The sequence below is a fragment of the Bactrocera oleae genome, chromosome 2 (assembly GCF_042242935.1).
Source record: "Bactrocera oleae isolate idBacOlea1 chromosome 2, idBacOlea1, whole genome shotgun sequence".
Taxonomy (NCBI): Eukaryota; Metazoa; Arthropoda; class Insecta; order Diptera; family Tephritidae; genus Bactrocera; species Bactrocera oleae.
This window is the reverse complement of record NC_091536.1, coordinates 36,985,212-37,107,107: the sequence shown is the minus strand read 5'-3', so window position 1 is coordinate 37,107,107 and position 121,896 is coordinate 36,985,212. Positions and strand designations below refer to the sequence as shown.

The 121,896-nt window shown below is 38.1% G+C and overlaps 3 protein-coding genes and 2 long non-coding RNA genes across 5 annotated transcripts; 2 read left to right on the top strand and 3 right to left on the bottom strand.

Annotated features, from left to right (window-relative positions):
* Window positions 1-5,339: 5,339 nt before the first annotated feature.
* Window positions 5,340-97,771, bottom strand: LOC106621525 (xaa-Pro aminopeptidase ApepP). The gene is given in 12 exon segments (XM_070112981.1): window positions 5,340-5,509; window positions 5,566-5,741; window positions 5,805-5,982; window positions 6,037-6,166; window positions 41,510-41,659; window positions 41,713-41,894; window positions 41,951-42,240; window positions 66,542-66,742; window positions 97,408-97,572; window positions 97,575-97,592; window positions 97,595-97,633; window positions 97,636-97,771. Coding segments are annotated over 12 exon segments (1,767 nt in total). The 5' UTR covers window positions 97,757-97,771; the 3' UTR covers window positions 5,340-5,392.
* Window positions 64,389-65,440, top strand: LOC118679959 (uncharacterized). The gene is made up of 3 exons (XR_004975495.2): window positions 64,389-64,477; window positions 64,554-64,809; window positions 64,881-65,440. It is a non-coding gene; the product is annotated as an uncharacterized lncRNA (long non-coding RNA).
* LOC118679960 (uncharacterized) lies at window positions 80,831-86,879 on the bottom strand. The gene is made up of 2 exons (XR_004975496.2): window positions 85,931-86,879; window positions 80,831-85,858 (listed from the first exon to the last, which is right to left on the bottom strand). It is a non-coding gene; the product is annotated as an uncharacterized lncRNA (long non-coding RNA).
* Window positions 97,772-99,867: 2,096 nt separating the features above from the next.
* Window positions 99,868-100,605, top strand: LOC138858923 (uncharacterized). Its single transcript, XM_070112986.1, has one exon. The coding sequence runs from the start codon at window positions 99,868-99,870 to the stop codon at window positions 100,603-100,605; it is 738 nt and encodes a 245-aa protein (XP_069969087.1).
* A 13,169-nt stretch (window positions 100,606-113,774) lies between these two features.
* LOC138858881 (xaa-Pro aminopeptidase ApepP-like) lies at window positions 113,775-114,179 on the bottom strand. Its single transcript, XM_070112934.1, has one exon. The coding sequence runs from the start codon at window positions 114,177-114,179 to the stop codon at window positions 113,775-113,777; it is 405 nt and encodes a 134-aa protein (XP_069969035.1).
* Between the last annotated feature and the right edge of the window lie 7,717 nt (window positions 114,180-121,896).

The following is a 121,896-nucleotide window of genomic DNA, read 5'->3' as shown; positions in this document are numbered from 1 at the left end:
GAAGTCTGATCAACGTCAACTGAGCGATATATTGTACACATGCAGTGTATATTGTGCAGTCTCTACTGATATGCCTTTTGTGTATGCGTGTTGCGCTTTGGACAAACTTCCAAGAGGCGTTGCGGCTCTGTAGTGCACATTCAAGATTTTCTCTAACGTTTTCAGCCGGAAAGAAGTAAAACTTATAATTCCTGTCTGATCTTTGCTTTAGATCTAGTACAGAAGTAGATGTACCTATGGTCAGAGAATGACGGTGTGCTTAGCACCCTCCAATTCTCTAACATTGCATCTCGTGTGGTGTAGAGCATTATGTTTGAACGTCGGAGCTGCCCCAAATCGTTTGATGGGCGTTAGCATCAGTGCCCACCAGGGATGTAGCCAGCCATCGGTTCTTACCTTGTTATTCATGCTCAAGGTATATGTTTAGCCCAGCGTTACCCGATGCAATCCACTGTTCTTGGACTAAAGCCACGACCCCTTTTCTAAGTCGAGAAGAAGCTCGGCGGAGGCGATCTTACATATGAGGAGGTTTATCTGTATTACCCTCAGAATGCTTAATGGGTTCCTTCTCCACCTCCTGTAAGACAAGTGAAGTCGCCATGATCTCTTCTATGCCGATATCCTTCTTCACCTCACCTTTCTCTAGCATGTTTTTGTTGCCGTCGACGAGGTGGCGTTTCTTGACGAACTTTGTTATAGCAGATATATATATATATAAATAGCAGAAACTCAGTTACAGAAATAGCTGAAATAGAGATAGATAGATGATTTTTTACTGAATGAAGTGAAAATTAGTGACATACTCGATGCGATATCAATCTATTATTCCATTATAATGTAAAAATAGCGAATTTATAACTATTAAAAGCTGTATGTATTTAAAGTTGTTTAGGAAAGCATTCTTTCTTTAGATTCTGATGCAATACTTGTAGTCATTATAGAAATCAAAAAAATTTATTTAGTGTATTGAGCAAGTTTAATAGATTTAGTAAATTTGTTTCAAAACGGAAAGTAAAGATATTTGGTTCTGTGAATTTTGTGAGTGCTTTTACTCCTATATCGCCGAATCTGAATTAAAATTGTACATTCATCATCATCTCCAGCTCCAGAACCCGTTGCGGGATTTCATTACTACAACTTAGTTCCCCAGTTATTTTTGTCCCTTGCCGTTACAATATCAGATCGCCTATACAAGGGACGTAGCTCGCGGTTATTCCGCTTCCTCCATAAGCCATCATCGCGAACAGCTTCACAAATTCTACGGGACACCATTCGTTCAAAGAAAGCTAGCTTGTTTTCTTCAGCCTTGCATAACATCCAGGTTTCGCTAGCGTATGTTAGCACAGGTATGTTGAAATTTTCACCGATCTACGAGGATGCGACGCTTTAAGTGCTTGCTTAGAGCGAAGTAGCATTTGTTAGTGGCTTTGCTCTATTTCCCTAGATATATTGTTCATATTGTTTGTATTTACTCCTAAAAACTTAAACTCGTCAACTACCTTAAAGTTATGCTCACCAACGCTTAAGTTTTGTCCGCTACTGTGGTGCACATATTTCGCTGATGAGGATATCAACACTTTTTTTTTCTTCCCTTAATCTTTGCTGTTTTTTTCTAATTGCATATATCGTCAGCTAGGGTGTGATCGAGCTGCTTAATAACTAACTTAATACTCTGTTGCTGATGCTCAGCTGATACTCTATATAACTGCTGACGAAATGTTGGAAAGGGATGTAAAATTTTTTTGATATATACAGACAAAAGAAGATATAGAGTAAATCGGCTTTATTTAAAAAATACTGCAAAAAAAAATTTTTACGCTAAAAACAAATTTAAATTATATCCCTCCATCTAAGCGTGCAGTAAATATTTTTGTTGCGTTATGCTAGTGATGCGAAACAGATTGGCAATAATTTACAGGTAGAACGTGTGAGGTAGGCAGTGTTCCCAGAATTTTCGAGTTAAACGTGATGCCTCTCATCAAATGTAACACTGCCGCAAGAAACTCACAACGAACACACCTCTATCGTGAAAATGGAACTTTGTAATGCGATAAACGTATTGGAAATTGCGTTTAGGGTATGCGTTTTTCCCTTTCGCAATAGCGGCACTCTGTATTGCGTAAGCGAGTGTCGAACTTGTGCGTTTAACAAACTTGTGTGTTTGGCAAACGCAACGGACAAACAATGTAAGTTCGTAGCGCTTGATGAGTTCGAACACAAAACAAGGATTGATTTTGAAAAAACAAAATTAAAATTTGTAACATTACAATTAAAAAAAAGCAAATTGCAGGAATTAAACGACGCGACCAATAAACATATTGAATTTTAATTCTATTTTTATATGGTGTAATATTATTTCAATTCATTCCTTAATTGAAGTCTGAAATTTATTTTTTTTTAATATCCAATTTATAAACATATTTACGTTTATCATAATCCATATTTATTTTTAAAGTTTCACAACTAAATTAAATTACAAAACATTTTGAATAATATAACGTCCGTTGTTTTTTACACTTCTTTATGGTTGATTTTGTTTCTATTTTCCTTCGTTTCGCCCAGTAATGCCTAACATACTAAAAATGTGCCAACGCAAAAAACGTACAACACTGTTTAAAATGCGAAAGTGTTTCAGGGTACCGATTGTCCTCCCCAACCCAATTTACTTTAGCGGCGAATTGCTTTTCGTAACACCTTACAGAGTACCCCCTGCTAAATTCGCCACTGGAAATATTATATAGTGCATTTTAAATGATCAGATGTGATCGATTGAACAATTTCAGAGGAGGTATTCTTTTACACTTCATTCGTCAATTCAATCACAAGAAGTCCTTATTCACAATACGGACTTACTTGAATTTAAATGCATCAAAATTTGTATTAATAGTTACTATATTTATTTAATAAATATAATGCTTATACTTTTAACATAATAGAAAGTGTTATTCCAATGGTAATTAATTCTAATTCAATAGTTATTATTTTAATTCAGTATACCGTGTGTCTTATGAAAAGATTTTAGATTTAGTTTGTGTTGATAATGTTTCAAAGTTTTCTATTTAAGCATTTAGTTTGAATTGCTTATTATTGTTATTTTGCGGATGCTAGTAGATCATAGTTGCCGGTATGGGTTGGATACGGAAACAATATTGTTTTTTGCGAAAGTCTACAAAAGCCAGTTTATTTGAAAAAGTAGATAACCCTGAGTTTCACTTTATTAACGTTCATTACAATTTAAAATAGTTATGTTTTGATTGAATAGTTTATACGTCTGTTGTGAAATTACTAAATTTCTGTGTATTGACTCAGTTTTTCGAATTATTTATACTGATCATTTTAAAGAATCTTATTGATTATTAATTTATTTGCTAACTATCAGTTTATAACCAAGCAACACACACAATTCTTACAAGTATAAATATTATTTTCATCATATTAATACATCAATAGGCAATTTATGGAAGGTAGATATTGCAAACAAACTTAAGAAATTTATTTATTTGGTGTGATTGAAAAATGTAAGACGATGTTCTTTTTCATAGATCTCTATATCCCTCCCCTTGTGAAATAAAATATAGCCTATACCATATATGACACTGCGGTAATCACTAGTTATTGTGCGTTCAAAATCATTTGGTACAGTAGTGAGGGACATCTGTGGGCTAAACATTGTATAAAGTGGGCGTGGCCCCTCAACGTAAATGGTTTAATGTATATATCTTCCAAACCGCTGAGGTTTAATCAACCAAACTTGCTAAGAAGCAATTCTTTTAGCACTTGTTTCTAATTGGTAAAATCAGATAATAACCACGTCAATCCTATATAACAGTTATAAAAAAAACTACTTAAAGTGCCACAACTCACTGAATAAAAGAGCCACAAGTGTGGCCCACCTAAGTGAAATCCTATATATCAGGAAGTACTGAAATAATTGCAACCAAATTTCGTGCGTGAAGTTACCTAAACATTGTACTTCCTACATAATACATCACACTTCATGCTAGCACCAATCACAAAGGAGTAGAATAGACGCTACACTATTTTTAACGATAAATGGGAATTTGAAATTTTAACTATGATTTAAATGCAAATTATTAAAAAAAATACATAACTGACAAACAATTTTTATTTGCATTACATTGATATTTTCTATTTCAAAGCGTGTACATAAATATGAATAAACTAACTTGTTCCTCATAAAAACTATCAAATAATTTTATAATCAGGGGTGTTGTAGAATCCGATAGCTGTCGGAATCAGAATTGAAAGCGATAAAAAAAATTAGTAGGTGTCATAAATTCAGATATTATTGGTTTGATGTCGGAAACAGAAATTGTATCTGTTTTGGGTGTCACGAAAACAGATTTGATCGGTTTTGTTATCAGAAACAAAGCAAGAAGATAGACGCTGACAGATTTAAAATGTATATTAAGAAATTAATTAACTTTATTGTTATCAATTAACTTATCTTTATATCTAACATAAAAATGAAACACTAAATGCTATAATCATTGAGCTTATGAAAAAAATACAGATATTTTAAGAGGATTTACGAAACATAACTAACGTAATTTAACAACATAACAAATGCGTCTTTATTTAGTGGATAGTATGATATGTAAAGCTGTAAAGTAATTACATAAGTACTTACAAATAAATGCAAACTAAATTTCACTTCCGATTCCCCTGCGACATCAAGTGGATTACTGTGATCTCTTAATATTTTCGTTTAAATATTTTCATTGCTTTTTTTTCCATTATGGTAAATAAAGCTAAAATAGCGGATGTTTATATCTCAAAAATTATCCTAAATGTCTTACCGCTGGTGGGGGACAGAAAATACTTTATCTGAGCTGAGAATATTTTCATTCCAATTTCATTTTATTTTTTCTCGTCCTTATATACAATGTTTGTATGTTTCGTCACACGACATGGGGTTGTTTTTAATTATACAACTCAATCCATGTGCGTGTGTGTGTTCTTATGTTATCTATTTTATGTGATATGTGATATGGGTTTCTTATTTGTGTGTGTATCCGAATATTGGTTTTGCGTATGTTCGAAAAGGCAAAAATTCAATCAGATTCTGTGACACCATTGAAAATAAGAATTGGTTTGAAATTCTGACAACTAAGCAAATCTGTTTTGGGTTGCACGACACTCCTGAATATAGTGTTTGCCATAGTATCAAAGCATCGTAACCAATACATAGAGAGCAGTTTCCCTTGCCTTCCTACTTGAATTTGATTTACTTTCGCGAAAAGCTTTACCCCGAAAATATATAGTCCGCTATTGCGGAAAACGCATGACCGCAGAAAAACCAATGACTACCTTACAAATAGTTTTATGCAAATAATTTTTTATTAAGTTATTTTTAATAGTCTGTTATAAATTAGATTCTGCGAGTTTCTTTTTGCAACCATTCCAATGTGAAATCATCATTTTTCTCTCGTAAAATAGGCGATAACGTTTCCCATACTTTGTTGTGATAGGTATTTAATATATTTACCTATAAAACAAAATTACAAAATGAAAACATAGCAGGGCTGAAATTCAGTAAATTACCTCAGCATTGGTCAACAAATCTTTTTTGATCATCTTCGTTTGTTTCGGACACATTGTTATAGTTTTGAATGTCAAAGCACCTCTTCCTGCAAAATTATGGCTAGAAGAACCTGGAACAATTTGAACGATATCTTCAATTCGTATGCCAAACTCCCCGTCTTGATAATAGCCAGGCTCTAAGATAACGATACATTTAAAAACGTTAGAACTGGTACATTTTAAGTAATCTTTTTTAGTACCGTTTGAAATGAACATGTTTTCTTGTAATCCAGGATCATCAGGCATGGGTCGAATTCCTACACCCATGGGACCTTCATGTACATTAAGAAATGACCCAATACCATGTCCTGTTCCGTGACCGTAGTCGAGTCCGATATCCCAAAGTGATTTTCTTGCGATTGTATCGATCATTTGACCCTATGATAAATTAATTATTTTACTAATTGGTTAGAAATATTGAGACATATATACTTTAACCCTTGAAGGAAAAATTGTGGATCCAAATGCTAATTGTCCTTTTAAAACCCGGGTGTAAGCTTCTTTTTGGATATCAGAGGGCTCTCCAAAATGAAATGTGCGTGTGACATCTGTTGTTCCATCCCTAAGTATAAAACAAGGAGTACATATAATTGAAATAAGCGGAAGCTGTGGCGTTGACGGCATTAACTCCGCAAATCACCTAATAATAACCCATTTTAGAGAAAAACTCTGATTTATTCTAGTGGCTTTCATACCAATTTTCCCCTTTCTTTAAAAATAGGAGAAATTTTTACCACATAATTTTTGGTTAAAATGTAATAAATGTGTTCTTAATATATTATATATTTTTCAATAAATGTCTTCAATACATAGGACTAGGATAGATCAAAGGAAAAATAGTGTTAGGTGGATTGGTTTCATGGGACAGTTTAGTATTTCGGGGTCGACTACGGATAGTTAAGAGTTTTACTTCTTACAGAATACAGATTGATGTTGCGCAAGCGTCACTCTGACTCGCGAGTTAACTCTTCTATGCAAAAGAAGTAGTTGAACCCCAAGCCATTGACTGGGAAGGAGATAGTTAAGCTAGCTCCTCTGCGAATGGCGTTCAGGGCTTATCTGAACTTGATTGCGTATATTTATTATTACTAATATAATATTATATTTTCAGCAAATCTTAAATCTCCTTACTAATACGCCACTAATGTACCCCAAGGTGTACAAAACTACTAAAATTCCTTACATAGCGAGCGCTGCGAATACTATTGATTATAGAACAAAATAATGTACTACGACTTTATAGAACATATTATATACAAAAAACAGCAGTTGCGACAGCATATGTCTAACTGTTATAGTTGTGTCACAATAAATGTTCTTTTATTTAAAAAATTATAATTAAAATGCCGCCTCTGTAAAAGGTCTTTATTTGTATTAATCCTTATCAAAATTATTTCATATTCAAGACTGATGGGATTAAAAATTAAAATTTTAACAAAACATCTTAGATTATAAATTAAAAATCTAATCAGGATTTAAAAATTAAAACTTATGTAAAATATTTTTTGGTCATTGGTTTCTAAATTAAAAAAATTTATTTTTCTAATTTGCATGTGTAGGTAGGTAGGTAAAGTGGCTGTCATTTGACACACTTAGGCCCTTAGGAGGCCCATTGTGATACCACTGGGACTGTGATCCCCTCACTCTATTGGCTCCTCTCTGAACCACCCCGTACTTCTGATGAACTTCATCAGTGAGACAAGTTTTATCTGTGCAACCTCCGAGACGTCGTCAAGAAACACACGACCGATGGTTGCGATTCTTTTCCTATATAGTGCTGAGCAATCGCATAGAAGATCCTCTTCTACTTCCTGACAGCTTCTACAATAGTCGTTATATGGCGCGCCAAGTCTACTTGCATGTCTGCCTATTAGACAGTGGCCTGTTAGTACTCCTACGAGAGTTCTTATATCATTCCTCTTGAATTTTAACAGTCGGCATGTGCGGCTCATATTCCATTCTTGCCACGTTTGCCTGCTGGTTGAGCAGGTCAGGGATTGATTCCACTGACACTCGGCTATATTAATGACATGTTTGTCGATTAGGTATCTACACGTAGCCAGAGGCATATTTATGTCCACCTTACCAGGATCTAGTTGTAGGGTGGTGCCTGTTCTGGCTAGTTCATCTGCTACGCAGTTACCAGGGATGTCACTGTGTCCTGGAACCCATTGCAGATTTACAGTGAAATAGGATGACAGATCCGCTAGAAGATCATGGCAATCCTTCACTGTCTTCGACGAAATCCTATGAGACATCAGAGATTTCAAAGCCGCTTGGCTGTCTGTATATATAAATACACTTCTTGTTGTGATTTCGCTTTTTGTTAGTACAAGAAGGCTTTCTTTAATTGCAGTGACCTCTGCTTGGAAGACACTACAGTGGTCTGGTAACCGGAAGGCGATTTTGGTATCTAATTTAGCCGAGAAGACACCGCCGCCTACTCGGTTATCCAGTTTGGAACCATCCGTATAGAAGCTAATCCCTTCTTCCTTGTCCACTACATCCCTTTCCCACTCCTCTCTGGAGGGAAAGGCAATATTGAGGACCGGATTTAGGTTCAGCTCCCCCGGATTGCGAAAATCCGTAGTTATGGGAAGAAACGGGAACTTCCTAAGTATCCTAGAATGCCCCTTGATGCAGGCGACTAGTAGGGAGGCTTCTCTCAGTCTCAGAGCTGACTTCGCTGCCATTTGCTTGCAATATAAGTCTGTTGGCAGCAAGTGTAAAATTATGTTGAGTGCCTGGCTTGGCGTAGTTCTGAGAGCTCCACTGATGCAAATACTAGCTGCTCTTTGTATACTTTCCATGCTTCTAATCGCATATTTCTTTTCTATAATCGGCCACCATACTACTATCCCGTAAGTCATGATCGGCCTTACAATTGCCGTGTACAGCCAGTGAGCCACCCGAGGTGTCAGTCCCCACCTGGGCCCCACCATTCTTTTACATGTGTAAAGCGCTGTATCAGCTTTCTTTACCCTCGCTTCCAGGTTTTGTTTCCAAGAAAGCTTCCTGTCCAAAATTAGTCCCAAGTAGCTTGCTTTATCCCCTATCGTTAGCCTGGTGCCATTTAAAAATGGCGGCGTGATTTCGGGAGTACTGTGTTTCTTAGTAAACAATATTAGTTCTGTCTTGCTAGCATTTAAATTCAGTCCGCATGATACGGCCCATCGATTAATTTCGTTTAGTATTGTCTGCATGAGACTAGCGAGGGTGTTCGGCAACTTGCCCCTAACCGAGACTGCCACATCATCAGCGTAGGCCACAACATGTACCCCCTTCTTTTCTAGATCCACAAGCATTTTATTCATTGTCAGGACCCAGAGAAGTGGGGATAACACGCCTCCTTGGGGTGTGCCCCTTCGGACAGATCTGTACATCGTTGAAGCTCCCAGCGTTGAAATAATTGACCTACCCAAGAGCATCTGTTCAATTAATTTCCGGAGAGGCTCAGATATGCCCAGATCTTTAAGAGCGCTCAATATGGCCTTCGGCTGGATGTTGTTAAAGGCACCTTCTATGTCTAGGAAGGCTACGAGGGGGTATTCCTTTATTTCCAGAGATTTTTCAATCTCTGCTACCACTGAGCTTAATGCCGTTTCTGTGGATCTACCCTTCGAGTACGCATGCTGCGAAACTGCCATTTTTCTTGGGTTTAGTATGTCCTTTATATGTATTTCTATTAGTCTTTCCAGCGTTTTTAAAAGAAATGATGAAAGACTAATTGGTCTAAAATCCCTTGGATTAATATGTGAGCTTTTGCCCGCCTTTGGGATATATATTACCTTAACTTCCCTCCATGTCGAGGGAATATAGTTCAATTTCAGCGCCCCTCTAAACATGGTTGTTATCCAGTTTATTGTGTAGCTCAGGGTTTGCTGTAACTGGGCCGGGAATAAACCGTCTGGTCCCGGCGTTTTATAAGGCTTGAAGCTGCCTATTGCCCAATAAACATTGTCATCTGACACTATGTCTAGCGGAGGGGTCTCTGAGCTTACTTCACTCTCCATTCTATGCTCCCCTGTGAGGTTCTCGGAACTGTCTGGGAAGTGAGTGTCCATTAGCAGGCCCAGAGTCTCTTTACTGGATTCCGTCCAGCTGTGATCTGGCCTCTGAAGGTATCCGATGCTATGTTTCGACTGTGTCATTATCTTTCTCAGTCGGGACACTTCTGCCGTATCTTCGATGTCACTACAAAAAGATTTCCACGAATTTCTTTTTGCTTTTCTTACCTCCTTTTTGTATGCCCGAAGGTGGTTGTGATAGTTATCTCACTCTATATCTTCTTGGGATAGTTTGGCAGAATTGAATTGCCTCCTGCAATTCTTCTGCATGTTCTTAAGTATCGGGGTCCACCAAGGAGGTCTAATTCTTTCCCTACTGTGCGTTAATGGACAAGCTACCTCTAGTGCTTGACGACAAACGAGGATGTCTAGGTCCTCTTTCTTATCCGGTTGGAATGGTGGAATCATAGGAATACGCTTTTTTAGCTCCTGCATGTGCATCTGCCAGTTCGTTTTCCTATGATTCCTAAATTTCTCCTCCCTAACTACATTTTCTTCAATTATACACTATATTTGCATGTGTAAGTTTGTCGACCAGTGAAAACGAAGTCCGCAAACGCGAAAATTTATTTATTCTAAAACAATTTCATTTTTAAATTTTTTTTTAATTTTTAATCGGGTTCATGGGATTAACAATTGTTTTTATTTTACAGAATAAAAAAAATTAATTCAATTATTTTTTTAATGCATTATCTGCAACCTAGGGTAAAGATATGTACAGTCCTGTGCAAACAAAATCGGACAGTTAAATTATCCCTATTTAAAGTTCTATCGCTTGAGTATGAATCATCTTAGCGGCAAGTCGCTTTTTTTTGTACAAATAGAATAGTTTAGAATATATTTGTATCATCATAGTTTGTATCACAATAGTTATATAAACAAAAAAAAACGTTAATTTCGGTTGCACCAAAGCTATAATACCTTCACAAATACAAAGGTTCCTTACAAGAACTTGATTCCGATTGTTCTATTTATATGGTAGCTATATGATATACTTTTAGTAACTGTATACTTTCTTCGAAGAATACGCTGTTGCCTTGAACAATAACACGTGCCTAATTTCGTGAAGATACCTTGTCAAATAAAAAAGTTTTCCATGCAAGAACTTTGTTCCGATCGTTTAGTTAATATGGCAGTTATATGCTATAGTCATCCGATCTATACAATTTCTACGGGGATTGCATTATTGCCTTAAATAATAATCCATGCCAAATATCGTGAAGATACCTCGTCAAATGAAATAGTTTTCCATACAAGCACTTGTTTACGATCGTTCAGTTTGTATTGCAGCTATATGCTTCGGCTATATTCTTCGGAGCATACTTAATTCCTTAAACAACAAATCATGCCTACTTCGTGAAGATACCTCGTCAAATGAAAGAGTTTTCCATGCAAGCAGCTTAATCCGATTGTTCAGTTAATATGGCAGCTATATGCTACAATCATCCGATCTATACAATTTCTACGAAAATTATATTGTTGCCTTAGACAATAATCCATGCCTAATTTTGTAAAGATATCTCATCTTATGAAGGGGTTTTTCTTGCAGGGGTTTTACTTCGGCAGCTATATACTCTAGTGATCCGATTTAAACAATTTCTTTGAAGATTATATTGTTGCCTTAAGAAATAACTCATGCCAAATTTTGTGAAGATATTACGTCAAATCAAAAAGTTCTAATACAAGTACTTGATACCGGTGGTTAAGTTTGTATGACAGCTATATGCTATAGTGGTTCGGTATCGGCCATTCTGACAAATAAGCAGCATCTTAGTGAGGAAACAAACTTAATATACCCTGTTCAGGGTATAAAAATATGCCAATATCGAAGCAAATGGTTGATATCGTTTAGGGAAAAATTGTCGCACTATCGCAGCAGAAATTATCCGTACATCAAATTGCTGATAAAGTAGAATTCAGCAAATCATTTGCTGAAAATTTTATAAAGAAAGTTGCAGAAACGGGTTCAGCGTAGTGAAAAAAGGCTCTGGGCGACGGAAATAGACGACGCTGAAGACTGGATGCAAAAATGCGTCAAAAATCACCTATGACGGAATGAAAGAATTGACTGATATTGATGGTCGGGTGAACGGAGATGCCTACATTTAAATTTTAGCGAGACATTTACTACCAGTCATAGAAGAGCAGTATTCTCTAAGAACGGACGTTATATTTCAGGATGATTCTGCGCCATGTCACCGATCTCACAAGCTAAGTTATGTATTTTTCTTAACAAGTGTTTTCTTTAAATTTCTAATAAAAAGAAAACAATCATTTATTCCTTATTTTTTGCATGTTAAAGTATTTCTGGAAAAAACCTGTATTGTCCAATTGGAATGGCCGGGTTATAGCCCCGTGTAATGAAGCAGGTAGTTGAAAAAAAGCCGAAGAACAAAACTGACCAGGATAACATTGTAATGGACACGTGGAACAACGGTATTTCGGAAAAATTGTTGCAAAACCTGGACGTCATAATTTTATATTAAAAACGCAATGGAATAAACCCGCACTTAAATATATTTAATAAATTCGATACTATGTCAAAAAACTTTTATTTCCATGCTGTCCGGCTTTTTGTTTTGCACAGGACTGTATGAATGTATTATATATATAATATATGAGTTAGAACACGAGCTAAAACGAATTCATATGTTTGTAATTATAAGTTACTCTAAATAATATGTTCACGTAATGTTATTGAGATCACATTCATCCATATATGTAGTATAAAGTCCAATATAAAAACGAGTATGTAGGGGCCGACGTAATTCATGAACCTATTTCACTCTACTATGTTGTGGCTAAAGAAGTATTGATCCGATTTCACCCATTTTTGTCGTATGGGCACATTATTATCAAAAATAGATGGTAGTGAATTTCATAAATATATCTCATAGACTGACCGATCTTTTTTGTATAAGGCCATATACAGGCACTGAAATCCTTGAATTCGATAAATGAAGACTTGAAAAGTTATAATTTCGACCGTCATAAATGCAAAAGAAAATATTTCCACAAAGTTCAGTTGATATTGCTTTAGTAGTAGGTAGTTGTCCATTAGAGAGCAGGCCACACTTGAGCTTAATGTGTGGTATTATCTGCTCAGCGAAGTGTTCTCTCAATAAATCTATTGATTGATGCGATGTGTGGGAAGTGGCCCCGTCTTGTTGAAACCAAATGTCGTCAAGATCCCGATCTTCGATTTTGGCATCAAATAATCGGTTATTACGGTGAGATAACGGTCGTCATTAACGGGTATGTTCTCACCGGCATCATTTGAAGAAATATGGACCGATGATTCCACCGGCTCACAAACCACACGAAACCGTTGTTTTTCTGGATAAAATGGCAATCTTGCTTGTTCACATACCCATTGAGCCAGAAATGGGCCTCATCACTGAACAAAATTTGGCTCGAAAACGTCAGATCTTCTTGGAATTTTTCAAGAGCCCATAGAGCGAAACAATGGCGCTTGGGAATATCGAGCGGCTTCAGTTCTTGCACAATCTGTATTTTGTACGCTCTCAACTTAAGATCTCGACGTAAAATGATGCAAATCGTTCCATACGTCAGTCCGAGTTGCGCCGAACCGACTCTCCACGGTCTTCGTGTACACTCTCAGCTATATTTTTTTTCACTGCGTGCTGCACTTGGTCTATTGGGTCGAGTATTATCCTATAGTGAATGCTGGGTCACAAGATGAGTTTTGGTGTTGCGAATAGTAAGCTCAGTAGGCCAGTTGTGTTGACCATAAGTTCACCCAAGTGCACGAAACACATTATTTACAGAACGTGAATTTTCGTAATATAGTTGAACGATTTGTAAAAGTTGTTCAGGAGTAAGTCTTTCTATGATGAAATATCTAGCAATACTGAACAAAAATAACATGACAGCTGGAAACGTACATCTAGTTGGATCATAGGCGTAAGCATGTGTATATAGTATATTATGTATCACATTAAACTTTTAAGCTTCTGAACCATCTATATGGGCAGCCCAAAATATTTGAGAACATAATTTCCAGATACAACAGTCGTTACCAGGCGTTCTATAGATCTGTGTCAGCCGGAAGGCCGCCACATGATCTTATGTTGAAGACATTCGATTATTCAAGGGTACATTTTTTTTCATCAGAAAGATCACCGCAAATAATCTAAATACTTTAAAGTAAAATGGTCCTGTTGCCAAGTATGCCGTTTCTTAATCTACGATTCTATTCGGTAGGCTACAGTTTCCCATTCGTTTAGTTATCGCCATGTCTATAAATACATACGTCTCAAGAAAAAAAAAATGTTCATATCTGTTTGCAGATATGATAGATTAACCAAGAATATTGTGGACCAAAAAGTACTGAGTTAAAACAAATTTGAATTGTTCATAGATCAAAATTATAAATTTTACTGTTAAATATAAAGAAAGGTGTATCCTATTCACCCCATTTATAATATTAAATGTTACATCGACTAACAACTTTGTAATTTAGTTATTTGTTATGAATATAAGATTAAAAAAATAAATAAAAATAAACATTTTATGGTGATTTACGCTTAATGCAGATCTACAAAAATTTACAGCCTATAACGTATTTGTCTTTATGCGTAAGAATATTTTCCCTCCATTGAAAAATGTATTATAATATAATTCTATGCGGATAATCCCACTTCGATTCAGGCCTGGGAGCAAATCATCACGCGTTTGTTTCGCCAATTACCAGTCGAAATGCCCGAACGAGTCATCGAAACTTGGACTCAACCAAATGGACCATCCGAGACATAACCGCGGTCAACATTTGAAAGAGATAATCTTCAAAATATAAATGCCAAGGAATGTTCTTTCAAAGGATAATAAACATTCCCCATTAAATTTGAATTTTCTGTGTTTTTTCTCTAAAAAATTAGAGAACCTCGAAATGGATCACCTGTTACAACAAATTAGCGAAATGCATGTGTCATTGCGATTCAGTTATGCACATTTGGCATTTCAATTTTCTCATCAGTAAAAAACTATATTTTTTTTAAATATAAAATATTATTATGATGTCCATAAGTCATTGTTATACACTGAATCGCTCATGAACTTTGTGACATTTAGAAAGAAACATCGGAGACCCTATGAAGTATACAGTTGTATGGTACATATATAAATGATCAGATTGATGAGCTAAGTAGATTTAGCCATGTCCGCCCGATCTGAACATGTGCCGAATGTCCTTTCATCTAAAAGAAGCTATTCATTTTTCGAAACCGCCGATATTGAACTAATAATAGCTGTCATACAAACTAATCAATTAAAATCAAGTTCTTGTACGGAAAACTTTTAATTTGGCAAGTTATATTTTCTTAGATTACTGGCCAAAGCATTTGTGCTGCAAACCAGGTCTTTTCTCACGAATTTTTTCATCCAGCTGATCCAAAAGGCTGCAATAATATTCAGAGTTGATTCTTTTATCTTTCTGCAGATAATCAATCAACAAAATTCCTTTTGCATCCGTTGTGACTTCACCTGCTTTGGAGCTGAACAACCAGCTTCTGTCCACTGTAAACGTTCTTGTTTCAATTTAGGATCCTGGTGGTAGATCCAAGTCTCATCAATAATTATAAAACGATGCAAGAAATCGGGTTTATTCTGCTTAAAACCCTCCAAATTATGCAGAGAAATTGGTTTTGGATCCAGTTTTTGTTAAATTGTTAACGTGGGGCACTAACTTTGCAAACAGCTTTCTCATATGTAATTATCCATCTAAAATATGAATTACTTGTTCGATTGAGATGCCTATGACATTAGCAAACTCACGCTTAGTCAAACTTGGACATTCACTAACAAAATTATGAACTTTCTTAATCATTTCTAGTGTGGTTGCAGTTTTTGGTCGTCCTTCGCATGAATTATCTTCAAGCCTAAACTGCGTTTAAATTCACCAGCCCAAAATTCAACGGTGCGTTTTGAAGGTGAGAACTCCTTATACACATCTAATAATTGTTCAGACATTGTCTTGGCTTTTGAACCTTTCACAACAAAGAATGTAATCACTGCGCGATACTCCATTTTTTCCTTATTAAAAAAAATACTCTGACAAGTCAACTTCAAATAACTTGTAAACAAAGAATTAATTGACCGAATGACTTGTAACTTTGCATGTGTGCGCACGACAGATGTAGCAACTTGAAACAAAATTTTCCGAGTGAGACCAGAAACTTCACAACCAACCTGTACAAAGTTTTATTTCGATCACCTCACTGGTGGTCTAAAGTGAAAAATTCATATGAATTATTGATAATTGGGAATGCTAACACCGATCCCTATTAAGCCCTTTCATAGGATCTTGACTGTGAAATTTTTATGCTTGATATGATAAACTTCTAAGTTTTATATCTTTATTTACGCCTTAATTACAATACATTATAATTTTTTGATTTACGGTATTTTGAGGATGTGGGGGAGAGAATGGTCCGATTCCGCACATCAACAATACCAACTTGTGTCGTGCAACAATTTTCTTCGATATATCTTTATTTTTACGCAAGAAATTAGTCTCGTCATCGTGATTTATTTTGATATACAAAAAATTCTCTCTCGATCAGTTTTAGGTGTTATAGGCAACCGTTAGGGAAACAAAAGTATTCATTCTGTGCAACATGTTACGAGAGTTGAAAAGTGGTTATTAGCAAGTGAAGGTAGACGAAGAAGACAAAGAAAAGACGGCTTAACGTAATGCCCTTTGGACTATGTAATGATCCTGCTACTTTTGTGAGACTTATGGCCCAGGTATTAAAAGGATTGCATTGGAAGACCTGTTTGATATACCTCGACGATATCATTATGATCGGTAAAAGCTTCGATTAACACCTTAAGAACTTGGAAGAGATTTTCCAATGGATAGCTAGCGCTGGACTAAAGTCCAGAGGTCCCAGAAGGACAGTTGGTATTGTGGGTTGAGAGATTCCAAAGTTACGACTTCAATAGAACATCGGAAAGGTAGTAGTCATGGAAATGCGGATGCAATGTCCCACCGTCCTTGTAGTTTGGAATTCAGACATTGCTCAAGTGCTGAGACTAAAGAAGACATTATAGATGTCCGATGAATGACAAAAACATCAGACTGGGATCCTGATGAAACACAGAAATATCTGCAAGAAGATTCAGATTTGAAATGTGTTATACATGAATTGGAGATGAATAAACGTCCCACGAGAGAAGAAATAGCTGCAAAAAGCCCAGTCGCGAAGGAATACTGGGCCCAACGGAATAGTTTAAAGTTGGTGTCTGGCTGCTTGCAACGCGTATAAGAAAGCAAAGATGGGCTAAGCTCTCGAGCTGTAATGATTGTTCCGAAAGTAAGAATTCCCAAAGTTCTCAGAGAGAAGCACAACGGTCCAAGTGGAAAACACATATGTATCACTATAACCTTGGAAAAGAATGGTTGTTGTCAATCAGTTAAGGAGTGGATCGCCAATTATGCTGAGTGCCAGATGGCCAAATAAAACAGTACTATCCGGGTGCACCATTTGGGTGAATTTCCATGAGTGTGGATGACCAATTTCTCGCAAATAAATTTGGAAATAAATGTTTTTTGGTGATCAAAGACTATTTCAACGACTGGCCAAAGGTATACGCAATTTCTAACCAAGGGGCAGACACAGTAGCGGATATATTCATCAACAATTTCGTAACGAGATATAGTGTTCTAATAGAATTAAATTCTGACCAAGGGAGAAATTTTGAATCAGCTGTGATTCAGACGATGGACCAGAAACTGGGTTTTTGGAAAACCCGTACAACTGCACTATAAGGACCACTGCATGGTAGAACGATTCAATCGAACTTTGGAAGCACAATAGAGGAAAGTTGTGGACAAATATCAAAAAGATTGGGATACCCATACATATCGGTCTGCTGTACATGAAACAACGGAGCAGATTCCAGCAAGGGTAATTTTTTGTAATGATCTTCCGATTGACTTGAAGTTTGGAATTAGGACCACCGAAGAAAGGAATGCTAAGAAAGCCAACAGCATCCTAAATGACGCGATGAGAGATATACATGCTATGGTATGACAGCGAAAATTATGAGCGATAAAATAAAAGCAACATACGAAAAGGCAATGAACTCAGAGGGTTTTATTAAAGGAGATTGGGTATTGTTGTATAACCCACAACGAAAGAAAGCGATGTCTCCCAAATTGTAGTGTAGTTTTGAAGGACCATACCAGGTTATTGAACGACTCAACGATGTAGTGTATTGCGTACAGATCATTGGAAGAGCCAGGAATAAAATGAAGGTAGTTCTTCTGTATCTTTGGAAAATTAAGTGAAAATATAAGACATGATGTACTTTAGCTTAATGCCGAAAATTTGTGAAATCGGTCTACGAATTACGAATTACGAAGTCCCCATATATGTACTACCTATTCCAGCAGACTTTGCGCCTAATATGCCGGTCAGTGTGCATAGAAAATTGCATAGAAACATATTCTTGAGAATAATTTAGTAATGGCAAAGATTAACTCACTCGGTCCCGATTTTCTCCTAGCTCCAATATACGGGGTGTAGTGATTTCCATCCTTCTTGACTTTTCATCTGACTATAAAATGTTAATGTGTTTTAGCGGTGAGTATGAATGGAATTGGTCTAAACCGTGGTCCACACCTCATATCCCTATTATAATGAGATTCAATCTTATTGTTGATGTTTTCATATACACAATGTATTAAATTTAGCCTCTTCGGTTGGATTTATATCATATATATTTATATCATTGTAGTTAATTAGCTTGATTTTAATAGAAGTATTTTGGACAAGCAAAATGTGCTGAAACTAAGGGAATCTACGACCTACAATATACGTTTACACATTTTTATACTCTTGGAACAAGTTGCTACAGAGTATAATAGTTTTCTTCACATAATGTTTGTTTTTATCACCTTATTTAATAACTCGAGCTAGATAAAGGGTTATATATGGTATACTATATAAATATTCAGGATGACGAGATGAAACGAGTTGAATTCCGATTAACTATCTGTCTATCCGTCCATGCAAGCCATAACTTGAGTAAACATTTAGATACTTTGATGAAACTTGGTACACGTATTTCTTGGCACCCAAGGGGAGGTTGGAATTTTAAAAGTGTGGAATCGAACCATTCTCACACCCACAAAACGCAATTAAGCGAAAGCTTATAAAGCGCCATAAATAAGATCCACAATAAGACGTAAGGCTGTTTGGCAAGACAGGTCGCACTAGAGAGGGTCAGGAGGGTAAAAGTTTTGAAAAAGTGGTCACAGTTCCGTCCTCTAATAGGTTTAATCTATATATCTCCCAAAGCACTTATGAAATTGGATCATAACCCCGCCCAATCCCCATATAAGGGTTACGTTGAAAATTACTAAGAGCGCGAAACTCAAATAAAAGTTTTAGAGACGCTAAATTTTGCATCTAAAGTCATACCAAAAAGTTTCATAGGGCCGGTATCAAAATTGGACAATGGGCGTGGTACTGCATTTTGGTGAACACACATATCTCGTGACCGGCTCGATTAATTTCAATCAATTTCGGCACCTAAAATTATCCTGATATTTTTATGTTAAATTACAAAACCTATTTCCCATATAACAAATATTTATATTCCATCTGATTCTTTCACTTTCCAGTATACAAATCAAGCATCAATGAATGTATCGGAAAATAACTTTGTATGAATAGTGCCTTTTTGGTGTACCACCTTATGAGCAAAAATTGTCAAAACACTGACACTGAATATGTGGTCCTCAGTTCCTATTACAAACTTTTTATCGAAAATATCAGTCAATCTACCCCCCATATACCTAATACAACCATTTTCGAGCTTTCAGTTAACTTTATACCGAAAACATTGGTTAATATATAATAATATGTAAGTTATCTCAATGAAATTAGTAGAGTGTTTTTCTGTGTATAAAATCATATGTGCGGTACTTTTATGAAATTCAGAGAGCATCTTTTTCTGTTAATAATATGTGGTAATGCCATAAATAGACAAAGTCGGGTCAATAGTAACCCTATCTCTTATGTACCGAATATAAGATTTTCAAACTTCCGGTTGGTTTTATACCGTAGATATTGGTCAATATATAAGATATCTTAACAAAATTAACTGAACGTATAGTATTGAATATACTACGAATTACTACGAATATATTGGTCAATGTGGGAGTTATATAATATATTTATGAAATGCTTGAAAATATGCAATGTCAAAATTAAATGCAATTTCGAGAACGATTCGCGTTGAGATACTACGATACTGTTTATAATGCCGAGGAGAAAACGAGCTACCTCACGCGCTAACCGCACTGATGACCAGCGAAAGACTGACAACTATAACAGTCATAATGGTATGACAGATTTGTGTTCTAGAGTGAATTACAATGAAGTGGATAGACTTAGAATGGAACAGGCAGATCGATCACAACAGAAGCCAGCACGGAAAAATGAAATTGATCGGTTCCGTAGACGCAATGCTCCAGTGAAATTCTCTAACGATTCGGAAATGGATTATTAGTTCCCACAAATCTGTAACAATTGGGGGTAAGTCAATCATTTATCAACATTGTAAAGCATTAAAATACAGCGGTTAATCTGCAGGATTATATTGTGCTGTTAGTAAAGTAAAATTCCAATTCAATGGGGAGTGTTTACTATCATTCGAAAGAACATTCTTTGACATTTATTTATTGAAGATTATCTTTTTCAAATGTTGGCCGCGTCTACCTATCAGATGGTTCATCCGTTGAGTCCAACTTTCGATGACTCGTTCGACCATTTCGACTGGTAACTGGCGAATGACACGCTTGATATTTAGCTCTAAGTCCGTAGACTTTAGACTTTACATATGTCGCCGAGATCACAAGATTCAATTTCAGGCATCAACTAATCGGTTATCATAGCGCGATAACGGTCGCCATTGACGGTTACGTTCTCACCGGCATCATGTTTGAAGAATTGTGGACCAATGATTCCACCGGCTTACAAACCACACCAAACCGTTTTTTTTTTTTTAGATCAAATGGCAGCTCTTGAATTTCTTCAGGTTTCTCTTCGTCCGAAATGAGGCAATTTTGCTTGTTTACATACCCATTGAGCACATTTCTGCCTCATCGTTGAACAAAATTTGGCTCGAAAATGTCGGAGTTTTTTGAAACTTTTCAAGAGCCCATAGAGCGAAGCGATGTTGCTTGGGAAGGTCGAGCGGCTTCAGTTCTTGCACAATCTGTATTTTGCACGCTTTCAAATTAAGCACTCGACATAAAATGCGCCAAGTCGTTCCATACGTTAATCGAGTTGCGGTGAACGGCGCTGAATCCACTCTCCACGGTCTTCGGGTACACTCTCAACTCCGGCCGCTATATTTTCTTCACTGCGTGCTGCGTGTAACTAATTTAATTTTTAAGTGATCACACCAATCATGACCCCCGCTTCTGGAGGTAGAAATCAAAATTACTTCGCAATTCTAGGAGCAGAACCATTACCAAAACTAAAAAGTCCTAAAAAAAACCACAAACCACCACCTTTCGTTATTCAAATTCCTAAAAGCAACAAAACTATCAAACCAGTGTGAAATATCTGTTAATTTACAACCAAGACTAAACACTGTCAAAGGAGTCATATATGCAAGTTGTCTCGCGAATCTAACCGTAAGTGAAATAGTAGATGGTCTACGTCAACACGGAGCAACAGAGTTCAAAATATTAATAAAATAATTGACGGTAAACTTGTTAACATTCCTCTTCACATTATTTCCTTCAGTGCCAACGAACTACCTAAAGAAGTTAACATTGCAAGGCTCAAAGTCAAGGTTTAGCCACACATCATATCGCCAATCAGTGTTCTGCTTTGTCTTCGGTCATACAAAAAACATTGTATTCTCAGAAACCAAAGAATAAACAAGTGTAGCTATAGAGAAGCTACCAAAAAAATAAACAACAATCACAAACAATACCCAAACCCAACTGAAAACCTTGAAGAAGCAATAGCCAAAAAAAAAAAAAACGGAAATCCCAATGAACAGAAAATAAAAAAACATCACTAACCTCAACAGCAACAAATTTCCACCAGCGGATCCCTCTTTCAAAGAAATAAGCCACGGTCCCTCCCACGGCTACTACAAACAAAATACATAACAAATCAATCACATAACGAAACCAAATAATCAAACAGAAAATACATCCTCTTCTAATCACTCAATACCATACAATAACAAAAACCAAACCAAAATAAATAACTCTTACTTCCGAATACTTTTTCGATAGTAGAGTTTCTGTCCATTACCACTTATTAGCTCAATATGATACTTAAGATATTGCAGTCGAATCTTAATGGTTACTACAACAATTACAATGAGCTCTCTTTACTACTAAAAGAAAACCAATTTCACATAATAGCACTTCAAGAAACCCATATTCTCTCCAACCCACCATCAAATATAATACCAGCAAATGTCTCTATCTATACCCATAATGATATAGAGCCCAAATCAAATAAAAAATAGGAGTTGCTCTACTAATTCATAACTGGAACATTTAGACCCTAACATAAATACATACATTCTAGCAGTCGCACCTATGTACCATTAAATCTTTAGAGAATTAAAAATTACCAAAATTAACGCTTTTATATCGCCAACAAAAAATACAAATGATATTGACCTACTAAATATTTTTAATAATTCAACTCTTCATAGTCTACTTCTTGGGAATTTTAACAGATGGAGTCCTTTATGGGCCTCCCCACACTTTAATAAGAGCTATTTTGACAAATTGGAGAAATATATACCATAAATCATTAGAGAGGCAATTAAACTCCTTAACTCTGAACGGTGATGATAGCAACCAATCTTAAGAAAAATAAAACAAGACGTACACTCGGCTATACCGCTCACCAAACCCAATTTCCGGAGACGCTCTACTTATTGCTGGAACGAACAGCTAGTTCAGCTTAGATTTTAAACAGTTAATTTATGGAATATTGCCAAGCGTAGCCCCACAAAAGAAAATATCTTGCAATACAAAAAAGTAATGCAATATTTAAAAAAGAAGTTAAAATTTCAAAACGCAACGCAATTATAGAATTTACGAAAAGCATCAACTATCAAACCACATCTGTAATTCTCTGAAGCAAAGTAAATATGCTCCATGGGCATTTCTTTACCAGAAATATGCACTTAATCCAAAATTCCCATAATATATCCGTTTCCTCTCCTGAAGAAATTGGGAATGTATTGGCCAAAACCTGGTCGGAATATACAAAAAATAGTAATTTTGGCACTGAATACGTAAACAACAAAAATCGTTACGTTAATCCAGTTAGTCCAAATTATAACATAAAACAAGAAACAAAATCAATAGAACTACCGTTCTCAACACTTGAACGTAATGCCTGCCTGTCCACTTTGAAAAGCAAAACCCCAGGCGCGGACAATATCCTTTACCCACTTCTAAAAAAAAAACTATCCCCATTGGTAAAAATAAACTATGCCAACTATATAATATAATATTTAATAATAGCATAATTCCTGAACATTGGAAAACAAGTCTCACTATCCCCATCCCAAAATTCAATAAACCTAAAAATACTACCGAAGGTTATCGCCTAATATCACAAATTTTTTGTCTCTCAAAAGTAATGAAAAATATGGTAGCAAGGAGACTAATGTGGTACCTCTTAAACAAAAATTTACTATCACAGCAACAAACAGCCATGGCTTTCAACCGTGTTGGTCTGCACATGATTATAACATAGCTAACATTATGGAAACTTGGTCCAAAAATTAACCGAAAATACGTTAACCATTTATTGTATGCCGATGATCTTTACATCTTCAGTACTGTTAGAAACCCAAAAGTATTGCTAACCAAATTAACACACTTCTAAACTCTATTTTAAGCTGATGCCACTTTAGTGCCTCCAAAATTTCGTCTAATAAATCTAAACATCTCCACATATGTAACAAACGTGAATGTAATAACATTCCATTAAGCCTCAATAGCAGTAATATAAAAAATGTAAATAACCTTAAAGTACTAGGCTTAATCTTTAATCATAAGTTTACATGGAATGATCATATCACACAACTTTGTTTATCGCTTCAAAATAGATATTACTAACTCACTTATTTATATAGTAAAATCAGTAATTTTGTCAAAAATTTATTATTGATTCCTAATATTTAGTAAAACTTCAAAAGAACTTGGACAAAAATTACGTCTGTATACCACACAGCAGCCCGACTGGCCATTGGTGCTTTCCGGACTACTCCAATAACAAACATTATAGCCGTAGCAGGATTACCTACCACAGAAAACAGGTTACTCTACACAAAAAGGATGACTGCCAAACTGACGCAGGTAGGAGGATCCTCTATCAAAGCTGCTTTAAAAAATAAGTTAAACAGACAGCGAAAGTAAAAAAAAAAGTTTTAGCTTTACAAATGCTAAACGACACCGCAAAAGTAATAGACGTTCCTGCTACTATTCATGTAATACCTCCCCTTCACGCTCCCCCCTGGACTCTTAACAAATCTTGCTTTATTTTGGATTTGGTCAAATATAAAAAAGAAAACACATCATCAAACGTTTACTTGCAACTATTTTTGGAAATTTTAAGCACACAAGAATTGGAAAACTCTCTACACTGATGGCTCAAAGGACAATAACATTCTTGCCTTCAGCGCCGTTAGTAACAATGTACCAATAATGTCTGCAATTCTACCATTATTCGCCTCAGTTTTACGACAGAAGCAACAGCCTTTTTCACGCTTGCCAAATAGAAAAAAAGAGTAGAGACAAACACGTAATTTTCAATGACTCCTTATCATCGCGCTCATCATCTCACAATTCAACATCCCCAATAGAAGACTACCCAACATTGGAGTACGTCCGCTTAGAATTAAACAACCCTAATTTAAGATAATTGTAGACAAATGTAACTCATTCCAATATAAAAGAGTTTATAAAATATATCTGTAAATTAAACATCCATTTTGAAGTGTGATAATGTAAACCAATTAGTTTTAGTATGGATTTTTCTTAATAAGTAATGAAGCTGATGGCCTTAGTCGCTAAAGCTGATACTTTTACTATTGTAAAGGTGTAATTATAATATCCTTTTTGATAAATAAATAAATAATAATAATAATAATAATGAATGCTGTGTCTCAAGATGGGTGATGGTATTCTTTACAGAACGTGAATTTTCGTAAAAAGTTAAACGATTTGTAACCGCTGTTCAAGCGTATGTCTTTTCATGATGAAATGACAAACAATACTGAACTAAAATAACATGACAGCTAGACACGACTCACGCGTGATCTATCAAAAAAAAGGCTATTGAAAACAGTGCCCCTACTTGGATCACCCGTTATTTTATCACATACCGGCGTTTTGTGGGTATGACAATGATCCGATTGTAGCCATCAACAATACACAATTCCTCAAAGTGACAAAGAAGACATGTACTAAGTTTTATTAAGATGCCTCAATTCAAAAGTTATCGCCTGGATAAAAAAATCTAGCAAAAACAAATGCCCTTCCTTTAGTTGCAATTAAGCAGAGATTCGCAGATGGAAATTCGGTATATTTTATACCCTGAACAGGGTTATTTAAGTTTGCCACGAAGTTTGTAATATCCAGAACTAAACGTCGGAGACTTTATAAAATATATACATAAATGATCGGCATGATGAGCTCAGTTGATTTAGCCATGTCCGTCTGTCTATCTGTATATAGGTATATGAACTAGCCCCTCAGTTTTTAAGCAATCGATAAAATTTTACCCCTGTGCTTTACTTACTAAGAAGTTGCTCATTTGTCAGAACGACCGATATCGGACCACTATAGCATATGGCTGCCATATTAACTGAACGATCGGAGTAAAGTGCTTGTATGGAAAACTCTTTCATTTTACGAGGTATTTTCTCGAAATTTGGCATGGAAGAAATTGTATAGATCGGATGACTATAGCATATAGCTGCTATATTAACTAAACGATCGGAATAAAGTGCTTGCATGAAAAACTTTTTTATTTGACGAGGCATCTTCACGAAATTATGCATAAGCTTTTGTAAGGAGCCTTTGTCTTTCTGAATGGTATTATAGCTTCCGTGCAACTGAAGTTAACGCTTTTTCTTGTTTTTGTTTTGTGCACTAACTCGGGTGGAAACGGAGTTTTGTGCAATATTTAGCAATGAAGGAAAACAGTAAAATAAGGCGCATTTTCTTTGTGGTGTTGTCCATTCCCCACGGGTGCGCACACAATACTGTGTCAAGCAAACACAAAACTGGCTTAGACGTTTTTTTTAGTTCGAAACCTTATCTTTCTAACCTCATGTAGCGCAACCCAAATGCACTTGTATAACGCAAGATAAAGATCACTACATTCATCCATTAACAAAAAAACAAGATATATCTTTACTAGACCTATTATTTAAAAACAACCACATAGTAAAACTTTTGTACAAAAATTAAATATAATTAGGTCAATAAGTATGATATAATTTAGAATGATAAAATAATTTATTACTCAAACGAATATTTGTTTTGGTAATATCAAACGGTTTTAAAATCGTAATATTTTTCGAACGGACTAATGATCAAATTGAATTTCTTTTTTATCCTCGAATAGGTTTTTAAAAAGCTTAAAAAGTTAATTTCGCACATTCATTTTTATTGGATAGTTTTGCACCTTCCCCCTTAAATCCACCAACCACCAGAAATTAAGTTAAGTACACATTTCTTTTGGCTTTGTGACAGATAAGGTAAGCAAACAATTTATTTTTTTTTTTTGTTGGCAACTAGTGGAGACTCAACTAATATATAAAAATGAGCACGATAAAATTATAGCCTCGCGAAAACAATTTGCCTTAATATTTTAACATACACATACGATTTCAACTCTCCATATACACATAGCCAATAAAGTCTGCGTTCACCCGACACTATTTTTTAAGTGAAGTAAAAACACACTGTAAATAGGTAATATTTTCATTTTTGTGATAACGGGATTTTAGTGTAAGGAGAAGTAAACATAGGCACCATTAAGTCTACGTTCAACTTTAAAATTAGTTACAAAAGTATTAAAAATGATAAAGAAAAATTATATTCAATATTTTGTTGGATAGCCGCGTTGTTTTAAAAACTCGCTCAATCGATTTGGCATTGATCTTACCAACTTATCTGTTTCCTCAGCTGTAATCTGGGACCATTATTCTTTCATAACACTTCACAAAGGCCCTTTACTTGTTATTGTATGCTGAAGAATTATTTTTTCCCACAGATCCCATAGATGCTCAATAGGATTGAGGTCAGGTGATTGAGAGGGCGTTTTAAGTTGTCTAGGAGCATTGTACAAGAGCCAAAGTCTAACTATTTTCGAAGTATAATTCGGGTGGGCTTGTTGGAACCAAAACGTCGAAGATAATCCAAGTTTCTCTGCACTTTGTTTCAGATTGTTTTTTAAAATGTTCAAATAAACCCATTTATCCATTGTGGATTCAATAATTTCAAGCTGACCCACACCACCAGCCGCCATTCAACCCCACGCCATAGTTCCGCAACCTCTGTGTTTAACTGTACCAACAAGATTTTGCTTTTCAAGGGCAGTTCCTGACTTAGCCACACAATTTGTCGACTTTTTATGCCAAAAATGCAAAATTTACTTTCATCCGCAAATATTATATGTCTCTAGAATTCGCCTGTTTATAAGTGAAATATATGGTTTCTTTTGACCGACTCGACGGCCCTCTACTGCCAACAACTGGACCGCTTGAAGGCAGCACTCATCCAGAATAGGCCATCTTTGATCAACAGAGGCCGAATTGTGTTCCATCAGGATAACGCCAGGCCACACACGTCTTTGGTGACTCGCCAGAAGCTCCTGGAGCTCGGATGGGAGGTTCTAATGCACACACCTTATAGTCCGGACCTGGCACCAAGTGATTACCATATTTTCCTGTCTATGGCGAACGCGCTTAATGGTGAGAAGTTGGCCTCAAAGGAGGCCTGTGAAAATTGGACTCAGAGAGCAGCCTATTTTGGCAATAGGGACGCAGTCTTCTACGAGAGGGGTATAATGAAGTTGGCATATCGTTGGAAACAAGTTTACGAACAAAACGGCGCATATTTGACTTAAATCGGACAAATGTACACAAAGTTATGATCTCTTGAAAAATCAATAAAAAACCAAACGAACTTTTTACTTTACCTAATATAATTTTAAATTCCATACAGTATATAAATCAAGCACCAATATAGTTATCGGAATAAAACTTTTTACAAGTAGTGCTTTTAAGGTGAAATCGGACTACAACCATGCCTACTTCCCATATATCACAATTTTAAATTTATTATAATTCTCTTACTTTCCAGTGCACAAATGAAGCACCAATAAACATATTCGGACACAACTTTGCGCAAATAGTGCTTTAGAAGTATGGCATCTCAAATCTAAAAACTGTTAAAATCGAACCATAACTCTTCGAGCCTCCACATACCGAATACGTGGACCCAGTACGTATGGCTCACTTTTTACCGAAAATATACTTGTAGCCTCATTGTGAGATATATTATTGAAAATAGGAGAGAATCTTTTCCTGATAATAGCATCTCTGTATGTCAAAAATTGCTTGAATCGGGTCTATATTTTCCTTAGCCCCCATATACCTAATATAAAGATTTTCGAACTTCCAGTTGACGTTATACCACACATATCAACCAATGTGGGAGTTATTTAAATGGAATTGGGTCATTATACTCTCGCAACTTGTTGCTACAGAGTATAATAGTTTTGTTCACCTAACGGTTGTTTGTATCACCTTAAACTAATCGAATTAGATATAGGGTTATATATATATAAATGATCAGGATGAAGAGACGAGTTGAAATCCGGGTGACTGTCTGTCCGTCCGTCCGTCCGTCCGTCTGTCCGTCCGTGCAAGCTGTAACTTGAGTAAAAACTGAGATATCTTTACGAAACTTGGTACAAATGTTTCTTGGTACAGTAATACGGTTGGTATTCTAGATGGGCGTAATCGGACCACTGTCACGCCTACAAAACGCCATTAATCAAAAACAAATAAATTGCCATAACTAAGCTCCACAACAAGATACAAGACTCTTATTTGGTATACAGGATCAAATTAGGGAGAATTAGTTAAAATTTTAATAAGTTTAATGTGCATATCTCCTACACCACTGAAGCTACAATATGATAACAAACTTCACTTTGAACAAATGTTTTTAGCATCTCTATCGTCGGTGTGAAATTGGGTGAAATCGGGTACAACCCCGCCCACTCCCCGTACTCGGTACTGTTAAAAACTACTAAAAGCGCGATAAATCAAGCAATAAACAAGCCAGAGACATTAAATTTTATCTTTGGGATGGTAGGATTTTATAGGAACCACGTTTAAAATTAGTCAGTGGGCGTGGCACCGCCTATTTCCCATATAACATCATTTTAAATTCCATCCGATTTTTTCACCTTCCAGTATGCAAATCAAGCAACAATGATTATATCGGCGTAAAACTTTGCGTGAATAATACGTTTAAAGTATGCCACCCTGTGACCAAAAATTATCTAAATTTAGCAACATGTTGCAAGGGTAGAAAACTAATATGTGCATTGTAGAAATGTCCACAATTTTACATTTACCTATCCTATATGCGATAAATATTACTTGCCACCATTTGCCAACTAATTTTTTTTCTTTTCTCGAAGAAATCTTCACTATTAATAACAAGAAGTGAAATTATAATATCCTTCACATATACAAAGGTTCCTTACACAAATTGATTCTGATCGTTCAATTTGTATTGCAGCAATATGATAAAGAGATCTGATCTGAACTATTTCTGCGGAGAATACCATACATTGTTGCCTTAAACAATAACTCATGCCTAATTTCGTGAAGATACCTCGTCATATAAAAAAGCTTTCCAGGCAAGCACTTCACTCCGATCGTTCAGTTAATATGGCAGCTATATGGTGTAGTGATCCGATCTAAACAATTTCTTCGGAGTTTACATTGGTGTCTTAAATAATAACTCATTCCAAATTTCGTGAAAATATTACGCCAAATAAAAAAGTTTCCCATACAAGCACTTGATTCTGATTGTTCAGTTTGTATGACAGCTATACACTATAGTGGTCCGATATTGGTCGTTCGATAGCTTAAAATATATATACAGACAGACAGACGGGCATTGCTAAATCAACTCATCATGCTGATCATTTATGTATGTATACATTTTATAGGGTCTTCGACGTTTACCTTTGGGTGTTAAAAACTTCGCAGCAAACTCAATATACCATGTTCAAGGTATAAAAATTGTGTACGAGTATGTGTTGTTTATAATAACCCAACGATTACCCTCCTCCCGCCCAACCCACGCGAGGGGCGCAATCTGCATTCGTGCGGAATCAGCAGAGTCAGAAAAGGCAAGAGAGTTTTTTAAGTGTTGAGATCTAAAACTGCTCAGCTACAAAAACAAAAATTTCAACAGCCAAGATTTAAAGTTACAATATAATAAATTGTTACATTTTCATTTATTAAGAGAAAACAATAAAGTCTTTTTAATTTTGAAAAGTGAGTCAGATAAGTCAAATGTGCTGGAATGAGAATTAAAACCATGATATATACGGCGGAATGGCTCGTTTAGTTCAAAATTTGATCTACAGGATTTTAGCATTAACGGTCTGAACTGCCTCGAAAGGCGAGCCGGGATATTAAATTTAATTTCAGACAGGAGAAAAGAACTGCAAACTGTTCCATTCAAAATTTTCACTAAGAATATTATGCCAACAATTTCCCTACGACTAGAAAGTGTAGGTAGATTAATAAGTTTTAAACGACTAGTGTATGGATGTAGACTTACCCTAGAATCCCATCGGAAATGCGCTAAGGCGAAAAGTAAAAATTGTGTTTGAACAGACTCTAACTTGTCACAATGGATTTGGTATGAATGCAGATGATCCATTTCCTACAAATAAATTAGGAAACAAATATAATATGTGCCGATAGTCAAGGACCATTTCACCGATTGGCCAGAAGTATACACAATTCCTAATCAAGTGGATGAACCAATAGCGCAAGTATTCATCAACAAGTGGGTAACGAGATTCGGAGTGTTCGGAATGGAGTTACATTCTGACCAAGAAAAAAATTTCGATGCAGCTTTAATTTAAGGGTTGTACCAGAAACTGGGTTTCCCGAAAACGGACGCCAATAAGAGAAGGATGGCTAAGAAAGTCAACAGCATCCTAGAAGATGAGATGAGAGACATAAATGATATGCGTTCGGTATCGCAAATATGTCTAATCGACCCGATCAGTTTTTGGTGGAGGGCAGTGTGATGAACACGGATGCGAGAACAAAATATAATCGACGAAAACATGCCAGAATTAACTAGACAGCGAAATTTGTATTTGCCAAAATGTACGAGTGGCGAAGCTTTGTTAATGATCTACTGAATAAGGGCTGACGGATTGTGGAATAGAGACGGTTCTACAATAGTAAGAATTCTTCCATGTAATGAGTAAAATAAGATCTAAGAAAGAAGTTGTAAGCTAGAATAATGAGCAATAAAGAATTAAGTTGTTAGAATTAGAAATAAAGATAAGTGTATAACCAATAAATTGGGACTTTTATTTAATAATCCAGTGATTGAAATCAAGTTTGAGTTTCAAGTTAGGCGAGAAACCCGTTACAATATATAATATAATAGACAATTTTTATTTTTTTCGAAGAATCAACTGCTTTCTGGCATATAAACTTTGGCCGTAATAGGTAAGCCATCATTGAAACAAGAGAAAACATGGATTATGATCATAATTTTACTTTTTTAGTCGATTACATAAATCGGCCACAAACTCAATTTCGAAATTCGAAGGCAGAGACTTTAGACGCTAACTCCGAAAAGCGGCGAAATTTTTCTTTTATAAAAAGAAAGAAAGAAAACCGATTTTGATGTATACTGTAATGAGATTGACACACTCTTTGTCCTAATATACCCGATATAGGGATATCTCCGTCTTTCCCTCATATTATATAATATAACCAATGTATATTAAACATCGGTGCTACTGAAAACCAATTAAAATTAAGATTCTGGTTCTGTATACAAAATAAAGTTAACCAGACGTACCTATTCCATATTCTTGTATTTGGTATATAAAATAATCGGTTTGTTATTAAATATTAAGCGAGTTTTTCTTTTGCATTCATATTTTTGCCTCTAAAGCAAATAACCTACAACTTAGAAGAAGAACGTATTCTAATACGAAAGCGATTTTTCCGACATAAAACAACATTAATTTAAGTTATACGCTATGTATAAAACATCATACAAAAATTAAAAAAGTAAACCATGTGGAATGAGCAATACAGATCTTATAAGGCACTTGTATGATTGATCAGTACATTTAATGAAGCCCCATAAACATACAATGATTATCTTCACTCTAGTGAACTCTATGCCGAATAATAATATAATAAAAAATTTAGTGGAAATATGTTCTAGAGCATACTTTATTATAATAACAAATGTAAATACAATCAACTCAGACCTGCCCCTAGCACCGATATACCAAATATAGTGATTTTCGACTTTCCGGTTGACTTTATGGTATACTCTTTATGACAACCGCTGAGTGTGAATTATATCGGTATTGACTTTGGTTTTGCCTCTACACCCCAGCTATTATAACTTCGTCCCTTCTGGTTGACTCTTTCTCATATATGTTATATACTATATTTTTCTTAATATATTAAATGTTGTGTTTTTTTAGCCTATATCATATACTTAATAAACTAAGGCAATACTATCATTAGATCATACGGTAGTACCGATAATAACAGAAGTAAAATGTAGTAATGAAACTATGGGCAATATAATAAGTCAGTAAAAAAAACCTATTGATTGTAGGTAATCCTTTCACGGTTTCGTCGAATGATTGTTAAATTCTTATACAAAGTTTTTTGATAAAAAGTTTCGTCGAATGATTGTTAAATTCTGAAACAAAGTTTTTTGATAAAAAGTTAACACCTGAAAATCTTTCCCCTACTATTAGGGGACACACAATGCCCACAATTTCAAGAAGTTTTAAGCCAGAAATGTGCCTTCCCGCTGTGATCATCTGCACCAAACCACATTTTCGTGGCTTTAATTCTGGTATAGTTATAGTACCAAAGCTATAATATCCTGCACAAATACAAAGGTTCCTTACAAGAACTTGATGCCGATCTAATTTCGTAAAGATACCCCGCCAAATAAAAAAGTTTTCCATGCTAGCACTTTATTTCGATCATGCAGTTAATATGGCAGCTATATACAATAGTCATTCGACCTTTCTTTGGAGATTGCATTATTGCCTTAAATAATAATCCATGCAAAATTTCGTGAAGATACCTCGTCAAATGAAAGAGTCTTCCATTCAAGCATCCCTATATCTAACTCGATTAGTTTTAGGTGATACAAACAACAGTTAGGTGAACATGTTGCAAGAGTATACAATTATCTTGTCTTCAATTGCATCCTTTAAGAATTGTTTAGAAATTGTAACATATATTGTACTGTACATAACAATAAAAGAAACAGTAAGGAAGGGTCAAGCTCGGGTGTAACCGAACACCGCAACTTGCAAGGATCACAGCCGGCGAAATAATACTTATAGGTGTAGATATACTTTATAAAACAAGATTGTTTCGACAGAATTCAACATTCATTATTCGACGTATATACATATATATTAATTTATATTGAAGGTCATATGTAGTCGCTTAGTTTTTTTAATATAACGAAAATTATATAAAAATCATCCTTAAATGAGAAATATGTGATATAAAATTAACCTTAAGACACATAGGGAGTGGTCCACGCGTTATGTGCCTCCATGCTGCCAACGCACAACAGCGATAATAGCCTCAACGGCCGTGCAAAATGTACCTTGTTTGCGCAATGCGCCTCCACTCTAGCCGAATGACCAGCAAGGAACCTCTGCGATCCCACACAGCTTAACTAGGCAGCATGACAGTCAGTCGAATCGAAATCATTTTGCACCACACAATGCAGTATCGTGTTATCGATGGCGAAATCGACCGCAGGAATACGACCCTAAAATTTCAGAGCATAGCTATCCTGGCAGGCGATGTCGAGCTCGAAATTTAAATAAGAATTATTTAATATAAACATCCCCCAGTTAATTTTTGCCCAAAAGAACATAGGTGCGCTACTTCGCGGTGAGAAGCGATTGGAAGTTGGCGATTTTACGCGCACCACGATCTTTGCACTCCTGCCTATTGAACGATCCTAGGGGAATAGAGCTGACAAATATGGTAGACGATTCGACATTCTGCCCAATGAATAACGGAACCCCCACCAGAATTATGGGCACCTGTAGCAGCTCGCCTGATATCACCATCGCTAGAGTTGGTCTGATAAACAGCATAACCTGGCGACCTATGCTAACTCTAGCACCAGAACATCTGCCCTTAATGAGCTCGATCGAGAAACCAACTAACTTTATTTCTGTAGACAATCGCACGTTAACTTCAAAACAGCTAACTGGGTCGGCTTCACAGAATTCACTAAGAGCACCTACAACGAACTGCCCAATCTTACGGACGTATTTGTTGGCGAACGTCAATTCCGCAAGGTGATTGTTGCTGCTACTGCTCGATTTTTTTCCGCTGGTAGAATCGCGGAACTCCGCCCTAATTTCACAGATGGAACAGCAATCTTAGCAAATGAGTTCTACTCCTTACGTCACGTCGATCCCTCGACAATTAATAGATCAACATAAGCGGACGAAATGGGTGGAGTGCCTGAAGTCATGTAATCTCTTCGCCGGAGTGAGCAAGCTTTGGACTACTGTCAAATACCTGCCCAATCCGAGGATGCACGACGATGACCGACAGTTGCGCAAAATGCCAAAAGACTGTGCACTACTTGCTTTCACCGACGAAGAGGCACAGAATTCCATCAGAAAGCTAAGGCATCTAAATCCATCGGCCCAGACGGAATAAATGTGGTGTTGTTAAAACACCTAGGCTCGTCGGGAGTAAATTATTTCACCAAGGTCCTCAATTTGTCTCTGACAACCCTTCAGATACCCGATGTGTGGAAAATCGGAAGGGTGGCCTAACTACTGAAACCTGGGCACTCGTCTAACCAAGGGGAGTCTTATCGGCCGATAACTCTCCTTTTACAGTAGTGAAAACGCTTGAGACCTTGCTACTCCCGACCTGCACACATCACTTGAGCCTAGCCAAACACCAACACGGCCTCCGTAAAGTGCGCACACTTCTCTTCAATCAGTTTCTGCTCGGATTTTTTTTCTGACACTTTCCCTGAAGTCACCCGCCGCCTAGGAGAACATTCCTCCAGCATGTCGACGAGCTAGTACCATTTATCGACCAAGTTTTCGACGCGACCAAATTCCGAGAGGTTCTGAACGCCATTTACAGTGGAGCTATTAACACCTTCATTGCTCCCTTCCAGTAAATGACGTACGTGAAGTCCAAAAAACAAACAAACTTATTCAGACTAGACCCTGACATACAAAACATATGTCCTGCATACAACGAGCCCCCGAATGACACTAATCACCTCTTTGCATGCCCAATGAAACATACTCAATTAACCCCGCTCTCCCTATGGTCCGAACCCGTAAAAACAGCTCGTTTCCTGGGCCTACCGTTAAGTGACTTCGATGACAGTTAAGTTATTGCTTTTACACAAACAAGGTCAGGATAATCATTACAACAACAACAGCGGGCTTATTGCATTAATTTAGACATTGCTCAGCTATACTTGAGAGCATATTTTAAAGCAATTTTATAAATATATATCTCACACACTGAACGGAATATTCGTCATAAGGCTTGTTAGAGAAACCAAAATCATTATATGTAGTAGTGGGAGAGGGTGTAATTCGTATATATAGTATAAGGCCAATCGGAAGTTGGAAAATTGTATATTCTGGTATGCGATCTAAAGGGTGTATTGACCCGGTTTTTATAAATTTTCGGCAATAACACATACTATTAACATGCCTCCTGAGCTTCTTTAAGGTACACTTACCATCACCAATATATACCAACTTTTCAACCGCTTTTAACCATTTTAGGCACAAAGATACGTTGTTATTAGTAAAACATGCCCTCTCTTTTTTACAAAGATAACTCATATATTGGCCGATATATGCAGTATCAAATAAACCGGAAGTTCGAAATTGATTTGCATACTGGAAAGTTAAAGAATCGGATGGAATTTAAAATTGGGTTATATGGGAAAGACACGTGGATGTTGTGCGATTTTGCGCACTGGAACATAGGGAAGTGAAGATAATAGTACATATAGAAGTAAAATTTCTTGTCTCTGGCGTGTTTAATTATTGATTTTTTGCGCTTTTAGTAGATTTTATCAGAACCGTTTCATGGGGAGTGGACAGGGTTATTATCCGGAGATATGTGCATTAATCCTCTTAGAAGGCGGGGCCACGCCCACTTAAAAAAAAAAAGTTAGTCCCCAGGTGCTCCTTGCTGTTGCGATCGCCTGTGGCAAATAACAGTTTTATACTTTAATTTAGCGCTTAGCACTGTCACATAGTGTTGTAGAGCGGTTCACCTCCACGCGGTGCATCCTGGGTAACGCTAAATGACCTGCGGCCGTTACTCGAGCTCGGGGTGTACGACAGCAGCGGGGGAGATGGAGCCATCTCCCATGATGAGTGGAAGCGGGTAGCGGCTACTATCTCCGCTGTGATGTGATGTACCGGATGGAACCTCGGCTTACACAAACTTATAAGGTGTGCCGACGAACAGTCGGCATTCTTTTATAAGGAGGCGGTAGCCAGGGTGGGAGAAGTTTGGAACACGGGGGGCGGATCGTCAGGCGATGATGGATCCGTCTTCAGTCTCGAGCGCCTGTTCGAGGAGGCTGGGGTCGATAGTACGGATGATGGTGCGGAACTCGCACTGCTGGAGAGGAGTTTAGAGGATGAGGATTCTCCAAATTAACCTTCAGCACGCAAAGGCGGCCTCCGCCGATCTATTGCTTCGTCTAGGACGGGACGAAGCCGACGTTGTCCTTATCCAGGAACCGTGGCTGAGCAGCAACGGTATCTCTGGTTTAAGGACAAAAAGCCACAAGCTCCTGGCGGCAAACAGCAACGAAGATGTCATCACTGCTAGACTGAAGGACAGTGCTGGAGAACTCTGGCTTGTCTCAGCCTGCAAGCCGCACGACGACGAGGTGGAGCCACCTCCGTAACTGCTGAGAAGGGCTCTGGCAGAGGCCAGGCACAAAGGAGCCGCAGTCTTAATAGGCTCGGATGCTAATTCAAGGTACACCGTCTGGGGGAGCTCGGACATCAACGCAACAGATGAGTCACTTTTTGATTTTATTTGTAGTGTAGACCTTTCTATATGTAATAGGGGGAACAGCCCTACCTTTGTGACTGCTAGCAGGGGGGAAGTCCTTGACGTTACGCTAGACTCTAGGAAATTGCTCCCTTGATTTCGGAATGGAGGGTTTTAGACGACCATTCCTTCTCCGATCATAAATATATTGCGATCCCGACAGGGATTCGATCCTATCTGCGGATGCGGTCGATGAGCTCGTCGAGGTTTTCAACTCTGTTAGTAGAACTACTCTTGACAGCTCCTGTCCTCTGAGAACTGAGAAAATCAAAGGGAAACCCCTTAGTGGACTTCGGAGCTAACGGAGATCAGATCTTCGAGCAGAAGACTTTTCAACAAAGCCCGCAAAAGTGGCTCTAGTGACGACTGGGCATTGTACAAGGCCGGACTGCCCATTTACAAGTCCGAGTTGAAGAAAGCCAAAAGGGCTTCGTGGAGAGCCTTCTGTGGTAGTGTAGAACGCTGTCATGAGTCCTCACGGTTCAGCGGCATTCTTGCGAAATATCCTACTCCATTGGGGTATCTAAAATTTGCAGATATTAGTTGGACAACGAGCAGCGAGGAGTCGTTGAAGCAACTCTTGGATGCTCATTTCCCACTAAATCACTCTACTGAAGAAGTTCTACTGGGGGAGCTGCAGGAGGGCTGTACAGCCTTCCTGGACCTTCTGGACGATCGTCACCTTACCTGGGCGTTGAAATCCTTCAAACCCTTTAAATCCCCGGGGCCTGATGGCATTATTCCAGCGCAACTACAACGTACGGTTAAGATGTCATGCAGCTGGCTGGCCCCCATCTACGCGAACTGTGTTAGACTGGGCCATGTCCCGAAGGTCTGGAGACAGGTTAAGGTTATTTTTATTCCGAAGGCAGGCAAAAACTCTCACGTCAGTGCAAATGATTTCAGACCCATCAGCCTATCCTCGTTTCTGTCAAAAACATTCGAGAGGCATATGAATCTGTACATAAGGAGCAGAATAAGGAGGGGTGAACTGTTACGGGCGCAGCATGCCTAGGTCTGTCGACACTGCTTTGCATGATGTAGTGTCATGGCTGCAGATAGCTCTCAAGTACAAGGAATTTGCTGTGGGCACCTTTCTCGACATCGAGGGGGCCTTCAATAACGTGCGACCAGGGGCAGTGGTTAAAGCCCTCGAAAAGTTTGAGGTGGAATCAAACCTCAAGCACCTTATTTTTAGTCTTCTTTACGACAGAACTGTCGCAGCGGAGTGGGGTAGCGCCAAGACAACCAGAAAAGTGAATAGGGGAACTCCGCAGGGGGGAGTGCTCTCCCCACTACTCTGGATATTGGTGGTAAACGACCTACTTATAGAACTCGAGGCGCGAGGCTGTCGGGTGACAGCCTATGCGGATGATGTGGTTTTTATGGTTAATGGAAAATTCCTGAATACCGTCTACGAGCTCACCGGGGGGTACATGAACGTGGTATCTAGCTGGGTGAATAGAAGCCGCCTAGCCGTCAACCCAAGTAAATCCGAAATGGTTTTATTTACTAGGAGGTATAAGATCCCAAATGTGCCTCTCCCTCTTTCGGGGGTTCACTTCAACCTGTTGATAAAGTGAAATACCTAGGGCTTATCCTCGATAGAAAACTTTCCTGGAGACCAAACACTGAGGAGAGAGTTAAGAAGGCATCGGTCGTCTGCTGCAAAGGGGCTATAGGGAAAAGGTGGGAACTCTCACCTAAGGTGGTGTTCTGGCTCTACGAAACCGTAGTTAAGCCAATAATGTTTTATGATGTGTTCGTCTGGTGGAGGGCGCTCGAAAGGTCCACACTGGCAAAAAAGCTTGAACGGGTCCAAAGAGCGGCGCTCATCGGAATCTCCGGTGCACTGCGGACCACACCTACAACAGCTCTTAATGCTATTTTAAACATAGCACATGTGGACATTGCCGGTAGGTGCATTGCTGCGAAGTGTGCTCTAAGGCTCAGGGAAGCTGGGCTTAAGGAGGGCTCTGAACAAGGACACTCCGACATTTTTTCCTCCTTCAGCTGCATTCCGAAAAATTTAGATCACTGCGTCACTGAGGCCACTCGAGGCGGCTCCTTCTCCACTCATATTCCAACGAGAGACATGTGGATGGGAAAAAGCCGCTGTAGAAGAGGCGCGGTGAGCTTTTTCAGGGGGTCAGTCTTAGCTTCAGGCTACCGGACCAGTGTAGTGTTTTTCAGGCGGAAGTTGCTGCTATCAAGGTGGCGGTAGAAGTACTGCTGCTTAGTGCAGCCTCGTTTGTAGAAGTGAGCATCCACTCCGATAATAGGGCGGCAATACTAGCTTTAAGCGCGTGAACCGTGCAATCAAAGCTAGTCAAGGAGGTGATCACTAGAGATAGCATCTGGCTATTTCAATATCAGGCTCATTTGGGTGTCCGGTCACAGCGGAATCGCTGGAAACTGGAAAGCTGATGAGCTAGCCAGGGGGGGGCACCCTTGCCCCGAATCGAGTTGGATCTCCGTTAACGTCTTGCGTTCTAGCTTTGGATCAATGGACCTCGCGTGCACTCAGCAGACGCTGGTCGACGACCAACTCCTGTGCGACCGCGAGATCCTTCTGGCCAAGAGTGGAGCGCAGGAGGTCGGGAGAACTTCTCGCCCTGAGCAAAGTGCATCTCGCCGCTATGGTAGGAGTTCTCACTGGACACTGTCCAATGGGCACTCATGCGGTACGGCTTAGAGTATTACCCGATGCTAGTTGCCAAAGTTGCATGAAGGAGGGCGAGGTGGAAACATCCCGGCACTTTCTCCTCCAATGTCCGGCTTTCGCTAAGCTGAGATTGAAATATTACGGCAATCACACTTTTGGCGGACCTGAATACTTAGCCGAAATGGATATTGGCCGTCTTAACAAGTTTGTTGTACGCACAAAGCGTTTCGTCGACTTGTAAGAGTCTTTTGATCCAGATTATAGGAGTTTTATAGGTATCACAACGGACCGGCGTCTTAAGCTGTCCAAGTGGGATCCTTCTTGGGATCGACCTCCTAACCTAACCTAACCTATGTGACAGTGGTCCCATTACGCCAATCTACGAACTCGTCCTTCCTTTTTTGCAAAGGAAAACGTGTATCAAGATTCATTACGATATCTCAATTTTTACTCAAGTTACTCGTCTAGTCATCGTGATCATTTATACATAACCGTTAGGTGAAAAAAACTATTATACTCTGTAGCAACATGTTGCAAGCGTATTATTTAAATTAATTCAATAGAATACAATACAATTTGGCATTGAACATTTCGGTCTTTTATTTCAAAGCTTGTACGCAGTTTTAAAGGACCAGTTCGAGATATATTATATAATATAATTATAATGAATCCATAGAATTTTGCGATGAATCCGTAAAAAATGATTCGAAATTGGAGAATATTCTGTGGGAAGGTAACTAACGCGACTCTCTATAAAATGTAGATTTAGGCTTTCCGACAACTGGCTTAGGCGCTCTTTAGTTATAAGGGCTTTAACTGGTTATTATATGATTACCTATCACATATATCTCATTTCAGTAAATTAAGTTGAAACAGTTCTTGAAAATTTTATTACATGTAATGGAACTAAGTGAGTCTATGCCCGATAATATAAGTTAATAAGATACCAAATTTTATTATATCTAATCATAAAACCGTCGTATAATAAATGTTGATTTATTCTGCTACATTTAAAACTTTAAAAGTTCTTTTAACACCTGAGTATATGCCCCGTCTTTGATTTAATTTCGATGCTCTTCTTTGCTTGTTAATTAAACAGTAAACAGATAGGTGGAAACAACGCCCACAAAATGCAAATAATTGAATTGCACTAGAGAAGGAAATATGTGGTTTTAAAGTTTTTGAAAAATTGGGCATACATCTTTACATATTTAATATAAAGTTTTGTCAAAACCTGAAGGTATTTCCCTGACTGTGATCCTTGCAAGTTTCGAGAGTATAAAATGTTCGGTTACATCCGAACTTAGCCCATTCTAACCCTAAAATTTAACTTTGGACATAGTGAATAATTAGTTGAGTTTATGCAAATGACGAACCTGAATTGTAGGTACTTATACTTTTAGATATTAGTAGTTGAATTCCTAATGAACATACTTACTCATCTATTCTGTGGATATAAATATGGTAAGACTCAAAGACAATTGAGCATCTAGAATAGACACGCCTTTATATTGGAACTTTAGAAGTAAGTAATAAATAGTAAAATAAATAAAATTTTTCGTCCCAGATTATGGCCGGTCGAAGCTATGTTACTTGCTAAGTTTTGTGATTGTTTTGTTATATGTATTTATTATTCTAGAAAGTAATATGCTTATGCACCGACCATTTTAGCACATAAAATTTGGTACGAGTATATACTCATGTGTGTACATTTTTCGCTTACATATATTGGGCTCCAGAATCGCAGAGATATATTTCACTAACAGTTATCGGTCGATTGGTGTCTTCAGTTGGCTGATAATGTATTATCGAACCGTTGGGACCGCTTGAACTTATTGTTGGAAAGCTCAATCCCATGTAATATTCATTTTTACTACAAATAAATATTTCTGTAAAAACGTTAAAAAGGTAAAAAGGCATAATTACGATCGGAATTCTTCTAATTTTGTAGCTCCGGATATTTCATTCACATTCATTCCATTTTTAACAGAGTGTTCTAACCAAGCAAAATATTGACAAAGAGCAACTCCATCACGAATATGACAGTTAATGAATCCCATAATTTCCGATTTATTTTTTACAGCTTTATTTAGAGCTAATGGTGTGATCTAAAAGCAAATGAACAATTCCTTCTCTGGGACACTTATGTATTTATTTCACTTACTTCTTGAATCCTCATGCTCTTAGGTATTAAGGAAAATAAGTAATAACTGGAATTCGGGGAGATCCATATCTTTCCCTCTTTTAAAGAATTTACAATAGCCTTCAAGTCAATCCCAATACAGTCATATGGTTGAACTATAATATTAACTCCATTTTTTTCCTGATGACCTTTAAAATCTTCCGGCAGTTTTGATTCATCAATGAATAGTTTAATACTATTGACTTCAATGATTATATATGCGAAAAAGACGGGATTAAAATCAATATCCGTTCCGCGAAGATTCAAAAACCCTAGAAATACAGAATGGTGAGCAATCTTATCCCATATATGTAATTTATTTAGTTTATAAATCAGATTTAGAATGATCTTATTAGATAAAACAAAATAATCGTAATAAAAAATACTCGATACATCTTCGAAATCATTGACTGTTCAATATTTCAAACTAATTTGGTAAATGCATATTACAAAGTAATATGTAAATTTACAATAAAGCTTATTTTTTATGATGCAGTTTTTTTATTAGCATATGATACCACACTGTAGGAAATACGAGAAAAATTTCAATCCCATAAAGCATAAAAACTGTGATTTTATAATACAACTTTTTTCTCTTTACACTTATGTGGCATATATTCTTTTACACTTAGTCCTGCCACAGGTTCTGTTACAAGTCAGGTTTTTTTTTGAGTTTTAGTTAATAATGCATATATTAAATGTGCGATGTGCAAAATTTTATTCCGAAATGGTCACATTTTGCTTTCTTACAATCCCTCGAACAATTTAATTGTTGATCAATAGCAGTTCCACAGTTTCTATTGGAATTGACGACGCTCGAACCAAACATATTTTTAAACTCTTCAAATTTGTTAGGTTTTCGACAAGACATGTTCTTCATCTCTGACCACAAACTGTAGTCCAATAGAACCAAATCTAGACTTCTAGTCGGCCAATCATCTGCAGCTATGAAATCAAGGCTTTAAACTTTGTATACTGGAGCAGAATATTGCTTGAAGATCCAATGCTCTCCTTCGAAGGGATTATTGCTAACTGCTTTACCGCGCCTTCTAAAAAATTCTGCTGGTACACTTCTACCTCAGTTTTAACACGTTTTTCACAGAAGTGAAGAGTGAGAGAACGTTTCTTTTTAAGACTTCTTCAACAGTCAAAATATGTAAAAATGATACTCTAATGGCTATTGACCGCGGGACACTGAAGACGCCGCTTGCATCTGTTGAGCCTCATTTACTTCAAGCACGTTGCCAGAAGATGATCAGACCGACGGGAGGCTTTAATGTGCAGATCATCTCGAATAAATATTGATACTGATTTGGTGGATATATCCATTTCCTTTGATATAATTTCCTGTTTTCTAAGGGGATTTCTGCGAATGCATTCGCGAACGGCTGAATTGGTTCGAACCACGCGAGGACATCTCTCATCAACTGTAGATTTTTTGGGAAAACAGTCAATATTGCGGTAAACAAACATTTTCAAAATCAGGGATAAAGGGATGCCTAACACATTCCAGGCTGAGAACGCCTCAAAATTTGCGTTTTTTATAACATTCTCCATTGTAGCCAGTCGGACAAAATAATACAGTTTGGGCATTTAAAATAAAACACATTTATTACGATTACAAATTATTACACATATATTGGAGAAACTATTTAAATCTTTTTTTTTATGATTATATGATATATTAAAACAACTGACTTTTGAACTTTCGATATTTAATAAAGTGATTTAAGCTAGTTAGCTCTTAATTAATAAATGTTTTCACCAATTATAAATTGAAAATTAATACTATGATGCATCACTTTAAAAACCATATCATCAAACACATTTAGTTTTGCATTTTCTTTAATTTTCATTGTTTTACATTTTTTTATAGGGATCTTGAACGACGGTAACAAATCCACCGTTCACATATATTTTATATTCATATTATTTTGTCAAAATCAGGTAGATGAGTTACGCCTTCATTTCCAATTACAGGAGAGTTGGGAATCTCTTATCTCCGCTGAAAATATAAATTTTTGGAGAAGCTCATACATTTCACTTGAGCTTTTTCCACACTTATGTAAAGCAATCATCGCATCGCTCTCCATTGTTAATGAGCGAAAGCAAATATTAAACTGATTATTATATATGAGTAGACACTGCATTGTATAAAATAATCATCTGTTTTCCTATATGTGTAACACAGCTGAGATCACCTGATCGAAATCTGCTTTTTTTGACACAGAGATATAAATAAAAGGATGCAGTTTAATAACTTTTTTGTGAACAAGTATTTGTAATGACAAATATGAATGAAAACTTAATATTTTCGAAACAAAAGTTTATTGTATATTTATTGTTTATCCTCACCACCTCGAAGGATACAATACAGGGGCGTTACCGATCTTTTTTAGGTGTTCGGTTCCCCAGGAGGTCTATATTCACCCATATAATATACATATACAGCTCTAAATTTATCTACTTTTCATAACAAATATGATTAGAAAAAAAAAATTTATATATAATCAGGTACACTTCATGGATAGTAATTACATTAACAATATAAGTCCAAATAATCCAGGTACAATTCAGTTGTATTTATTAACACATACATCTTGTATTAATTTGAACAAAAACAAAAATATATAATATATAAAATATTGGGTACAATTCATGAACAACATAATAATCCAAACAATGTACTAATTAGTAAATAATATTTACAAAATATTTTAAATCGCTGACAGCCATATATGTACTTATTTAAAGAAAATTTAATCTGTAGGAATTTTAATAATCGAAAAATATTTGAAAATTTATGAAACCTGGCACACATGCTTCTTGGTACCGTAACACGGTTGGCATTGCAGATGGGCGTAATCGGACCACTGCCACGGCAACAAAACGCCATTAATCAAAAACAAAAAAATTGCCAAAATCCACAATAAGATACAAGATAGTTATTCGACTTTTTTTTTAAAAGTGGGCGTGGTCCCGACCACTGATAGGTTTAATGTGCATATATCCTTAACCGCTTAAGTTATAATTACAAAATTCACTGGGAACAAATGTTTTTAGCACCTCTATCGACAGTGTAAAAATGGGTGAAATCGAGTGACAACCCCGCTCACTCCCCATGTAGAGGGACTGTTAAAAACTACTAAAAGCGCGATATATCAAGCACTTAACACGCCAGAGACATTAATCTTTATCTCTGGGATGGTATGAGATGACTTTATAGCAACCGCGTTCAACATTGGACAGTGGGCGTGGCACCACCCACTTTTAGGTGAAAACCCATATCTTGGGATCTGCATAACCGATTTCAACGAAATTCGATACGTAACATTCTTCTCATATTCCTGTGTTTTAGTGCGAAAATAGGCAAAATCTGATTACAACCACGCCTATTTCCCATATAACACCATTTTAAATTCCATCTGATTCTTTCACTAAGCAAAATAAGCAACAATGATTGTATCGGTGTAAAACTTCGTTTGATAATGCATTTAAAGTAGGCCACCTCTTGGCCAAAAATTGTCTAAATCGAACCCAAACTTTTGAAGCCCCTAGGTACTGAACATGTAGACCCCAGTGCCTATAGCTGACTTTTTACCGAAAATAGCGGTCAATGCGTAAGATATTTAATTAAAATTTAAATAAGAAAATAAATAAATGAAACTCTTGATAATAATACGTTTTTGTGCCAAAAATGGGTTGAATAGGGTCAATACTTCCTATAGCCCTCTTATACCTAATATAAAGATTTTTGAACTTCCTGGTGACTTTCTTCGCATATTATATTCATAATATTTTTTTCCTAAATCAGTTTGACTTGACCATTTGACTTTGCGAGAGTATAAAATATTCGGTTACATCCAAACTTAGCCTTTCCTTACTTTTTATACTCTCGCAACCTGTTGCTACAGAGTATAATAGTTTTGTTCACCTAACGGTTGTTTGTATCACCTAAAACTAATCGAGTTAGATATAGGGTTATATATATATAAATGATCAGGATGAAGAGACGAGTTGAAATCCGGGTGGCTATCTGTCCGTCCGTCCGTCCGTCTGTCCGTCCGTGCAAGCTCTAACTTGAGTAAAAATTGAGATATCTTTATGAAACTTGGTAGACATGTTTCTTGGTACCGTGAGACGGTTGGTATTGCAGATGGGCGTAATCGGACCACTGCCACGCCCACAAAACGCCATTAATCCAAAACAAATAACTTGCCATAACTAAGCTCCGCAATAAGATACAAGACTGTTATATGATACACAGGATCACATTAGGGAGGGGCATCTGCAGTTAAAACTTTTTTTTTTTAAAGTGGGCGTGGTCCCGCCTCTAATAGGTTTAATGTGCATATCTCCTAAACCGCTAATGCAATAATAACAAAATTCACTAGAAGCAAATGTTTTTAGCACTTCTATTGACGGTGTGAAAATAGTTGAAATCGCATGGCAACTCCGCCCACTATCCATATAACGGTACTGTTAAAAACTACTAAAAGCGCGATAAATCAAGCACTAAATACGTCAGAGACATTAAATTTTATCTCTGAAATGGTATAAGATGACTTTATAGGAACCGCGTTCCAAATTAGACAGTGGGCGTGGCACAGCCCACTTTTAGGTGAAAACCCATATCTTGAGATCTGCTTAACCGATTTCAACCAAATTCGGTGCGTAACGTTCTTTTCATGTTTCTATGTCATAGTGCGAAAATGGGCGAAATCGGATTACAACCACGCCTATTTTCCATATGACACCATTTTAAATACCACTTGATTCTTTCACTTTCCACTATGCAAATCAACAACAATGATTATATCGGCGTAAAACTTTGCGTGAATAATACGTTTAAAGTATGCCACCTTGTGACCAAAAATTCTCTAAATCGAACCAAAACTGTTCAAGCCCCTAGGTACTGAATATGTGGACCCCAGTGCCTATAGTTGACCTTCTACCGAAAATATCAGTCAATCCACAAAGAAATCTCAAACGAGTATACCATTTGACTTTGCGAGAGTATAAAATGTTCGGTTACATCCGAACTTAGCCCTTCCTTACTTGTTTAAAATAGTTTTTGTGATAAATAAATTATTTTGGATTTCCGAAAACAATTTTCAGAATGGATTTTAGAATTAAAACTAATGCCAATTATTAACGTTTTGGAGCATACTTTTAGGCTGATATAATTTACAGTGGTTTGTGTATATGATAAGAAGAATATTAGGACATAAAGTAAAATAGGTTAAGTGGGATTTATTTTACAGGGACTTCTTTGTAGGTCAAAGTCTAAGTGATGGTGAGTCCGACTTTAACAGTTGCTGATGTTATTTGTGGAACAGCTGTTTCTCTGCTTTTTTGCACTTCACTTAACGTATTTTATATTTATATTTAATGAAAAATATTCACTTATATTTATAGCGCGTAGCAATTTACTTGGTTTAACCGCCAATGTTGGCAATAGTTCCCAAGGTATCCAACAGTTTAGGTACACAATTTTGGTATTGGCGTTCGATAAACACATCTTTTCCGTACACATTACATAATATTCGCCTTGCTTGAACCGCATTTTTAAAATTTTGATAATAAAACAGTAATACATACCGAAAATGTTTAATAGTATTTTTATATTAAAGATGGCTTTCTATATATTATCTTCAAGCTTCTTTAATTATCTCCTCTATACTAAATGACATATTACTGTTAATTGTTTAAAAAGAGTAAACCCAGAGTCTTGTGATTTCTGTAAGTAATTTTTCAAAAACTTCAATTATAAGCCGACGGCTTTATAGCTGTTCTACAGCAGACCGTGCTCCTTCAGTGAGACTTGTAACATATCCCAACTTTGATCAATGAAATTGTTTTTTAAGTCTAAATAAAGTTTACTTCTGCATTTTTTTATACAATATATTTATTATTAAAATTAGCTTTTTCTACTATATATACTATTAAATGAAATTTTACTAATAGCATCATATTTTATAATTTAAATTCCTCTCTTCGTGAATGCATATCTGGAGACATATGTACGTATTTATAAGTTGTCAAAATTTGACCTCGCTCTTGAGCTGAGCGAAACTGACGTTTGATTCACAACGAAAAATTTCAAAATTTCACTTTCATTTGTCAGAAATTTCATTTTTCTATCGTTTTGCAAACAGCTTTGATTGGCAATTATGTTGTATTTATTAAAAAATTATACAAATATCTTCTCGCATTATTCTAAAACGTTTTCACCATAAACTAATAAATAATATCTATGATGCCTCTTCTCGTTCTAAAAGAATCACGTCACAAGGATTTTATGTTGCATATATAGACAGCAAGCTTGTGTATAAATAGTTATGTTTGAGCATCCAGTTAAACTTTAGCATGTACATATGTTACCTATGTACATACACATAGCCAATAAAGTCTGCGTTCCCGACACTATTTTTTAAGTGAAGTAAAAACACAATGTTAATGTAAAGAAAAATGTATATTCCTATTTTCATTTTTGTGATAACGGGATTTTAGTGTAAAGAGAAGTAAACATAGGCACCATTAAGTCTGCGTTCAGCTTTAAAATTAGTTACAAAAGTATTAAAAATGATAAAGAAAAATTATATTCAATATTTTGTTGGATAGCCGCGTTGTTTTAAAAACTCGCTCAATCGATTTGGCATCTAATGGTAATCTGGGACCATTATTCTTTCATAACACTTCACAAAGGCCCTTTACTTGTTATTGTATGCTGACGAATTCTTTTTTCCCACAGATCCCATAGATGCTCAATAGGATTGAGGTCAGGTGATTGAGAGGGCGTTTTAAGTTGTCTAGGAGCATTGTACAAGAGCCAAAGTCTAACTATTTCCGAAGTATAATTCGGGTCTTGTTGGAACCAAAACGTCGAAGATAATCCAAGTTTCTCTGCACTTTGTTTCAGATTGTTTTTTAAAATGTTCAAATAAACCCATTTATCCATTGTGGATTCAATAATTTCAAGCTGACCCACACCACCAGCCGCCATTCAACCCCACGCCATAGTTCCGCAACCTCTGTGTTTAACTGTACCAACAAGATTTTGCTTTTCAAGGGCAGTTCCTGACTTAGCCACACAATTTGTCGACTTTTTATGCCAAAAATGCAAAATTTACTTTCATCCGCAAATATTATATGTCTCTAGAATTCCGGCGACTTTTTTATATAATCATGAGCAAATTCAATTCGCTTTCGCCTGTTTATAAGTGAAATATATGGTTTCTTTCGAGCGACTCTACCATGATATCCAGCTTTTCGTAAAATTTTTCTAGCAGTTTCGGCACAATTTGTTTTTTTAATGGTTATATTTACGTTTTCAATAATCTTTGTGGACGTAATTCGAGGGTAAACTTTCACCATATTTATTATTTTCCGTTCTTCCCGAGCTGATAATATTTTCGGACGGCCAGATCACGGTTTTGACGTCAAAATTCAGGTTTTTTTTTTAATTTTTTACGATGCGTTTTTCCAATAGTTTGCCCAATTTTTCTGAAATTTTCGCCATCTTTCCACAACTTAATGATAATTTTTCTTTCCGACAGACTAATTTATTTTCCTTTGGTTTTCATTTTTTTAAATATTCTTAAAACGAGTCACGAGCTCTTTAAACGACTAATTATATTAAAACACAATAAAATCTGAGCAAAAAGAACGAACAAATTCGTTGAGAAGTAACAGTATTTCCAATTCAAGCTAACTGAACGCAGACTTAATGGTGCCTATGTTTATTTGTTCTTACACTAAAATCCCGTTATCACAAATATTAAAATTGGAATATAAATTTTTGTTTTTGCATTTTGAACTTGAGAATATAAAGAAGAAATACAAGCAAAAAATTTGAACTGAATTACCTATTTACATTGTTTTTTTACTTCACTTAAAAAAATGTGTCGGGTGAACGCAGTCTTTATTGGCTATGTGTATGTATGTTAATACAATGTAGTGTATGCTTTTATATTAGAGATATGAGAATACGAAACAGACCTAATATGAACATTTTGGAACGTCTGCTTGACTTTATACCACATACTTCGGTCAATATGTAAATTTTCTTCAAGAAAATTAGAAAGCGGTTTTTTCTGGTAACATTATACAGTGACGCAAAAAACTGATAAAGTCGGGTCAATTTTACCCCTAGTATATCTAATATAGGAATTTAAAACTTCCGGTTGGTTTAATAATATATATGGTATATCGGCCAATATATATGATATCTTAGAAAAATCAAGTGAACTATAAGATTAAATATATTATAACCAGAGATAAAGAGATGCCCAACTCGTCTCTCACTGGAAATGAGAGCGCAATTGCTAAACGTCAAAACCTCCTGAACTCAAGCAACTGTCAAAGTTCAGGAGGTCTGATTATTATTTTCTTCGATCTGGCTACAATAGAAAATGTTATAAAAAATGCTAATTTTGAGACGCTCTCACACTGGAAAGAGTTGGGCATCCCATTATCCCTGCTATAACTTTCTGCCAAACATAAACATGTACAATCGGTTTCTAAATTACCCCGACTCCCATCTAATAGATATAGGGATTTTTACACCCTGAACCGGGTATATTAAGTTTTCCATTAAATTTGTAATATCCAGAAGAAAACGTCGGAGACCCTATAAAATATTTATATACATAAATGATCAGCATGATGAGCTGAAGCGTCCGTCTGTCTGTCTGTATATACACGATCTGTAGTTTTTCAGATATCGATCTGAAATTTAGCACCTTTTGACCTTTTCTCAGCAAGAAGCTGCTCATTTGTCGGAATGGCCGATATCGGACCACTATAGCATATAACTGCCATACAAACTGAACAAGCAGAATCAAGTGCTTGTATGGAAAACTTTTTCATTTGACGAGATATCTTCACGAAATTTGGAATGGATCATAATGTAAGGCAATAATGTAATATCCGAAGACATTGTTAAGATCTGATCCCTATAGCATATAGCTGCCATACAAACTGAACGATCGAAATCAAGTGCTTGTAAGGAAAACTCTTTCATTTGACAAGGTATCTTCATTAGACATGAATTAATGTCTAAGGCAACAAGGTAATCTTCGAACAAAGCTTTTTCAGTTGACGAGGTATCTCCGAATGGAATGGATGATTATCCAAGACAATAATGGAATCTCCGAAGAAATTATTCAGATCGAATCAATAAAGCTTACAGCTGTCATATAAACTGGACGATAGGAATCAAATTCTTCTGAGTAACCTTTTGTATTTGTGAAGAATATTATAGCTCTTCTTTCTAAAATAAAATGTGGCTTAAGCTGAATGTAAATGAAATCATAAGCGTTACTCTATATACAGTGCATCACAAAAATAAGTATGCAGTGTGTTTATTTGTTTTGTTATGCGAAAAAAAGCCTTAAAACTAATATTATTAACCAATTTTTTTATATTTTTAATTATTTCATATATCTTTAAAAACAAAAAATATACAGTGCATCACAAAAATAAGTATGCAGTGTGTTAATCTGTTTTGTCATGCGAAAAAAAACCTAAAAACTAATATTATTAACCAATTTTTTTATATTTTCAATTATTTCATATATCTTTAGAAACCAAAAATAACAAAAAACAACCCAAACTTAAAGTAATAATTTTTCAAATTACAGAAAAAAATGTTCCAATAGCTTAAAATTACGTCACTAAAGTATGTATGCAATAAATATAAATTGCGAAAAAAAAGGTTCTAACGGGTTTATTTTTGGGCTTTGATAGACGGTTAATGTTTCGTTGGATAGCCTTGGGATTTTTTAATTGCACTCAACCTGGATGGCATTGAATTTACTAGCTTTTGGGTCACTGAAGGTGGAATCTTGCTCCATTCTTCCATTAACGCAACTTTCAAAGATTCTTTGCTGGTTATTTGGTGTCTTCTGATTTTTATTTCTAAATAATCCCACAAATGCTCGATAGGATTGACATCAGGAGATTGGGCTGGTGTTTTTATTTGATTGGGTGTCTTGTAAAGAAGCCGTTCCTTAGCGATGCGAGCGGTGTGTTTTGGATCATTGTCGTGTTGGAACAAAAATTATCCTTCAAGTCCCAATCTAGCCGCATTTCCGTTCAAATTTGCTTTTAAAATGTTAAGGTAATCATATTTGTTCATTGTATGCTCAATGAACATAAGATTACCTACTCCAGATGCTACCATATATCCCCACACCATGAGCGACCCATCACCATGTTTTACCATGGCAGTCATATTCCGTGGTTCAAGCTCAGTATTCACGTTTCTCCAAACATTTTCATGTCCATCCGAGCCAAAAATATTGTAATTACTTTCGTCCGAGAAAATAACAGAATTCCAGAAATGTTCGTCTTTATTTTCGCACTCTTTCATAAACTTCAATAATTTTTGTGTTAGTGCTGCTAATGAATGGCTTTTTACGAACATGACGACCATGGTAGCCAGCATCATACAGTACTCGACGAATAGTTTAGGGGTTGCAGGTTTTATCAGTCTCGTTTTCAATCTCTGTACTCACTTTTGGTGCATTCTTCTTTGGATTCACCTGTATCTTGCGTGTTATAATACGCCGCTCGGTTGCATCAAATATCTTTGGCCGCCCACTGTATCTAATATGATTTCCAATTCTGTCAACTTTTCTCTTGACTTTTTTCTCAAATACCCAATATATAAAATTCAGCATCTTTGGTTGAGTTATCACGTACCTTAAAATTCTTACAGCTTTGATGTACCTTAGTTTTTTTTAATTTGACGACCAATAATAAAAACATGGTTTTCAGAAAACACGTTTCAAAAAGTAGTCAACGCGCTTGTCTATTATTTAAAACATTTTTTCAACCACTTTCGTTTTTTTTTTTCTTTTTCTTAGCTTAATGATTCGCCAATAAGCAAGTCGGACACAAATGAAAGCACAACACATAGATTTCGTAATGAATGTTACACGATATACACGGTGGATGTCGATTTATATATTTAAACTCCTAAATCGCTTCCAAGCTCAGTTAAGCGATGAAGGTATGTGAGACTGACAACACTTTGGATGGCAGTGATATTCAATAGGGAAGAAGTTTGTGCTAACAACTGATGGTAAAAAAAAGCTTTAAGGATCTGGCGCTAGAGAATTGTTGATTTATCTGGTACTGAACTTTCGTGTTTATTTCTATTTTCCTATTATTTCAATTACGTATTGGATTTGTGTTTGTAAAGAGAGGGTAAACGGATAAATAATCAAGAACATTGCCTCTCCTCTTAGCGAGGCCCGTGGTTCCCTGTGCCGCATCCACGGCTCTCTCTTCACAGCTCATGTGAGCTTGTTTCCAAAATCCCGCTTCTGTCGATAAGAATTCTCTCTTGTTCGAAACGCGATGTGGGCGTATCTGACATAGTTTTGGACGTCTTCCTGCAGCTCCTGTGGGCTCGTTTGCTTCGTCTTCCGTTAATCAACGAGTGGATTGACTTGTTGTATTCAGGTGTGACTACGAAAATTTACCTCTACAGTGCCTCTTGTGGATTTTAAACAAGTGGCAAGCCCCTTGCCCATTGGAGAAACTATGCTGGGGTGGCGCATATTAAATATTGATTCCAAAATGTTTAGTTAATATGGTCGAGTGTGAGTTCAATGATGGTTAATTGTCACAATAGGCCACTTGGCTTGGAATGTTGCCTGCGACTCGACCTTTTGTAGTTCTGCACTCTCTTTGCCAGGCTTGTGCATTGGACTCGTAGGTTCGCGCTTTCCGTTTTGAATCTAAAATTTGGGATACTTTGATACTGCGAACGTTAAAGACTGGTGGTTAGTAAAAATATTTATATCTTCAACCCATGTGGACAACGTCGTAGCTTGACCAAGCAATGAAATCTCCATCTCAATTTTAGACGCACCCGTGTCAAAGAGGAACATCATATTAGTCTCCGCTACTCTTCGTTTGATAGCGGGCAGCAGGAACTTGCCATTAAAAAAGTTGATAATTGAGTCGTAATTGCTACTAGCATCATCCTTAATTTGTGCCTCTGCTCTATAGGCGATACTTGACTCCGACTCTGTTCCGCATACTGCATGATATGTTACCTTTTTGCCTGTGCGGTCAGATGTGGAATTTCTTCTTTTCAAATAAGTCGGAGAGAAGTTGTAGCACCATTGAAAAGGAAGGATCGATCCCCATGAGTTTATGTGCATTAAATATAAAAACATAATACAATATGGAATAAATAAAATAAAAAATTGTGTTAGAATTGACGTTGAATTGACATCTGAGACCGCTGCCAACTATCATAAAAAAGCACTGAATCCTCGCTTCTGCAACTCGTTTGATTCAACACATTCTATGAAAAAACGATTCAAAGCGTTTGCCCTTTTGGTGCAAATTCTTTGATCCATTTTTTGGAATAAGCAAAACTCGAAGACGAACCAAAACGTGTTTAAGCAAAACAGCTATCAAAAATTAACTAACCACTAAAATTGGCCAACATTGCTAAATAAAACTATTTAAGCAGCACATAAGCATATATACAAGGTGCGTTCCAAAGTAAACAGGACTTTAAAAAAAAAATACAGAACAAATGATTTTATCGGCAAAATCAATTAATTTAATTCAAAATAGCCTCCTTCTGCTTTAATACAGGTTTTTGCACGGTCCAAAAGCATGTCGAACGAGTGTTTTAGCTCGTTGCCCGTTATGGCCGCCAGTATGCCGGTGCAAGCCTTTTGAATGGCTTCCACGTCTGCATAACGCTTTCCTTTCATCGGCAAATGCATTTTGCCTAAATGGTAGAAGTCGCACGGTGCCATATCATGTGAATACGGGGAGTGGTTGATTGTTAAAATGTCCTGCATCTTCTCGTTCTTCTAAGTTCTCTGGTTTAGCTGGTCATGCGAACATTAATCACAAAGCAGTTTACATACCGACGTTGAACAAAAAATGAAAAAATTGATTTTTTTAAACTAAGTTTAAAATGAAAATTATTAAAAAAGTACACAACTAACAAATAATTTATGTTTGTATTCTACTGCTATTTTCGCGTTCGAAACGTATATGTACATACTTATACTCGTATGTATACCATAAATAAACAAACTCTTACCTCATAGGAATTATAAAATACTTTTATTTATATCTATACAAGGTTCGTTCCAAAGTAAACAGGCCACAAGCGTCGATCGATGAGACGGATCGTACATTATCGTGCAACAAACGCCAACTTCCATCTTCGCGATATTCGGGCCGAACACGTCAAATACGGCGCACCAAACGCTTCAAAACTTCAAGGTAGAATACCGCATTAACGTTTTGGCAGTCCACACTGCTTTTTTTGTAGACAATACCCTTGAAATAAAAACAAATCAGCATTGTCATTTTTTGGGTTTCGGCTCATCGTCATTTAAAACGTTGAAACCACTCGTGCACTCCGCTACGGGATAGGCAATCATCGCCATAAACTTTTTTCGTCAATTGAAACGTTTTGGTAAATGTTTTACCAATTTTAAAACAAAATTTAATGTTGGCTCATTTTCGCACCGATGACAAAAACATACTGACACTTAAAATGCAATAACTTCGCCTCCAACAGATGAAATGTCATGAAATTTTTACTGGAAGTCGATAAACGATAGCAGATTCTAACGCACTAGACATATAGATGGCGCCACAAGAGTTTACTTTGTTACTTTTGTCCTGTTTACTTTGGAACGCACCTTGTATTAGTAAGTATTGTTCACCATCAGATGCCGAGAACAACAAACTCGGTCGCCGGCGGGAACGTGTTAATTTGTTACGCATTATGCATCTTGATTGTTATTGAAAGGAAATCAATCTATTGCTGGACCACAAATGGAAACATATTCCCCCAAACAAATAAAATCCAGCCCAAGGTCGAATTTCAGTGACATATGATGTGCATGACGAGTACGTCTACGATCTGATGCTCCGTGATATGAGCTAAAAAATGATGCATATTCAATTCTGGAAAGAATTGTTTTATATTTTACTTCCCATAATATATAACGGGTGATCCAAGTAGAAGTACTTTTTTCAATAGCCTTTTTTTGACAGACCACGTGTGAGTCATGTCAAGCTGTCATGTTATTTTTGTTCAGTATCGTTTGGCATTTCATCATAAAAAGACTTACGTCTGAACAACGTTTACAAATCGTTCAACTTTTTACGAAAATTCAAGTTCTGTAAAGAATGTGTTTCGCACGCTTCGCTCAACTTATGGTCAATATAATCGGCCTACTGAGTGTACTATTCGCAAAACCATCACCCAGCATTCATTATTGGATAATATTGGACCGAATAGACGAAGACTGTGGAGAGTATGGAACGACTTGGTGCATTTTACGTCGAGATCTTAAATTGAAAGCGTACAAAATTCAGCTTGTGCGAGCCGTCTGCACGGCTCGAATTATGCGAACGAAAATGAGACCTCTGGTTCTGTGGTAGTCCGTTTTGAGTGTTGGGTTGTGCAGAGTTGTGGTGTGATGTCTGCAGGGGCGGAGTGTATTTGTGTGTGTTAGTGGTTGGGTTCTTCTTGTGGATTGTGTTGATGTGGTGTGTTTTTGTCAGTGGCTTGCATGGTTGGGGCAGGCGTAACTCATCTAGCCACCCCGGCCCCCCTAGGCGAATTCTAGCCTAGCAATCGCTGTAGTTGTTGCAGCGTGGCAACAACGCTGCTGAGGCCAGTGGAGTGGCGGTATGATAGCCTGGGCTGCCGACGCCACGTTGATGCCTCATTTCGTCTCGGTCTGGATGGAGGAGTTGCTGGTCTTCGAAGTCGATCCGGACGGTGGTCTGCTGCGATCTGCTCGCGGCATGGCGGCTTGGGGCGAGTTTTCGTCCGACAGCCCGCTTTGGGGTACGGTTCAGCATGGTATGGTGCGGTCTATTGCACAGTTGGCATAGGGTAACGGACGTACTCTCAGGAGTTTTGTGTACGGTAGCCAAGCAATTGAGGCAGTGCCCATGAGCTTGGGCAACCTGCTGACGTTGCATGGTCTGCGTGCCTCGGAAAATGCTGCAGTGTTGCACCCGGTGAGTGCGTCGACACAGTGGGCATCGACCTTGTTCCCTTGAGAGTGTAGAAGAAGGTGATAGTAGTCGCGTGTCACTACGGGAAACGGTTGTAGTAACAGTTGCCGCTTTGGTTCGTAGTGCGGGAGTTGTCACAGGGCGCGGCACGTTGATGGCCGACCATACAGTTGGTGTTGGTGCTGTTGCCATGTCCACATTCATATCTATCTGAATGAAGAGGTTATTAGGATTATATGTTATGTCGGTGCAATACGCTTTCCTTTCATCGGCAAATGCATTTTTCCGTAAAGGTAGAAGTCGCACGGTGCCATATCAGGTGAATACGGGGAATGGTTGATTGTTCAAATGTGATTTTTGGTCAAATAATTAGCCACAAGCGTCGATCGATGAGACTTTTGTCTCGATTTGTGCGGAACAAACCGTGCACACACCTTTCGTAAGCCCAAATGTTCGGTCAAAATGCGATAAATCGATCGTTTTGGAGATGTTAAATTCTATTTCCATTAATTTCAATGATGATTTCGGCTGATTTTTTATGAATTCACGCACAGTTTCGATGGAATTTTCGGTGATCACGGATTTTGGTTGGCCACATGTTCATCGTCATTTATGTCCTCACGACCCCTTTGAAAACGTTGAAACCACTCGTGCACTGTGCTACGGGATAGGCAATCATCGCCATAAACTTGTTTCATCAATTGAAACGTTTCGTTAAAAGTTTTACCAATTTTAAAACAAAATTTAATGTTGGCTCTTTGTTCGAAGCTCATTTTCGCACCGATGACAAAAACATACTGACACTTAAAACGCAACAACTTCGCTTTCAATAGATGAAATGTCATGAAATTTTTACTGGAAGTCGACAAAGGATAGCAGATTCTAACGCATTAGTCGATATATAGATGGCGCCACTAGAGTTTACTTTGTTACTTTTTTACTGTTTACTTTGGAACGCACCTTGTACATATAAGAAAATATACAAAATACTGACGATACGACTCACTCTAATTTTCCCCAAGGGGTTTTGGGGATAATATGATGTATGTTCTTTGGTGCTTCGCAGTGCATATTTTGGTGAGCTGGTGTGGTTGTTGTTGTTCGCTGTTGAGGTGATTTATTTTAGTTTTGACTCGCTTTTTTATAGTTGTTTTACACTGCTTTTTTTAATGTTTTATGTATATATGGGGGGATGTAGAGCAGGTTCGCCTCCACGCGGTGCATCCTGGGTAACACTAAATGACCTGCGGCCTTCACGGCCTTTATAACTCCTACGGATTTGACCTTCGCTCGACACGGACTTAGCTTGGACTATTAGATGGATCGGTTTGAACCCTGGGCTGGTGGTCGTGGTATTCTGTCACCTGAGTATGTAGGGGTGACACCCTGCAGAAATGGCTGATGGGCTAATACCAAGGCCGCCTCCGTCCCGTTAAAACCATGGCAGGCCTCAGAGTACGTTCCCCTCCTGTCATCATTAAGTTGGTGTGGTAGGTGTTTGTTGAGATGACTCCTTCTTTGCGCTGGTCGGCTCTGAACGCACTGCCTCATAAGGGCGTGCGTCAACCCTCGCCTTGGCCTCGTAACCGAGACAACCTTGGGACCATTTAAAGGCGAATACCTTTCCAGGAGACGGATAGCGGCTCTGAGTGGGGACCTAATTACAATGAATACAAAACAACAACAAAACTTAAACAAGGATGAGGGAGGAAGCGGGTCGAAATCGACCTCTGCAAAAGTGGACAGTTCCCTGGGGGGGGCATCCTCACCGATGGGGACGAAACCGTCTCCGCCGAAGGGTGAGAAGAACAATTCCGGGGGTGACCGGCTTACCATCGCTAGGGGCGGTAACTTGGTGGGAGTGGGCAGGAATCTGCCGACGGACACCTTAGGTAGGACAGAAGTGCGCGGCGGAATCGCCAGCACTAGCAGAGGAACCTCTGTTAAGTACATGGGGGGCGCGGGGTCCTCAGTGAAAGCTAAGGGCTCCGGGGGGAAACGCCAGACTACAGCTAAAAAGCTGAAGTCGGACCGTCGGCTGGCTACCAAGATTTTGGAGCGCTACGGTGGCAAGCAGGCTGACCAGGAAACTGATCAGCATGCTAGCACACTTGAGTGGGCCAAAAGGGTGCTAAGCGACGTCAATGTCGGGAAAGGGGGGCCGAGCGTACCCCCCGCGTCGATGAAGCGACAGAGGTCGCAGGAGGGGGAATCCTCCCTCGGTAAGAAGCCTCGAGTCGGAGCGGCACCGATGTTTAGCGAAATCGCTAAACTCGCCAGCTCAATTGAGCTCGGGGTATACGACAGCAGCAGGGGAGATGGAGCCATCTCCCATGAAGAGTGGAAGCGGGTAGCGGCTGCTATCTCCGCAGTGTTCATAAAGGTGGTCAGGGGAAGCCCTGGACCACCCCCTAGATGTGAAAGTGCCGGGTGGAATCTCGGCTTACACAAACTTGTAAGGTGTGCCGACGAACGGTCGGCATTCCTTTATAAGGAGGCGGTAGCCAGGGTGGGGGAAGTATGGAAGGGAGCAAGGCTCGAGGCGGTGGCCAAATCGGATCTTCCGATGCGACCTCGTGCTCGTGTCTGGCTTCCGGCCGAACCCTCCACCCCGACCGAAATTGAAGAGATATTGCGGTACTGCAATCCATCTCTTCCCACCCAGGACTGGAAGGTGGTTAGGCTGGAGAGGACCGAGGAACCATATCGGCAAGCGCTGATACCCCTAAATAAGGAGTCCCTCGCTCCTCTCAGCAGTGCAAAGGGGGCTATAAGCTATGGCTTCGAGGGGGTCGTCAGTCGATGATGGATCCGTTTTCAGTCTCGACCGTCTGTTTGAGGCTTCTGGGGTCGATAGTACGGATGAAGGTGCGGAACTCGCACTGCTGGAGAGGAGTTTGGAGGATGAGGATCCTCCAAATTAACCTCCAGCACTCGAAGGCGGCCTCCGCCGATCTAGTGCTTCGTCTAGGACGGGACGAAGCCGACGTTGTCCTTATCCAGGAACCGTGGCTGAGCAGCAACGGTATCTCTGGTCTAAGGACAAAGAGCCACAAGCTCCTGGCCGCAAACAGTACAGGTAGAACCAGAGCCTGCTTGTTGATCAGAAACGAACTTAACGTTTTTCTTTTACATAATTTCAGCAACGAGGACGTCGTCGCTGCTAGACTGGAGGACAGCACTGGAGAACTCTGGCTGTTCTCAGCCTACATGCCGCACGACGACGAGGTGGAGCCACCTCCGAACCTGCTGAGAAGAGCCCTGGCAGAGGCCAGGCGCAAAGGAGCCGGTGTCTTAATAGGCTCGGATGCAAATTCAAGGCACACCGTCTGGGGGAGCTCGGACATTAACACAAGAGGTGAGTCACTCTTTGATTTTATTTGTAGAGTAGATCTGTCTATTTGTAATAGGGGGAACAGCCCTACTTTTGTTACTGCTAGCAGAGCGGAAGTCCTTGACATTACGCTAGCCTCTAGAGAAATCGCTCCCTTGATTTCGGAATGGAGGGTTCTAGACGACCATTCATTCTCGGATCATAGATATATTGGTTTCAGCTTGAAAGCCTCATGCCCGGAACTCAAAACCTATAGAAATTTTAGGAATACCAACTGGGTCCGGTACTGCAGGAAGCTTCGATCAGCTCTGCCACCCGCACCCGACAGGGATTCGATCCTATCGGCGGATGCGGTTGATGAGCTCGTCGAGATTTTCAGCTCTGTTAGTAGAACTACTCTTGACAGCTCCTGTCCTCTGAGAACTCAGAAAATCAAAGGGAAACCCCCTTGGTGGACTTCGGAGCTAACGGAGATCAGATCTTTGAGCAGAAGACTGTTCAACAAAGCCCGTAGAAGCGGCTCTGGCGACGACTGGGCGTTGTACAAGGCCGGACTGGCCATCTACAAGTCCGAGTTGAAGAAAGCCAAGAGAGTTTCTTGGAGAGCCTTTTGCGGTAGTGTAGAGGGCTGTCATGAGTCCTCACGATTTAGGCGCATTCTCGCAAAAAATCCTACTCCAGTTGGGTATCTAAAAAATGCAGACAGTAGTTGGACAACGTGTAGCGAGGAGTCGTTGAAACTACTCCTGGATGGTCATTTTCCACTAAATCACTCTGCTGAAGAAGTTTCACTGGGGGAGCTGCAGGAGGGCTGTACAGCCTTCTTGGACCTTCTGGACGATCGTCACCTTACTTGGGCGCTGAAATCCTTCAAGCCCTTTAAGTCCCCGGGGCCCGATGGCATTATTCCTGCGCAATTGCAGCGCACGATCAAGATGTCATTGAGCTGGCTGGCCCCTATCTACGCGAACTGCGTCAGATTAGGCCATGTCCCAAGGGTCTGGAGACAGGTTAAGGTTGCTTTCATTCCGAAGGCCGGCAAAAGCTCTCACGTCTGTGCGAAAGATTTCAGACCCATCAGCCTATCCTCGTTTTTGTTGAAAACACTGGAGAGGCTTATGGATCTGTACATTAGGAGCAGAATACCGAGGGGTAAACTGTTACGGGCGCAGCATGCATATATCAAAGGTAAGTCAGTCGACACTGCTTTGCATGATGTAGTGTCATGGCTGGAGATAGCTCTCAAGCACAAGGAATTTGCTGTGGGCACCTTCCTCGACATCGAGGGGGCCTTCAACAATGTGCGACCAGAGGCAGTGGTTAAAGCCCTCGAAAAGTTTGAGGTAGAATCTAACCTCAAGCACCTTATTTTTAGTCTTCTTTGCGACAGAACTGTCGCAGCGGAGTGGGGTGGTGCCAAGGCCACCAGAAAAGTGAATAGGGGAACTCCGCAGGGGGGAGTGCTCTCCCCACTGCTCTGGATAATGGTGGTTAATGACCTACTTATAGAACTCGAGACGCAAGGCTGTCGGGTGACAGCATACGCTGACGACGTGGTTCTTATGGTTAAGGGAAAGTTCCTGAATACCGTTTACGAGCTCACCGAAGGGTACCTGAACGTGGTATCTAGGTGGGCGAATAGAAGCGGCCTAGCCGTCAACCCAAGTAAAACCGAATTGGTTTTATTTACCAGGAGGTATAAGATATCAAATGTGCCTCTCCCTTCCTTCGGGGGTTCACTTCTTCAGCCTGCTGAAAAAGTGAAATACCTAGGGCTCATCCTCGATAGAAAACTTTCCTGGAGGCCAAATATAGAGGAGAGAGTTAAGAAGGCTTCGGTCGCCTTATACTGCTGCAAAGGGGCTATTGGGAAAAGGTGGGGACTCTCACCTAAGGTGGTGTTCTGGCTCTACGAAACCGTAGTTAAGCCAATAATATTCTATGGTGTGTTCGTCTGGTGGAGGGCGCTCGAGAGGACCACACTGGCTAAAAAGCTTGAAAGGGTCCAAAGAGCGGCGCTCATCGGAATCTCCGGTGCACTGCGGACCACACCGACACTAGCTCTTAATGCTATTTTAAACATAGCACCTGTGGACATTGCCGGTAGGTGCATTACCGCGAAGTGTGCTCTAAGGCTCAGGGAAGCTGGGCTTTTGAGGAGGTCCGAACAAGGGCACTCCGAAATTCTTTCCTCCTTCAGCTGCATCCCGGAAAATATAGATCACTGCGTCACTGTAGCCACTCGAGGCGGTTCCTTCTCCGCTCATATCCCAACGAGGGACATGTGAGTGGGAAGAAGCCGTTGGAGAAGAGGCGCGGTGAGCTTTTTCACGGATGGATCGAGGCTAGGAGGGAAGGTTGGAGGGGGGGTTTTCTGTAAGGAGCTCTCAGTCTTAGCTTCAGGCTACCGGATCACTGTAGTGTTTTTCAGGCGGAAGTGGCTGCTATTAAGGCGGCGGTAGAAGTACTGCTGCGTAGTGCAGCCTCGTTTGTAGAAGTGAGAATTCACTCTGATAGTAGGGCAGCAATACTAGCTTTGAGCGCGCGTACCGTGCAATCAAAGCTAGTCAAGGAGTGTCTGTCCTCTTTAGAGGTAGCGTCTGGTTATTTCAACATCAGGCTCTTTGGGTGCCTGGTCACAGCGGAATCGCTGGAAACTGCAAAGCCGATGAGCTAGCCAGGGGGGGCACCTTTGCCCCGCTCACATCGGAATGGGATCGGGTAGGATCTCCGTTAGCGTCCTGTGCTCTAACTTTGGATCAATGGACCTCGCGTGCACTCAGCAGACGTTGGTCGACGACTAGGTCCTGTGCGACCGCGAGATCCTTCTGGCCAAGAGTGGATCGCAGGAGGTCGGGGGAACTTCTCGCCCTGAGCAAAGTGCATCTAGCCGCTATTGTAGGAGTTCTCACTGGACACTGTCCAATGGGCACTCATGCGGTACGGCTTGGTGTACTACCCGACGCCAGTTGCCAAAGTTGTATGGAGGAGGGCGAGGTGGAATCATCCCAGCACTTTCTCCTCCAATGTCCGGCATTCGCTAGGCTGCGATTGAAATATCTCGGCAATCACACGTTTGGCGGTCCTGAATACCTATCCGTAATGGATATTGGCCGTCTTAACAAGTTTGTAGTCAGCACAAGACGTCTTGTCGACTTGTAAGGGTCTTTTGATCCGGACTATAGGAGTCGTAGGTATCACAACGGACTGGCGTCTTAAGCTGTCCAAGTGGGATCCCTTCTGGGATCGACCTCCTAACCTAACCTATATATGTTTATGTCACTCCACACTTTAATCACTTAATTCGTCTGTTTTTGTTGAAATAAACTTTTTAACATATTTTTTTTCAATGCACAGCACTTTCCAGTCGCTGGTTATATATGTATATATTATATATTTATATAATATATATATATTTTTTGTGTTTTACGTGTATATATGAACGTTAAACCACTTTCCAGCACTTTTAAAGAGAGTTGTGGTGTGTATGTGTGGGCGGTCTGCGTGGTGTGATGTCTGAAGGGGTGGTGTGTGTTAGTGGTTGGAGTCTTCTTGTTGTGTTGGCGCTCAGTGGCGTGCATGGAGGGGGAGACGTAACTTATCTAGCCAACCTGAAATGAGTCACCTTTTATACATACAATTATATAACTCTATATCTATATTGAGTACTTTTAGGTGATACACACAACCGTTGGTCAACATTTGAAAGAGATAATCTTCAAAAAAAATAAATGCTAAAGAATTTCCTTTTAAATGACAATAAACTTTTCTCATTCAATTTGAAAGTTCTGTGTTTTTTTTCTGTAAAAAAAAGTAGAGAAACTTGAAATGTATCACCCTATAGATATAACATTTTATATTTTGTTTCGGATTATTTTGTAAAGTCATTTGTTCATGGTTTTCTATTAAAATAGATTTGTTCAAAAATTAATTGTCTTTGGCATCAATAATTCACAAATACCACAAGTACAATTTTATATTCAAAGAAACAAAGCAATATCATCACCATGTTTGTTCAATATTTTCTGTTGTGTTTCTCTCTTGTTTTAAATATTTAGATTGAAGAGAGCTAAAAATTTGCTGTTAATTTTGCATTTGTGAACGTTTTGAAGCGAAATTCAAACAATATGTTTAATGTCGTTATATTAGTAAGTTCAGCAGAATTCAGATCGGTTAATAATTATAATACAATTTTATATCATCTCTCGCATCAATATATGCTAGACTTTAAAATGGAAAAACGGAAATTCATATTCTTCTATATGAAGTCAAAGCCAGCATTAAAACACTCAAATAAGGTAGCCAAGTTACACTTTGCAAAAGAACATACATATGTCATGGATGGACCCGTGGAAAGATGTAACATCCTCAGATTCGAAGGAATATACAATTTTAATTACAACTAGCATTATCAAGACAGAAAACTTTTGTAATGTAATGCTAGCATACATATGCGGTCACTTAAATTGAATTTTCCTGTGTACGTAACGTATATATTGAATATATAATATATTATATTATATATATAAGGCTAAGAGTTTAGTATTGTAGCGACGGCCATATATGCTGCTTTTTGAAGGTTAAAAGGAAAACATGGGACCTAAAAGGTTTAAAAATGCTGGTTCATATATTGAAGTGGACAAACTGAACCTTCTCGAGTGGTTCCTAGTATTATTCTACAGATTTCAAAGCGGATGAATCTTAGAGAAAAAGGTTGATAAAGTGTTCTCTCTCTGAACTGAAATCTGAAGGTTGAGTCATCTTGGCATATTGTGAACCTTGGACAACTATACAACTTTTGAAAAAAGCGCGTAGGAGTGTGGCAACGAATGACTTGCCTGTAAAAGAAGGCCAAAAGATATTGACACAAAGCTTCTGTAAAATAGTGGATGGCTCTTATAAATCTAAAGTTTTAGACATATTCTCACAGAGAACCCTTGCGCAGTAAGAATATGCTTCAGCGAACTGTCCTTTTCCTGGGAAAATACACCTTGGATGTCTTGTGGCAGATTGTACAACCTCGTGGAGCCTTCTATTTAAACATTCTACCAGCGCAGCAGGGGTATCATTCCGTAGCGTCTATCTTCAAGAGTACAGTACGCCAAAAGTAACTTCAGGTCAGTACAAAAAATTTGCAATCAATGGAACCTAACTTTTTCAGTCTTCGTTGTAAAAAGTCGCTATTTATAATGTATTTGTCCCAAGTACTATTGATCCAAATTGACATTAAGACGACAGTAAACAACCAAAACGGTAAGGTAATGTTCAAAATACTTTAATTATTTTTACAGCTTTAGTTAGACGCTTCATGAATTTGAATCGGAAATTTTGAACCCACTATATGAAGTTAATTACACAAGATAGAACCCGTCGAACACAATTTCTACCTTTTGTTTTGAGAAATCTACTTTGAGATTCTCAACTAGGCCGCCACCATTATCTCGCCTGCGATTTTTACATAAGACGTTGAAACCTACGCGATTCAGAAGATCTGCGTGGATGTATAACTTGGTTTGGACCACAAGTATCGATATTCCTTCCCTTCTCATAAAATCGACTATTTTTTTGTTCTTATTCTGAAGATCATAGCCGATAAATTGTAAAAGTTTGATTTCACGTGAAAAAGGGGTTACCACACCCTTCGTTGGGCATGATGAACACGTGGAGGATGTCGCTACTGCAATATATCCGCGGAGGATATAGAAGAACTAGAACGGCTATGCAATTAAGCCGTAGAGGCTTATGTCGCTGTTATACGTTGGCAGCATGAGGCCACCTACCTAGGCGGTCGACTTCCTGTGTGTCTTAACACAATGACAACGAAGCCAATATTTGTTAAATCCCTATTATCTTCATAGTTTTTACCATAAAACCTGCAGAAATCGTCGAAAGTTCCTTTGGGCGCGGATTGGAATTAATGCCAGCTTGGAGGATATAGAGCCCGGCTACTTGGAGTTGCTCTAATGATAACAGGTTTCGTTTATTGCTTACCGATCAAAACAGGATTCGATCATCGAAATAACAGTTTTTGGCCGGATAAAATTCGTCAATTTCGGTAACATAGAACTGGCTGTTGTGAGAATTGATTTTATTGTAATATATGGTATGTCTCTGGTAGAACTTTTATTAATTATAATAATTGATAGTCATACGAAGTACCGGGAATCATACCGATAATACTAGCATTTATAAAAAAAAACATAGCTACTTACATGCAATTTCATCCAAAGCTGTTATCACCAACGCACAAGCCTTCTTGTCAGACATTTTATTTTTGACATCTTTCCATTTATCTGCAACTGTTACACCTGAGAATTTTTGTTCTAAATACAGGACAGGGTTTGATCTTATATTTGGTTGCTCTTTCCAAACGAGATCAACTAAATTTTTTTCAACAGGCAATAATGTGCAATCTGAAATATAATAAATTGAGTTTAGAAAGTACTCGCTTGCCAATGAACACATAGATTTAAACTTTGAATACAAATTATTTTTCATGAACGAAATGCGAGTGAGTGTCCCATTAAAGTTTAGTATCGCAAAATGATTGATTATAAAAAAACTAGTAAAAAGTTTAATTATCCCTTTTGTAGTACAATACAAAAAAGAAACACCAAATAATTTAAATGAACAAATTATTAAAGAAGGAAGATTATGGACAAAAACACATTTAACAACTAGAGGAAGAATTCTACATAAATAGATTATTAAAAACAACCAATGTTTCCGATCAGATCTTCCGAGTTGTACAGGTTTCAATATTGTATGTAAGGATCGCGAGCGAGATAGTGGTAGAAGCCTAGCCTTCGTACTACACAACACAGTGCAACATTGTCCAATCGACGGCGACATCAACCACAAGGATACTACAATTTAATTTCAGGGCATAGCTGTCCGGTCTAATGATGTCGAGCTCCAAATATTTAATATATACAGCGTGGGCCTTAAAAACTGTCGCACCTAATTTCCCGCAAAAAATAACAAATTTATACTAAGGTTAGGCGTAAAACTTGTTTTATTTATTACAATAGTTAAACTATTGCATTATTTAACCATTCGCCTTTCAAAGGTTTTAAAGGTACGCCTAACTTTTTCTCGAATTTCGTCCCTAATTCTGTGCAAATGGCGCTTAAACTGGCCCAGTTTTAAGTTTTTTATATTCGTTAATTTCCCCATCAAATAATTATCTCCATATCCAAAGAATTCCAATCCGGAAAAGAAGGGGGTATTCATCCGCTGAAATGAAATAGGTCATATTGTCTTCGCACCACTGCTGAACAATTCTTGCTTTATGAGAATCTGTCTTCCTTCTCAAATTTTTTTAATAATGTTTCTGGTGGTTTTTCGACTCACAGTTAGGTTTTTAGCCATTTTCTTTCCAGAACTTGTACAATTTTTCCTTATTCGCCTAGGTACAATCTTCACCAGACTTTGAGTTCTGATCGTTTAACTGCGACCAGGTTTTTTAATTTTAATACTACCAGTTTTCCTAAATCGAACCACAGTATGTTAAAGGAATCTGCGGTTAACATCAAGGCTCTGGAGGATCTTAACAATTTCACTTGTTGTGTTTCCTTGAAAATTTAACTTTTTCACTAGCCCCGGTCTTCAGTCAAGGCCTCGTCCAATTCGAAGAGACTTGACGATCGGGTTAAAATTCAATTCGATGGGTATGCCTGCTCCGACCCGAAAAAGTACACGAGCTATTTAAGCCAGGGACGAATTTTGGACAGGAAGCTTTCTTGGAAACAAAACTTGGAAGCGAGGGTAAAGAAAGCAGCTACAGCGCTTTACACATGTAAAAGAATGGTGGGGTCCAGATGGGGACTGACACCTCGGGTGGCTCACTGGCTGTACACAGCGATTGTAAGGCCGATTATGACCTACGGTATAGTAGTATGGTGGCCAATTACAGAAAAGAAATATGCGATCATAATCATGGAAAGTGTACAAAGAGCAGCTAGTATTTGCATCAGTGGAGCTCTCAGAACTACGCCAAGCTAAGCACTCAACATAATTTTACACTTGCAGCCAACAGATCTGTATTGCAAGCAAATGGCAGCGAAGTCAGCTCTGAGACTGAATGAATCCTCCCTACTAGTCGGCAGTAACAAGGGTCATTCTATGATACTTAGAAAGTTCCCGTTTCTTCCCATAACTACGGATTTTCGCAATCCTATGGAGCTGAACCTAAATCCGGTCCTCAATATTGCCTTCCCCTCCAGAGAGGAGTGGGAAAGAGACGCAGTGGACAAGGAAGCAGGGATAAGCTTCTATACGGATGGTTCCAAACTGGATAACCGAGTAGGCGGCGGTGTCTTCTCGGCTAAATCGCCTTCCGGTTACTAGACCACTGCAGTGCCTTTTAAGCGGAGGTCACCGCCATTAAAGAAAGCCTTCTTGTACTGACAAGGAGTGTGCTCACAACAAGGAATATATTTATATATACAGACAGCACGGCGGCTTTGAAATCTCTGATGTTTCATAGGATTTCGTCGAAGACAGTGAAAGATTGCCATGATCTTCTAGCGGATCTGTCATCCCATTTCACGGTAAATCTGCAATGCGTCCCAGGACACAGTGACATCCCTGGGAACTGCGTAGCAGATGAACTAGCCAGAACAGGCACCACCCTACAACTAGATCCTTGTAAGGAGGACATAAATATGCCTCTGGCTACTTGTAGATACTTAATCGACAAACATGTCATTAATATAGCCGAGTGTCAGTGACAGATATGCAAGTAGTCTTGGCACGCCATATAACGACTATTGTAGAAGCTGTCAGGAAGTAGAAGAGGAGGAGACCATTAAACATCTTCTATGCGATTGCGCAGCACTGTATAAAAAAAGAATCGCAACCATCGGTCGTGGGTTTCTTGACGACGTCTCGGAGGTTGCACAGATAAAACTTGTCTCGCTGATGAAGTTCATCAGAAGCACGGGGTGGTTCAGAAAGAAGCCAATAGAGTGAAGGGATCACAGTCCCAGTGGTATCACAATGGGCCTCCTAAAGGCCTAAGTGTGTCGAATGACAGCCACTTTACCTATCTACCTACCTACCTAGCCAGCAGTTCGCACTGCACCATCCCTGCAGTCGTCTACTCGAAGCGGAGTCCCTCCTAGGAATATCAAGAGGTCTTTCCTTGATAAAGTCGACGACATACTTGGAGTCAAAAAAATACTCATTGCAGACGAAAAGCTCGAGTCGCACCGAGAATCAAAAGGGACCCTTGCACAATATTGTTCTGTATACTGTACCAGGTTAAACTCCTACTTATCCAGAATCGACCCTGACATATCAAATACATGTACTCCGTGCATGCCTCTTCACCTCTTTGCATGCCCAACGAATCCCACTCATCTAACACATCTATAGTCCGACCCTGTTAAATCATCACGTTTCCTGTGCCTACCGTTAGATGACTTCGATGACAACTAATTTGAATCTTACCACCTAAGCGGGGAAAAAATAACCGCAACAAGAAATAATATAACGTGCTAAAATAAATCAAAGAAGACGTTATATTTCATCACTCATTTGAAATATTTCTTTCCAACCAAATATATACTTATCATATATTATATTATTGCTATATATTATATTTTATATTATATTATTATACAATATATTATATTATTATACAATATATTATATTATTATACAATATATTATATTATTATATTATATATATTATTATATATTATACAGTTATATACAAGGTGCGTTCCAAAGTAAACTCTAGTGGCGCCATCTATATGTCAACAAGTGCGTTAGAATCTGCTATCCTTTATCGACTTCCAGTAAAAATTTCATGACATTTCATCTATTGGAAGTGAAGTTAACGCGTTTTAAGTGTCAGTATGTTTTTTCCATCGGTGCGAAAATGAGCTTTGAACAAAGAGCCAACATTAAATTTTGTTTTAAAATTGGTAAAACTTTTACCGAAACGTTTCAATTGATGAAACAAGTTTATGGCGATGATTGCCTATCCCGTAGCAGAGCGCATGAGTGGTTTCCACGTTTTCAAAGTGGTCGTAAGGACATACACGAGAAATGAGCCGAAACCCAAAAAATCGCGCCTGGAGAAGTCAATGCTGATTTGTTTTTATGATTCGAAGGGTATTGTCCACAAAGAATTTGTTCCACCCGGCCAAAACGTTAATGTGGTATTCTACCTTGGAGTTGTGAAGCGTTTGGTGCGCCGTATTTGACGTGTTCGGCCCGAATATCGCGAAGATGGAAGTTGGCGTTTGTTGCACGATAATGCGCCGTCTCATCGATCGACGCTTGTGGCCGATTATTTGACCAAAAATCACATTTTAACAATCAACCACTCCCGGTATTCACCTGATATGGCATGACTTCTACCTTTTCGGAAAAATGCATTTGCCGATGAAAGGAAAGCGTTATGCAGACGTGGAGGCCATTCAAAAGGCTTGCACCGGCATACTGGCGACAATACCGGGCTAAAACACTCATTCGACATGCTTTTGGATGTGCAAAAAGCTGTATTAAAGCAGAAGGACACTATTTTGAATAAAATTAATTGATTTTGCTGATAAAACCATTTCTTCTGTCCTTTTTTTAAAAGTCATGTTTACTTTGGAACGCACCTTGTAGTATAATATACAAACAAATCAAAATTCAATCAAAATCGTTAGCAACAACTGCCGCAAATATCTGTATTCCATATACCTACTGCCAATTCTACTGTGATTGTAAGACTCAACTAGAGTTTTGATGTTAAAGCGGCGGGTGCTACTGTTGTTCCTGCTACTAATACTTATGATACGAAATTCGTATTCATAGCTAGAGTTTTTAAATTTATGTGCAAAATTCTTAAACCCTAATTTAAGAAATAAAAACCGTATTTAGAACTAAGTAAAGAAAATATACAAGTTATTTAGTTTGTATATTAATATTTCTCGAGAGAGTTCAATTATGAATTAACAAGTAAAGAAGGGCTAAGTTCAGGTTAACCGAACATTTATAATCTTGTAACAAAAATAAAAGCCGTGGAAATACCTTCAGGTGTTGGCAAAACTTTATTTTAAAAAATGTTGCGAAAGAATTCAACATTTATTGATCAACTTATACTTAACCCACTCAATTTTATTACTATATATTACTTCCCGTCGGCGAAAATTGTATTAAAGTAATTCTCAAATGAGGTATGTGTAGCATAAACTCAATCGAAGAGGTTAAATTGATTCGTTGATGTCCACCGGAGGATTTTATGCACAACTATTTGCAAAAAAAAAGTTTTTAAAAGTGACATTAAATTTTATCTCTGGGATGGTATGAGATGACTTTATAGGAACCGCGTTCCAAATTAGACAGTGGGCGTGGCACAGCCCACTTTTAGGTGAAAACCCATATCTTGAGATCTGCTTAACCAATTTCAACAAAATTCGGTACATAACGTTATTTTCATATTTCTATATTATAGTGCGAAAATGGGCGAAATCGGACTACAACCACGCCTTTTCCCATATAACACCATTTTCAATTCCATTTGATTCTTTCACTATCCACTATGCATATCAAGCAAAAATGATTATATCTTTGCGTGAATAATACGTTTAAAGTATGCCACCTTGTGGCCAAAAATTGTCTAAATCGAACCAAAACTGTTTAAGCCCCTAAGTACTAAATATGTGGACCCCAGTGCCTATAGTTGACCTTCTACCGAAAATATCAGCCAACCCACAAAGAAATCCCAAACGAGTATACCATTTGACTTTGCGAGAGTATAATATGTTCGGTTACATCTGAACTTATCCCTTCCTTACTTGTTTTTCTTTTTGTGCTTTTTAAGTTTTCTCACCCTAATTTGCACTTATTTGAATACATATTTGTTAATATGTATGTTGTATATACGACTATACACTGTTGGGTCACTGAACTTTAACACCGCACTGTTTATACATATAATATATGTGGATTTTTTTTTCGTTCGTGTTTATATATTAATGTTTTTGCCACTTTACAGCACTTTTTTTCACTTAAGTTATATATAGTTCTATATATATATATATATAGTTTTTTTTTTTTTTTTAATCCATAGTGCCGCTCACTATGGCTCGAAGGACCATGATTACATTTGTACCCAATATATTGGGGAGAACACAATATTTTATTTGAATCACAATACGATTTTATCGAATTTTGATTTTATTGTTGATGGATACAATGTACTTATAAATATGTATATGATTGACGATTGACGGTGTCAGTAGCGAATGGAAACCTGCAAACTCCTACAGAACGGGATCAAAGGAAGTCGCGAACCGGATCGGTGTTGCACGAAAAAGGTTGATGTGGTGATGTCGAAGAAGGTTAATCGCAGGACCGCTGCTGTCCAATGTCTCATCAATTATCGAAAGTGGTATACGTAGCGCGCTGGATCGCTTTCTGTGGTGTGTTGTGTTGTCCCGTGTGGTGTATTGTAGTGGGTTATACTAGGGGCCGCCAGTTTTTACCGAGTAGAGTGGTGTGTATGTGTAGGGGAGGCTTATCTCATTTAAACAGAACTGATAACGGTCCATGATTTTTCGAATCCAAAACAGCTAGGATTCATTTCAGCATTTTTTGGACGTCGAACCCAAAATTTTCCATCGCTGCCTACCATTTTCTGCACTCGAAATGAAAAATTGTTTTTGGTACGAAATATATATAAATTTTTTCAATATAATCTCCCTTAACTTCAATACACTTATTCTAATTATCACCCAATAATTTTATGATATCCCTATAATGACTTTCCGGAAGCTCTGCCAAATGCCCGTCTACGGCTGTAATAGCTTTTTCATTCAACGAGAAACGCTTTCCACGAAGGAACTTGTTTCAGGTTTCTGAAGAAGTAGTAGTCGCTGGGAGCCAAATCGGCTCAAGCAATTCGTATTTTAATTCGTTGAAGTTTCTCATTGTTCAAACACCATTGTGAGCAAGTGCATTGTCTTGATGAAAAATTTTTTTTTTTTGCTGCTAACCAGGTCATTTCCCACGAAATTTTTCATCCGGCAGATCCATAAGGCTGCAATAATATAGTTAATTGTTTTACCTTTCTGAAGATAATCCATCAACAAAATTCCTTTTGCATCCCAAAAAACTGATGACATAACCCTCTTTGCTAATCGTTATAAATTCACCCCTTTTGGAGCTGAACAAACAGCTTCCATCCTCTGCAAACGTTTTTGTTTCAATTTAGGATCCAAACCTCATCCACAGTTATCAAAAGGCTAAACTAAAACTGCCTAAAACGCTCCAAATTATACTGAGAAATTTGTTCCAATTTTTTTTCAACAGCTTTTTCATATGCAATTCCTTATGTAACATATGAAGTACTCATTCGTCTGAGATGCCTATGGCATTGGCAATTTCACGCTTAGTCAAACTTGGATCTTCACTAACAATGTTATGAACTTGTTCTATTATTTCTGGTGTGGTTGCCGTTTTTGGTCGTCCTTCACGTGTATCGTCTTTAAGCCTAGTACGACCACGTTTAAATTCACCAGCCCAAAGTTAACGGTGCGTTTTGAAGGTGAGGACTCCTTATACACTTTTACCAAATGTTCATAAATTTTCGTTGCTTTTAAACCTTTCACAACAAAGAATCTAATCACTGCGCTATATTCAATTTTTTTTTAAATTATAAAAATACTCTGACACATCATCTATAAATGACTTGTAAACAAAGAATTAATAGACATAATGACTTGAAACTTTGCATGTGTTCTCACGACAGATGTACCAACTTGACAGCTAGTAGTGCTATTTATTGCTGAGAGCAGAAGCTTTTCAACGAATACGTATATTAGATTTATCGGACCAAAGGATCTTACGCCACTTTTTCTTCATCGATTCAAATGATATGCGCTGGAGCAGAAGCAATCCGATTGTTTCGCTTTTCGGGACAACTTTCTGAAGAGATTATTCTCTAGAAGGCGACGCGGAACAGTTTTCGAAGAAATTTCCACACCCAATTTTCCTTGGATAGCTACAGACGACTTGAAAGAAATGCGTTTTGATAAAATATCTATGTAATTGTCATCCTGAGACGTCGTTTTACGTGGCCGTCTCCTCAATTCGCATTCTTTTGGAGGTTTCACAGCAGTAAACACATATTTTTGGGATCTTTTTATAATTTTGGGTATAACGGGTTACAAATTTTTTATAAACTTACTCTCTGCCGCTGGGCGATGCTTTCCTCGGCCCATTTCTTCTACAAATAATACTTAATTGTAACAAAATGTCAAGTTTTAACAAATATATATAGATTATATACTTACAATATAATTTTTAGCTAAAGAACGCCTATAATTAATATGTTTATTATTTAATTATATTTTTGTCACGACAACAAAATCACAATTTTGTTTCATTTTAACACAAAGATAACAGTGAAATGTAACAGAGTGTTTTAAAAGAGAATTATTGTAGGAATCGATTACAGGTTAAACCTATCGGAAGTTTATCGTACTAAAGATTGTTACCGTGATTCTTTCGGAACTATCTATTTGATTCTATTTTATTGTCAGTAACTGTATATAACACACACATTTACTGACATAGAATCTACATTTGTTAGAATAAAATATAATCAAATCTTTAGAAGTTCCACATGATAGGCGGGATAATTCAAAAACCAATTTTACATATATATTTGTGGCATTAAACTATAGTATTATATATCCAATATTATATGCTCAGTTAATTTTACTAAGATATCTTATATATTGTCTGATATATAATACCTATACGATATGATTCCGTAAGTTTGAAAATCTTATATTAGGTAGAGAACCAAAAAACAACTTGTACAGGGAGACAGTTTGACTTTGAAGTGACTTATCTCTTAAACTATTAAAACTTTTGACTTGGATCCAAAAGTGTGAAAATGTTATTTTATTAATTTTCATAAAATTGTAATTTTAACACTCGTTAAAAAAAATTAATACTTTTTATGTGCCCTATTGCCCTCTATTATGGTTTGCAAGAAGTTCAGGCGGTATATTTTGCAATATTTCCTGAAGTAGCCTTAGGCACATTTTTGCTAGTAACTTTGCGCACTTCGTTACCACATAGGCTCACAGGTGTTCAATGAGATTGAGGTCTGGACCCTGAGGAGGATGTGGCAGCACATTTTTCACGTTGTACGTCAACCATTCCTTAACCACTAAAGCAGAACGCTTCGGGTCGTTATCCTGAATAAAGCAATAGCCACCATATAAATTAGTTTAATTGCTGACGGAGCACAACTTATTTTTTAATATAGTAGTCCATTCTTTACATAATTACTTCGATGAAAACAAGGTTAGTGATTCCATTTGGTCCCACTGCACCCCTTTTGCTTCCATTGGACCACACACAACACAATGCAGCCTTTTCCATGCTGGCAGTCTTATTTAATTTTTTATCTTTTAGAGATTAGCCCTCCTTACGCCACACATATCGACGACCATTAGATTTAAATAGCTATTATAGCTACTCAAATATTTTTTTTAATTTTTTGCAATCCTTAACATCAAAGTTTATTTATTGCTAAAATATTTATAACAATACGAAAAATACATAACATTCTCATATTGTTATTCTTGCTAAAAAGCTGAAATTGTTTAAGAGAAAAGTCCCTTCAAAGTCAAACCATCTCTCTGTACTAGTTTATTTTTGTTCACTATATGTATATGGGAGATAGGATATTGAACAGATTATTAGCAGAAGAAGATTATTAAGGAGCCTCAGATACCATCACGAATATATAAATATAAGAGTAATGTCAACCGGATTTTTGAAAATCTTGTTATTTTTTATATGTGGTTGGAGAAAGTTTTAGACACAAAGGTAAATTTCTGGTTGCCGCTTCCACTATTTAAATCAATGTGACGCTTTATTTTTCTTTCGGATTCGCCGTGGGTCTTTTTCCAAGAACCCTTCTGACCTTTTCTTAAAGCTAAGACAGAGTTGTATGAAGTTGTTTAAAGTTTTGCATTTTGGTAATGGATTTACATTATACCATATTTATTCAGGTAATAGATTAACATAACACTGTGTTAACATTTAGGTTACATTATAATTATTAAGGCTTAATATTTATTTATTTATTTATTTAAACGCCAATCGGCAATATACATAGATATAATAAAGAATTAAAGTATTATACAAAAGTGGCTAGGGTATATTAGTGTAATATCTGGAAAATATTTAAAAAATTGTAATTTAATATGTAATTCAGACTTGATTTAGATGTAATTCAGACGAGCAGGTGTCTCTTGGTGTTTTCGGTAAAAGCAGCGTATTTTCCTCCATAGAAATCACTTTAACCTTGAAGTGAATTTACTAAATTAGCCAGTCTATTCTGAGGACCATGGATAACATAATTTTTCTTGGATTTCGATGTTTTTAGTAATCTATTTCGCCTCAGGGTAAGACCAGCAGGGGCGAGTTCAAAACTGTTTAGGATCTCATGAGCATCAGTGATGTTATTGACTACTTTGTAGAAAAAGCAGATGTCAGCGACCTGTTATTAATTTAAATATTAATATTATGCTATAGTATTATTATTGCTATAATTCGGCCGTCGGGACCATGAGATCACCTGATTTCATTTGCTTTTTCTTTTGCCTCGCGTCCGTTGAACCATTTTGGAAATCATCGGTCCAAAACCTATTTCCCTTTCGACTTGACCATTTGCTTGAGGAGAACTTGTGCTATTTAGATGACGAACATTTCTGTCTTCTAAAAAAATTTTAAACTTTTCAGACGTAAAACAACTTCCGCTATCAGACTTAATACATCTGGGATAACTGTATGCTCTAAAGTAGTCCTTTAGGGCATTAAAAACTTCCTTACAGCTAGTAGCCTCAGTAGGATATAATCTAACAAATTTGCTAAACGCATCAATTATAACTAAAATATGTCCTTTTGTTTTTGAAGTGTTATCTAAAAGTCCAAAATAGTCGATATGAATGATTTCAAACGGAGAATTTTCTTTTGGTATATTGTGTAAAACCCCTTCCTGACGTCATGAAGTCCAAGGGGCATTTCTCAGCCCAAACGGCATTCTCGAATACTCGTATTGCCCAAGAGAAGTGAATGTATGAGTTTTGCATGTATAGATGGAAAAATTATTTTTCAAATCTAGTTTACTGATTATTTTTTTCTTTCCTAATCTATTAGCAAGTTATCAATAAGAGGAAGCAGGTCTATCTTTTGCAGTATTTTTATTTAATGTTCTGTAATCAACACACATTTTAAGATCCCCATTCTTTTTACGTACCAGTACAATTGGAGACACAGATTCAGACTCACTTGTATTTAAGTATCCTTTTGCCTAGTATTCATCTAACAATTGCTGCAACTCTTCTTTTTCTGCATAAGATAATCTACGGGGAGCGCAATGAAAAAGTTTCGCATTTTCTAATGCAAACTTCATCTTACACTTAATTATGGGTCATTTGGTATACAGTTCAATTAATAAAATATATATTATATAATAATATTCAAATTAGGTGTCTCATCAGCATCACCTTTAATAACCATTAACCATCTAAGGATTTCATCTACGTCATTTCCATTCACATCTCTTTTATTAGTACGTTTATTATATTTTTGTTCTATTCTTTACATATATTTTCTCTTGAATCTTATTTTCTTCGCAACTACTCATTTCTGTTCTGTTCTCTGTGTTATAGCAGTGAACTTCCCTTTGTTGTTTTATTTCACGCAGTGTACGCCTTTTAAGTTCTACACGTCTAAAAGCTTGCAGAAATTCGGCTATACTATTGTAACACTGGATATAGGTATGCCTGAACACGTAACTGATCGTCAACGATGCCTTCGATGATGTGGTCGATAAGTTCAGCTTCTTCCATTTTCAATCCACTACTTAAAACTACTTTGTCGTTGTAATATTTTTAAAAATCTTCTCCAGCTTGTCACTTGCGAGCCAATTTTGTTTTGTTGCGGCGCGCGTCTGCATTTCACTTCGTTTATGAGCGAGTCGATACTTCCTACTAAAAATGTTCTTTTTGAATAAAGCCATGTTTGTGCTCCGCCTTTGATTCGGCTTTTCATTAACGAACGAATAGCAGTCTCCCTTAATTTGGATGCATTTCCAATGCCCTGAAGTTGTCGAACCCATAAATCGAGAATAGCGTTGACAGTTATTGCCACTACACTGCGCTTAGTTTCATAATTTTCACTTGTTGGTTTATTACAACGTTACTACACATAACGCTATTAACCGGTACATCGTGAAGCGTTACTTGTGACAATTTATTTCTCAGAAACTTCCACTGTTTAAATCAAAGTAACGCTTTATTATTCTTTCTTTGTCGAAGGTCTTTTTCCAAGAACTGTTGTGGCTTTTTCTTAAAGCTAAGACAGAGTTGTATAGAGTTTTACATTTTGGAGTTTTACATTTGTTGTTGGAAAAACACGCCGTCTCAGTTGTATTAAAATATCTCATATATTGGCCGATATATACGATATAAAGTCAACCGGAAGTTCGAAAATCTTTATATTAAGTATATGGAAATAAACCCATTTTTTGACCTACAAGCATGCTATTATCAGAAAAGGATTATTTTTAGGATTTCTGGTGAATTCAAGAGCCATTGTGTGGACGTTATGAAGTTCGGAACTTTGTTTTTACACCATTCTTGGTTCACTCGAGCTTTATGAGATGGTGCCGAGTCTTGTTGGAACGTTCATGGTCTGCGACTAAAATGTTTTTCTGCCGACGGCTTCAAAACAGCCTTCAGAATACTTTCCCGATAGTATTGCGCATTTACCTTGGCGCCAGGCTCTATGAAAACGATTGGATAGCGCCCATCTGCGGTTACAGCGGCCTAAACCATTACCTGTGGCGGCCCTGCCTCCTGGTGGCCAATCGATGACTCAAATTCTTGTTTGAATGGTCAATCAAGTAAATCCTATTGTTATGAGAGTTTACGAATTGCTCAACTGTAAAAAATTTTTCGTCAGAAAACACAATGTTCGGAAATTGACCACGTTCAGCTAAGCGAAGCAACTCCTATACTCTCTGAAGTCTGACTTATTGCTGCTTGGATGTGAGATCATGCGCCTTTTGGATTTTATTAGGCTTGACCTGAAAATAAGTTTTCAGTATGCGGTGGATGCTACGGTCAGATGTTTTCAGTTCTTTCGTCATTTGAATGGCACTTCGTCGGGGATTTCGCTAAAGTCGCTTTTTCACTTTTTTAATCATCTCTCGTGACGTTGCAGTCTTTTGATGACCACCACCATGGCGTTTTGCGATGCTAGAAGTATTATTATAACGAGTTATGGTTCGATAAACGAAAACTTTATTCACTTTTAGGGGTTTGAGCTCTCGAACAATTGCTGGTTGTGATTTTCCAGCTAAATATAATCCAATCACACTATTACGTTTGAAATTCATTACTGATTTCTTTGTTTTGCGTTCACTCTCGGCAAAATGCTTTCGTGTACTTGTCAACAATATTCTAAGCTGTCATTTAGCTAACCTACAAACAGCTGATGCCCTTGCGTCAGCTGCGCGAGCGGTCTGAAGTTGGTTACGCTTCGAGTGCCGGATACTGTAGAATAGCAGTCGCTTCCAAGCCACAATTCTTCCGCTCTTTGGCTCAATGGATTTTTTAAGATATTACGGTATGCATATTGACCATTGGTGGACTCTATACCTTCCATTCGACCCACTCCATTACTATCTATGCACCCCCATATCATTACTTCTTCACCACCGTGCTTCACAGAATTCATCAAGATTACCTAATAGAGTGCCTTGCTCGTTTTTCGCATCCTTTCGCCTTTGATTCCAAAGATCCAAAACTTGTTTTCATCCGACAAAATAACCTTCTGCCAAAACTCCCGGGGCTTGTTTATGTGCTCTTTCGCAAAAGCATTATGCACTTGCCTATTGACTAGCTATATGAATGACTTCCTGTGTACGACTTGACCATTAAACTTGCTTTTTTTATTTTGCGGATCGTGTACGAAAGATTTCTTAAAATTTTCGGGGGTTTTGCTTCATATTTTCTGTCGCATGGTTACGTGTTTCACGCTATGCAAGTATTTTTGGCCGCTCAGGACGGGACGAGATATAAAATAGCCGGTATGTTTGTAATTTCTTATTATTCTTTTTATGGAAGAATGTGTTCTTCCAACAATTCGACCGATTTCACCGTCTTCTGCCAAAAGTTTAATCATTATTTCCCTTTCAGGGGATCCCTTTGTTTTCTTTTAAGCGAGATTTGATGTTCTAAATTTATAAACAAACAAACTGAATAAAACAAAGATCATTTAAAATTGCTACTTTTCCGAAAACAAGTGAAACTATAACTTTCCGACACTTTTACTCTTGGTTTTTACGCGAAGAATTCCCATTTTACTACTTGTACGCAGACTTTTTCTGCGCTGCGAAATGACAAATTTGTATATACTATGGTATCAGATTTTCTCTGCTTTACATTCTATAAAACTATGGAACAGACTAGTTATGAAGCACTAAATGTGATTTTATTCTAAAATTTAGTATATACAAGTAGAATATATATTTTAATAAAATCAAATAAGTCATAGGCGTGTACGCAGACTTTTTCTGCCGAGTGTATGTATATCACAAATTGACGGCAGTGCCACGCCCACTGTTAATTTTTCACACCGGCTCCTACAAGGTGCGTTCAAAAGTAAACAGGACTTTTAAAAAAAAAAAGACAGAACAAATGGTTTTATCGGCAAAATAAATTAATTTTATTCAAAATAGTCTCCTTTTGCTTTAATACAGGTTTTTGCACGGTCCAAAAGCATGTCGAGCGAGTGTTTTAGCTCGTTGCCCGGTGCAAGCCTTTTGAATGGCCTCCACGTCTGCATAACGCTTTCCTTTCATCGGCAAATGCATTTTTCCGAAAAGGTAGAAGTCGCACGGTGCCATATCAGGTGAATACAGGGAGTGGTTGATTGTTAAAATGTGATTTCTGGTCAAATAATCGGCCACAAGCGTCAATCGATGAGACGGCGCATTATCGTGCAACAAACGCCAACTTCCATCTTCGCGATATTCGAGCCGAATACGGCACACCAAACTCTTCAAAACTCCAAGGTAGAATACCGCGTAAACGTTTTGGCTGGGTGGAACAAATTCTTTGTGGACAATACCCTTCGAATCATAAAAACAAATCAGCATTGTCTTCACTTTTGATTTCTCTAGGCGCGATGTTTTGAGTTCATGTTCATCGTCATTTATATCCTTACGACCACTTTGAAAACGTTGAAACCACTCGTGCACTCTGCTACGGGATAGGCAATCGTCGCCATAAACTTGTTTCATCAATTAAAACGTTTCGGTAAAAGTTTTACCAATTTTAAAACAAAATTTAATGTTGGCTCTTTGTTCGAAGCTCATCTTCGCACTGATGACAAAAACATACTGACACTTAAAACGCGATAGTCGATAAAGGATAGCAGATTCTAACGCACTAGTCGACATGTAGATGGCGCCACTAGAGTTTACTTTGTTACTTGTGTCCTGTTTACTTTGGAACGCACCTTGTATAATAGGGAATAATAAAAATATCAGTTCAGAGCATATTCGGTTGGGTTGGCTTTAATGATTTGAGAGATATATAAACTAAATCTAGTAGGGGCGTGGCCACGGCATTTTTTCAAAAAATGTTGAACCGCAGGTGCCTCTCCCTAATGTATTGTATTTCGATGTACCAAGTAACAGTCTTGTATCTTATGGTGCAGCTTTGTTATGATACTTTATATTGGGTCGTTCACTACCCAACTCCCCTGAGTCTTAGAGCACACCTCGAAGCAATACCCCACCCGGCAATGTCTACGGGTGCTATGTTTAAAATGGTATTAGGTGCTATTGTTGGTATAGTTCGTACTGCAGTGTAGCTGGAGATGCCAAAGTGAGCTGCTTTTTGGACACGTCCAAGCTTCTTTGCAAGTGTAGCCTCTTCGAGCGTTCTCCACGAGACGAACAATATACCATAAAACATCATTGGCTTGAGTACGGTTTCGTAGAACCAAAACACCGCCTTTGGTAAAAATCCCCACCTTTTCCCTATAGCTCTTATACAGCAATATAAGGCAACCGATGCCTTGTTTACTCTATCCTCCATATTTAGCCTTCATGAAAGCTTTCTTTAGGATAAGCCCTAGGTATTTCACCTTATCAACAATGAAGACGTAAACCTCCAAATAGTTGGGGTTAAGAAAAAAAACACTGAAAACAAAAGTTTCAATTATGTCTTAAGTTTACATTTTCATCTCTTATCGTTATTGGCAACGACTTTTTTTGCAAAAATATTGTGACAAACACGGATGAGCATTTGAAGCAAAGGTTTTATTGGACTGGTTGTCAATCAGCTATAGAAAGGATTACGAAATATGCTGAGAACATTGTAGCTAAAGGATCAAGGTCCAGGAGTGATGGGCAGATGAAACAGCACAATTCGCGTGCGCCAGTTGAGAAAATAGGCTTGTATGAAGATGGTCCATTCCCCACCAATAAATTAGGAAATAGTCATGTTTTGGTAGTCAAGGACCATTTCAATGAATGGCCACAAGTATACACAATTCCTAACCAAGAGACTGAACCAGTGACGGAGGCATTCATCAACAAGTGGGTAACGAGATTCGGTGTTCCAATGGAGTTACGTTCTGATCAAGAATGGAATCTCGAGTCAGCTTTAAGTCAAGGGATGTACCAGAAACTGAGTATCCGGAAAACGGATGGAATTAATTCCAAGAAGAGAAGGACGGCTAACGATGAAGACGAGATGGGGGACATAAAAGCTTTGTGTTTGGTATCGCAAATATGTCTAATCGGGACGATCAGACTTAGGTGGAGGGCAGTGTGACAAACACGGATGATAGAACAAAATCGAATCAACAATAAACTGCCAGAAGCAACTAGTTAGCGAATTCGTAGTTGCCAGAATGTTCTAGAAGCAATGTTTTGTTACAGATTTACTATATAAGGGCTGCCGGATTGTGCAGCAAACACAGTTCTAGTTAGAGTGTTGTCGTGATAAGAGCAATTAAGCTATAAGCAAGAAGTTGTAAGCTCGAATAACGAGCAATAAGTGTTAAGTTGTTGGAATTAGAAATAAAGATAAGTGTGTAGCCATTAAATTGGGACTTTTATTTAACAATCCAGTGATCGAACTCAAGAGTGAGTTACAGGTAGACGATTTATCGAGAAATCCGTTACAATATTTTTTTCTAAATTTATGTATATTTCCCACCTTTCACTTATATTTTTAAACTTGCCGGTTGATATGCATTAATATTTTTGTTTTTAAGTATTTTTAGGCTTTTATTAAACCAATTATTTGAGTTACCATACATGTTTATTCTATAACTTGTATGACTTGTTATTATTCCCTTTAAAATCGTTTATATTTTTTCTCATTATATTGAATGGATCGTTCTTTTTTATAGTCAATATAGTCAATAGTCATCATAATGGAACGAATATACATTTTTGCTTATTAGGGACCTACTTTACGGAATTCTAACTGGTAATTCTATTTTAATTGTCTCACGGTCTGATATTTAAAAATTTTCATCAACCTGACTTGTGGTATTATACATATTTGAGATCACATAATCAATAGTTGTTCTTGAATTATTTGTTGTAATTGGATCCAAAAAGCACTTCCTCCAAATAATATTTTGCTTTACGCCTTCATCATTGGAAAGGAGAGGGAGTTTTCTTTTTCAAATATGGCTCCCCAAACTATACAGAGATTGTGATTAAGGTGGAATTTCAGACTGGTTGCATAAACGCGATAATTTTGTGAGTTGTGCTGGCCTGTAAAACAAAAAATTTTTGAAGTTACAACTTTTTCTGATATTTTATTTGTACTTTCCCCTTTTTTTGTGTATATTGAGTTGTCCGGTATATACTTCTGTTTTTTTTTTTAATTTCTCGATTGTGAGGCTATCTTCATATTTAAATTTAATATTGTACAAACGGAATTTTGACTTCATAACTTTAGTACATGTTCTGTTCAATCGCCTTTTTCAATTAATTTTTTTATTATAATTTTCACTTTCAATAATTATTTCATCGTTTCTACTTTTTTCTATGTTCGCGATACGTAACCGATTTGGATCGTGATTAAATTACATATATAAGATTGGATTACTTCGGAGCGTGCTTTCTCTTACAAAAAAAATTTTTAATACATGTCAAAAAAAACCTTTTTCTGTTTATCTCATGAATTTTCTGTTTATATTTTGATGATTTTGTACGATTCAGTTATCACTCAATAAACACATTTTCAGTGGTTAAAATCCTTGAAAATTTTGTTTTGGAATCATAAAAAAAAACATTATGAATTAAAATCGCATTTATTAATGCCTTAATTAACTTCGAAATTTTAACTCCCTAGTTTTATCCGGTCACGAGATATAGAAAGTTGCTTGTAAGCGATATTGGGCGTTAAGGGCAGTATTTGTATATACAAGAAGTTTCTCTTTATTTATCACAAATATTTTTGTTTTAAAAGTTTTGTATTTTCGTTGTGATAACTAGTTTTTATGCGTATTTCAGCAATGATGCACACAACATTTTACGCATTTTTAAGGGAGGTGTTCCGGTTTTCAAAGACGGAATCGTTCTTTTTCTCCCCAAACTATCTAATGGCTATTTTCATTATATCGCTTGGAGTTGGGGGGACTTTTAACAGCGTGACGGTGTTTCAAACTAGACGGAGTTAGGTCGGTTTCTACATTTTTCATAGCACATAGCGTCCCCTCTTCTTTAGAGTAGAACTAAAAAAAAAACATCGGCGTAGCGCTTAAGAGCTCAATTGCGAAATCCATCTGAAATTTTATAAGTGCTTGGCGTATAGATTATCGAGTTTGAGATGTCTCCGATAGCCAGGAGTGGGTAACTACTGTGCCTAAGCTCCAGTGAAATATTTTCATGTACCACTTATTGGTGCGATGTTTCACTTCATACAGCTCCATAAGGAAGTCGGCAAGTGCAACCCCTCTCATGTGTTAATTATATAATATTTGGAAACAGTAATCGGCCTCGGAACTTTAACAATTTTTTTCTTTCCCATTCGAACGTTTACATGTCTTAATTGGTTTATCTTCCACAAAGGTGAACTGCCTTATTATCCAGTCAGCGCACTGCGGCAATGCTAATATTATCTTCTCATATGATCTCCTGTTCAAGTCTGGCTCAGACTTTAGTTCACACTGTCCCATTCGATTTTTTTCGACCATGCCGATGCAAAATATTGCCATTTCTTTTAGAGCCACAAGAAGGCTTACAGATGTGAACCAATTAGCAAAATGCAGTTTGTGATTTTGAAATTTTTGTACTGCGGATACTATTTATAATACAAGGTCCGATGATATGCTGGGTCCATATGAAGGGCAAGTTCCATCACCAAAGTAGAGCGCAAAGTCATAAATTATTCCCGACGTCCCGCGTGAACATTTTCAGTCCCCATTTGTGCGGCTTAGCAGGGTTGTACTGTTTGAAGGATGATCTTCAAGAAATATGCAATTAACCTGATAACCGAAAGCTTTTCTTTGGTGTCTTTGCACACCTTTGAACTTACCTTTACTGCTTTGGTGTTTCTCTTGAGATAGATTGTTAAATTCTTCTTTAATCAACGATAATAGTGGACGAATTTTGAATAATTTGTCATAATTAGTATCACTTTTAGATGGTTGCTTCTATTTATCAGAAAAATGGATAAATTTCTTTATTTTCTCCAATATATTTCGAATCTATTGCGGTTAATTTGAAGTCATGACTTTCAAGTCTTCAGACTTTGCCATTCAAAAACTCTGTATTTTTTCTTTCACTATTTGTCCATAAAACTGTGTAAATTTTTTCTTGATATTTATTTTGGGTCGGCTTTAGAATACCGTCCCAGGATTTCGGGGTTGAAATGGATATGGGAGGATAGAGGCGGATATATAGATATAACCGGTTAAACTTATAGTTTTCGACTATATAAAGTTCGTGCTGTCTGTTCGCGTCATCAGTTCGTTTGTACACACTTATTGCAAAAATAACTTTAATTCAATATTTAACTTATGCTTCAATTCCATTTATTCACATAACAACAAAACGGTTGCATACTGAGTTAACCAGTGTTACCATACTGATGTATTTTGCAAACGAACAAATATAAAACAAAAGGATTATACCCCAAATAAAAAAAAAACCAAACCGAAAAAAATTACTACACCCCGGTGTTGGACCGACCTGGGTTATTTTTTTTTTAGCGCGGCCAAAGGCTGCCAACGCAGAAAAAAATTCTACGCATAAAACTAATAATGTCTTATTTATTTCCTACCATTGGAATATAATCTGTTTTCTTTAGTTCTTTCAGTTCATTCACAAAATATGTCGATAATGAAACACTACAACCGTTTTGTTATTGTGCGTATAAATGGTATTGAACAAAAAGTTAAATATTAAATAAAATCTATTTTTGGACTATATAATGTGAAAAATATGCGAATTAGTGAAGTGTTAGTAGATACAAAAGTATATAATATAAGTGTAAAATCTATTTTCTATCTCTTTTATCGCACAATCCACGTTATGTATGTATGTATTATATATAAGTGAAACAGTCATCACAAACAAGTCTTATCATATTTGTTTTACTCCGTATTTTTAGGCTGTATTGCTCTACTCCACTGCACTTCACTCCTTGGTGGAATACTTTTTTACATACACCCTAACATCTTAATCCAGTTCGCGTATAGTGCACTTTGCACTTTACACACTTTCTATGACGAAAGTGAAATTCGCAACAACTACAATAATAAAGACGAAAACTGTATTTCTTCTTATGTATTTGAATTTTATAACTTTAATCTCGAGCAATTTATTACAAATGTTTACTTAAATGCAATTCTGTGAAGACTATCCCTAGTTTATTGAGCACTGTTAAATAGTTTTTCAGTACTTTTTCGCCATAATTTATTGTGTTTTCTTAATAAATTTCACGAGCCAGAAAAAATACGTGCATTGAATTTGCCGTTCTCCGAATCTTACAAAATAAACTAATAGCTTATAGCCTTTTCCCACAGGAGTTAATTGAATTAACTGGCCTTTGCTCGATTATAGCATACATTAGTTCTTAATCGAATTGTTGCTCAGGCTGTAAATTTAATTGTGTGCATTGATAAAAAAGCAATCAGCTGATGAATTTTAATCATTAAAAGAACCCAAGCATGTATAACAGCTGATCGTTAATCGAGCCTATCGTTAGTCGAGTAGCCGACTGTGCGAAAGGCAAAAACTGGTTTTTCAATTATAATCTAAATGTACTAAATTAATTTGGCTGTGGGAAAAGACTATTAACGTGCTGATCAAAAAAACACGTCTAATCTTTTTCCAACGAAACCACGCTTTAGATCCATTCGAGATATACTTCGGGTCATTATATTGTATATTAAAACATACAGAGTCAAAAATGAACGAGATATGTTCTGAAGGCAATATTTGTATGTCATGTTGCATCTTTCTATTCTTGACAAAAATTGTTATGTCGCTAATTTATTAATTTTTTAAAATTTTACTTGATTATCAAAATACCTATTTTACCACTTTTTTTTTCAAAAATTAAAAAAAAAAATAAAATAAAAAATAAATAAAAAAATAATGAAAAAAATAAACCGAGCGATATATTGTGATGTTTGTCGCATATTTTACACAAAATGTTTTTTACCAGATTGGTTGTAATATAGAATGATGACGAATGTGCAAAATTCACTGGTCGATAAATCGACCACCAGCCGAAAACGATACGACTAATTTTTTCATTTCATTATTTTTGTTTCTAGTGAACTCCAATGTTCAAGATGACGTTATTGATTATTACGTACCTTTACGAACAAGTTAACGTAGAACGTATCATTGCATACAAGACGGGTATATACCTTACAGTTTTTCGTGATTACGGAGCACAAAATGTAAAACTCGATTGAAAACTTGTTTCCAAGTCATAGAATATTCGAGAACTTTCTAACTACATACTTCATGAATATAAAAGAGAACCCTTCCAGGCAGGCAGTTAGTCAGTTGTTGTCCACGAGCTCGAACAAATCTTCCAGTGTGATTCGCAGGTACGCCTCTCTGCTGTATTGCGTTTGACAAACTTTTTCACCTCTCATAAACCGATTAGTCAACTCCCCTCGTTGGGATATTATGCTACCGGGACCATTCGTAACAATCGTACGAATAAAGCAAAACTTATTATCGCCTCATCTTCTAAGAAGAAAGAAATGCACCAAATGGGATGTAGCATTACACGTTTTGGGTTTCAATCGATTCCACGAAATATAAAGTCAAGATATTAAGCTTTCAATAAATTCTTTCAAAACTTACTTCTGATATGTATCTTTTTTTCATTTTGTATAATATTTAATGCAAAATTGAAACATCAAAAAAAAAAAATTAAAAATACTAGTTTTACATTGAGTATCGTTTTCAGCTGACGGTCAACTTTTCCACCACATCCCCGTGGCCAAACGGCTTAATGAAAAAATCTGAAAAAATTCAAACCGTAAATTTATTTTCATCATAAGCAGAATATAAAGTTTGAATAAAATCAAAGCAGTGGATCACGGTGCCGCCGGAAATGCGTTAACACAATAAATGATCTCCATAATTTTTCAGATCCTTACTAAAAAACCAACACGACTACAAGAAATACGACCCCATAACATCGGCTTAAGGCCTCCTTGATCCATAGTCTTCATTGAATTTTACATCAATCTGTTGATTAAGGGATCGTCTGACATAATGTTTTTCCTGACCCAATATTTCTTTCATCGGTGCATACAATGTTATACCAAACCGACATGTTCGTCTACAAACTTTCTAGCAAATTAAAATATCATTTTTTGTACTACGTGCTTTCAGGTTAGCAGAGATGAACCTTTTTCTTATAGATGAAGTTTAAATTGGCATTTGCAATTCATTTTTTAACTGACTGAAAATCATAAACGGGCTCTTGACCTTTTGTGATCATTTTGCTTATAGGAAGTTATTTTGTGCCTCCCCTCTCTTCCGCTTACCACTATTCATTCAATTTGTAACTCCCAAAACTATCTCATAAAAGGAAATATTTACCATTCCCAAAACATTTTTTAGTAGCTTTCCTTTGCTGCAGACTCGCTCAAATTCGCACTCAGATAAGAATATTATAATACTATGAAAATTTGTGTAGCTCAGTTCCGAAAGTTTGATATACCGATTTTTTTTTCTATTTTTCAAACAGTTTGTGCCGCTGACTGATGGTTCTTAAGATATTTGCATTTGAAGTTTAAAAATTTAACTATTTAACCCATTACCGCCGACTGTCGAGTTAATTCTTGTGGATTATTTATATACATACGTACATATATATTTTCAAATATATTATGAAACTAGACTAAACGATTTTGACTAAAATATTGTAACGAATTTCTCGATAAATCGTCTATCTATAACTCACTCTTGAATTAGATCACTGGATTGTTAAATAAAAGTCCCAATTTAATGGATATACACTTATATTTCTTTCTAATCCAAACAATTTAACGCTTCACAACTCATTATTTGAATACACAACTTCTTACTTATATATTAATTGCTCTTTACACGGCAACACTCTAACTAGAACTGTGTCTGCTGACAAAACTTTGCCACTAGAACATACTGGCAACTACGAATTTGATGTTAGTTTATTCTGGAAAATTATCGACGATTCGATTTGTTTTATCATCCGTGTTCATCACAATATTCACAAGCTTCTAGAACTGATATCGTGTTGAAAGAAAAATAATTAGATTAAGAAGGTGTAGTTTTATAGTGATGTCCTCAATTGTGGAAATGGGTATAACCATTAACTTTTACTAACATTTCCATTCAATTCCCACAACAGCCAGTTCTACGTTACGGAATTGACCCGGATTTTATCCGGCCAAGGGCTGTTATTTCGGCGATCTAACCCTGTTTGGATCGGTAAGTTCTAAATTAAGTTTGTCGTCATTGGAGCAACGCCTAGCAGCAGGGTTGCTCCGTATCCTCCTGACCCGTGCTGGCATTGAGTCCAACCCGGGCCACGAGAAATTTTATTGCTGCGTTTGCGCTAGAAGGCTCCATCCAAACTCCACCTCGGTTAGGTGCAATACATGCAATGGATAGAGCCATCTTAAGACCTGTTCAGGCCTTAAGACACACAGGGAGTGGACCACGAGTTACGTGGCCCCATGCTGTCAACGCAATAATGCGACATCTGCCTCAACGGCTGTGCAACCTGCACCATGCTCGCGCACTACGCCGCCACTCCAGTAGAGTGGCCAAGATAGGACCTCCACGGCCCTAAGGAGCTCACACAGACAGCATGACTCCCAGTCTGACGAACGCGACTCCTACAATTCAACTGCAACGGACTCCAGAGCAAGATCGAGGAGATAGTTGCATTCTTGAGCCGGGAGCGCGTAACGATAGCTGCGGTCCAAGAAACCAAGTTAAACAGCCGCTCAGATCTTCTGAGTTGTGCAGGCTTCAACGTTTTACGTAAGGATCGCGAGCGAGATAATGGTGGAGGCCTAGCCTTCATATTGCACAACACCGTGCAATATCGTCTAATCGATGTTGACATCGACCGCAGGGACACTACCCTTGAATGTCAGGGTATAGCTGTCCGGTCAGGCGATGTCGAGCTCGAAATATTTAATATTATATATACATCCCCCCAGTTACATGTTGCCCAACAGGATATCACCCGAACATAGATGCGCTACTTCGTGGTGAAAACCGTTTGGTGCTAGCCGACTTTAACGCGCATCACGATCTTTGGCATTCCTGCGTGTCAAACGATCGTAGGGGGATGGAGCTGGCGGAACAGATTGACGATTCGACATTCTGCACAATGAATGACGAAGCCTCCACCAGAATTATGGGAACCTGTAATAGCTCGCCAGATATTACCATCGCTAGCGGTGGTCTGATAAATAGTATAACCTGGCGACCTATGCTAACTCTCGCATCAGACCATCTGCCCATAATTATCTCGATCGAGAAACTTTCTGACTTTATTTCTGTGGACAATCGCACTTTTGTTAACTTTAACAAAGCTAACTGGGTCGGCTTCACAGAATTTACCGAGATCACCTTCAACGCACTACCCATTCCTACGGACGTCATCGTTGGCGAGCGTCAATTCCGCAAGGTGATCGCTGCTGCTACTGCTGCCGAAGCAGCTGTACTAGCAAACGAGCGCGACACCTTACGCCATGCCGATCCCTGTGATCCCCGAATAAGGGATCTCAATTTGGAGATTCGGCAAATGGTAAACCATCATAAGCGGACAAAATGGATGGAGCACCTGAAGTCCTGCAACCTCTCCACCGGTGTGAGTAAGCTTTGGACTACTTTCAAGGCCTGGTCAAATCTGAAGAGACATGATGATCGGGTAGAAATTCAATTCGATGGACATGCCTCCTCGGACCCGAAGAAGTGCGCGAGCTATTTTAGCCGGCAGTTTACACTGCACCCTTCGACTGACAAGGCCAAACGATGTGTTACCCGACGGCTGCGAAAAATGCCAAAAGACTGCGCACCACTTACTTTCACCTATGGGGAGGTTCAGAGTGCCATCACAAAGGCCAAATCGTCCAAATCCATTGGCCCTGACGGAATAAGCATGCTGATGCTAAAACATCTAGGCTCGACGGGAGTAAACTATCTCACTAAGGTCCTCAACCTGTCGATGGCCACTCTTCAAATACCCGATGTGTGGAAAGTAGAAAGAGTGGTCCCACTACTGAAGCCTGGGAAACCCGCCAACAAAGGGGAGTCTTATCGCCCGATAACTCTCTTTTCCCCAGTAGTGAAGACACTTGCAGCCTTGTTACTTCCGACGTTCGCTCACCACCTCAGTCTAGCAGAACATCAGCATGGCTTCCGGAAAGTGCACAGCACCACCACAGCACTTAGCGTTATAAACGCCCAGATAATTCATGGCCTAAACCAGAAGCCGCCCTGCAAGAGGACGATCCTCGTAGCGTTGGACTTGTCGAAAGCCCTTGACACAGTCAACCACACAACGCTACTTGAGGACTTCGAAAAATCTACGCTCCCTTCAAGGCTGAAGCGGTGGACCATGAACTACCTGAGCGGTCGGCAATCATCCGTACTGTTTCGAGGTCAAAACTCCAAACTGAGAAGAATTAAACAGGGGGTTCCGCAGGGTGGTGTCCTCTCCCCTTTACAATTTAACTTCTACATCTCGAAGCTCCCTCAACCACCAGAGGGAATTTTCGTGACCTCGTACGCTGATGACTGCACGATATTGACGTCGGGCAATGGAATCGATGGCATGTGCTCGTAAGTAAACAGCTATCCCTCTGATCTTTCTCGCTTTTTCTCTGCAAGGAGTCTGACACTCTCCCCCACTAAATCCACAGCGACCATATTTACGAACTGGACGAAGGAGTACAGACTGGATCTAAACATTTCAGTCGATGGCACCAAAATTCCGACAGTAAACAACAGTAGGCGTTACGCTAGACAGTCTTTGCTCCTTCACTCCTCACACGACTGCGATATCTGCCAAAGTACAGAGCCGCAACAAAATCCTCAAATCGCTTGCCGGCAGTTCTTGGGGAAAAGACAAAGAAACGTTGTTGGCAACTTACAAGGCAATCGGCCGGCCGGTCCTAAATTATGCAGCCCCAATATGGTCGACTGGATGTAGTGCCACGCAGACGAAGAAGCTCCAGACCTGTCAGAACGCTGCACTCCGGACTATCATGGGATGCCTCTTGATGTCCCCAATCGAACACAAACACAGTGAGGCCCGTATGCTTCCGGTTAAGGAACATAACGAGCTCCTCTCCAAGCAGTTTCTGCTGGGATGTTTTCGTAAAAACCACCCCTACAGTCGTCTGCTTGTAGCAGAGCCGCCTCCTAGGAACATCAAGAGGTCTTTCCTTGATTACGTCGACGACATTAGACAGTACGCCGACCGGACTTCGGACGCAACGAAACCAGAGTGACCCTCGCGCAACTTCGTTCTGGATATTGTAGCAGGTTAAACTCCTACTTATCTAGAATAGACCCCGACATACCAAACACATGTCCTGCGTGCAATGAGTCTCCGCATGACACTAACCACCTCTTTGTATGCCCAACAAACCCCACTCATCTAACACCCGTTTCCTGGGCCTTCCGTTAGATGACCTCGACGACAACCAATCTGGAATTTATCACCCAAACAGGGACTAGGTAACCGTTACAACAACAACAACAACTAACATTTTTTCGTGCCCACGACGGTCGGGACTAAGTAACCGGATCTCGAATTTTTATTCGACCAATAACTGTCAACTTGCCACTTTTCCTCGAAATTATTTCAGGAATGTTTTCTGTTGCTACAACAAATCTTTATGTTTTCTGTTGCTACAACAAATCTTCTATATATTATATATAAAAATTAAACCCGTCTCCCGTTGTCACGCCATAACTTGAGAACCGCTAGACCGATTTGGCTGCTGTTCGGAAATGTGGTTACTTAATTAAATTCTATAGCACTAATTTACTAATTTTTGAAAATTACTCGCCACAATTAAATGTACCGAATTCGACGGTAATATTAATAGATTTCAGAACGCAGTATACAAACTTCGCATAACCTATTTAGTAATCTGTGGTAATCTGACACACATAACCTAACATAGCGCTAACAATAATTTTATCAAGTTTTTGATAAAGTTTGTTTTGTTTTAAAGACAAGAAGTTTATTGTTTGCTAATAAGTGTTTGTTAATAACGGTAAGTTCACAGCTTAATATCGATTTTTGGTAACTTTTGATGACTACACAATATTAAAATTTAGCATACATGGTTAAACAGAAATTATAAGGGAGTTTTTATTTTCAGTTAGATTTTCGTGTTTAAAAATGCCACCAAGCAGACTTAGGCTGCAGAACTCGAAATACTGCAAGTCAAAAATATATAAGAGCAAATCAAATTGATGAGCAACGCGAAGCGCGAAATGAAGTGTTAGCTACAATATTTATAAGTTATGAACGGCTTAACTGATTTGGCTTTAAATTGGTGAAGAGATAGCATAGAATCATCGCTATTTCAAACGGTATTTACTAACAAGTTTGAAAATTACTCATTTGTTTCATACTTGAATGTGAAATTAATAAAATAAAAAAATCAACATATTAACTTTATGTGTGTAATAACAAATCGAAGGAAATTAGTATTAATCATTTTCAACTTTGGAAGTGACCCGCTTGGTTATTCTTACATTGGAATTAACGTTTTCGTTTTACTTACAAATTTACTGTATTGAATGGTATGTAATTAATGTATATCTTAGCCACAGCAACGCGTGGACGGGGTCCTCTAGTACAACAATAAACATTTTATATCTAGTTTTCATGAGCATAATTATGGCTAATCGAAAGTTGTATAAGATTCAGAATGATTTTTTACAACTACAGTAGGTAGTTTATTTGATCATGGAGAAAGAACACGACGATTCTGAATATGTTATAGTAGTCATTCCTCATGACCCTGTCATTGTAAGTGATGAAGAGGAGGTAAAGGAAAATAATTTGCTATGTTTTGTCGTGTCCAATGATGTGACTAGAAGAAATGAGGTAGTTCCACGTCGTCAAGAAGACTCCGATTAAGCGTAGAATAGTCGATCAAGGTAATTTTGGCGTACCAGTTTGAAGGGGGGTTTCATAGTATGCATTTTATCACTCCACTGATTTGGGTCAAATAAGAATATATAGCTTTGTGGGGGTCCGATCCCCACGGATTTGTCTGAAAAAATTATTGTCATCGATGTTCTTACAATGATTTCTGAAAATACCGTTATGTACGCCAGTCAAAATAACAGACATCCTGATCCCAACAAACACAGAGAATTGCCTTCTTAACGAATCAATCTGTTTTTGAAGGCGAAGTTGATGCTTGTCCCGAATTAAACACTGATTTTCTCCGTCAGAATAAATGCATTTTTCATCGCCAGTGACAATTCGATGCAAAACTGATTTTCTTTCGTGTCTTTGAAGCAAAAATTCATATGTGCTTTATCGGTCTTTCATTCAATTCCTGTGTCATCCTTTTTCCACACTTTTGGATCTTCCCCATAGCTTCCAAAAGGTCTGAAATTATTTCTTATGCGACATTTAACATGGCTGTCATTTGCTTTTGACTCAAATTATTATCTTCAACCAATATTGCTTGCAGTTCGGAGTCTTCAAACTTTGTTGGTGGTCTTCCACGTTCATTTCTCACATCAAAATCATTATCTCCGAACCGTTGAAACCATCTTTTGCCTGTTGCTTCTAATAGAGCATGATCACCATATGCCTCCACAAGAATTCGATGCGACTCTGCCGCACTTTTCTCCAGATGGAAAAAAAAATTTGCTTTCCGCAAATCTACACTTTCCGATACAGAATTTGACATTTTCAAAACAATGAAAAAATAGAATGTTGTTTGTTCAATGACTGCATGTTAAGGTTATTAAATATGTTTGACAGAAGTCATGCCAACTAAAAAAAAACAACTTAAGGATAGTTCACAATAAATGTTCCCTACCAACACATTTGTATCTTAACGTCCACTTCTTACCGGTACACCTGGTATATTGGTGTTGGTAAGTGAAACCGTAATGAAAGCAGTGGTATGTTAATAGTAGACCCCATATCCTATATACAATTTTCAAATTTCCGGTTGGATTTATACCATACATAACCACCTCTTGGTATTACCAACTAAGCCCACCCATCTAACACCCTTTTTCCTATGGTCCAAGCCCGTCGAAACAGCAAGTTTGTTAGGCCTACCGTTAGATGATTCCGAAGACAATCAAACTGAACCTTACCACCCAACCGCTAGAACAACAACAAAAACGAATTACCCCCATCCCCATACACTACATATTAATAATGATTTTCGTTTTTCTAACAAGCGTTATCGAATATGTCGTTCAATGTCTGCAGTTCGGCGTCTTCAAACTTTTTTGGTGGTCTTTATATTTAAAAAATATAATATACCAAGTACCTGAGCAATGCTCAAATTAATGCAATTAGACCGTCCCTCTCTTTCTTATGTCCAAATATCAATCATTATAATAATGACAAAATGCAATTGCAAAATGACAAAAAAAAAAGTGTAACCATACTAACACATGCAAACGAGGAAAAATAAAATAAAACAGAAAGATGATACCCTAAATACAGAAACCATAATCGTTGATGGACAATAATATATATTTTACTATTTTCCTTCAATTCACCTCGGTGTTGGATCGACCAGGGTTATTTTTTTTTGAAACGCGGCCAAAGCCACGAACGCAAAACGAAGTTCTACAGGAAAAAATAGTATTGTTATTGAGGGTATAACATCATTCTTAAAATAATGCTACCTTTTAAACAAAGTACAAACAGTTTCGTGTTATTATAATGGAATAGTTTCTTAATTAATTTTTTTAGGTTTTGGATCCCTGTATGAGGGGTATAATCTGTTTTCTTTATTTCTTTTAGTTCATTTACAAAAGATGTCGATAAGGTAACACTGGTTATTTGTCCCTTTGCAACCCATTTGTTATTGTGTGAATTAGTAGAATTAAACAATTAGTTAAATATTGCAATAAAGCATTTTTTTCACTTTATAATGTAAAATGAATGTGTTCAAACGAATTAGTGAAGTGTTAGTAGATAAAAACGTGAAAAATATAAGTGGAAAATTCATTTTAAATCGAAGAGATACGTACTTTAAATATTATGAAATACCAATTTTAAACTCAAATATCTCGAAAAGTTTCCCGCGGCTATATCTATATATATTATTGATCTGGAGTATCTCCTCTCTCCGTATATAGTATTCTAAAGTTTTCCCGTTTTTTCGATTTATAAATTTTACACTAATATTTTCAACTTTTATATTCACTAACATATTTCATCAACTTATTATAACCACGATTTCAGATCTTCTATCTGGTATCGAAGGTACTATTTTTAAGGAAATTGTTGTTATATCTATTAGCTCTCACCCGCAGATTTCAACTTCTTTTGAATAAGCTTCCATTGTCGATAAGAAAGAAGCTTAGGGTAAACACCAATACTACTGCTGTTAGGTGTATTATCGCAAATCCACTTTCCAATAGTAGGTGTAGAGGGTAACCCGTCCTTCATAAGTACCCATCTTGGATTCACTATTGTTGATAGTATCTTCCGAAGTAACAACAGCAGTATCAGTAAATCCACTTATAAAACCCATCGCGCATCATGTGACGAAATATACTCATTTTGATGAGAATCCTCAGTCAGTACAATATAAGCTTCCAGACACCGATATTTTATAAGAAAACGTAAATCCTCAAGCCCAGCACTATTTTGCATTTTTAGAAAAATGTTTCAATCTTAATATTATTGATAAGTAAATTATATATTCACTTCTATTATATAGAATTAAATAATCACCTTGCACGTGATAAATACCTTCGAATTATTAGCGTTGTAGCGTACTAAAAATGAGACTTGTACGTAGAAGACGGATAAATATATGTTAATTGATTCTCGACAGCAGCAGAAAACTTTTATATATAATAGAGAGATAAGTGGCGTGCCTTAAGTATAGGAATACTACAACAATGCGTTGCGTTGAGTAAACATAAATCAGCTGTTCTTTTTTGCCGTCAATTAATTCGCCACATAATTTCAAGAACTTTCCTTGACCAATCGAGTTTTGTATTCCATTTTACTTATGTCATACAGACAAGGATGAATTTGCCCTGCCTCGATTAATTCATAATCCATATTTTTATACTCTCGCAACCTGTTGCTACAGAGTATAATAGTTTTGTTCACCTAACGGTTGTTTGTATCACGTAAAACTAATCGAGTTAGATATAGGGTTATATATATATAAATGATTAGGATGAAGAGACGAGTTGAAATCCGGGTGACTGTTTGTCCGTCCGTCCGTCCGTGCAAGCTCTAACTTAAGTAAAAATTGAGATATCTTTATGAAACTTGGTTGACATATTTCTTGGTACCGTGAGACGGTTGTTATTGCATTGCAGAAGGGCGTAATCGGACCACTGCCACGCCCACAAAACGCCATTAATCAAAAACAAATAAATTGCCATAACTAAGCTCCGCTATAAGATACAAGACTGTTATTTGGTACACATGATCACATTAGGGAGGGGCATATGCGGTTAAAATTTTTTTTTTAAGTGGGCGTGGTCCCGCCCCTAATAGATTTAATGTGCATATTTCCTAAGCCGCTAATGCTATAATAACAAAATTCACTAGAAGTAAATGTTTTTAGCACCTCTATTGACGGTGTGAAAATGGGTGAAACCCGCCCACTCTCCATATAACGGTAGTGTTAAAAAATACTAAAAGCGCGATAAACCACGCACTAAACACGCCAGAGACATTAAATTTTATCTCTGGATGGTATGAGATGACTTTTTAGGAACAGCGTTCAAAATTAGTCAGTGGGCGTGGCACCGCCCACTTTTAGGTGAAAACCCATATCTTGGGATCTGCTTAACCGTTTTCAACCAAATTCGGTTCATAACATGCTTCTCACTTTTATGTGAAAACCCATATCTTGGGATCTGCTTAACCGTTTTCAATCAAATTCGGTTCATAACATTCTTTTTATATTTCTATGTCATAGTGCGAAACGTCATTTTAAATTCCATCTGATTCTTTCACTTTCCACTATGCAAATCAAATATCAGTCAATCCACAAAGAAATCTCAATCGAGTATACCATTTGACTTTGCGAGAGTATAAAATGTTCGGTTACATCCGAACTCAGGCCTTCCTTACTTGTTTTTTTTTTTAAAGTTGAGAGTGGTAGGTGTTCAACTGGGGACATTAAGAGGCATCCCGTGATAGTCCGGAATGCAGTGTTCTGGCATGTCTGGAGCTTCTTCGTCTGCGTTGCACTACATCCAGGCGACAATATCGGTGCAGTGTAGTTTAAAACCGGCCGGCCGATTGCCTTGTAAGTTGCCAGCAACGTTTCTTTGTCAACAACTACCTCTCCGATCTTTCTCGCTTCTTCTCTGCAAGGAACCTAACACTCTCTCCCACTAAATCCACAGCGACCATCTTCACAAATTGGACGAAGGAGTACAGTCTGGACCTGAATATTTCAGTCGATGGCACAAAAATTCCGACAGTAAATAATCCTAAAATTTTAGGCGTCACTTTGGACAGTCTGTGCTCTTTCACTCCTTACACGACCGCGATAACTGCCAAAGTACAGAGCCGCAACAAAATCCTCAAGTCGCTTGCCGGCAGCTCTTGGGGAAGAGACAAAGAAACGTTGTTGGCAACATACAAGGCAATCGGCCGGCCGGTCCTAAATTACGCAGCCCCAATATGGTCGCCTGGAAACAGGGACCGGAGGCAACCACTCCACCGCCCCACACCCCCCCCGAGTGGTGGAGGGACAGCGCAGATATGCGGATGCTCTCAAAAGCATTCGCATGGCTGTGTTGCCTCTAAATTACCCGGCGGAGACACTGGGGTCGGAAGAGCTCACTGTGCTCCAAGATCTTCTCATGGAAGAAATATTCAGAGGATCTGGATATAAAGCCTCATTCAATGGAGTCTACTTTAAAGGAGGCATGTTGCAGGTGGACTGCAAGGACGAGAGGTCTGCCGACTGGTTAAGGGAGATCGCTCCCAAGCTGGAAGGCTGGAAGGGCCCCGTCCTCTGCGCAAAAAAGGGGGAAGACATACCACCCATGCACAGCATGACAGTGTTCCTCCCCAGGTGCGCAGGTAAGCCATATGAGTTTGCTCTCGGACTCATACAAAACCAGAACGAGGGCCTAAGCATATCGGCCTGGAGAGTGGTCACCAGCACGGTCGAAGATTCAGGGTGGAAGCTCAATCTCTGTATCGACGACGAGTCTTATAAATTCGTCAGGAGAGCGAGCTTCCGACTGAATTATAGATTCAGTTCGGTGGTCCTAAGGCCATTTAAGCCTAAGACGGCCACCAAAAATGAAGCGGCTGAGAAAATGCTGGTAGATGAGGTTGCGACTCATCCCGGCATCAGCACGGCCGAAACCATGGTGAAGGTCCCTACGGAGAAGGCTGGCGAACAAGGTGGGGCGCTACCCTCCACGCAAGAGCTTCTCGAGGGACTCAGGGACCTAGCGGGTGGTAACGCGGAGGACGGCGAAGATGAGGAGCTCCTCATGGAACCGATCCTCTAGCAGGTCCACAAATTGATATTGCCCAGGTGAACCTGCATCACGCGGCGTCGGCCTCGGCCTCGGCCGTCATCGCGAGCAGATTCACAGCGGATGGTCTGGGCATTCTGCTGATCCAGGAGCCATGGATCTACAAAGGAGAGGTCAGGGGCCTCAAAATGGTGAATAGCAAGGTAATCTGGGATCTCTCAAGCGAGAGACCCAGAACCTGTATAGTAATTAGGAACGATATTGATTACTTTTGTATTTCAGAGTTCCTAACACAAGACCTGGTCGCTGTGCAGGCAAAAGGTAACGAAGGAGCGGACTTCGTCCTGGCAGCGGCCTAGTTTCCGGGAGACACGATGACAGCACCCCCAGAGGCCGTCGGGAGCCTCGTGGATTACTGCAGGACGAACAACCTGCCCCTTGTCATGGGATGTGATGCCAACGCCCATCACACCGAATGGGGCAGCACGGACTGCAATACACGGGGTGAGTCTCTACTTGAATTTATAGTAAGTAGTAATCTAAGCATTGTAAACGTGGGGTGCGAACCCACCTTTATAACCAGTGTAAGAAGGGAGGTGCTTGACATCACCCTTGGTAACGAACTCATGACGGGGCTGATCGGGCAATGGAGAGTGTCATCGGAACCCTCCATGTTGGATCACCGCATCATAAGATTCGCACTAGGGGTAGAGGTTAGGCAACCCCCTCCCAGACGTATCCCCAAAAGCACGGACTGGGCCACCTTTAGGGATACGCTTGAAATAAATCTCAATAGGAGGGGGCAGCTTGACAGCAGTGCCACTGCTTCTGGACTGGAGAGCAGATTGTCTGCGCTAAATCAGTCCATTATAGAAGCATACAACAGTAGCTGCCCCCTAAAGACGACCACCAAGAACCTCAGCTGTCCCTGGTGTTCAGGTAGGCTCTCGAACCTAAGGAAAACGGTACGCAAGCTATTTAACAGGGCTAAGCGTACCGGGGACTGGGAGAACTATAGGTGCGGCCTAACTGCTTACAACAAGGATATCAGGTCAGCAAAGCAGAAGAGCTTCAGAAATTTCTGTGAAAGTGTCTCCTCAACGCCAGAGGCTGTAAGGCTGCATAAGGCTCTGGCTAAGGGCCAGACCTACACAGTTCTAGCAATTAAAAGACCGGATGGGACCTATACGTCCAGCGCGGAAGAAAGAGCCACGGCCCTTCTACGTGCGCACTTCCCGGAAACAATTCGAGAAGACCTAATTCGACCCAGAGTCGAACGAAAGCCAACTCGCTTAGATTGGACAGCCGCAAAACAGCTCTTCACTGCGGACTCCATTAAGTGGGCTGTGGTCTCCTTCGAAAAATATAAGTCTCCGGGAGCGGATCACATCCTTCCAGCCTTCATGCAACAGGGGGGGCAGGTCCTCCTGCCCCACCTCACTCGGCTGATGAGGGATAGCCTGGCGCTGGCGTATATCCCAGAACCTTGGCGCACTGCAAGGGTGATCTTTATACCCAAGGTAGGAAGGAAAGACTACTCGTCGGCAAAATCCTTCAGACCAATAAGTCTAACTTCCTTCCTACTGAAAAGCATGGAAAAGATCATAGACCACGAAATAAGATCGAAGGTGCTGAAAACTGCACCGCTACACGCGATGCAGCATGCTTACAGAGCAGGCAGATCAACCAATACTGCTCTGTATCAGCTGAGGTGCTGTTATGCGCCTTCCTTGACATCGAAGGTGCCTTTGACAATACGTCACACGAGAGCGTGTCAAAAGCACTGGAGAAAAGGGGTGTGGCGATGCCGGTGCGCAGATGGATTGAAGCAGTACTGAGCACCAGGATTGCCGAAACCACAGTAGGCGACACTAAGATTCGTCTTGGGACAACAAGAGGCTGTCCACAGGGTGGAGTGCTATCCCCCCTACTTTGGAGCCTAGTTGTAGACGATCTTCGCGAGCTGCTAACGAGCAACGGAAACCGCTGTCAGGGATATGCGGACGACATTGTTATATTAGCAAGGGGTAAATTCGCAGACACTCTCTGCGATATTGTACAAAGGGGATTAAGGCTGGCAAAGGAATGGTGTAGTGGGGTTGGCCTAAACATCAACCCCTCCAAAACTACAATCATACCGTTTACCAGACGCAGGTTGCTGCCAGGCCTCAGAAACCTATCCCTAGGTGGAACTCCACTCTACGGTGGAACCAGCATGTGGACTTAACCGCAGCCAAAGCTACGAAAGCGCTCATGGTGTGTAATCGACTTGCTGGGAAATCATGGGGCTGCAACCCAAAGATTATCAGATGGTTGTACACCATGATTGTTAGACCGATCATAACATATGGAGCGGTGGCCTGGGGTTCCAAAGCAGCGCAGACCTCGGTAGGACTTCGACTATCGAGGCTGCAACGACTTGCCTGTATCTGCGCGTCGGGCGCGATGCGTACGTGTCCGACTGCAGCACTGGAAGTAATGCTGGAGCTGACACCGCTACATATAGTGATCGAGCAGACGGCCAAACAGACCTTGCTTCAAATTTCAGCAGAAGGGTCTGTCAAAGGGAAGGTAATCTCGTCCCAGCAGATGAAGGCCATAAGTGACGCAATGCCACTGGCCCTTCTTCCAAGGGACAGTATTACCAAAACAGTAAGCTTCACTAGGAAGTTCAGGGTTACCCTTGGCAGTAAGGCAGAATGGAACGATTCCACGCTGGACCTACTACTAAGGAACAGTACTATCAAGTGGTACACCGACGGCTCGAAAACGGCGGAGGGGATTGGCGCAGGGGTCGCAGGACCACGCACTTAACTCTCCATTCCCATGGGAAGTTTTCCTAGCATATTCCAGGCGGAGGTATATGCTATAAGTCGGTGTGTAGAAATAAACCTCCAACGCGACTATCGCAATAAGAGCATGGCCATACTCAGCGATAGTCAGGCAGCACTTAAAGCAATCTCGGCTTTTGAGGTCAAATCGCTACTAGTGCAGGAGTGTATAGAACGGCTGAACAGCCTATCATGTTTCAACAGTGTGCACCTCATCTGGGTGCCTGGTCTCAGGGGTATAGCAGGAAGTGAACTTGCTGACGAGTTGGCCCGCTCTGCAGCCTCTACAAACATGGTAGGACCAGAACCGTGCGTAGCGGTGGGTCCACATACTATTAAGGAGCTGTGCCGTAGAGAGGAGAGACACTGGCAGGCAGGGAGAGACACTGGCAACTCCTCCAAGGCATGCGCCATGCCAAGTTGCTACTGGGGAGCTATAACCTCAGACGGTTTAAAACCGTTACCAATCTCCCGAGGAACAAATTTCGACTTCTGGTCGGGTTCTACACCGGACATTGCAGGCTTAACAAGCATTTATTTAACATGGGCTTGGTCTCCTCTGCAAACTGCCGGTTCTGCGACATGGAGTCGGAAACCCCAGAACACCTACTAATGGACTGCACAGCTGTCTGCAGACGTAGAGTCAAGGCCGTGGGATCCATGTTTCCAAACAGTGATCGCATCGCCTCATTGGCGCCTAGCAGTATATTGGAGTTCATCAATACGCTAGGGCTAGATGAGTCGCTGTGACTTAGGGGAGGGCACAATAGACCATAGGTCGCGGTGCATACCTCAATCACTATCTATTATATTCTATTCTATGGTCGCCTGGATGCAGTGACACGCAGAAGAAGCTTCAGACCTGTCAGAACACTGCACTCCGAACTATCACGGGATACCTCTTGATGTCTCCAATCGAACACCTACATAGTGAGGCCCGTATGCTTCCGGTTAAGGAACACAACGAACTCCTCTCCAAGCAGTTTCTACTGGGGTGTTTTCGTAGAAACCACCCCTGTAGTCGCCTGACTGTAGCGGAGCCGCCTCCTAGGAACATCAAATGGTCTTTCCTTGACTACGTCGACGACATTAGACAGTACCCCGACCGGACTTCGGACGCAACGAACTTCAGACAGACACTGACCGCCATTCACAGTGGAGCCATCAACACCTTCACAGACTCCCTCTCAGTGAATGACGTAATAGGAGTCAAACCACCACCCATAGCAGACATAGAGCTCGAGTTGCCTCGCGAAACCAGAGTGACCCTCGCGCAACTTCGTTCCGGATATTGTAGCAGGTTAAACTCCTACTTATCCAGAATAGACCCCGGCATACTAAACACATGTCCTGCGTGAAATGAGTCTCCGCATGACACTAACCACCTCTTTGCATGCCCAACAAACCCCACCCATCTAACACCCTTCTCCCTATCGTCCGACCCCGTCGAAATAGCTCGTTTCCTGGGCCTCCCGTTAGATGGCCTCGACGACAACGAATCTGGAATTTATCACCCAAACGGGGACTAAGTAACCGTTACAACAACAACAACAACGTTTCTTTGTCTCTTCCCCATGAGCTGCCGGCAGTTATCGCGGTCGTATGAGGAGTGAAAGAGAATAAGCTGTCAAATTTATTACTTAAAATTTTAGGGTTATTGACCATCGGAATTAAACGCCATCGACTGTAATGTTTAGATTTCGTTTACTTTCGAGCACATGCCATCGATTCCATTGCCCGAAGTCAATATCGTGCAGTCGTCAGCGTACGAGGTCATGGAAATTCCATCTGGTGGTTGGGGGAGTTTCAAGATGTAGAAGGTAAACTGTAGCGGTAAGAGGACACCACCCTGCGGAACCCCCTGTTTAATTCTTCTCAGCTTGGAATTTTGACTTCGAAACAGTTCGGATAAATGCCGACCGCTCAGATAGTTCATAGTCCACCTCTTTAGGACTGGAGGGAGCGTGGATGGTTTGATGTCCTCGAGTAGCGTTGCATAATTGACTGTGTCAAAAGCTTATGATATGTCCAACGGATCGTCCTCTCACAGGGTGGCTTCTGGTTTACGCCATGAAGTATCTGGGCGGTTATGACACTTATTGGCGCTGTGCACTTTTCTGAAGCCATGCTGGTGGACTGGTAGCCTCAGGTGGTGAGTGAATGTAGGGAGTAGCAAGGCCTCAAGTGTCTTCACTACAGGAGAGTTATCGGACGAAAAGACTCACCTTTGTTCGCGGGTTCCCAGGTTTCAGTAGTGGGACCACTCTTCCGACTTTCCACACATCGGGTATTAGAAAAGTGGTCAGCGACAGCTTGTGGTCCTTGGTGAGATAGCTTACTCTCGTCGAGCTTATATGTTTTAGCATCAGCATTTTTACTTCATCAGGGCTAATGGATTTGGACGATTTTGCCTTGTGGATAACACTCTGAACCCTCCCATCGGTGAAAGTAAGTGGCGCGCAGTCTTTTGGCATTTGGCGCAGCCGTCGGGTAACACATCGATGGTCTTGTCTTCCGAATGGTGCAGTGAGAATTGCCTGCTGAAATAGCTCGCGCACTCCCTCGGGTTCGAGAAGGCATGGCCATCGAATTGAATTTCAAACCGGTCGTCATGTTTCCTCGGATTAGACAAGGCCTTGAGTAGTCGAAAGCTCTACCCATTTCGTCCGATTATATTGGTTTATTATTTGCCGAATCTCCAAATTGAGATCCCTAATTCGGGAATCACAGGGATCGTTGGCTAATACAACTGTTTCGGCTGGGAAATGAGGGCGGAGTTCTGAAATTCTTCCACCCGTATAAAGCGAGCGGTAGCGGCCAACGATGATGTCCGTAGGAATGGGTAGTGCGGCGAAGTTGCTCTCGGTAAATTCTGTGAAGCCGACCTAGTTAGCTTTGCTAAAGTTAACAAAAGTGCGGTTGTCCACAGAAATAAAATCGCGAGGTTTCTCGATTGAGATAGTTATAGGCAAGTGCTCTGATGCGAGAGTTAGCATACGTCGCCAGGTTATGTTATTTATCAGACCACCGTTGGCGATGATACCTTGCGAGTTATTACAGGTGTCGAATCGTCTATCTGTTCCGCTAGCTCAATTCCCCTACGATCGTTGGACAGACAGCAGTGCCAAAGATCGTAGTGCGCGTTAAAGTCGCCTAGCATCAAACGGTTTTCACCACAAACTAGCGCACCTATGTTCAAGTGATATCCCGTTGGGCAACATGCAACTGGGGGGATGTATATATTAAACATCTCGAGCTCGACATGGCCTGAACGGATAGCTATACACTGACATTCTAGGGTAGTAACTCTGCGGTCGATGTCACCATTGATTAGACGATATTGCACGGTGTTGTGCAGTATGAAGACTAAGCCTTCACCATTATCTCGCTCGCGATCCTTACGTAAAACGTTGAAACCTGCACAACTATTGATACACATTGCCGGCTCATAAATGCAACTTTCTCCTCGATTTTGCTCTGGAGTCCGAGAACAGACTGTGCGAGGAACCAGGAGTTTCGAAGTGGTTCTGGCACGAGGATTGGAGGAGATCCCTTGTTGGCCACCCGACTAGAGTGGCGACGAAGTGTGCGAACATGGGGAAGATTGCACAGCCGTTGAGCCAGATGTCGTAGTTGTGCGTTGGCAGCATGGGGCCACGTAACTCGTGGATCACTCCTTATGAGTCTTAAGGCCAGAACAGGTCTTAAGATGGCTCCATCCATTACATGTGTTGCATCTAACCGAGGTGGAGTTTGGATGGAGCCTTTTCGCGCAAATGCAGCAGAAGAATTCCTCGGGGCCCGGGTTGGACTCGATGCCAGCACGGGTCAGGAGGATACGGAGCAACCCTGGCCGGATAAAATCCGGGTCAATTCCGGTAGCTTAAAACCGGCTGTTATGGGAAATGAGTTGTACTCTTTATAATTCGCCTATAAATTTATTATAACAGCATTTTTATATATTTGACTGTATTTGGACAATATATTATCCCAGCATTTATTTGTATCTTTTCAATTCCACTTTAATTTTGTCACTTTTTCCAAATAACCAATTGTGCGAATACAAGCCCATACACTACGCAGACGCAGTGTGAACACCGATTGAAGAAAATCGAAAATTTTCACTAACATGGATTCGTATGCACACCAGCCCATTCACGAGTAATTCTCACTTGCGCACATACCGATCGAACGCATGTCAAATATATTGCCTTTTATGTGGCTATACATATATTTGTTTTGGCATATGTTAGCTTCACAAAATCACATGTTTGGGTTCTTGAACCATTTAGAGAATTCATGAGGATAATAAAAATTTCTGAAGAGAATGGAAACAGTTCATCGACAAATCAGTTTTTGAAAAATTAAATATATTCTTTTTCATTTACCTAATTAGTTACTATTTTCCATAAGTTGCAAACTATTTTCTCTTTGCTTTTTGCTCAAGGTATATTCAGAAGAAGACCGAAAAAAGAGTTCTCGCCTGAAGGTCGTCGTCTAATTCGCAATTTATAATAGGCAATAAAAATCAGACTCTGGCATTTTATCTTTAGGTGGCCTTACACGACATACACGTGTGTTTGATCGGTATGTAGTCGTAGATTTGGGTTTTCGAGAAAATAGATTCACCATAAGTATTTTGTAACATTCGGAACGATTCCGCAAATTCTTTGTTCAATATATTTTTCCATTGTAAAAATCGCATAGTAATTAAGGGCAGTACTACCAACTTAACAAAAAAACAGTGCTGAAAAATATGCAGCGCGGGCAGTTTATATAACAATTTTAAGGAAACTTTCTGGTCACAATGTATATTAAATGGTGAATGAAAATTATTTTTGCATAATTTAATATTAAATAAATTTGTAAAAACACTTTAAATAATTTATTTTCAAACTTTTAATGCAAATATCTCAAACACCGTAAGTCTGTGAAAACATTATATATATATTTTCTTAATCTGGAGAACCTCCTCTATACGTACATACCTACTTTAACCCTGTATTCGGGGAATGCTATTCTAAAATTGTTGGGTATTTGCATTTATTGTTCAAAAACTCAACTATTATAGTACCTTTTTTGGGTCGGCTTTAGAATAAAATGGGTATTGGCAGATAGAGGGGGTCCTTCAAAACAAGAATATATATTGATATAGCGCGGGAAACTTATAGTTTTCGGGATATTTGCGTTTAACGATGAAAATTTCAACTATTTAAAGTTAAAATATTTTTTCGATTTAAAATGAATTTTACACTTATATTTTTCACTTTTAAGTCGACTAACACTTTACTAATTCGTTTGTGCACATTTATTTTACATTATATAGTGCACAAAGAGCTTTGATTCAATATTTAACTTAATGTTCAATTCTTTGAATTCAAATAATGAAAGGGGTTGCAAAATGACATATAACCAGTGTTATAATACTAACATATTTTGCAAACTAAGAATATAAAATAAAACAGAAAGATGATACCCCAAATATAGGATATATGATACCCCATAATCGTGTCCGCTCTGGTTACGTTGACCCGACTGTCATAGGAACACTTAAGTATTTTCCTTCAATTGAGGAAGGCGCCATTGCAAACAGGAGTTCTAGGCGAAACAATAATATTGTCATAGAGGGTATAACATCATTTTTAAAATGAATGTTCTCTATCGGATATTACCACTACTACTTTTTAAACAAGGTACACAATTTTGTTTTATTATATTGGAATAATTTCTTAATATTTTATTTGGGGTATAATTTGTTTTCTTTATTTCTTTCAGTTCATTTACAATAGATGCCGATAAGGTAACTCTGGTCCTTATTTGTCCTTTTGCAACTCTTTTGTTATTGTGTGCAGTAATAGAATTGAACAATAAGTTATATATTGAAATAAAGCTATTTTTGCTCTTTATAATGTAAAATGAATATGTACAAACGAGATACTTTAAATATTTGAATTTTTCACCTTTAAACGCAAATATCTCTAAATGTTTCTCGCGGCTATATTTATTTAAATTCTTAGTAAATGTACAGTTTAGGTCCCCAACTAAGGAGGCCTCAAAAATTATTTTTTTTTTAAATCATCTTATTTTGACGCAAATATTACAAATCCGTGAGCGGAAAGTGAATTTTTCAATAATTTAATTTTTTTTTAACCAAAAAGAAAACGGTTTTTAGATTTTTTAAATACAATTGCAATAAAAATAAAAAATGTGATACATTAAAATTAATTTTTATTTTTTCCCCTACTGAAAGGAGTTCGGTGCAAAGGAGCGATGAACACCCCGGTGTTGGACAGGACAGGGATATTTTTTGAAGCGCGGCCAAAGGCCGCCAATACGGTAAGGAGTTTGACGTTATTGAATTCTGAACGCCTCGGTGTTGGACCGACCAGAGTTATTGTTTTGAAGCGCGGACAAATGCCGCCAGTGCGGAAAGGAGTTCGACAATCTCCGATATTCGTCCATACTATATTGTTACTGTTACATTTCTTAATTTTTTTTTTTCACAAGAAAAAATTTAATTCGCTGAACTGGTAATTACAGCTAAATGATCTGAATTCTGCAGAATTTTGCCGCTACAACAACTAAGTGACGTGAAAAATATGTGCAAAGTGCGTTAAATATATTTGTAAATTATTGAAAAATTCACTTTCCGCTAACGGATTTGTAATCTTTGCGTAAAAATAAACCGATTTAAAAAAAAAAAAGAAATTTCATTTCTGAGGCCTCCTTAGTTGGGGGACCTAAACTATACATTTACCATATTCTTGATCTGGAGGATCTCTTCTATCCACCCATACCGATTTTATTACCGAAATCCTGGGACAGTATTCTAAAGTTTTCCCCCTGTTTTCCGATTTATAAATTTTGCCCTAATATTTTAAACTTTTATATCATAACATATTTTCGGGAAAACTTTAGTTTAGCATCGCACGATTTCAGGGTTGAGAGGGCTATGGTTGGATAGAGGAGATTCTCCAGATCACGAATATATATAATTATTGCCGCCGGAAACTTATAGTTTTAGACATTTTTGCATTTTAACTTGAAAATTTCACAAATTTTATTTTACAATTTCTCGATTTATGGTTAACGTTTCTTTTATATTATGCACTTATTACACACTAACACTTCACTACAATGTTTCTTCATATTTTTTTTATACTAAATATTTCAATATTTGCTTTAAATAAGCATTTTATTTTTACACAATTTTCGTAATATGAACAATAACAAATGGGTTCCATGCTGTACCCTAGATACAGGAAACAACGCAAAAAGAATTTGTGCGCGTAAAAACTTTGGTACACCCCGGGGTTGGATCGACCAGGGTTATTTTTTTGAAGCGCGGCCGAAAGCTGCCAACGCAAAAAGGAGTTCTGCGCAAAAAACCTTGATACACCCCGGTGTTGGACCGACCAGGGTTATTTTTTTAAAGCGCGGCCGAAGGCCCCCAACGCAAAAAGAAGTTCTGCGCGAAAAATATTTTGATACACCCCGGTGTTGGACCGACCAGGGTTATTTTTTTTTTGAAGCGCGGACGAAGGCCACCAACGCAAAAAGAAGTTCTACAAAAAAATGGGGAAAACTTTAGTTTAGCATCCCACCATTTCAGGGTTAAGAAGGGTATGGTTGGATAGAGGAGATTCTCCAGATCACGAATATATATTATATAATTATTGCCGCCGGAAAAGTTTTCGAGATATTTGCATTTTAAGTGAAAATTTCACAAATTTTATTTTACAATTTCTCGATTTAAGGTTAACTCTTCTTTTATATTATGCACTTATTACACACTAACACTTCACTACAATGTTTCTACATATTTATTTTATATTAGATATTTAAATATTTGCTTTAAATAAGCATTTTATTTTTACACAATTTTCGTAATATGAACAATAACAAATGGGTTCCATGTTGTTAGGTTATAAGTGTTGCCGTATCCAAACGAATGAAAGCAATCAAAATAAATTAACAAAAACCCTATCACCCTCTATAAAATATTATGAACTTAATTTTCCATTTTAATAAAAGAAAAAGGTTTTATGGCTTAAACGTATGTTTTATTGCATCTGATAATTTCACAAATGGATCATGATGCTGATTTGTTATATGTTTACGCCATATGTATTCATATATCAAATTTTCAAAATCTTCAGTTATTATAATTATCCTTAATAAAAATTGAAGTTTATAGAGAGTGATATACCCTTTTTAACATTACTTTTTTTTGTTAAAATTTCTTATTTGCACTGGCGGCCTTCGGCCGCACTTCAAAAAAATAACCTTGGTCGGTCCAACACCGGGGTGTTAATAATTCAATCGCGTCAAACTCCTTTCTGCACTGACGGCCTTCGGCCGCGCTTTAAAAATATAACCCTGGTCGTTTCAACACCGGGGTGTTCATAATTTAATCGCGTCAAACTTCTTTCCGCACGATATACGTTCTCTGATATATATATATTTATATATAATAGATATGGCAACACTTGTTAACTGTCAATAGGGAACCCATTTGTAATTGTTCATATAACGAAAATGTGTAAAAATTAAATGCTTATTTAAAGCAAATACTTAAATATTTAATAAAAAAAATAAATATGTAGAAAAGATAACCATAAATCGAGAAATTGTAAAATAAAATTTGTGAAATTTTCAACTTAAAATGCAAATATCTCGAAAACTATTAGTTTCCGGCGGCAATAATTATATATATTCGTGATCTGGAGAATCTCCTCTAACCAACCATACCCCTCTTAACCCTGAAATCGTGGGATGCTAAACTAAAGCCCACCCAAAAAATGTAAAATTGTCATAGAGGGTATAACATAATACTTAACATCAATGCTTTGTAATAGTTTATTTCTCTAGGTATTGGATTCCTGTATTTGGGGTATTATCTGTTTTAATTTCTTTCAGTTCAATTACAAAAATGTCAATAAGGTAACACTGGTTACATGGAAATTTTGCAACCCTTTTGTTATTGTCAGAATTAATAGAATTTAACAATTAGTGAAGTGTGGATCTAAAAGTGGAAAATATAAGTGTATAATTCATTTGAAATCGAATTCGTGAAAACTTTAGTATAACGTCCCACGCTTTCGGGAATAAAATAGGTATGGGCGGAGAGGAGATCCTCCAGATCAAGAATATATGCAGATATAGCCGCGGGAAACTTATAGTTTTCGAGATATTTGGGTTTAAAGTTCAAAATTTCGACTATTTAAAGTACGCATTTTTCCCATTTCGAATGAGTTATACACTTATATTTTCCACTTTTATATACACTAACACTTCACTAATTCGTTTGTACACATTTATTTTACATTATATAATGCAAAAATAGTTTAATTCAATAATTAAATTATTGTTAAATTCTATTAATTCTGACAATAACAAAAGGGTTGCAAAATTTGAAATAACCAGTGTTACCTTATCGACATCTTTTGTAATTGAACTGAAAGAAATTTAAACAGATAATACCCCAAATACAGGAATCCAAAACCTAGAGAAATAAACTATTACAAAGCATTGATGTTAAGTATTATGTTATACCCTCTATGACAATATTACTTTTTTCTTGTAGAACTTCTTTTTGCGTTGGCGGCCTTCGGCCGCGCTTAAAAAAAATAACCCTGTTCAGTCCAACACCGGGGTGTATCAAAATATATTTCGCGCAGAACTTTCTTTTTGCGTTGGCGGCCTTCGGCCGCGCTTCAAAAAAATAAGCCTGGTCGATCCAACACCGGGGTGTATCAAGGTTTTTTTGCGCAGAACTCCTTTTTGCGTTGGCGGCCTTCGGCCGCGCTTCAAAAAAATAACCCTGGTAAAATTAATAAAATTGAAGAATGATTTAAATATTGAAATAAAGCTATTTTTGCAGCATTTAATATAAAAAAAATTTCTAAAAACGAATTAGTCAAGTGTTAGTGGATATAAAAGTGAAAAATATAAGTGTATAATTCATTTTAAATCGCAAAAATAAGTACTTTAAATAGTTGAAATTTTCAACTTTAAACGTAAATATCTCGAAAACTATAAGTTTCCCGCGGCTATATCTATATATATTCTTGATCTGGAGGATCTCCTCTATCCGCCCATACCCATTTTATCCACGAAAGCGTGGGACGTTATTCTAAAGCCGACCCAAATTCGTACTTAAAATAGTCGAAATTTTGAACTTTAAACCAAAATATCTCGAAAACCATAGGTTTCCCGCGGCTATATGTGTATATATTCTTGGTCTGGAGGATCTCCTCTATCCGCCCATACCCATTTTATCCCTGAAAGCCTGGGTCGTTGTACTAAAGTTTTCCCTAGATTTTCTATCTGGTATCGCAGCAGTTATTTTTAAAGAAGTTGTTTTATCTATTAGCGCTCACCCGCAGATTTCAACTCCTTTTGAATAGGCTTCCATTGTCGATAAGAAAAAAGCTTAGGGTCAACACCAATGCTACTGCCGTTAGGTGTATTATCGCAAATCCACTTTCCAATAGTTGGTGTAGAGGGTAATCCATCCTTCATAAGTTCCCAATTAGAATCCATTTCCTTTTCTGCTTGTTGATAGTATCTTCCGTCTGTCCACATCAATGCTTTATTCGAAGTCACAACAGCAGTACCAGCCGATCCATTAAATCCACTGATAAAAGCTCTTCGCGCATCATGAGGAGAAATATACTCATTTTGATGGGAATCCTCAGTCGGCACAATGTAAGCTTCCAGACACCGTGCTTTCATAAGAAAACGTAAATCTTCAAGCCCAGCACTATTTTGCATTTTTAGAAAAATGTTCCTAACTTTATATTATTGATAAGTAAGTTATATTTTCACTCCTATTAAATAGAATTAATAATCACCATGCACGTGATAAATACGTTCGAATTACTATTTACAACTTAATTCCACAGGCAATAATGTTAATAATAAAATTTTATGAGTACAATATTAGAGCTGGTTCATACACTAACACTTTTGTTGCGGCAACTGTTGCGGGTGAGTTTCTTTTGAAATCCAAGATGGCCGATGGATGGAAAATGGTTGCATATTGCTGTTATCTTTTAATTTATGAAAAAACTGTGCCAAAAATATTGGTTTTATGTAAAACCATAGTTTTATTCAAAATAAAATCAGCTAATTTTTTTACATATTCTAAAAGGACCGATTATTATTAGCAAATTCCAGAATAATTAATATATATTTTATATAGGTATATGCCTGATTTTAACTGTGGTAAAAAATAAATATTTTTCACAGTAAATCGTAAGGTTCAATTAAGCACCCATATGAAATTCGGAATATGCTTATTCAACTAACCTGAAGACAAGTTTTATAAATTTATACAAATATAATAATTATATTAAAAACAATACTTAAAAACAACTCACCTTTTAAAAATAAGTCCGTCCATGTCAAAAATATTTATATGTGATGCCAGTATTGCTATTGAACAATGCGTAACAGTGTTGCGTAAGCTAATTTTAAACTACTTTTAAGGAAGAGAATATATTGTAAAGGATTTCTCGATAAATCGTCTAACTATAACTCACTTTTGAGTTCGATCACTGGATTGTTGAATAAAAATCCCAATTTAATGGCTATAAACTTATCTTTATATCTAATTCCAACAACTTAACACTTATTGCTCGATATTCGAGTTCACAACTTATTGCTTAAAGCTTAATTGCTCTTCACACGGCAACCCTCTAATTAGAACTGTCCCTGCTGCACAGTCCGGCAGCCCTTATAAAGTAAATTTTTAACAAAAATTCGCTACTAGAACTTTCTGGCAACTACGAATTTGCTGTCTAGTTGCTTTTGGCAGTTTATCGTCGATTCTGATTTGTTCTGGTATTCGTGTTCGCCACACTGCCCTCTACCTAAGTCTGATCGTCCCGATTAGACATATTTGCGGTACCAAACGTGCAAGCCGTTCCAGATAAACCATCTTCATTTTATTCCTTGGTCTTCCAATGGTCTGTATGCGTTACACTACATCATTGAGTCATTTAATAACATGGTATGGTCCTTCCCAATTACACTGTAATTTGGGAGATAACCCTTTCTTTCGTTGTGGATTAAATAGCAATACCCAATCGCCTTCAATAAAACCCTCGGAGTTTATTGCATTGTCGTATTTTGCTTTCATCTTATCGCTCATAATTTTGGTGCGCTGTCTCACCATAGCATATATGTATATCCCTCATCTCGTCTTCTAGAATGCTATTGAATTCCTTAGTATTCCTTCCTCCGTTGGCGTTAATTCCAAATTTTAAATCAATCGGTAGTCGAAGTTCATTACCAAAAATTACCCTTGCTGGAGTCTGCCCCGTTGTTTAATATACAGCAGACCTATAAGCCATCAGGAACAAGGATATATGGGTATCCCAATCTTTTTGATACTTGTCCACAACTTTCCTCAAATGTCCTTCCAAAGTTCGATTGAATCGTTCTACCATGCCATCGGACTGCAGATGTAGTGCAGTTGTACCGGTTTTCCGGATACCCAGCTTCTGGGATATCTCCTGTATTAGAGCTGCATCAAAATGTCTCCCTTGGTCAGAATGTAATTCTATTGAAACACCATATCTCGATACCCAATTGTTGATGAATGCATCCGCTACTGTTCCTGCCTCTTGGTTAGGAATTGCGTATACCTCTGGCCATTTGCTGGAATAGTCCATGACTACCAAACATACCTGTTTCCTAATTTACTGATAGGAAATGGACCAGCTACATCTATGGCTACTCGCTCAAACGGCGCACCTGAATTGTACTTCTTCATCTGAACATGACTTCTGGCCCGCGGCCCTTTGTGTCCAGACACTTACTTCAAACTATTCCATTGTGTCCAATAAGTCTTTGCGACTGGGCTTTCTGCAGCTATTTCTTCCCTCGGTGGACGTTTATTCATCTCCAATCCGTGTATTACACTTTTCAAATCTGGATCCTCTTGCTGACATTTCCGTAGTTTCTCCGGATCCCAGTCTGATGTTGGTGGAATCTGCTGGCTCTCTGTTGTTATCACTCGTCCAACGTTGTACTTATTACCGTAACCGAACATAAGTGGTACTTCCACTGATTCGCTAGAAAGTCTACTCCAATTATGGCTTACTATAAAATTGTGTAACACGGCTACCTTTCTAGTTACGATCTCGAACGTTACCTTTCCGAGAACTAGGGTATCTTCTCCAGTTGCAGTACGCAACTTTGTCCCAGCTAACCGTCTCACTTCTTTCTCAACCAGATCAGATCGAATTATGGAATGTGATGCGCCCGTTTCCACAGTCAGTATGCGCTTTTTACCGTCTACGCATCCACTAACGGCAACGTTACCGATTTGATTTGACATTTGCTTGATCTTCCTCAGCTTTGCGTTTACGTCCAACTAGATTATTGGACTGGTTACAGTTGCGTGCAATATGGCCATTTTTTCCGCAGTTGAAGCATTTAAGCTTCTTATGCGCTTCCGTAGATTTTTCCAGTGGTTTCTGCATGTTGTCAATTTTTTCACGTAATTGGTTCACCCAAGTGTGTTCCTCTATTTCTACTTTGTGAGCTTTAAATGTTTGTTTGCAAAGCAGAGATGCAGTTTCCTATGTCAGAGCATACGAAATGGTTTCTGAAAACGTCAATTTTGGACATGCTAATGCAGCGAAGCGTTTACTGTTATCTCGTATTCCATTGACGAAAGTCTGAATTTACGTGTCCTCGATGTATTCCATGGATTTATGTGCATAAGCTAAGTGAGCTAACCTCTCAATCTCTGTACAAAACTCCTGCAGAGATTCCTTGGCTTTCTGGCGGCGATTTCGCAACTCGATTTGAAAGATCAGCTTCCTGTGCTCACTACCATACCGTCTTTCTAATGCACCCATCAACGTTTCATAACTACTCGTCTCGCAGTTTGGAATGGTCTGTAATATCTCCGCTGCAGATCCTTTTATCTTTAGCGTCGTTTTTTCGAATTGAAGCTCAAAAAGCTGTGAGGACACTTTTGCTATTTGCGAGGTCACCTGCGATATCCGTGCATCCTGCTTTTTCAACTGTGAGGACACCTGTGCTGATATACGTGCATCCTACGCTGCGAACTGCTCTTCCAAATGCGTTGACAATCGCGTTTCTAACTGCGGCATTTGTAGGGACATATCCTCTTCCTTTTCTTCTACCTTTGTTGTCTCTTCCTCTAATTCCATGTGAAAGAAATATTCCTCAACATTAATGTTTTCCGTCTCCATGGACTCTCTCAACCGTGATTGTGTTCAGTTTTTAATCCATTTGTCGCCAATCCACGTTGCTTCAGCTCATTTTTCAGTTGTGGAATCTTCAGACCGTTAAACTTGGCCATTTTCAAATTATAATCACCTTGAGAATTTATTTGACAATCCCACTTCTGACACCAATTGTAACGGATTTCTCAATAAATCGTCTAAGTAAAACTCACTATTGACTTCGATCACTGGATTTTTGAATAAAAGTCCCAATTTAATGGCTATAAACTTATCCTTATTTCTAATTCCAACAACTTAACACTTATTGCTCGATATTCGAGTTCACAACTTATTGCTTATAGCTTAATTGCTCTTCACACGGCAACACTCTAATGAAAACTGTCCCTGCTGCACAATCCGGCAGCCCTTATATAGTAAATTTTTAACAAAAGTGCGCTACCAGGACATTCTGGTAACTACGAATTCGCTGTCTAGTTGCTTCTGGCAGTTTATTGTCGATTCTGATTTGTTCTGGTATTCGTGTTCGCCACAATATATATCGTATTTTATACTTTAAAGATATTGGTACTGCATCAAATAATTTATTTAAGAAGTCTATACATTCAAAAACTAAATTTCGATCTATATAATAATATTTTATTTTTATGTAAAGATTTAGAATAAAATATATTACATATATTATTGTTTACATGAGCTAAGCCTCAGTAAATAAACACACCACACTCCGTTAAAAACTGGCGCACCCTATTGTAACGCACCACGCCTGAAAACACTCACAGACGCACCACACCACATTCAACTTTTGAGAACACTACACATGATGACACACCACACAGCAACTTAACAAAAAAGACGAGATCATCGCACACACATCATTCGAATATACACGTCAGTCAACACGGTTTCTGCTTGCTGCCTTTATTGGTTTTTTCGCCAACTACAATCCTGCGCGCTACATCTAATTCCTTTCGTCAACGCGCCTAAGCACCACATCGATCTCAGTTTGGCTCATCTTTGCGCCTAATCGGATTCAACGGCTTCAGCTTTCAACGTTCCCTGTTTTCGATCCGTATTTCTACTCGTACAGCGTTTGCAAACGCATTATAAATATTTTATAATTAATTTAAACCTAAGCGTTAATAAAGAAAAATTTATTAAGCTTATGTATACAAATTAAACGGGCGTTTTTGTTAACAATACTTAGTGAGAGTGTCTAATTTATTCATGCTCCTTCGAGCCTTACCTAAAGGCACCTTTGGAAAAAACTGTGTTAAGAAACACAATAAATAATTATAGTGCTGACAAAGAAACAAAAACACACAAAAAAACCAAATTGAGTTAACAAAAGATATGCATATAACAACAAAGTCCAGTGCAGTGGTACAACAAAAAAGTAACAAAGTGTGCAAACTAAGGCAAAAAATTTCAAAAATGGTGCAGTGACTCAAAAAAAAAAAAAAAACAGTAAATATATATAAATATATACACATATGTATATACATATGTTTATAAATACAAATATATAAATGTAAAAATATAGAGAACACACAAAACTCACCAAAGGTACAGTGCTAATATTGATTTGATTGATTGATGACCATATTTCTTAATTAGAGTACTGACATTTAGATTTAATACATATTTGTTCGTATTCGATTTTGTTATTTAGTTTTAAATATATACTTTAGAAAACGACCTACAATATTTTTTTTTTTTTTTTTTAACGTGTTTATTTTTTGTAGGTTACTATGATGATGATTGGTTAATATTGCTTATGTTATTTAGGTAATATGGAAATAACAAAAAGATGAAGCTCAAATTAATAAACAAATTTCATTTCTTCAATATTTTTTCTTTTGAACTGGTTTTTATACTTTCTGACTTTTTGGTTTTTAAATTTTACAATATGATGCTCCCCATCTTCTTTTGTTTTTGAAAATCTTACTTGTCTAAATGGATTACATATCTTATCTAATCTTTTTCTTGAATTTTCCGTATTTACAAAATTAGTATCGATAACTTTTTTTTGTCTGTATTTATTAATATTTTCAATTCTTTTTTTGTTTGACTGCTTGCAGGTCATATTTTGGTGGCTCTTTATTAGAAAATATTTTATATAGAACTTCCCCAGTAGTCGAGTGAATAATTGTGTGGTTATAGGTAAAAATTACTTGTTCTATTTCCAAATATTTCAATTCTTTGTCTTCCGATGTATTTATTATTCTCAATTTCTCATTGAGGGTTTTATGCAAACGCTCAATATCGCCTATGCCTGTTTTGCCTGTTGTTACTTCAACTTTTATGTTTAATTGATCACACCATTGTTTGATGTTTATGTTATTTAGGCCTTGATCTTGGTCAACCTTCATAATCTTAGGGGGTCCCATAGTATTAAATACTTTCAATAGCGCTCTCTTACTTTCAAGTCAATTTAATGATTTTACGTTCTCTACCATGGCAAATTTGGAAAATAAATCAATACAAGTCAAATAAAATTCATTATTCCACTTCCAAAAGTCTATAACATATTTTTCTCTGATTTCATATACCGGAGGCGTAACTTTGAATGGTAGTTTGTTTGCAATGTGGTCACTTTTACAGTGATTACATAGCTCGCAACTATTAATAATATTTGAAATTTCTTTGAGGTAGTTTGGATAATAATATTGTAGTGTAGTCCATTTAAATGGATTTCTGTAACAATGGATTTGAATTCGAAATATTCTAAAATGTTTTTTAATTCTTTATTTGTCCTATAAGTTCTATTTCTGCTACTAGTTATCAAGCTTTTATAAATATTTTGGAACTGCAGAAAGTCGTTATCGTTTGGCATGTATATAACGGTTCTCTTTCTTAATAGATATGTTTTAATGATTTCTTTTGTGTATTCTGGCGTTAGTTTTTTGTAAGTTATTAAAACAAGATTATTACTAAAAATTTTTAGCGTTTCACAGCTATTTTCATTTCCCCTAATTAGCTTTACTTGATTTTTAAATAAATTTAACGGCCATTCTGTTATGTGGACATAACTTTCGTTATCTTCCTGTGCCGAATGGGTTGTTGCACAATTTGAGGCGATTTCGGCTTCCTCAGCATTGCATTCCTCTATTTTTATGCGTGATAACGCATCGGCAACGTGATTTTCCCTACCCGGAATGTATTTCACGTCGAAATCATACTCATTGAGGCGTATCTTCCAGCTTTGCAGTTTTGCATTTGGTTCCTTCAAGTTATGCAACCATTGAAGTGGTCTATGATCGCTGTTGATAGTAAATTTCCTACCATACAAATATGGTCTGAAGTATTTAGTGGCCCAAACCATAGCTAACAGCTCTTTTTCTGTGGTAGAGTAGTGAAGCTCATGCTCATTCAGAGTGCGACTCGCAAAGCAAATAGGGTGACTTTGTTGGCTTAACACTGCACCCAAGGCGACGTTAGAAGCGTCTGTAGTTAGCGTAAATGGCTTTTCGTAATTTGGGTATACTAATATAGGATCTTCAGTTATCAAAATTTTAATGTTATCAACAGCATTTAAATATTCTTTGTCTTGGGCGTTTACCATATTACCTTTTTTTAAACAGTTTGTTAGCGGTTTGGTAATTTTTGCAAAGTTTTTAATGAATTTGCGATAAAAACCCGCCAAACCCAAAAACTTTTTGATCTCTTTTTCCGTTTGAGGTACAGGATAATCTAAAATCGCCTTATTTTATTCGGGTTTGGCTTTATGCCTGATGGGGTTACTACGTGCCCCAAAAACTCTGTTTCATGTTTAAAAAATTCACACTTGATAAGCTGTACTTTAAGATTAGCATCAGACAGTCTTTGGAAAACTTTATCGAGTGATTCGATATGCTCCTGAAGTGACGTGGTGTTCACAATATCATCTAGATACACCATGCAATTTTTACCAATCAACCCTTCCAATACTGTGTTCATCAGCCTTTGGAATGTGGCTGGGGCGTTTTTCAGCCCAAATGGCATACGCAAGAGCTCGTAATGCCCTCCTTGCGTAGAAAATGCGGTTTTATTTCTGTCAGCTGGGTCCATCTCGATTTGGTGGAAACCCTGCGCTAAATCCAAAGTGGAGAAGTACATACATTTACCTTGCTTGTCCAAGATTTCATCCATGTACGGGATCGGGTATCTATTGTCTATCGTTACTGTGTTTAACTTACGAAAGTCGAAAACTATTCTCCATCTCTCAACTGTTTTCCCTGATTGTTCCGGTTTCTTAGGCACAACCCATAGCGGTGCAGAGTACGGAG

What these genes read in the sequence shown, in the direction of transcription:
- LOC138858881 (XM_070112934.1), bottom strand. Translation starts at nt 114,179, where the DNA reads ATGCAAAATAGTGCTGGGCTTGAAGATTTACGTTTTCTTATGAAAGCA.
- LOC138858923 (XM_070112986.1), top strand. Translation starts at nt 99,868, where the DNA reads ATGGCTGTGTTGCCTCTAAATTACCCGGCGGAGACACTGGGGTCGGAA.